Source organism: Equus caballus, chromosome 7 (genome assembly GCF_041296265.1).
Source record: "Equus caballus isolate H_3958 breed thoroughbred chromosome 7, TB-T2T, whole genome shotgun sequence".
NCBI lineage: Eukaryota > Metazoa > Chordata > Mammalia > Perissodactyla > Equidae > Equus > Equus caballus.
Window position 1 is genome coordinate 40063302 of NC_091690.1, and position 144179 is coordinate 40207480.

Consider the following 144179-nt stretch of genomic DNA (forward strand, 5'->3'; position numbering starts at 1 on the left):
CCTGTTGAACTGTATGGAAAGCCTAGCATCGAGCTTTATACTGTGGGCAGTGGGGGTCATTGAAGGCTATTAAGCAGGGCAGTAGATGAGTCTGGAGGCAGAACATCGAGAGTGGGTGACAGAGAAAATAAGTCCTAGGAAACTATGGGCTTGTTATCTGATTTATCTCTCTTGAGTCTGCACCTATTACACATATCCTCCAACAGGAAGTCATCTTTCAGGCAGAGTGGGATGATGATGGAAGGTTTGAGATAGGGAGATCTACTTAGACACCATGGGGTGATGCAGACAAGAGATGATGAAGATCTGAGCTAAGGCCTTGGCCGCGGGCCTGGAGAAGATGAGAATGATTCAAAAATTAGAAAGTACAATTGGTCTGACTTGATGATTTTGTTAGTCAGGGTTCTCCAGAGAAAGAGAACCAATTGAGATATATATATAGAGAGAGAAGATTTATTATCAAAATTGGCTCATGTTATTATGATGGTCGAGAAGTCCCATGATCTGCTCTCTGCAAGCTGGAGAACCAGGAAGGCTAGTGGTATAATTCAGTCAGAGTCTGAAGGTCTAAGAATTTGGGACCAATGGTGTAAGTCCCGGTCAGAGTCTGAAAGCTCAGGAACAAGGAGCACTGACGTCTGATGTCCAAGGGCAGGAAAAGATGGGTGTCTTAGCTGAAGCAAATCAACTCTTTCTCTGCTTATTCTTTTCTATTTGTCCCTCAACGAATTGAGTGATAGCAGACCTCGTTGGTGAGGGTAATCTACTTACTCAGTCTACTGATTTAAACGCTAAGCTTTTCCAGAGAAACCCCGACGTGCACACCCAGAAATAATGTTTACCAGCTATCTGGGCATCCTTTGGCCCAGTCAAGTTGACACATAAAAGTAACCATCACAGCGATGAATTAATATGAAAAGTTAGTTAGAGGGAGGAGACAAGGACGACTGCCACGTTTCTGGCTTGGATGGTGGGCCCATTAAGCAGATGATGGAACAATCAATTATGAGAAGAAAATTAGGCAGAGAAGATAGTTTTGGGGAAAGAGGGTCTCTCATTTTTAGAAATGCTGAGTATGCATTACTGTGAGACGAGCAAGATAGATATCCATCTGAAGCTATAGTAAGAAGTCAAGGCTGGAAATTTGGATTTAGTAAGATGTTAACTTATGGGTGGCAATGAAGATAATGAAAGCGTATGTGTTGGCTTAGGGAGGCCTTAAGCACATATGAGACAGGGGCATATGGTGATAGGGTGTTGTGGGCTTTGGGGATGCATTCCTTCCCTATTTCGACAGTTCAGCAAGATGCCAACCATACAGCAAGATGCCAACTACCCTGAGTTAGTTCAGTGGAAGGGGCTGATATCTGTGGCTGAACTTCAGAGACTTTCCTTCTTTCTAATGATGCTATTTCTTTGAAAAGGAGGTTCCCACTGTTAAACTGTTGACTAAATGTTCCCTGCCCTCTTCTCAACTCTCCTGTAAAGGTGTAGGGTAATACAAAGTTACACGAAATGACGGGGTCTCTTTCTCAGAGGTCTTTCCGCAGTGCATCCAGCCATGTCTAGCCGAAACATAGCCCTTTGTGGGAAAGCAACAAGCTGCATGTGCTCTGCCACTTTCCTCTCGTAGGTTTTCTTCTTAACTCTTTTTAAGATTTTCAATGCATGACACTGGTGGTGGTGGTGGTGTGTGTGCCTGTGCCCCCTTTGAATGGCATCTATCCTTATCTGACTTGGGAGGGTGGACTTAGGTCAATGAAATGACCTGAAAACCAAGGTTCTGGCTAATATACCCAGGGCTGTCACTGGGAATTAGCTAGAAAGATTAGGAGCATGTGATTTATTTCAACCAGATGTCAGTGCAGGATTTTATGCAAGAGAATGACATGGCTTTCAATTTTCTTTTAGAGTATTGGCATGAAATTCCATAAAAAAAATAAAGACCAGACCCTATAAGGCTGACTTTGAAAGGAGAATCTCATGGTGAGGAAGAGCTCCTGGAACTCGGGACACTGATCCTTCCTCTAGAAGCTCCTTTTCCTAAGTTTCTTCCTGACTTCTACTGTCTTGGACAATTTAAGCATGATGGGGACGTTTAAGACCCTTCCCTTTATACTTCTTTGATATGCCCCTGCAGCAAGGCCCAATGTTTTCATTAATTATTTCAAAATTTTATAAATGCTCAGTAACTCAAGTGAGACTTTACGAAAAGAGTTTTTTTAATGACAAATATTCTATAGCAAATAATTATTGAGTGTTTACTCCATGCGGCAATTATCCGGAGTGCGCTACATGCAATAACTTATCGGATCTTCACAGCAACCCCAGGAGCTAAGTCCTGTGATTATTCCCATTTTAAAGATAATGAAGGGAAGCAGAGGGAGAGTAAACACTTTTCCAAGATTGCTCAGCTACTTAGTAGTGGAGTTGGGATATGAATGAGAGCAGTTTGCCTCCAGGGCTCTTGTCCTTAACTCTGAGATAAAGCCTCCTAGCAGTAAACAGAGAATAGCACACAGCCAAGGAATCTTGCAATCTATGGCATGTCCTCCCAGGTTTATAGAGTCCTCTCCATAAATAGTCATGGCATGTGGGGAGTAATTCCTCCCTTTTTGCTCCTAGACTAGTCACTGGTTCTAGACATCAGTTCCACACCCACTGCCCAGGGGTACATACCTTGACCTCTACCACTAGAAGAGGGCTAGGGATTGAAGACCATAGTGACAGTTAAAAGGAGTCCTTTCCTCCCCGAGGCCTGCTTTCTATAGTCTGGAGTTCTGCCTAAGGCATCTGTTCTGTCTGGGAGATTGCCAACAGGAATTATGTCAGTTTTCTGTGTTGACCATACCTCCCCAAGGGAGCAGGTCCCAGCTCTGTATTTCCATCAACAGAGCAAATCCAAAATATACATAGGAATCGCCCACTAGTACCACCATTGGTGAGTTGCTGTGTGAGGTGGTTGGTGATTTCCTGATTCTTCTAGGTAGAACTCACTGCTCTCTCTGTGTCTTTGCGTTGCCATTGTAAACTGTTCCTGATCTAATCGTGGTGCCTGCTCTGCTTTCCTTTGGCTGGTCTGCAGGCCCCTTGAGCACAGTGATTTGCCCTCTGTTTCTGTTCCACCTGACTCCCACTTGCACATGGTGAATTCAGACAAAATTTGTGTGCGATGGACGAGTGAGTGAATGAGTAAACTTAATGTAGTTCCATTCTATTTTTTAGCATCAAGTCTCCTGCCTTCAGGTCCCTCTCTCAAAAGGCCTCCTGAATTTTTAACCTGTCGAATAGGTTTTAAAAACTGATCACAAATTCAGTGGTAACTTAATATATTCCTCCAGAATCTTCTATTAATTAACTTAGTGATTTAGCAACACTGGACTTTCTTGTCATTTTATGGGCTTTGCTAATACTTCATTTTTATTCTCATCTTATTTCCCCATCCCCTAATCTCAAATAATTTTTACCAGCTTCCATGCAGCACTTTTTATCCGTCATAATCAATATTAATTTCATTCTAAGATCGTATTTTGAGATGGAGCTGTTTGCTTGGTTTAAGTTTGGAGATCAAGAGGTAGTTTGTAGAATCTGTGTTTTCAAAGAAAATTTGTTATCAAGATAATTATCTGCCAGGTTTGCTGGATAATTTCAACCCCATTGTTGCAGAACTCACACACTGGTGTATTTCTGCTTCAAGGTGACTGGGTCACTCTTCCAGAGAGGTTGCCACAGCTTGGGAGAAGCGGGCATAGAGGATGGGAGGGGAAGGAGTCCAACAAGCAGGTGGTGCTCGCCCCATCGCCCTGGATTTCTGTACATTTGGCACAGCCGGCTTGGCGTTGGGAGCCTGAAGCACACCTCTCCAAGCTCTCGGAAGCATTTAACACTCGGTACAGAATGAAGGTTCTAGGAACAAAGCCATCAGTGGGAGGGGGCCAACAGGAAAAAAGGAGGGGGAGAACTGGTGAAAGGATATCAAAGGTAACATTTAGGAGAAGTACACTGATCGGAGAACACAGCTTTGGGTATTTGTAGGGAATTTTTGCTCCGCATTCTAAGTACTCTGTTAATTCAAGACACTCCATCTGTCATAAAACTTAAAACGGTTTTGGTAGAATTTTTTTTAATAAGATGAATAATAGGGTTAACTTTTTCATCGTTTAAAAAGCCAAAGAATTGCTATACAACTGCAGAACAGAAGCAAAATAAGAAATCATTTCTGTTCTTTCTGGAATTGGCATTCTGAAAATTCAAAATGAGATTTTCTTTTCTTGGCTTGTTTTTTTGTCAAGAGAATGTTATCAATCGAGTAATTATGCAAAGGTTCACACGGGGGGAAATGCAGAAAATGCAGATAGTTCTCTAAAGAGGTAACGTAAACGGCATCATGGCTTATTCAAAAAGGAGGCTTTCTGATTCATAAATAGATCCATGAGCTGATGGATCCAGAGGCGGAACTGACATCCAGAGGGTGGGCATGGACCCTTCGTCTATTTTCTTCGTATTCACACATTAGTTTTTTTCTTGTTCCCATTGTTCATTTTAAACAGCTGAGGGAAAACTGCCCTGGCACCCTTTCTCCTTCTCCCCCATCCCTCTCCCTGTTTCTCCCCCTCCTTCTCTCCTCTTGTCTTCCTCTGTCTCTCTTTCTTCTCTCTCTTACTCAACATCTGCTCCAAATCTCTCTCTCAGATACCGCCCAGCATAAATGCTAATTTTTAAAATTACATTATTTTCTTCAGGCTTTGTTTCTTTTGGGTGGGGTCACATACTTGAATGCTCATACTTAGAGTAGTGAGTACTCACTAAACATAGTTTAATAGCTTCTTTGTTATAAGATCCTACTATGGTATATTTTGTGTTTTCATTTTCATTATTTAATTTGACCTTCAAAAGCACCCTGGAAGGAGGTAGGAAAGTGTCTTCCCCAGTTTTGTAAGTGGGGGAACCCGAAGACAGCGCCACTGCTCAGGCTGCCTGGACAGGTAAGACACAGACCCCGAACCAGAGCAGTGGTCTCTTATTCCCAGTCTATTGCTCCCTGACCCTTTCTGGCTCCCGTGGATTACTGCGGTAGTCTCCTGACTTGTCTTGCACATTCACTCGTGCCACTCTGCAATTTATTCTCCAAGCAGGAGCTCAAGTGGCCTTTTTAAAATGCAGACCTGATCTTGCGCATCACGGCATAAATGACTTCACTTTGCTCATGGGATAAAGAACGACATACTCCACGCGCCCACAGGCCCTGCAGGCTTTGGCCCGCCTCTCCGCCTCTGCTTGCCTTTGCTTCCCCAGGCACGCTCCCCATTGCAAGCACATCTTTCACCTACTTGTTTTACTCTGCTCCCTCCCACCACAACCTCTTTGTTCCCTCTGCATGGGATGATCTTTATCCTCATTCTCCGCCTTCAGATATTGGCTCAAGTATTGATTCTTTGAGAAATCTTCTCTGCCTACCTCCCCTCCACCCACCCCACGGCAGATCCTTCTCTCTTCTCTTCTCAGGGCACAGCAGAAATTTTACGCTCATGTCCATGAAAAGTTGCATACACTTTACAAATATTTGATTAATATTTGTCTCATCCAATAGACTTTAAGTTCCATGAGGCCAAAGGCTGTCTTTATTTGCTCACGATTATATCTTAATAGATGCTCAGAAAATATTTATTGAACCATGCCTGTGATAATACAATTGAACTGTGTAGAGATCAAGAAAATATGATTTTCCTATGTGACTCATCATGGGAGGGTGTGACTTTGGGGCCTCGCCAGTTTAACAGTATCTTTAGGGGCTGGGTAAAACACAATGGTTAAGTATGAAATTTGAAGACAGTTTAAGATAACCTTGAAAAAGAAGAGACACTATTAAAGAAGGTAGTAGAACATAGCTCTCCAAGAGTAGTTCAGTTGCTATGTCCTAGGTGAGGTCTTTCCTGATCAACTGAGGTCCAATCGGACATTTCCTGCTCTTTTTCCTCTTACCACCGTGTACAGTCCTGACTGTTTAAGTGCCTCTATTTCCAGCTCAACTCCAGCTCCTCCAAAACAAGGATCATGTTGTATTTCTATCTGCCTGTCCACCTCTACACATGATTTCTAACATGGTAGGAATTTAGCTGATATTTGTGGAATGACTGAATGGATTTATTACCGAAAACCAAACCACAGCCACATATAATCAGGAAGAAAGGATTAAGCTAGTGTTATGTAAGGATTGAAAGGGCAATAGTGGATCACAAGCCAACAGGGAGTCATTTGCCCTGTTCTTCAGCTCTCTTTCCCACCCCTATCTCTGTTTCACTGAAGGAGGATGAGAATTGATCATACGAATCTTATTGTTCTTATTGTTATCATCCAGATTCGCTTTCTCTCTTCCATGGAACACTCGTGGCTTGGTGGAAAAATGGTAGGCTTCGTTGTTATACACACCCTGGTTCTAATTTTGTCACTTGTTAGGTCTGTGACCTTAGACAACTCACCAGGGCTTCAGATTTCTCGCCATGGAGTAGAGATAATAATATCTTCTTCTCAAGGTTGTCATGCGGCTTGTGAGACAGGTACAAATTTCATTAGCGTGTGAGCATTCCCAGACTTCCCTTTCCCCCACCCGTCGGCCCCAGCCCACCAAAGAACATTTTGTCTTTGTCGGCAGCCTGCACAGCTTCCCTTCCTCCCTCCTCCTAAGGAGAATTCAGTCCCTGACAGCTAGTTCTGCGGTTTTTGTGATGTAGAATCAAGTGAATGAATAAAGAGAGACTGACTAGAGAGGTGGGAGCTAATAGAGAAAGGAATAGAAGACCGGGGCCTTAAGGCAGGAGCTCTGGGGTGTCTGGGGCAAGTGTGGGGGTGTTTAGAGAGGGCTCCGCCCCCACTGTAGCTGTGGGGCACGAAAGAACTGACGTTCAGAGTCAGGTGTTTTGATCGTTTTTTAGGAAATATTGCTCTATCTTGTGAATTGGATTCTCTTTATGTAGTTCAAGAGAGTTAAAATTATCATGCCTTTAAAACTTATTTATGAGTTTTGGACTGTGATCGTGTCAATGAATCACTACTCAAGACTGGGCCACGTGGTGGCCCAGCTCTTCGTGGGTGTGTATGTAGATGATATAATGTAGGCAAAGCCCCGTGAACACGGCTTAGAGCATAATAAGCACTTAATAAATTATTCCCATTCTCCCCACTCTATGGCCTTACTGACACCATCCTGGGTCAGGTAGATAAAGTGATGAGGCAGAGGAAGGAATTATTGATATAAGTCACCCCAAAGCCCTCTTTGCTTCAATTATTTGAGTATTTCTAGGGGAAATGTGTTTGGGGCTTGAATTATTTAGATAATTGATCCGAGTCTCCACTTTGCTTGCCCTCAAGTCAGAAAGCACTGCAGAGCTTGTTGCAAAGCTGGCTTCTGGGGTTTACTTTTCTTTCCTAGGTTGTTTATTGAACATGGTGAATAAAATCTGATGTTCTAGAGCCAGCTGTCAATCATAAGTGAGATCATCAAGTCCGATTGGCTGGATTTGAATTGACGTGCAGGTCAGCCTCTGGGGCCGAAACTACATGATGATTCCAACTGCCAGAGCCCGGCCGACCTTTCCAATTGACGTTGGCAAGTTCAGGGCTCTACGGAGAGGACAGCAGCTCTGAGTGGCAGTTAAAAAAAAAAGGAAGAAGAAGAAATCAAAAAAACGAATAAATAAAACACAAGTAGACAAAGGAGATTTCAATATCAAAGGAAATAAATGCTATGAAAGATAGGAAGAAGTTTCTGATGATTTAGACCTCGTTGGTGGCTCACCGCCTCTCCCTCTTGACTCTCTTGTCTGTATTCTGGGGAAAACAGAGGGAAACATTCTGATTTTTGTCAAGTGAAAGATGCTTAATATGGTAATCAGCCCCTTCTGATGAGAATGTGTGTGGAAGCGCAGTCCCAGCAGCAATGATTATACAGTCCCTAATTGTCTCTGGTGTCGGCTCAGACCAAATAAGATGAAGGAGAAAGGGGGGAACCACCAAAAGAAGACATTTTAATCATGCACCAAGGGGCATTCTGGACTTCTCAAACCATGGGGAGAAAAGCTGGTGATGGGGGCACTGTACAAGTCTTAGTTTTTTACCTTGATACTTGCTGATACCGACTTTTGATCATTACATTTGTCTTTAATTTCCATAGCTTGAGTCCCCCTGAACGATTTGGGCACTTGCTTAGGAACCTGTGCTGAATCCTAATCTGCTTGTTTCCTCACATGCCCAATGAAGTTGTCGTTAAAAGGTGTGAGCGACAGCCTTTGAACAGGAGTGACTCAGCCCCTTGAGCTTGGCTCAGGTGACCTTGGGACAAGCGCGGCTGCTGCTCTTCCATTCATTACTGGTTTAGGGTTTTCTCTGGGTCGATAAGAGTAAGCCCTTACCCTCAGTGGCATTTTGGGGTGAGTCCCTTTAAAAGCAAACCTTGCTGAGGGGCCCTAACACGGTCTCTTGCCATTCATCCATCATCTGTCCATTAAGCCCTTTACTTGGAGGTGACAGGATCTGGTGAAAATGGTGTGAGCTTTGAGCCAATGACTTGCTCAATTTCATGCTGCTGTATTACCTTGGGAAAGGGTGACAGTTCCTACCTACGCGGTGGCATTGTTATGTGGACAACATACCTGACAGGAGAGGTCAACAGACACGTAGATAGAGAAATGGAAAGAGAAGGAGAATGACAGTGCCCAGATCATGGCCCGGCAGGCAGTAGGCACTCAGTACACGGTAGGAGTACTCGGCCGTCTGAAAACCCTGAGAGCCGACTCTGTGCTAGACACTGAGCTAGGGACTGGAGTCACGGGAGGAAAAGGGTACATCCCATAGGGAATGTTTGGCAACCTAAGATTATTTGTAATCTCTTGCATATAGGAACTACAGACCCCACTGTCAACTTCGGGAAGGTGGCAGCCAGGCCTGGAGATTGCTGTGCAGCACAAGAAGAGGCAGGCGTTTTGACATGTTAATGATATTCTCCTGCCACGAGCTGCTTCAGTGTGCCTCTGGGCTGGTTCACATCACTGGTGATTAAGGAAACAAACACATGGGCTTGTAATAAACAGTGTTTGTGAGTGCTGCCGCCGCAGAGTATTAAAAAAGCCCTGTAGGTGAGAAACAAGGTTTAAGGGAAAATCTAACTTTATCTTTCACTGAAGGTCTACAGAAGAAGTTTGAGGCCTGCAGAAGTGGGACACTATTGTGACAATGACTCTGTATTGCAACCTCCTTCGAAAAAACGTTTCCGGTCTTAACTGAGAAGTGTTAACGTATAAATTGCAAGTATCTCCAACAGAGCTTGATGGAAGGAGATGTTTTGGGGTGGGAAAGAGGATAGGGTCTTTATGTGTGTCCCGTATCAGGGCTTCTGAAACCATGTTCGTGTAGGGATCCCTCAGGAATCTTGTCAAAATGCAGACTCTGATGCAGTTGGTCTGGGATAGGACGTGAGAGACTGCATTTCTAAAGCTTCTGGGTACTGCCGGTCCTCAGACCACACTTGGAGTAACAAGGCACTTAACCATAAACTTTCAGTAGCTATCTCTGCCTCTGATGTTGAGAGAGTATTGCACCTCTGTGAGAGGCAGGAGGGGCCTGAGTCACTAAAATTCCTTCTTGGACCACTTGTTACATCCCACTGGCTCTGCTCCAGCTGGGAATCCCACTTGACCCATCAGGTACCTTCTCCCCAACCTCCTGGAGACACCTCTCCTGGAAAGACAAACAAACAGTGAATCCTTGGTGGCTTCCATGCAGAGCTTGGTGGGTGAGAGACCGCACACTTCCCGGGATCTAGCAGGCAAGAACTCTATCTCCACTGGTTGCTTCTTTTCTCATGTTTGGACAATAATGATTAAAGGCCCACATGTTTCCAGCTAAGTGTTGGTGATTGGCTGGCAGGCTTGAAAACACCAGCTTTTCCAGAGGTCGATAAACATTGGGGAAATATTTTTCATGCTGAGCAGGACTACGCAAATTGCCCAGCATCTGGAACAAATTGCTGTATGGGTACTTGGGCTGCAGAGGAGCAGGCAAGAAAAGGCTGCCATCAGAAAAAGAAACAGAGCTTCCTGACTCCGCTGGCAAGAGGGGGGCACCTGCAGGACCACAGGGATGCTGTGGGGCCTCCATGTTCAGAGGTGGGCACCTGCAGGACCACGGGGATGCTGTGGGGCCTCCGTGTTCAGAGGTGGGCACCTGCAGGACCACGGGGATGCTGTGGGGCCTCCGTGTTCAGAGGTGGGCACCTGCAGGACCACGGGGATGCTGTGGGGCCTCCGTGTTCAGAGGTGGGCACCTGCAGGACCACGGGGATGCTGTGGGGCCTCCGTGTTCAGAGGTGGGCACCTGCAGGACCACGGGGATGCTGGGGGGCCTCCGTGTTCAGAGGTGGGCACCTGCAGGACCACGGGGATGCTGGGGGGCCTCCGTGTTCAGAGGTGGGCACCTGCAGGACCACGGGGATGCTGGGGGGCCTCCGTGTTCAGAGGTGGGCACCTGCAGGACCACGGGGATGCTGGGGGGCCTCCGTGTTCAGAGGTGGGCACCTGCAGGACCACGGGGATGCTGGGGGGCCTCCGTGTTCAGAGGTGGGCACCTGCAGGACCACGGGGATGCTGGGGGGCCTCCGTGTTCAGAGGTGGGCACCTGCAGGACCACGGGGATGCTGTGGGGCCTCCGTGTTCAGAGGTGGGCACCTGCAGGACCACGGGGATGCTGGGGGGCCTCCGTGTTCAGAGGTGGGCACCTGCAGGACCACGGGGATGCTGTGGGGCCTCCGTGTTCAGAGGTGGGCACCTGCAGGACCACGGGGATGCTGGGGGGCCTCCGTGTTCAGAGGTGGGCACCTGCAGGACCACGGGGATGCTGTGGGGCCTCCGTGTTCAGAGGTGGGCACCTGCAGGACCACGGGGATGCTGGGGGGCCTCCGTGTTCAGAGGTGGGCACCTGCAGGACCACGGGGATGCTGTGGGGCCTCCGTGTTCAGAGATGGGCAGCAGCATTCCGCTGGCAGAGCTGAAAGGAGTGGGGGAGCGAGTCCACTCACCAGCAACCTAGAGAATAAGATTTTGCACAAACTGTGGAAAAACGTGGACTCCAGAGTGGGGAGAAGGACTCACTATGGATTAGAGTGTATGGATCACACTGAGGTCCAAGTCCCAGACACAAGTAACATCAAGAGCCTCTGCTTGCCAGGGGCTGTGCTCTGAACCCTCTATGCATTACTCCATGAATTCTCACAACAACCCTTTGAAGTAGGTAGGTTCTTGTTTATTCCCATTCTATTGATGAAAAAATCGAGGCCTAGAAAGGTGAAGTGAGTTGCCCAAGAACACCTCCCTGGGAAGTGGAGTCCATGGGGACTGAGGAAACTCAGCAGCATCCTGCAAATACAGCTGTTTGCAGATGGTGAAGAAACAGGTTGGGGTGGCACCAGTAGTCTCTTCCCTTGCACTGTCCTCCTCTTGGTGATGCCAACCTTCCCTCCCTGTGCACTCTCGTGGGGACTTCTGCTGCCCTGCCTCCGGGCACTTCCCTCCCCTCTCCTGACCTTCTCTCACCCTGCCATCGCAAGTCTGCCAAGGACTCTTGCCTGCTTCTCTCCCCTTGGTAATATCTCTGCCACCCTCCACCCTCTTACCACTGGAAATCTTCTCATCCGACCTTCATTGCCTCTTGTCTGTATCTTCTGAAATAATCAAGATGACAACTAGCAAGGCTGATACAATTGGTACATGCTGGTCTACTGCTGGGAATGGGCTGGCTCAGGCACCCCTGACTGCACCGTCCTCTTCCCCTGCTAAGGGAACTATGATGCAGGCCACACAATAACTGGCAAAGCCTTAGTCCTGAGTTAATGATACATAACTTCTGCTCCCACCCTGGCTCAACACGTGGCTGGAGATGACACATTCAATGCAGCAACAATAAAGATTCCTGCTCTCAGAACTTAGCACCACTCATCAACGTTTTTACTTTCTCTTGGTCAGTTCCTTCTCCTGACACTCCCCAATTCTTTTAGAATTTTTCTCTAATATTTCATCTCTTCCCATTTCTTGCATTATTTCTTTCCTTCGATTTCTTCTCCTCTACTTAGAAGTATACTGTTCCTCCTGTGGTAGGCTGAAAAAATGACATCCTAAAGATATATTCACTTTCTAATCCCTGGAGCCTGTGAATATTACCTTAAATGGCAAAGAGTGACTATCACCTTATATGGCAAAAGATGCAATTAAGTTAAATATTTCGAAAGGAGGAGCTTATCCTGGATTACCAAGGTAGGTTCTAAATCCAATCTTAAGCAACCTCATAAGAAAGACAGGGGAAGTTTTGAGAAAGATGCACAGAAGAGAAGCAAAAACAGAGAGGAACATTTGTTTTAGTCAGAGTTCTCCCAAGAAACGGAACTAATAGGATATATATATATATATATATATCTCCTATACATATAGGAGAGATTCATTATGAGGAATTGGCTCCCATGATTACGGAGGCAGAGAAGTCCCACACAATCTGCTGTGTGCAAACTGGAGACCAGGAAAGCTGGTGGTATAGTTCCAGTCCAAGTCCAAGGCCTGAGGACCAGAAGAGAGGACCGGGTAAGTCTCAGTGTGAGGGCAGAAGAAGACCAGTGTCCTAGCTCAGGTAGTCCGGCAGTGAGAGTCAATTTTCTTTCCCTCTGCCTATTTGTTCTATTCAAGCCCTCACCGGATTGGATGATGCCCACCCACACTGGGGAGGGCAGTCTGTTTTACTCAGTCTTTTGATTCAAATGCTAATCCCACCTGGAAACATCCTTATGGATCCATCCAGAGATAACGCTTAGGCAAATAGCTGGGAACCTGTGAGTCCGTCAAGCTGACACAATACATTAGCCATCACGGCACTGGAATGATGCAGCCTCAAGTCATGGAATGCCAACAGCCCCAGAAACTGAAAGAGGCAAGGAACAGAGCTTTCCTTAGAACCTTTGGAGAGAGTGTGGCTCTGCGGACACACTGCTTTTGGACTTGTGGCCTCCAGACCCGGGAGAGAATAAATTTCTATTGTTTTAAGTTGCTCAATTTGTGGAAACTGGCCGTGCAGCTCTAGAAAACGAATACACCCCACTGCATGAAAGCATCCTCTCTAAATGCTGTCTCTCCTCAGCAGCTGCTGAATTTTTTTCCTGCCCTTATTATCCCAACTTAATAGTCTACAAGCCTTTTCCACCTCCTCACTCTGTATACTGCTCCTCACTGCCCTGCAACCGGGCTCCCCAGCAGGCTCTGATAAGGTCACCAACAACCTGGATTGTCCAGGCCACTGGCCAGGCCTGCTGCGTCCCTGCTTCCTTCCTCTCTGACATCATCACATCTCTTTTTGTCCATCCTTTCCGTGTGGCTGCTCCTTCCTTTTAGGCTTCCTTTCTTCTGCCAATCTTTGAAACACTGGCTGTCACCTGGTTCCCTCCTTGCCCTACCTCTCCTCTCAGTCCGCATGCTCCACTCCCAAGGTTTTAGCTAGAAGTCATTTGGGAGGGTTCTGCTCATCTTATTCCCAACCTCAATTACTGCTCCTCTTCTGCTCCCAAATCGCACAGCCTCAGCTAGCTTTACCTCCTCTGGGTTTGACAGAATCAAAAGTAGCAATCACACACGGCCACTAAGCCAAGAAGTGTACTAAATTTATCAGAAGAGGCCATTGACACAGCAGGATTCATACACACGGACTTTAATCAGAGCCCTTGTTGTCAGCTGTCCTTGCTTCCAAACATTCTTTGTCCTGCACTGTGATGGCACAGCCAGAAGGGGGACCAGAAATAGCTTCTCTGCAGCTGGGGTCATGCAGGCCTCAGCCCTTTCACCAGGTAATTCCATGCGAGTTTTTCTTTTTAAACTCATTCAATAGTTCCTGAAGAAATGGGAGGCTGTCATTCAGCAGGAGCCTGGCCTGTCTGCCGCTGGCTCATCTGACCACGGGGGACGTTCACTCCTCCAGCTGCTATCGAACAAGAAAGAATCAGCAGCAGGACTTTGAGAGGAACAAGGAAGGGGGTCAGCCGCTGGCTAGCGGAGCTGGAGAGGCGGCCCGCGAGCCTGGAAGCACTTATTCACAGCAGGCTAGGCTGGTGCCTTTACGTCTGCAGAGCCACCGTCCATCAACTCCTAAAGCCGGGAGTCAGAGCCCTTACCCTGATCACATTTACTTAGCCAGAAGCATTTTCCCACTTAAACAGGCTCCTTTCACCACGACAAGCTACCAGCTCTGGTCGGATGACCCCTAAGTGGCCACTCTTCTGAGCTCTGTCTTGCTGTCACACACCTGGATATTGTTACTACCTTGGTGTTCCCCACACACCTCAAACTCAGGTTCCAAACTGAATTCATTATCTTTCTCCTCCTATATTTTAATTTTTTTCTAAATTAATTACTTTATCTGTTAGTAACCCCATCCCCTAGTGACCTATGGTGGACACTGGAGAATCACACTTGACGCCTTCCTGCCTTCCCACCGCTTATCCCACCACTCAGCAATTCGTCCCAGTTAGCCTCCTAAATCCTTCCTGCACTTTCCCTCTCCTTCATACAACTCCCTTGAACGAATGGACTTGGACAAGCTCTTGAACTCCTGTACTTCATTTTCTCTTCTGCAAAATAGAAGTTTTAACAGTGCCTTCCTAATAGAGTTACTGTGAAAATCACATATGTAATATTTTGAACTTGAGTGGTATCTGGCACATAACAAGCCCTCGATAAATACTGGCTATATTATTATTAGTTAAGTTCTTCATCATCTTCCCTATGTGAGGCCTCTGTGTTAGTGACTATTGGGCTTTCTGCCTTATTTTGTCCTGCTCAAAACTATTCTTTCCAGAGCTACCAGGGTGACTGATGACCTAACGCACAAATCTAAGCACATTATTCCTCTTTTAAAGTCTTCAGTGGTTATCCATTACCTGCAGGATAAGACAAGAGTTTCTCAAGAAGGCAAACGAGCTCCTCTGTAATACGGCTACCATCTAACTCTCTAGCCTTGCCCCTGGCATTTTCTGACTCATACTTTATTTTCTGTCCCTGCTGAACTCTGTGTATAATCACTTCATCCCTGGAGATGGAGGAGGAGGCTCCCTGTGCTCATAGGATTCCTTTTCTCTGAAGCGCCCCGCCCTCATCTTTACCCACACCTTTCTTCCCATGGCTATCCCTGGTGAACTTAAGACTTAGTTCACGGGTGGCCCCTGGATGCCCCCACCTTTGTAGACTTTGTAGACCCATGGGCTCCGTACGTACCTAGATCATAGAACTCAACCAACTCCGTATGTAACTGTGTGTTCTCTGTCTCCTCAGCATGTGGCACAGCACACAGCAAGCGTTCGAGAAGGCCTGCTGAGCTTCACTGTTTTTTCTGTCGTCTAGAGTTTAGGTCCTCTAAATGGGTCCAAGGAAACCACTGCTTTGCAACTTTGGTGAACTGCGGAAGCAGAAGAGCAGGCCTGCACATTTGAGGGTTTCCCTGCTGGCAGAACACAGCGTGGACAGTGGCTCTGGAGCCCTGCAGCCCAGCAGCCCTCGGGGAGAGGCCATGGCCGTGTGAACGTAATGATCAGGAAGCAACTGCTCTGAACACGATCGACACGTAATGTCCGAGATCAGTGAAGGCAACAGGGCCAGGTGGTGCAGCGCAGAAGAGGCCTGTGGGGCCAGTCTTCCGGTCCCAGAAGGCGTGAACTTGAGCAAAGCAGGCAGCAATGCCTCTCCGTTGCTAGGTGGGGTGTGGGGGACTGTGCTCAACTCCTGCCGGGAAGGATAATCAGCCAGAACCAAGGGGAAGGGACTCAGGCAGGATCTCAGTCATCTGAACACGGCACAGCAGGAGTGTGGTCAGGGTAGACTTTAACAGTGGTGATGAGGATTCCCAGGGCCACTGGGCACTGTTTCCCAGGAGGGAGTGGCAGCCGGAAGCCACCTGCGGAGTAGGGTCATCAGGCAGCTGGCCTGGGCATCGGGGTCCTGGTTTGGGGAAGGTAGCTAATTCCAACTGCACTGGATGCTGCTGGCTCTGCTGATGTGCCTTGGTTTCTCATTCTTTGATGCAGCATCATCTCGGTGATAGGACGCAGCGTCGTTTTAAAAGTCGCTTTCAGGGAAAACGAGATACACTCCCACATGGAGTGAGCACACGGGAATGTGAAAGGTGCCCTGATTTCAGAAATATTCAAATGGAGAAGGACGGATTCGTCTTCCACCAAGAGGAATACAGTTGTTATTAGCTCTGTGAGGAGCGGCTCAGGAAGTGGGGCAGGACGAGTCCCACAGGTGGGCATCCCGGCAGATGAAGCAGAGGCAGGCAGCCCCCAGAAAACTGTGAGCCTGTGACTCAGCGGGTCTTACCTAAGTGGGGGCGAGTGGAGGAAGGCAAAGGAGCCACTCCTGCCTCCTGGATGCTCCTCTATTCCTGCTCTGCTCCATTCTGAAGAATTTCTCGTCAGGCTGCCAGGTCCCAGAGGGCTTCTGCTCTCCCCCCTCCTCCTCCCTCCGCAGCGCTGGGCTGCAATGCTCCGTGGCTTTGATGGTTTCCAGGATTTCCTAAGGAGATCCCATTCTTCTCAGGAGCCTGTCCAAGGGCTTCTTCGTGCCCTTCTCTGTCAGGGAAACGCATCCCTGTATCCCTTGGACGGGGTGTAAATTTGGTTCTCTCCTCTGAGGAGTGGCAGAGCAGCTGTCTGTCCCTGTTTGGGGGTGTTTTTATGCTGCTGCTTCGTCTTTTCCTGGGTTTGCTGCCCCACATGACAGGTATTCTATGAAAGCCCTCTTCACCCCTGTACACTGGCAGGGAAGCAATTTATCAGTGCATTTTTTAAAAATCCTCATTAAGGCAAATTAAGGCAGGAAGGCTGGCAACAGAAGGTTTTTGAAAAAAACAGTGTTCATGAAATATTTATTAAAACAGCCATTGTAATAAATATTTGAAAACCAGTTATTACGGTTAAATCATATCAGTGTCAAGCATACGTTATACACCGTCTGTTCTGCTAATTGAGTGTCGGGGTCGGACGCTCCGTCTCCCGGCAGGTCAGCCGGCGCGGCGTGTCCCTGCGCTCTGCCGGCTTCCTGGAGGTCTCCATCAAAGACGGTCCAGAATCGAGATCCTCCCGAGACCGAGGAGCTCCAGGGACGCGCGGGCCTCCAGCGGCTTCTTGTCCAGCTGTGCAGAGAGATGGGCGATTGGAGCAGCAGGGAACGTGGCAAAATCAGCATCAGGAGGGAATCACGGGATCCCTGAGACAGAGAACTGGATCTGCCAGCATTTAAGATTTCTTTGGAGAGGAGATTAGTGAACTCAGAATTATTGAATTCTAAGAAATAGCAGAGATCACATGGCGTAAACCCTGAGCTTAGCCCAGCGTGATCTTCACTGCACCACACCTATTGTTTCTATTTGCTTTCCCTTCCTGGTGAACGTAATACGTCCATGTGCAACCGCAGCCCGTCACAGCGCCTGTAAATCCTGCGTCTGCCCCACGACACGCACCGGATGTAGGGCCCAGCAGGCGCCCGCCTACACAGCCGCGATGCCCGCTCCTCCGCTCAGCCCGTCCGCTGTCTGTCTGCCCGTACCTTCGCCCGCCGCTGTCCTTGCACGTGTTCTCTCATTTCCATCTTAGCTCTTCGTTACCTGTTTATTAGTCTTTTTCTTTAATGCAAAGAAACTGTGAAGAAGAAAATATGAACAATCCATAAAGTCATCACCCAGAACAAATGTTGCCATTTGACCCTGCTCTTTGGGTTTTATTGGTGTCGCCGGCGGCTTCCTGTGTTCTGACCCCTGTCCCATGTGCTCTCCTCTCTGCAGGCACGTTGATCCTCTATAGTTCTTTGTCCTCTCTGAGCTCCTTCTGGCGATGAGGCTGTTGTATATGCTGTTCCCTTGACTTGGAATGCTTTTCCCTCCATCTTCACAATCAGCTTCTTTCTCCTCCTTCTGTCCTCTACTCTGGTGCCACTCCTAGGGTTGTATACCTATGATGGGCTTCCATGGCTCCTCCTACCTGTTTTCATAGACCCTCACAGCTGTCATTTTACATTTGTTTGTGGGACCATTAGATCAATGTCTGGTTTCCAACTTACAGTAAGATCCGTGAACAGAAGGATCCTGTTTTACCCCCTCTTGGAACTGTCGCACCCAGCACAGAGCCTGACACATAGCAGGTGCTGAATAAATATTTGTTGAACAAGTCAATTAAGGAGAGAATGAACAGCTGGATCGCCCCATAACTATGTTCCCTCTAGACATTTAGCATAAACTCATACATTCTGATATTGTATAAACACATTTATATATAAGCACATTTATGAACCTCTATACAGGATGCTATTTGTTTAATACACAAAAGCAAACAATAGGCATGTTCCTGTATTATCATTCTTATTAAGACAGGACTCAGAGGCTGAGAGAGGTAGGTAATTTGTTTAGGGCCACGTAGCCAGTGAAGGGTGGGTTCCAGGCTTGTTGACTTCTGATTTCATGCTCTCTCCGCTATATCTTGCAGCTTCCTCTAAAGTTTAACTTCTTTGTGATGTGTTCCAGTGCGTAAGCCGTAATGACTGTATGAACACAGAGACGAGTTTTGTTGGTGCTCTCACTTCCTCCCATCACCCCTCGCTCACTTCTTATGACCACCACCCAAGATGCCTTACCTCTGGGTCTAAGGTGGGTTCCTTGCATCAGTAAGAACACAAGCAAAAGGTAATGGTGGAAATTGGACCTGGGAAGTGGAGCACTGAGGTGCTTTGTCCTGTTGAAAGCAAACAGGGTTCCAAGAAAGCTGGGAAGCAGGGCCTTCACTTAAACGAATTCGGGTTTCTGAGACCCTAACAGTTCCGCCGCCTGCAAAGAAGCTATCGTAATGTACCAGCGAATGTAATAATAATAAAGCTGTTCAACCCCGATGAGGGGGCAAAGCCAATTATTATTTTTCAATACAATATAAACTGAATGATTTGCCAATGGGGTAAGATAATTATCCCATGAGCTTTCCTGAAAGAATAGAATAAATGTTCATTCTATAAACTACACTCTCATGCAAAGAAAAGCAAGAAAATAAATCTTAATGTCAGGATAATAACAGATACAGTAAAATCGATATTGATTATTTGGAGAAAAAGACAGTAAAAATGTTAAGTTCTACGGCTAAAATTACACTAAAAAGCTGGAGTTTAAACACAGAGTATGGCTCAGGAATGCATATAAAGCATTTTCTGAGCACTGGTACAGATATTTTATCTCTAGTGTCATCACGCTCTGCTTTATGGGAGGACGAGTCTGTGTGTCTAGGGTCCTCAGGAGTGGAAGGCGGGAGATAGTCCTCGTGTTTTCTATTAATTGGGACTTTGCAGGGTCCATAAATCTGTTACCTTTGTTTTGGGCCCTGTCATATTTCTCCATGGCTGTGGGAGAACAATGGAGATATATGTGTCCTTCCACATTGATATAAGTGAAAAGAAGAAACAAAGAGCGGAACCAGCCAGGAAAAAGAGTAAACTCAGCTACTCCGTAGTCTGACGTATAGTATCGGGAGAGGCACTCCATCAGCTGCTGCTTCTCTGGAGTGGCGGTCTGTCTGCAGCTCACATGGGGACCATTTCGCCATGGAAGCTCGCCGGTCTACAGAGAAAGGAAACTGAAGACCAAGCAGAGGTAAAATGCAAGATAATTTAGTTTGTTTTGAAAGAGAAAGTGGCCTCAAGTAGATTAAGCATATCCATCTGGACAGGAGAAAACGCGCTCCAGGTCAGTAGGAGGGAACCGTGTTTCCTAAGACGTGCATTCTAGTCTGTGTTTTCTTTATGGTGCAGTTGAGGGAAGGGGATCAGGAGGAGGGAGAGGAAGGAGAAAGGGTACAAACAGCACACCTGCAGGGGAGGACAGAAGGAACTAGAAGAAGGAAAAGGGAGGGGAGAGGCCTCAATAGTGGGAGAGACGAGTCCTGCCCCTCTTCTAACTGGCTTTGTAACCCGAGGCAGCCTATCACACTGGCTCTCTGGCCCCAGCATCCTCTTCTCCAAAGTAAGGAGAGAGCGATGACGAGATGACAGCTGAGGACTCCTCCACCACAAGGCCCTGGAGGCTGCCACACCCTGACCCACGGCCTGTTCTCCCCCGGCCTCTGGACCTCAGTGATGCTCTCCGTCATCAAACCCATTTTTACAGTTGTAAATTCAGTTTCTATCGCAATATTATATGCATATGGTGATAAACCAAAGTACAGAGTGGCTGATGATACAAGTAAACCGTCCCTGGCCCTACTCCCATCACCCCCTATTCCCAGTCCTGTGTTAGCCCTTTCTGGGCTGTGACTCTGAGCCTTGACTGCACATTCCAATCACCTGGGGACTTATGAAGATTTCAGAGCTCCAGCTCACCCCACAGGAACAATGGCAGAATCTCTGGGCTGGGACCCAGACTGCAGGATTCTTAAAGGTCCCCAGGGGATTGTGACGTGGAGCCAAGGTTGAGACCCTCTTCTAATCTAGGGCCTCATAGTGACCTAGGAAGTAAGTTTAAAACTCGACTTCTTGATTTATCAATTTTAGTCAATATTAATTTACTATTAATTCAATATTATGAATGGTGAGGATTTAGTTTATCAATGCTTCCTTCTCACATACACACATTTCCTCTCCATATTTGAAATTTTTACTCTTGTTTTTAAAATTATCCTGTTTGGTTACATTTAACATATATATACTTAAATACACTTAACTCCTTATTTTCGCAGCCTCAACTTTCAACAGTATCTGTGGGATGCTCCCTGGTTGAGATGAAGATATTAACGCCTTAAATCTTTAGCCTTCCTTTTCTTCCTCGTCTATGTCATGTTCCTTTTCTCTCACACTGATTGACAAAGCTGATAAATCACTTCATTTCTGGTCTGCAACACAAACAAGGCTTCTGTTTTTTGTCCACGGGTTTTCTTTAAAAGTTGAAAACTAATAAATGGCATTTACGTTATTGTGACCATGAAAAGTATTATTCAGTCTCTGGCGAAGGAGCGGCCTGGGATTACACTTCCTTCTCTATGGGAGTCCCCTCCAGGAGACGGCTTCTAGATTCAAAGTCAAGTAGATTCTTTTTTCTCACACCCTGTCATTTGCTTAAAAATCGTGCCTCAGTTTTTACATTGCTTCTCATACAGTATTTTTTCATGAGGAATTAATTGCCTTTCTCTTATCCCATTGCCTTTGTTGTGCCTTCAGTTATTTTTCGAGCTCTCACTCACACCACCCATCCTCCTAAGTGCCCATTTTCCGCTGCTCGCTTCCATTCTGGAGCTCCATCCTCCTCCTGCCGGCTCTGTGGGTGACTGTTTAGGCTTCGCACACAGCAGCTGTCGTGTAACGTCCTCTGTTGCTCTCTCAGATGAAGTCCTCTGTTGCTTGGATCACACATTTTCCTTTTCTGGGGTTACGGAGTACATTCTAAAGCAATTTCTCATCAAAGGTGGTTCAGAAGTAAAGTTTTTAAGCCCTTACATTTAAAAAGTGACTTTATTTTACCCTTACAATTGATGAATCTTCTCTTTATCAATGATGATACGTCTTGATGTAGGTCTTTTTCTTTTAATCTAAGAACTCAAGTCCTTCGGCTCTGAAAATTCTCATCTATTGTTTCATTGATAATTTTTTCCTTCCATTTTCTCTTCCTACGGCTCACAATAGTTGGATGTTAGCTCTTTTGAATTATTCCTCTTTAGCTGTTAGTTTTCCCTCATAATTTCTTTGTCCTTGACTTTTTGCTTTATATTTGAGAGATTTTCTTAATTTTGTTTTCTAGTTATAGCACTTAAAATGTGTCAGTTGTATTTTTAATATTTACAAGTTCATTCTTATGCTACAATTATTCTTTTTTGTCATATTGGAGAAAGTATCTTCTTTTGGTATTTTTTTATGCTTTTTGGTGAGGAAGATTGGCCCTGAGCTAACATCTGTTGCCAATCTTCCTCTTTTTGTTTTTCTTCCCAAAGCCCCAGTGCACAGCTGTTTATCCTGGTTGTAGGTCAATCTAGTTCTTCTATGTGGCATGCCATCAGAGCATGGCTTGATGAGCGGTACTGGGTCTGTGCCCAGGATCCAAACCAGTGAACCCCGGGCCGCCGGAGCAGAGCGCTCAAACCTAACCATTCGGCCACAGGGCTGGCCCCAAAAGTAACTTCTTGAATCTCCCTGAAATGATGATGATGATGGTGATGAAAGTTCTTTTCTGTTTTCAAAATCATATCTTTTTCTTCCAAGGTCCTTTTTTCAGTTTGTTTATCTAAGCCTGTCTCTTTCCTGCTTCTGGTTCTCGTATTCCAAGCAATCCTTGTTTACAGATGAGTACTTAAGAAAGAATAATTTGGAATTCTGACCTTGGGCTCTGGGCAGAACCGTAACAGAGTACCAACGTGCTCAGCTGAAAGCCTTAACTCTCCACGACGGCTCAGCTTCTTTAGTGAACACTTTTTCTCCTTTGTTTTCAGTTTCACTTTTCTTCCCCTCCCTCCCTAGGTCTGCTCATGGCCTGCCCAGAACCTTCTAGGGCTCCATGGGGCAGGCGGATGCTCCTTCTTCTGTCTGCCCCTTGGGGGTGATGGCTTTTTGTACTTGCTTCATTACTCAGTCCTACTTTCTGTCTCCAAGAAATGCATTAGAATGTCTGTTTGTTAGCGACACCCCGAGATCCAAGCTCCTCTTCTCGTAGCTATTACCTATTATTTTATTCCTTTTTACATTTCTCTACCTATGTTTCAGTTGTTTCTTAGAAGGAACCAGGGGCACATGGGTGTGCACTTAGTCCACCCTTCTAACCCTAGAAGAGGACTTTAAGATGTCAAGTTATTGCTAGATGAAAGGTCCTGAGCTCCAGCTTATCCTTGAGTTTTCTGGATTTCTGTTCTGGATAGGACAGCTATCTGAGAAAGAAGACATTTTCTGGACTCAATTGTCAGAGATCCCAAAGCAAGAGGAAACCCAGTCAAGGACTAGCTGTTCCTCTCCTCTGTAACGGGTCCCCACTGGTCATGACACCACAGTCCCAGAGAACCGATGGAATCAGACGGAATATCTCAGATTATCTGGTAATAGCTTCTCATTTTAGGAATGAGGAAGTGGCAGCTCAGAGAAACTACCTGACCTCCCCAAATCACCCAGCCCGTGAACCTAAATCGCCTCACTCTTATTCCGTTGTTCTGTCCACTACGCTACTCTTAATTCTGATTAAATTGGTGTTGACTAAAATATAATTCAAATCTTTTAACTGGTGGTTAGAAGGCCGTATCTGAGTAGGAACAGCTCAAGAAACACAAATGTGATTATATCAGAGAACCACAGTTCCTAATGACAACTTTAAAATAAAACTCAAACCAGGGCCGGCCCAGTGGAGTAGTGGTTAAGTTTGTACTCTCTGCTTTGGCAGCCCGGGGTTCACGGGTTCAGATCCCGGGCACAGACCTACATACCGCCCATCAAGGCGTGCTGCAGTGGCATCCCACATATAAAATAGAGGACGATTGGCACAGATGTTAGCTGAGGACCGATCTTCCTCATCAAAAAAAGATAAAATAAGAAATAAAACTCAAACTTTTTTGGTATGTTTCTGTGGGGACCACATGGTGGACTGAAGATGTCAGTGTGAAGGATTTCTCCTGGTTTTACCATGGCAGTTTTGGGCCCTGCCCCTGCAGAGTCAAGGTCAGCAGTGGCCTCACCAGAGCAAAGCAGTGTGGTCCAGAGATCCAGGCTGTGACCAGAGGGGCACAGTGCCCAGAAGATAGCCAAAGGAGGCACCTCCGAGGCTGGTGGCTCATACCATCATACCAGAGCAGAGACCACGGGTCCCAGGTCTCCCAAGAGGTTTTCTCTAAAGGAAAGTGAATTCATTGTATTTACAAAGCAAAACATCTGAGTCGGCTGGAGACTACATTTTTTTAAGTTAAAAAAAAAAAAAAAAAAAAGAAGAAGAAGATAATGAAGCCCAGCCCAGGCCCAGCTCACATAAAAGCTGATGTAAAACAGATTTACAGCAGCACACTGCCGTGCTTTTATGTGAGGCTGAGCTTCAGAGGGGCACATCCATCTCCGAAGAAGCCAAAGTGAGTGAGATTTAAAAGGCAGCCTTTCTTTGTTCCATAATAGGTTGGACACTTCAGAGTAAAAAGAATCAAAAGGTGTTAAGCATGATATTTATAACGGCAACATTGCACACCTATTTTGGTAATAGGCTTTAAGTACTTAAGACACAGAATCATCTTATATTTCATGTGCTAGGCTGTGTCTCTCCTTTGTAAATTTGTCACATAGGAGTGATGTCAACACAGACTGAAAATAAATGGTTGTTAAACCGGTGAGCTGATGTCCAGGGCCTTAGTTAGCTGCGTGTTCTAAAGGTCTTAAATTCCAGGGCTGATTCAGAAAGCGTGTAAATGGACCGTTTCACAGGAGAGAGGAGCTTATCTACATAATGTGAAAAGCTGGGGTAATAATTGCAAAGTTTATTTAGCCTTCCAGAAGTTTAGTCTATATATCACGAAATATTCAGAAACTGGATACATCTAAAGAGTTTCCCCCTCTCTATTTTTAGTTAATCATGTCAACAGAGTTCGAAACACCTGTGATGGTTTTTGCAGGGAGGTCATTGCGTTATAAGTGGCAAAGGTGTCCAACACCTTTGGACACTTCAGTTTTCTTCTAGGTGACTGGGAGAGGAGAGGAGAGGCTGTTGGGTGCAGCAAGGGACCCGAGAAGTTTTTCCTAGCACGATGAAACAAGAGGAGAGGCTCCAGCGCTGCACCAATGTCGCGAAAGAAGCCAAGGAACATCCCCATCCCTGTCTCCCTGAGGAACTGTTGCAGAAACGAAAGGTGTGCTGTGCTGGAGGAGGTGAGAACGTGTTTCAGAGTCAGATAAGGGCGCCTGAGCTTTGTAGAGAAAGTTGAAATGAGAACAATGTCTTTGTCCATATTAAGTGCAAAACAATTAGGTGAGACAGCAGAGAAGATAGAAGAAGACATACAGGGAGGAAAAGTTGATTAATTTCCCCCATCTGGTGTGAAAAGTTCAGAACTGAAAAGCCAAGAGTGCATGAATAACTAGGTAATAATGCATTTCACTGTCATGATGGCTCCCGTAATTCATTCCTCCCCCACCTACCCCTTGCTCCTGTCTTAGGTTTATAATATTAATGTACATTTTTTTGGTATCTCTTTGGATCCCAAAGTTTTTTTTATGAACTCCCTGCAAGGGTCAGTGGCAAGTTCCCACTGTTAGAAAGAGAATAAGAACCTAACACAGATTATAGAACCAGGCTTTCCTGGGCCTATGCTGTCTCACTGACCCCGCAGATCAACCTAAGAGAACCAAGGTAATCTTGAGGGCCTTCGTGGTCTCTTCACACCCAAGAGGGAAATGGAGCTAATATTTTCTTCCTGTTTCTGTGAGAATCTTCAGTGCACCAAGCATTGTGTTTTCAACCAGAAACTACAAACATATGTTAATAAATATATGTATACTTAAAGTTTTTGCATAAGTTTCATGCTTTCTTCCTTCCTTGTGAGCTCTTGGATCCGATAACAGCAGCAGTGAGTGAAAGAACAATGTATGCATCTAGATACAGTCACATCCTCTTTTTCTGGAAGATTTCTGAGTAGACAAGAGAGCTGTTAGCCTACCAATTTACGTGCATTTCTCTCCAGGGTGAACTAAGACCAGATGTTCATAACACCAAACTAAGTAGCATTGAGAATTATCTGGATATTGTTTAGTGGGGACAGCCCTGGACCTGAATTTCTCACCCGAGTCCCCCTAAGGGCTCACCTGCATCAGTTAGTGACTCATCTGTCTTTTGCTCTGGGCTGCATAGATGACCTCCTGCTTAGGTCATCCTCCCCCAGTCTCCTGAAGGCTCCATGTACACTCTCTGCAGTGTAAACGACAGGGGGAATTTCATTAGAGTGAGAGAATTTAATTATCCAGTTTTAGAATTGAGCAAGGATGCAAGGCTAACAGCTCAGCACTCGCCAGAAGCCCCCAGGGACCATCTTCTCTGAAGATGAGCGTGTGCGGTGTGTTCAGAGCCTGGATTTTCAGGCTGCTTCTACAGACCTACAGAGACTCGGCCCCATTCCCCACTGCCAAGCTCACTTCAAACCCTGCTGGGTACTGAGCCCAGATCCTAGGCAGAGAATCCCAATCATTAGAACTCACCAAAGTTTTGTTTTGATCATGTTTCCATTTATCTTGTTTTTGTCACTTACTCTTTTATTTCCAGTTCTATATATGACCAGGTCATATATTGCCTTCTTCAATCACTGAGTTCTATTTCTCTTTGAGTTATTTTTACAGTAGGATTAGCTACTTTGAGGGGGGAATAGAATCGTTTCTGTTCTGCCCCTATTTGAACTTACTTTTCGCCTCCACACCTCCCACTGAAGCAGTGGGGTGATGCGTGGCATTTGACACTCAGGAACCCACCTCAGTCCTTCAGTCGGAGGGGAGCTGCTATTGGCCCAGCCATGGTGCCACCTTGGAAAGCCTCTCCTGCCAACTTCCTCGATGACGTTTTCGGGCTTGTGCAGATGGAATAATACATGATATGTAGGCGCAAGGCATGTAAATGCGAGCACGCTTGTTCAGAGCTTCTCGTTTTACTCACTTCTCCCTGACATTCACTTTGGTTCACCTTAGTGCAACCTCTGGGTCTTTCCAGGACAAAGGGGAAAGAAAGAGCCTTGAAGTTTGCCAGAGTCCCTTTTGAAAATATCTTCTTCCCCCTTCTGACAGTTGAAATAACTCTTAACTTTATAGCTCAAAGCCCTCAACTCTCTCCTGAGCTCCAGATTGGTCTAAGTTCCTAATTGACATATCCACTTAGGGGTCTACAGGCAAACGTACACATTGAATGTATCCCAGCATCTTTCTTTTCCTCACCAACCTACTCCTTCCCCAGTCTTTATCTTATTAGATAGCACCACCATTGATTTAGTTGCTCCAGCAACTACTTTTAATGACTTCAGTGAGGATGTCTCCTTGCTGCCTCTCTTTTCTTAATTGCATCACCCCAAACATGAACTCTAACAGCAAGTCCTATCAACTGCTTCTCAAAAATATATCCCAAATCTGTCTTCTCTTCATCTCTACTTCTCCCACTCTAGTCTCAGCTACCATAAACTTTCATTGGACTTCTGCAGGAGCCGCTCATCTTTCTCTTGCTCTCTCATCTATCTATCAATCGTTTATCCTTATTTAAAATAAGGAATAAAAGAACATTCTCTCATGGTTTAGTAAAGCATAAAAGTACATACAGTAAAAAGTGCACCTCACAATACTGTACCACATCTATTCTCTCTTCTATAACAAATATTAAAAAAAAAACACAAAAAATTATAACTTTTAGGCCAAATCATATGCATTTGCAAGTTTTTGATAATTTTTTACTTCCAAAAATGACAATTGAATATGCTTTGATCTATTAGTTTCTCGTAATCCTTTTTAGATATTTTGCAGTGTATATACATGCAAATAAAACCAAGTATAATTTGTGCCCCCTCCCCCATTTTACGCAATAAGGGGCATCCTTTACAGTCTGGTTTGTACCAACTTCTTTTTCATTTGATAACATATCTTGGACATACTTGGTTAACATTAAGTAAAGAGTGTCTTTATTTTTTTAAAAAAACAACTGTTGAGCAGTCGCGTTATATGGATAGACTGTTATCAATTTCCTTTCTCTGCTATTGATGGAAATTCAGGCTGTTTCCAATATTTTGTCATTACACATGCTGCAACAAATGACCTGGTCCACACATTGCTTCATAAGCACTAAACTCTTAGCTGAGCTCGTTTCTGTCACTCTGCCCTCCCTCTAATCCATTCTCTAGCAACCAAGGTGATCTTTTTAAAACGAAATTCAAACTATGCTATCCTATGCTTAAGATCCTCCAATAACTTACCATCACATTCAAAATAAAAACCCCAGTGTCTTGGCAGGCCTACATGGCCCCTCGTCATTCAGCTTCTGCCCATCTCTGTCCTCATCCTGTGCCCCTCTCCCCCATCTCACCGAATTCCAGCTTCTTTGTGTTCCCCAAACATGCCAAGGTGATTCTACATGGTGGGGGCCTTTGCACTAATTGCCTAGAATATTCTCTCCTGGATCTTCATATTGCTGGCTCCTTGCCATTCAGGTTTTAGTTTAAATGCAGTGGCGTGATGGTAAATGTTTAACAGCCAGCTCTCTGGAGAAAAGAAGACATGATTTGTAGTATTTGCCAATTTGTATAAATATTCTTCCATGACCTACTTAAAGCTACCAATGTAATGTCAAACAGCTTGCAGAATTTGGGAAATCTTAGCAATCTGTTCTTCTGAATGGTAGCTGGCTCCAGCATAACAGTGCTTTAAATATTGCTTTTCCTGAACACTTAATTTAAAGTAGGCCCCAATCACTACTAAATCTATTTCTTTTATTTTTCACATTAACCATATCACTATCAACCTAATCTTTTCTTGTTCATTTGCTTATTTGACTATTCCTGCCTCTCCTCCCATCACACACACACACACCCCCACACCCACACACACACACACACACATACACACATGAAGCTAAGCTCTAGGAAAGCAGAGACGTTGTCTGTCTTTCTCAAGGCTTCTATTTCCTGTGCTTAGATTGGTACATAGAAAATAACATGTACTCAGAAAATGTTTGTAGAACGAACATGTGAATGAATGGATTTCAATCACTCATTAATTCCCTAGCCTAGTTTTGACTCTAAACATTTAAACATTGTTCTTTCTAGTTTCTGCCTGAATGTGTTCTAAGAATTTGATGTGACTCTCATAAGACCAGTCACACTTAAATTTTCTTAGGATGTGGTTACTGTTTCTTTGATTGCTTAGATTGCAAACCTCTTTGTACTCTGACTCCCGGTGACCTGTCCAGCCTCACTCTCTGCTGTGCTCCACGATGCCCTCTGCTCGGTTTGCCACCTTGACTCAGTTACCACCTCCCACTAAGAGCCATATTGGCTCCCATTTCTGTGCCTTTGCGTATAATATTCACCTTCTATTTGAACATTTCCTCTTTCTCCTCTTTTCTAATATCAATTCTTTATGGTCTAATTCAAATCCTATTTCCTTCTTGAAGACTTCTCCTTGCTCTTCAACCATGCAGATATTTCCCTTTCTGAACTTTTATTGTATCTACAGTCAAGAAAATCTCAACTCCGGACCTAAAAACAGAAGGTTCATCATAAATATGGACTGTATACTCTGGCGATATTAATTAATTAATGAATTTTCTTAGGGGTTACAGAGAATGTCTTTATTTTTGGGCGATACGTGTGTGACGTGTTTAAGAATTGTTGTAAATAATTGCAAATTATATTTGATATGGGGGAAAGGAAGAGAAAGAGAGACAATGGGGGAAAATGTTAGTAATTGGTGTATCTAGTTGAGGAATATGTAGGTATTCATTATTAAATTATTCTTTCATTATGTCTGTAGGTTTGAGATTTTCAAAATAAAAAGTTGAGAGATAAATGATGCATGAGAAATACCTATTAGGCTTAAAATATACAGTTTTCTTGACCCTCCCATGAGGATCTATTGATTCTGATCCAACAGGTCTAGGTGTTTAGGTCCAGGTCCAGGTATTTTTACAAAATTCCACACATGATTCCGATGTGCAATGTCTGGTTGAGCTTCCTAGAAGCTGGTGTGAGACCACGTGCTTCCTTGGGGAACAGCTCTCAGGAGAAGAGGAGTCAGGGAAGCAGGATAGGGCAATGGAAGAGAGCTAAGCAAGGATTTGGTCTCAGCTGGGGACTGACTTCAGGTTGATCCCATGGGAAAGCTCTGGAGCACAAGTCACACTGCAACTCATTTCATTTTGAGGCAAGGGGCTGGCCTTTTGTATCCCCAGGCCACTCAGTCGCTGCTGAGCTCTGGTCTAGAGGAGGGGCTGGTGGAGTTGGGAGGTAGTGCCCAGATGAAGGTTTGGCCAAGCGCATTGCTTTGTAGGAGACAGCTACGAGTTATCCTCCAGCACTTTGGGCACAGGAGAACCGTCCAGTGAAGGGGACTTGGGCAGGACACCAGCAGGCTTCGTTGCCTGTGCCCTGAGTGTTAAAAACACAGCTCTGTCGAAGTGGCTTGAATGAGAAATCATTGCTCCTTATTTTGTGTGTCCTATCTCCCCAGTCTGAGGACAGCAACCATGTCTTCAGTTATTAATGTCTTCTACAGAGGTTAGCACAGTGTTGGGCATGTTATAAACAACCAATAAATTCTTGCTGGCTAATTGACTTGGCCCAGCTCCATACTCTTATAACAGCACCTCCCCAGGCCATAGAAGAAGTTCCCTTGGGGGAGAGGATTCATTGACGCTGCCATGGTGAGGAGGGTGTAAGGTGAATTGAGTAGAGGGTTAGGCAGTATGGTCTATCACTTGTGCAAGAATTCCGTGGTACAGCTGCCAGCTCCTTCTCATTATCTGCTCTGTATCAAACACCGTATTTAGAGCAGTATATACCATCTTAGATGTGGTCTCCTCAGAAGCAAACTCTGAGAAAAGTATTCAATCACAAGTAGTTTATTTGGGAGGTGACTCCAGGATACGCCCGCAGGAGAATGGGGACTGAGAAGAGAAGGGGAAGGCAGCCAATACGTGCATACATGGTGCATCATCAAGCAGGTGACCACTGGGGTGCCTGGAGCTGAGCCCCCTGGGAAATGCTGGACCAGGTATGGAACACACACTGCTGCATTTTCAAACCCAAAGGCTAGGGAGCTAAGATACTTACATGCCAATCGCATCAATCATTGCTTGAGGGCTCCTCGTGTGGGACTGGGAGACCTTGATTCGGGAGCTCCTCTTGCCAGCACTTGGTGGGGGCAGAGTAGTCTCTGGCTACAAAAGAAGGCCCTCTGCCAAAGCAATGCCAAAATGCGACACTGGTAAGGGGCAGCCCCTGCAGCACCCACCCCATCTCATTTTATCCACACAGCACCCCTTCAAGGGGGCAATAATATCCTTTTTGTAGACTAGGAAAGGGAGATGGGAAAGGTTCAGCAGTTTCCAGATGTTGCCTATTTCATAGTTGGCAAAGCAGGATCTGAACTCTGATGCCCTATCCCAGCAGCCCGTGCTCTTACTTCTGCCTGAAATGGCTCCTTGACATACAGCAGCAACATGGGTGCCAAGAGAGACTTGTGGATGGCGATCACAGCCTTCACTGCTGCCAAACGAATGGGTGGTCCGGGACGCTTGGCAGCTCTCTTCAGGCCAGAGCTCAATGGGGAATAAAAATCCATCAGGTGTCAGTAATTTGGAAATGAGCTTAGAGGCAGCACACACCCTACTAAGTGGCAAAGATCAGCTGTCTAGGAAACCATTCATGCAGGAGCCAGCTGACACTGAGTGATTTCTCTGGAATCATCTAAGCCCCTAGGAACAACTGTCGTTTCTCTGTCAGTCACAGCTCCAGCCTGCGTGGGGGTCCAGTGGCTGCCTCTCCAACCTTCACGTCAGGGCAAACTCCCTCACTTGCGTCCTTCTGCATCTTCAGCAGCTCTCCATCAGTGCCTCGACAGTTCTCTTCTGGAGGGGCAGCTCCCTGTGCTGACTGAAGACTTTCGCAGTTCATAAGCACAAGAAAGAAAACTAACGTGGAGGGGCTGCGGGCTGAAGGGAAGAGCAGGCTCCTGGTGGATTCACAGGCTGGCAGGCTCAGGACAGGCGAGAGCTGTCCCCGGCATGGGGATTTCTGTGTTGAGGGTGCTCACGAATCTCTGATGTCTCCCGATTATTTTTTGCTGGCTTCCCCAAGTGTGCATGCCCTGCTGCCGTATTGACCAGTCCTGGGCACCATTCACAGGAAGGTTTGTGTTCCACACCTGAGCTCCATTCTGTGTTTGCTGAGTCAGCCGGGGGCACAGCACTTCACTGGGCTCAGAGCTGGGATCTGTAGATCCGAGACGTAGAAAAGAAGTGCTTAATGTCTCCGTTGCCATGAAATATTGGCAAAGAAAACCACCTGGAGAGTTGCACACTCAGAGTGCTTAAGAGAAGGCTAGAGGTCAGTCCCGGAAATCCCAGCCAGGGCGGGCCGAAGAGAAAGTGGGATCATAGGTTCTCTACATTTCCCTCCCAATTCTAAGCTCCTACGATTCTATATCTCAAGGCAAAGAAGATTTTGATCCCTGCCTGCAAAATAAATTTGAGAAAGACCCTTTATTTATTTATTTATTTATGAATTATACATGTATTATTATACTAACGTGTTGTTTACATTATACAACTCATATATACATTTTTTCAAAGAGAGACATTAAATTACAAATAGACAAGCTAACATTTTCTTCTAGGTCCCTGTTGGCTAGATTTACAGCTCCCTTGAGGTGTGAGCCTTCTAGTTCGGCTGTCACTGCTATAGACACAGTGCTGCCTTTCCCTGTTTTACCTAATACACCTTTGTAGGACCCAAGAGATTTAGACAAAGCAGAACTTCCAGGCGGGCAGTTTGCAGGGCGTTCAGAGCACGGGAACTCTGGAGTCAGAGACACCCAGGTTTAAATCCTGGCCCCACTAATTTCCAGCCACATGACCTCATGTTGGCCACTTAACTTCCTGAGCCTCAGCTGTCTCACTCATAAAATAGACCTAATTATAGTAATAATACCCACCGACAAGGTTGTTGGGACAAATGGAGATAAAGCATGTAAAATGCTTAGAATCATGCTTAGTACATAATAAGGATACAATCAATGGCAACTGCCACTGAGATTTTAACTTAGTATGAGCCTCCCCATGTCAACCATCTCTTTCGCCAGCACACAGTCACTTGTCACTCTGGCTGGAAGGTCCCAGCGCCTCAGTGAACACTAACGCTCGGAGCTGCGAAGCCGACTGTGCCTGGGCTCAGGCGCCTGCTGCTTCTTCCTGAAGGCATCAGACCCCTGGAAAGTGCCTCTAGGACCAGTTCCCATGAAGATGCCATCAGCTGTGGCCTCATCCTGCCCCTAGCCATCATCCTGGAATTCAGTTATGGAGAAGAGAGAAGAAAGCTTCCCAGTGTAAGTAATGGGCCCAGAGACACAGTGGAGGGAGAGAGAGTGGCCCTGACTCTGGGGCCCCCTGACAGTGTCCGCACTGCCTCCACTGCTCCCACTCTGATGCCTTTCTTCCCAGGGAGGGAAGTTGCCTCCTTTCCCTATCTTTTTTTTTTTGGAGTATACATATTACAATTTTTCCTGGCCAAGATTAAAAATTAAGATGTAGAACCAGAATTTGCCACTTATTAGCTGTGTGACATTGGGGAAATTATCCATCTGAGTATCAATTTATTTATCCATAAACTGGGGATATAAATTGGGATAAACATGGGTGTGATGTGAAGAAAAGTGCTTTGTATATATTTCCATACATATGCAAGGGGTTATTTTTGGTTCTTCCTCTGAGGAGAAATGGCATGATAAAATTGTGAACAACAAAACAGAAACTCTATTTTGATGCTCCGTGCCTCCATGGATCCTACCACCATAGAGAGAGAAAGAACACATGAGAGAGCTACAGCAAGAGAGGGAGAAAAGGAGAGAGGGAGGGAGGGAGGGGGTCCTCAGTACATTGTGAGTAAGCGGCCTTTAGAATGAGAGGGAGCAAAATGAAGGCTGAGGAATTTAACTATTATAATTCTGATCTATTGCACCATCTAAAAAAGACATCTATTTGAACTCCTGTACAAGCAGCAATTACCTGGAAAATAAATGTAATAAGAATCTCCTCAGTTGGCAGTAAAATCAGCATCACTGAATTTTAATTAATAGTCCAGCTTGGAAGGAATATACTTCTCCTTCGATGAGAAGAATGGCCTTAAGCGTGGAGCAAGCTCACCCAAATCAGTGCTTTCAGCGTGTATTTTTTTCTCTCAGCTTCCTGGAGACTTTTTACACCCCCAATATCACTGGGAGAACCATGAATGTAAGAATATTATAGCAGCTCACCCTAAAGAATGATGGTGATCCTTAGCCTCCCCTGTGGGCCTCAGTTTCCTCATTTGTAAAATGGTGGAAACATGTGGGTGGGGAAGACTTGGGCCCATGACCTCTTGGGATCCTTTTAGTTTTAATGCTCTTTGTATTTTGATCCAGACACACGTTTCCAGGTTTCTCTGTTTTCTGTTTTAAACATTGCTGTAGTAGCAATGATGACGATGGTCATGAGGGGTGGCGGGGACTTATTGAAAATCCAGGATGTGCTGGGCACTGGGTGAGGAGCTTACAAATGTTATTAATTGTGGTCTTCATAGCATCCCTTTGAGACAGCTAATATTTGTATGCCCATTTATAGATGAGGAGACAGATGCCCAGCAAAACTTGCCCAAGGCCATCCAGCTGAGCACCAAATGGCCATGGGTGGTAACAGGGATGATAAAAATTAAGCGAAGTTTTCTTACTGCAGCTGTTAGGAATCCCAGTGTTGCTTTTGAGAGTCAGAGATGTGTCCTGCTTCTGGAACTCTTAGATTTAGCAGGGCCAAGCCTCTCCTAAGACTCACGAACCCCTAACACAACACATCCTCCTCCAGATTCCCTGCTCCTCCCATTTCCATCAAATGCAGTGCAACTATTTCTTATGCTGGTACCTGGGACATTCTGAGATCACCTTTGGTCATTTCTTCTACTTCTTTCTTTATATCCAAATATTCATCAAATTCCATTCTTTCATTACTTAATTAATTCAGTGACAACGTATCAGATTCTGCATGAGAAACTTAATCATAATAGCTCCTTAATTTATATAGTGCTTTAGAGTTTTCAAAGGGCATCCACGTACATTGTCTTATTTAATCCTTGCAATGGCCCCTGAAATAGATGATCTGTATTTTACAGATGAAGAGATGGAAGGTCAGAGAGGACCCAAATCAGAGGGAGCACTGTAATGGAGCCCAGGTCCTCCCCCCAGTTTAAGCCCAGGGCTCCTGAAACATGGTCTGCCTCAGTATCTCCTATATTCCTTTCATTTTGTGCTCCCACAGTTTCTCCCGCAGTCTAAGTCCACATCGGCTCACCTCTGCTTTCTGTAGCAGACTCGGGGCTGTTGTCCTTGATTTCTGTCTCTCTACTTCAGTTCAGATTTAAACTCTAAGTCTTTGTTTTTAAATCTACAGCAGATCCCTGTTGACTTGGATCTAAGTTACACTCCCCTATAAATCTTTCAGGGTTCTCCATCATCTGTCCTTGTTCTACATTTGCAAGCACGTTCCACTTCCTCTCCTATTATGCGGATCTCCCTGTTGCCCTGCAAATATATTAGGCCCATTTGCTGTAGGTTTTTTTTACACCTGTACTCACAGCATAGCTGGCTCATCTTTGTGTCCCCAGCACCTGGCACCATGCCGTGCACATGGCAAGCACTCAGCACCTTGAAAGAATGGTCATGACCTTTTGCATTCTATTCTCATCACTAAGAGTCTCAATTCTTAAAGGCCCAACTGCAGCACATTGGGATAATCCTAAATCTAGTTAATACTTATAGTTTGTATCTTTGCTATTCAAAGTATGGACTAGCAGGGTAAGCATCTCCTGGGAGCTTGTAAGAAATTCAGAGTCTCAGGGAAACTCAGACTTAATCAAGATCTACATTTTAACAAGGTGATGGGTTTGCACATTAGATTCCCAGAAGCATTGGACTAAAGGCTCTAGACAGGATGTAAGGGACCAAGCAGAGGCTGTAATTCATGAATCCCTGGGTTTGAATCCCAGCTCTGTCGCTTACTAGTTTTCTGACCTTGAATAAACTTGTAAAATTCTTTGAGCCTCTGTTTCCTTATACATAAATGAGCATAATAATGACTTACCAACTGTGAGTGAGTTATTCCGTATGCATTATTACTAATTGTCACAAACACTTACATCGTGGATGTTCTTAGCCCATTTTAGAGCTAAGAAAACCGAGGCTGCATGGTACTGGCCAAGTGACACAAGGTGTTAGCTGGCAGAGTTGCAATTCAAGCCTGATCTATTTGATGATAAATGCTGCTTTCACTCCACTCCACCATTCCATATTCTCTATTGTCAGGTTGGATCTCAGATTATGGCGAAGATCAAACAGGGTACACATGTGATGTACTTTGTGCCATGTAAAGCTGTACATAAACGTTATTAGTCATCAGTTGTGTTACTGGTCAGATTGGCTTTTTTTTTGCTTTGTTTCCTTGCAGTTAATAATGTTCTTCCTTAGTGCCTGAATATTTGATGTATTTGAGGTACCGCTTCTTGCTGCAAACAAGAAATATAAAATATTCTCTGAATGCACACGTGGATGTTTGCACAAGCTGGTTAGTGATGAGCCAGAGATGAAATGAATGGAGGCAGAAAATAGGGGAAAAGAAGATAAATTGGCATTTGATTTATCTGAGAAACAAGAAAATGTGAAAGAAAATTGATTAGAGGTTGGGCTGGTAAAGTAAAAAAGATGAACCTAGAGTGTTTTGGATTATTCAGAGATGAAGTTAGAATTCTTGAGAATGTCATAGCTTGCAAAAGCCTGGGAAGGAACTGGTCCTGGGCTTCAGACATGGATCTCTATAAGCTGTGGAATGAGTGTAGCATTTTTTTCAGGAAGCTGGGCTTTCTCATGCCATGCTATTTGTCCTTTTTTTATATTAATGTATTATTCACCCATCGCTGCTGCTGTGGGAGTTTTAAAATGTGAAGAATAATAGAGTGATCAAAGTAAGACTTTAGCAACATCTAGGAACTGGAGAGAGTAGGTGTTGCTCCTAGAAGTACTAGCACAATTTATAATATCACCAAACGCATGTACCATCCCCTCTGGGCCACCCTCCTGCCCTGGTGAGTGCAGTGGTCACCACTGTGTCAGGAGTATAGCCCTCAGAAGGGGCCTACCTTGTGCATTCTTCCATGGGCCCCTTTCTGGGAGACCCTCAGTCATAGGAGAGAAGCTGAAGTAGCATATTCAATTTCCAATAGTGCAGAGAGATCTAGAACCTAGGAAGAGAAAAGATATCAACCAGTTTGGAATGCCTGGAACTGCTTTTGATTTTAATCTAAACCCAAGGATTGTATATAGAAAACTATGTACGAAGCATGAATTTCTCAAGGAATGGAACAGAGAGAGAATTCTAGCTAGTCTAGACAGCTGAAGTCCTATGGAACTAGGGGAACATCCAGACTCTCTTCCTAAGCTGGTCAAGCTGGGCTAGACACCCACATTGTGTTCCTATAATTTGTAGATTTGCATGTAGTCAGGATTCTTAGGCACCTATCTGTGTCCAGCCAGTGGAAGAATGGCCCTCTCCTAAGGGCTGACTTCCAGAGCCCAGGTTAAGGAGCACACAAAGAGTGCTAGGCACTTGAGTTTGGGGAGGAACTTTGTATTTCATTTCACCTCTCAGTAAACTAATCATCTACTGGAGCGCAGGGTTCAGGACAACCAAAATACTATCGGAAAAATACTGCACTGAGAGTCAAAATACTTTAGTTCGAACTTTCAATGTTTTCATTTAATTGCAGTAGGCTCTGTAAATTCATTTAACCTTTATCCATAAAATGGAATAACGATACATCTCACAGTGATTAAAGTTATATATAATGATGTTTGAGAACATTTTTGTAACAGCTGTTTTATCTGTTTTCATGTTTCTATACTGTTTGAAACTCAATTTTATATATAGAAACTTTGAAAATTAGTGATAGTAACTTACTGAGTGCTGTGTGCAGAGGACTACACTGAAGACATCATATACATATTGTCTAATCCTTGGAATATCTTTTCGAAGTAGATACTATTTATCATCCACATTTTACGGATGAGTAAATTAAAGCTTAAAGAAATTAACTAACTGGCCCAAGGTAACACAGTTGCTGGATGGCAGAGCCAGGATGGAAGTCCCATCCGTTTCTGAAGCCTGGAGCACCTGGGCCTTTCGACTTCAGCGTGATGAGGCACAACCAGTTGGCATTCTTAAAAACCTGTGGATTTGGTATCTGATAATGTGAGAGGAGGAGCAGAACGTTGGAGGAGCTGACCCTTATTTGTCCGAAAGTCACAGGCCAGCCTCTTTGGAGGCAAAGGCTCTTTCATAGAGGGGCTCAGCTAAATTTGAATTTAAGACGAACAGTGAGTAATTTTTTAGGATAAGTTTATCCCATACAAAATGTGGAACATACTTATACAAAAAATTATTCATTATGTTTTTATTTGCTAAATCTAGCAACTCTATTATAAGAAAGCAATGGTCCCAGAATTGTTTAGAATCTACCAGAACCTAAACCTATGATTTGGTCTCTGGGCTTGGCTGGGATCTGAGAGTGTTTCTGGAAGTGGGAGAGATGAAGGTCAATGTGGTGCAGAGGGACAAGCCTGATTTGGGCCTCAGGACATCTGGATTCTAGTCCTAGCTCCACCCTGCTTGGACAGGCTGCCACCTCCCCTTGCCTGCTCTGTGGTACCTGCAGGCCTTGCCACAGTTCCTGGCAGCAATATACCTTTTGACTGGACTTTGGGGCAGAAGGCATTGGAGTCATTGCAGCGTAAACAGGTGTCCCTTCCAGAAACCAAATGTTTGGGCAGAGAAGTGGCCATGAAGCAGGGGGATGTCCCAGGACCGTCTGTAGGAGTGAGGGGTGTGGTGAGAATTTACATGTAAGAACTGAAAACCAGTTCCTCTAGAGCCAATTTCAGCTCAGACCAGGGGAAAATTGCTGTTCAAATTGGCATTTCCATTGCTGGGTTTATTGACAAAATGAAATGAAAAGAGCCTCTTTGTTTTATGAATTTGTTGTGGATTACAAAAAAGGGGGCGGGGGGATTTATACTCCCCAATTGATGGCATACTCGATTTTGACAGGGCTTTTCTTTTATCGGTGTAAAAATGCTTATGGATGAGCCCGAATACACCCCCGTTCCACAAAGAGCAGGATGACGGGGTCTTTGGATAAAATCTTTCATCTGTGCATGCATCAGTGAATTCTTCCCTCCCCCATGGAGCCTGGAAGCTGCTTGTGCTCATTTCAAAACAGAAGAAAGCAGGAGCTGGGTAAGGGAAGTGACTTTTCCAAGGTCACATGTGGACAAAGGGGTGAGTAGTTGCTGGCAGAGCAGAAGCAATCCTCTGCAGCTGGGCCAGGCCCTCATCCCCCCCCTACCAGCCCCCAAACCTCCTGCTGGGCTGATGAAGAAGCCCAGGTGACCTAACACCCCTGGAAACCTTTGGCACTTCCCGGCCCATCCTCACAAGTTGACAACCACCTTGAGGCCTGGAAGCCTGCTCCTCTTCTCTGTTGCTCTGTCCTCTCCAGCCCTCTCTCACCTGTGTTTGCAATCCTTCTCAGCTTCACTTAGTCTGAAATGTGAAGGGATCATAACTTGTGGGGTCGTACAAGAAGCCAACAGCCCTGCCATAATTGCCACTGACGTGGAAATACAGGAGCAAATGAGTAGCAATTCATATGTCGCTGCATGACAGAACAAAAACCTCTACTGAGGAATTAAAGCCATAAATATCCTACAGGGCTGCTACCTGTGAGCATGCTCCTGACATCTGGAATGGCAGCTCGTCCGAGCCACTCTGCTGTCAGCATGCTGCTGCAATGCTGCTACAATTAAGCTGTGAGAGCAGAAGGCACAGGAAGGGGAGTGTGGTGGGGGAAGGGCAGAGGGGGTCACCACTGGGAACCTGGTGACAAGAAGGCCCCTTTCCCCTATGGTGACCGTAGTGACTAAGAGGCCTCCGCCCCCTGTACCGAGGCCCCCTGGAAGCCTGCCTGTGACAAAAGCCCCTGTCCTTGTGAGAGGCATTGGCAGCTTTGTGGCTGGTTTCCCGTCTGGTTGACAGGGATGTGACAGCTCCAAGTTTGTGCTCCTGGAGGGGAAAGTACTGTGGGCCTGAAAAGGAGAGAAGCCGCGGCTTGGGGCTGCCCGCACGGCTGTGTCTGGGCTCGCTCCAGCGGGCTGAGAGCAGCAGCACATCCCTGCCAGGGACCAGTGAAACGTGCAGCAAGCTCAGAAGAATCCAGTCAGTGATCCTTACAAGTGGAGAGTTTTGCTAATGGGGCTCTCTTTTGGCAGATGTTTGCTATTTCTGGAGGTGGGAGGGATGTTGGCGGCAGGGGATTGCATCCTGTGCTAGAAGCAGCTGGTGAGATGTGATTCTCCTGCTGTGGCGGGAATTCGCGGGCCTGGTGCTTTGCCGGGACCAACAGTGTTTGCTGAATGAAGTGGGTCCTTAGCTACTCACGGCAATTTGCAGTGTTTTCAGACCTGGAGCTGAGCGTTGATTGGAGACCCCTCGCCTTTCCTCGCCTTTCCTGCCTCTGCCCAGCACTCAGCCTGTGGCCCTGCAGGGAACTCCTGCACACGGGCCCGTTCGAGGGAGCCACTCTTCAGAAGGAGGGCCTTGGTGGTCCTTGGGAACTCTCTCTTGCGCCCTTTGTGCCTTAGTTTTCCTATTTGCGAAGTGGGAGGAAAACTCTCTTCCGTATACCATCCTTAGTTACCAAAGGGGATGACTCAGGGTCTGAGATTTGAGATCTAAAGATCTGTCTTCATCCTCTAATTTCCCCAGATGGAGACTGCCACAGTTGAAATCCTCCTGTTTCTAGGGAAATTGAGAAGGGTGCAAATGGGGAAAACAGAAAGGAGTCGCTCCCTACAATAATTTAGGAATATAATTGAAAATACAGTACCATCTTTGTCTGTATAAACCCATTTTGAGATTTTACAAAATGGAGATAAAAGCCAAGGGCAGGAGTCAAGACATAGGTTATCCGTTTTACATCCAGGCAAAAGCAGGTAAGTATTAGTTCCTGAGGTTCTCCCTCCTGTAGGTGTCAGGGAGCTCCCACTTTTCAGTCCCCAGGAGGACCCCTAAAGGGAGCGCGGTGCTGACCAAGGGTGGGGAACACAGGGCTCCCCACTGACTTGTCTACAGGGCAGTCTATGCCACAGTTACCAGACCCAGGTGACGTGCTGCCCGCTGGCTCATTGGCGGTAGTTAATACCCGGAGAAAATCACCTTCATTTGTACCTGTTCCTGTCTCACCAAGGATGGACTCCCAGAGGTAGTAGGATTACCAGCGTTAACTGGGTGTGTGTCTGTGGACGGTGAGCTCACCTGGTTAGGGCTCAGCCCCAGTGGAGCTGAGGTCTTGAGTTTGAACCACAGATGGCCACTCTGTTCTGGGGGCACAGGTTGTGCCTCTCGCCCTGATTAGCTGACTGTGAATGTGGCCAGCAGCCTTGTAGTTACAACCCTGGGTGAAAGTCTGATGAGAGCAGCGTGAGTTCATCGCTGATTGGAAAGACAATTGGGGGTGGGGGAGGCAGAGGTGTCCCTATGTAAGAATGGAGGTAAATGGAGGCGGCAGCAGTATTGAAGATGAGAAAAGCTTGGGAAATACAATGGGACACTTGCATACAATGTTTCCCTATGGCAGGAATGGGTTAGCTAGAGGTTTCATCAGCAATCAGTCATGCTGTCCTTCCATTTTCTGCACATGGCCCTCTTTTGTTCACATCCTTGATGCTTAGACTTTATGGCCAGGACTGGTGCAAGTACAACAGTGTGCTGGGGTGGGGATAGAGGTGTGGCTAAAACACCCCTAGAAAGCTTTATTGGGCGTTCAAACTAAATACCTGCACAGCTGTGGGGAGTCTTCAGACCTGGCATTCATTCCTCCTGCTTTCTGCCCAAGATCAGCACTCAGGATGATTTTATGCACCAGGAAATTTTGTGAGGGTGACATGCAGGGGTGTGTGTGTGTGTGTGTGGTGTGCATGTGTGTGTTTGGGGGGAGAGGCAGGATGAAAGAGCTTTACTTTTCTTCTTAGTACTAAAGGTTTTCTAGGTACCACCAAGGGTGGGAGCAGGTTGGGAGGAGGTTTCTGGTCCCTGTCTAACCATATCTGTGTCTCAGACGATTTCCCATAGAAGATTCGCAGGCCCCCATAGTGTCAGCCAGTTTGGAATAATAGTTTTAATAACACACACTTGTGAAACTTTTTATATTTCTAACCCTTCTCCCATGTTAATTGTTTTGTTCACTAGATAGAACAAGCCCATTAAATAGGCTCATCTCCATTTTACGGATGGAGAAACTGGAGCTAGCCTCAAGTGCTTTGCTCAACGTCAGGTGTGGAGACTCATCTAGAGCTCTCTTGATCCTAAACACGGCTACTTCTCAAATAAGAATAAGATGTATTAGGATGTTTGGTATTTATGCTGCTTGGTCCCGTTAAAAAGCCATGAGGGCATGCTGTTGGTAGGAAGCTTGCTCAAAAATTAAATTATATTCCTTGAAGTAAGTTTTCATTAGAGCTTAGATGTAAACCGAAGTCCAGGCTAGTTCTCATTTCACCTAAACTTAGTCCTAATAGCCACCTGTTGGTGTTCATTGGTGCTTACCTAGCAGGAAGTTATTGGTAAATATCATGTGTTTACCCAGTAATCATACACCCATGCAGATTACTCACTAATTACGCTCAGCAGGTGCAAAAGTCATTAACACGACACATCACTGGCACTGGGGGTAGAGAAGACACACTGTTCTGTATTAATTTGATAATTGCATACTATTTACCATATCTAGGGTTATTGCACCACAGAAGATAACAAAGACCTGCATGGTTCACCTGCTAAAGCCATTTGCCAGTGCACGTCAAGGGCAGTGTGACTGCTCCGTCCCATCCTCCTTGTGCGAACTCCAGGGACAGCCAGACTGGGAGGGACACTTGGAGGTCTCCGGCCAGCCCCAGTGGCAGAAGAGCTGGGCTTTAACATCTGAGTTGCCATTACCCATGTGTGTCTATCCTAAGTAAATTTAAAATCCTCGGCCAGCCTCCCCAGTGCCCAGCATGTTCCTGAGCTGCTGTGTGCTCAGGGAATTAAAACTAATTTTGATATTAGCCCTAAGCAAAGCATAATTAGAAAGACAAATCTTTAGCAGCTCTCTCCTACCCGGACCTTTCTACCGCCACCCCCTACCCTCGTCCCCCCTCCCTGCCATAATGCACTATGAAGCCGAATGTAAACGGCTTGGAGATTATCTGTAACAACACTAAACACATTTGTTCAGCTAATTGAAACTGGTTCCAATGTCAGGCAGACACCAGCGGTGTGACACCTGTGAGGGTGGGACGGCCCTGCCTCCAGACACTAAGAGGAGGGAAGAGCTGGGTGTGGCCTCTCCTTGCTCATTCCTTCCGCTCCAATAACCAATGCGTTATTTGTTCCTGGAGCAGCTGCTTGCTTATTTGGCCACGAGAACCTGTAAAGCCAATGGTGACCTATTTCCTGCACTGAATGATGCTGCCCATCTTCATCTCCAGAAATAGCTGTTCATCTTTCATAGCTTTTTATTGACACGGAAAACTCTCCTTGTTCCTCTCCGAGGGGCACAGGCAGGTAAGCAGGTAAGTGTCTGATGACTAAGGAAGGAGGGCCTATGATGGCGATAGGTTGGCTCTCCCCAAAGGCAGGAAGTGTGTCTGGAGTGGTGGGCAGGTGGGGAAGGGGCTGATGTCTACCCCCACAGGTCAGAGCTGAGCCCCAGGTAGACGTGAAGATGGCTGGATTCTCCATTATTGAGACAAAAGAGGGTTCAGGATTTAGGGAGAACTTGGCATGTGAACTGGATACCTTAGAACGTTCTGCTTCACTCTGTTGAAAATGGGCTTAGCTAGTGAAAACAGGCCATCTTGGTTCAGGAGATAAAACTCTATTTCTCTTCTTGTTTATCTTTCTTCAAGGAATCGCTAAACAACCAGCGTGATTTGCCTTCTAATTCACATGTCTCACTGACTTCACTGAAGGCTTATGGAAGGCTTCCTCCTTTTAAAAGTGCTAAGTGCTTTGCTGACAGCATCACCATCACAGCCTGCAAAGTCAATACTAGAGAGATGTGAAGAAGGTGAGGCAGGAACAAAAGCCAGGCAGGCCCCGCCCCAGAGGCATCATGACAACTGGGCTCAGCCTCTTCCTCCCTGGGGCAGGGCATCGAAGGAGCATGTCAACAGTCATCGGAGGCTCTGTCCCCCACCCTGTGCCTCTGTCCCCTCCAGCCCCACACCCAGCTATTGTGGTTTTTCCCGTGGACCCCTCACGAGTTACTAACAGCAGAGCAGAATTCTGAGCCTTCTGTTCCTTGCATATTTCCCACACCTTTTTTACCCTACAACTGTCATCTTTGGCTTTCTTTTTAAATTTCTGCTCTTTCTATTACAAGGTGTCAAAAACGGGTGGGGAGGACGGTGGATCACAGCTCAGCTAGAGAACTATGGAGTCAGCTTGTTACCTTCAGCCAAGAGCCACCATTTCTAACTCTGCTCCAAGTTCAAGTTCTAAACATGGAGGGTTCCACCAACCCACTTACTAGCATCCTCTGTGGTGCTTACCCCCAAACCTTTTCTCATGGATCACCCCATTATCCCCAGTTTCACAATCTGGGGTTCATGCTGTGAAGAAATGCGATGCTTGTTGCCTCTGAGAAAGGCAGGCCTGTGAAGACGTGGAGGCAGAAGCAGGGACACACATCCACAGCTTCACTGCTGCTCCCTGAGCTCTAGGTGCTCCCAAGGGATTTGCAAATAGACCACATACATGTATTCCTCCCTGCCTTTTCTCATGTTCTTTCCTCCTTTGGAATTTCTTTCTTTCTTTTTGTGGGGACTCATTCATGGATTGGCTCAGTGGTAGCCCCTTTTTGGCTACTTTCCCCGATGCCCTGCAGGCTGACTCAATCCTTCTCTCCTCTGAGTCCCTGCTGCCCGCGGGCACAGCCAGAGCCATCAGGGGGACAATTCTTCCCTTAGGTAGCAGGCTGCTTTTTGACATCTGGACTCTAGCTCATTCATCTTAACATTCTTGGTGCCAAGGAGGATACCTAGGCACAAAGCAGGCCCCACGGAGGCCAGAGCAGCCTAACTTCCAAGATAAGCCAGACTTTCTAGCCAGCGAGGGTCACCTTGACCTTTCTAAATACTTCTTCCCGTTCTGCTGGAAGGGGACTGACACATCTTAGTACCTACTGGTGCCAATGGCTGTGATAAGTCCCTTACATCTGTGACTTCATTTAGTTCTCGGAATAAATGAAGCATGTATTTCCATCCCCTTTAACAGATGAAGAAAGCCTTAGGGCAGTCAAGATATCTAAGCTAAGAAACGGCAGGTTCCTCTGCAAACATGCGTTTCTCTGGCATGTGTATTTCCCGCCCCGTGCCGCCTCCTCAGGGAGCTGAGCTGGGAGAGGCACTCTCTCCTCTTTACCAGGAGCACCCTCTTCTGAGACCTCTGCCTCCTTTCCAGCCTCCTGGGGATCTGTCCCTCTCCTTTTGCAGAGGCTGTCTGATCTTGCGTGAGAGAGATCAAGTAACATTCACCTTCTTTGTGTGTTATGCCTTCTGATTAAGCGTCTGACTTAACCAAACAATTTTTGACCAAGTTTCAGGGTCTCCCTTATGCATGGTTTTCCATTTTCCCACAGCCTCTGCCATTAGTTGCCTGGAGAAAGTCAGTGTGGCTCTGGAGCTGTGAAACCAGGAATTCACTTTGAATGTGGGGAATTCTCAAGTGCTGCTTGAAAATAGTTTAGTTTCCCCAACACACTCCCTCTGAGCTGCCCTCCTTCTTCTTGTTAAAATGCCACTTCGTGGGCTTTTCAGCCATGAGCTATTTTATATAATCTATTATATGCTGCTTTAATTGCTGTTGTTTATTTATTATGATTGTATTTATATTGCCATGGAGAGCCAATAGTGACTTGGTAAAGGGCATCCAAAGACGATGTTACCGTATTGTTTTCAGGTAGGCAGCAGGCCTGGCTTACAAAGTAGAGAGCAAGAAGGCAAGGGGTGGCCTTGCCGACTAGTGTGGATTGCGCGTCTGCACTGAGTTGCTCAGTGCTCCTAGAATCAAGCAGCTGAGAATCTTCCTGAGTGTTGGATAGCATTTGTAGGATTGACTTAAGTAAAAGATACTGTACTTCCTATACCGAAACAATACTCCCAGCCCACTCTCAGTGTTTTTTCCACTTTGCCTTGCTGGGATCCAGCTACATACCCTCTCACTCAATCCACAGTGTGATTAGTGGCCAAGGACTGAGTGAAATAAAAATGTCCTATGTGGGCATCATTGATCTCTACTGGTCAGCCTCATGTCCTAAGTGGCCATCGACATGCAGGGTTCACCTACACTGAAACTCGATGCTCTGTGAAAGGGCTTTGCTAAGAGCATAGAAGCTGAGCCATCATAGTTCATTCATTCACAAATGATTTATTGAGCTTTTAATATATGCCAGTCCTGTGCTAGGTACTCCCTCCCCAGCCCCATCCTTGAGGATTAGGGGTAAGGAGTGGCTGGTAGTAGCTGCAAAGCCTTCTAAGATCTAGTTCCTATCTTCATGGAGCTCAGTGTGGTGGAGCAGGTGAGGGAAGGTAGATACACAAAATAACCAACAGTCACGTCACGGGGTGAGTGAGCAGTGTTGACTGCTCCCTCCCCTGTGCTCTAGCACTGCTTCACTACCTATGGTCTACACTGCTGTTCTCAGGTATAGAACGAAAATGTGGACACGTTCCCTGTCCTCAGAGACCTGAGCTTGTTAGGAGGAAAGATGAACGACAGTCAGCTCTTTGAGGAAGCCGTCACTCCGTTTGTTCATTGTTTCAGTGGTGGCTAGGATCTTTTTGCAGTCACAGGAGACATCCCAGTTCTTCCCTCAGTAACTTGGGCTTTTTGGAGGAAAAAATACTATAGGAAAACAGCCTTTCTGCCTCAATGGGATGTAAGCATCCACAGAGGCCAGGGAGGAGGGAGTAGAGCAGTGGCAGCCTTCAGGAGGCGATGGGCATGGGGGAGAGCCAGGGCGTGATCTGCTCTGTGGAGAAATGCAGGAAGCGGGCCGTCTGTGTGCAGAGAGGCTGGGAGCCAGGCAGGCACGGGGAATCTTCAAGGGGATAAATACTAAGAGATTTCCATCCCTTTTGGGATGAGTGCCAGGGAAAGAGGCCAAGATTCCAGGGAACACAGCCAGGACAGGGTTATTATAATCCCTAGGAGGATTCATTTGCCAGCTACTGAAGCAAAAGCAAGCAGCACCCTGAAATGGAGACTAGCTATTTTGGAGCAATTAGCCATTGGTGCCTGCTGCTGCCTTTGGAGAGACTCCAGAAGCCAGCGGGGTAAGGAAGAGGGCAGGAAGTGTGGTCTGCTGAGGGGAGATGACTCCATCCTTGGTACCTCTTCCCACCTGACAGCTCACTGCGAACACAACACTAAACCTGAAGATTCTAGGGGCTCCTGCTCCCATGGGGTCCACACCTTGCTCCCAGGATGATTCTGTGCCATCACAGTCTCAGAACACAGGACATTCCACAGGACATTCCAGCTGCCCAAGACCAAGACCGATTCTCTGCTCACATCAGGGGCTCCCAGCCTGGGACCCAGGGACAGTTTAGGGAATTTGCTTGTGGGGAACAGTGTATCACCAGAAATTATTTATAAAAACAGAAAAAGGCTAAAGAGGTCCTTACTCCTCCCATACTGTCATTAACATGCTGTAAAAATGCATCTCGCCATCATCTTCTTTAAGAAGAATCAACAATCACACAACTCAATAGCAAAAAAACAAATGTTCCAATTAAAAAATGGGCAAAGGACCTGGACAGACATTTTCCAAAGAAGATATACAAATGGCCAACAGGTACTTTGGCCTGTTGGCCAAAAGGTGCTCAACATCACTAACCATTAGAGAAATGCAAATTAAAACCACAATGAGACATCACCTGATGCCTGTTAGAATGGCTGTATTCAAAAAGACAAGAGAGAAGTGCTGGCGAGGATATGGAGAAAAGGGAACCCTGGTGCACTGTTGGAGGGATCGTAAATTGTGCAGCCACTATGGAAAGCATATGAAGGATCCTCAAAAAATTAAAAATAGAACTACCATATGGTCCAGCAATTCCACCACCGGGTATATATTTGAAGGAAATGAAATCACTGTATCGAAGAGGTTATCTGCACTTCCATGTTCACTGCAGCATTATTCACAATAGCCAAGACATGGAAACAGCCCAAGTACCCATCAGTGGATGAGTGGATAAAGAAAATATTATATATATATATATATATATATATATATATGTACACATATACACCACAGAATATCATTCAGCCATAAAAAAGAAGGAAATCCTGCCATTTGCAACAACATGGATGGACCTTGAGGGCATTCTGCTAAGTGAAATAAGTCAGACAGAGAAAGACAAATAGTGTATGATCTTATACGTGGAATCTAAAACAAACCAAATCATACAAAAAGAAATCAGATTGTGGTTGGCAGAAGTGGGGTGTGGGGGTTGGGGGAACTGGAAGAAGGTGGCCACAAGGTACAAGCTTCCAGTTACAAGACAAGTAACTACTAGGGACCTAATGTACAACATGATGACTATAGTTGGCACTCCTGTCTGATATATTTGAAAGTTGTTAAGAGAGTAGATCCTAAAAGTTCTCATCATAGGAAAAGAACTCTTTTTGTAGGAGATAGACAGTAACTAAACTTTCTGTGGTAAGCATTTCACAATATGTATAAGTCAAGTCATCATGCTGAACGTCTTAAACTTGCACAGTGCTGCATGTCAATTATAACTCAAGAAAACTGAAAGAAAGAAAAAGAGAAGAAAACAACCTGCAATATTTGGATATACTGGGGGTGAAGGCACGACGTGGGTATAATCTGCACTTAAAATAAGTAGATAACTGCTTAATAAAGGAGCAGTCACTGTGTTTTTCTCTCTACACTGTCTGTTCTGAAAGTCTTCCTGACTTCTACGTCTTGGAGTTTCTTTCCGGCATCCTGGGGGCTTAGAGCTCCTCGTAACAGCGTTAGCCCATTTGCCTAAGTCAGGGATCCTGCATAATCCTGGGGCACACCTTGTGTCCCCTTCCCTGCCTGTCCCCCAGGCCTTCCTATGTGCTGTGGTCACTCCTTGGAAATAAATCAACTGGAGTAGAAAGAGATTAGATGCCATTATAGTTGAATAAAACAGCAACTAACTTCCAACTTTATGAAGCAAGAGAGGTGGTGTGGGCTTTCTCCAGCGTGCAGCCCTGCACTGAACCCAGCAAGAGCTGACCAGGAGGGAGCTGCTCCACCTGCCTAGATAGATGGACGCTGGGGAGGGAGAGGAGAGAGCATGCGGCGTGGAGATGGGATACTGTAGCAACGCTGAGGAGAAATGCAGGCATCCCCAGCAACTCTTTAAGGAAGCATCTCTTTTGTGCTTTGAAAAGTAACTGTCCAGCTCTTTCCCTTTTACACTGACCATTTTAGGTCCTGGTTCTTTTCCCACACCACCTCAATGCCAGCCATCTCCCTGAAACAGAGGTACTGCTCCAGCACTGCCAGTAGTGAGGGCTGGCATCTTGAGGCCCTTGCTCTGAGCTAAGAAGAGATGTATTTCACACTGTCCTTTTCCAGGTATTTTGTGATAGGATCATTAAGGTGGGTTAGCATTTAGCATTTGTTAGCCTGAAGTTGAAGTTGAATTGCCTTTTGAGGAATCACATCTCTGTGAATGTCTGCTGGGACTATAAGGAGGTAACAGAGAAGAAAGACCACGGTCCTAGCAATGTTCTTCAGGGAGCAGTCCCAGCAAGCGCTGTGCTGGGTGCTTACGTGGATAAGAGAGAACAGATAGCAGAATATCATAGGGGAGTTTGGATGGCTCATCGCAAAGGCAGCCCCCCTCCAACCGCTAAAGAAACAAAGTTTCCTGCGAGGGAAACAGAGTTCTCTTCACTGAGAGGACAGGTTGGGAGCCAACAGTGTCTGGCAGAGGGAACCTTCCGGCTCCCAGTGCACAGCTCAGTGTGGATGCTGGGTGTTTCTGTGTGCTGTCCAGGCTCTCAGAGATTGGATGAGGAGAGAGAAGTGGGCAAAGGGAGAGGAACGACTTTGCTTCAAGTCACTGTGACCTCTCCACTGGAAGCAGTAACCGACCATCATATTTCTGACCTTCACAGGAAGCAGTAACCGACCATTGTATTTCTGACCTCCATAGGAAGCGCTAACCGTGTAGGGGACCCCATCTCCCGGTCATGGGTGGCTGTGTGTTTCTTTACTTTCCCAATCATGTTTTCCAAGGACTCACATTGAATAAGGTGGTATTTCCAGAGCACCCACCTTTTAGAAGGGGACCTCAGGAAGAGGCAGTTTGGGATTAGAGTTTTTCTTTCAAAGCCTAATAGAAGCAAGGCCTCTGCCTGAGATGCTGGCCCTTCTCTGAAACCCCTTTGCCTCAGGACCAGGTCATTCCCCCATTGCACCTGACACGCCCTACCTGCACCACTTCTCTTTCTTGTGCATGAGCCTTGCCACCCCTGCTGGACCCCAGCCTCCTGGGTCCAGAGGCCTTGCCACACTCTGTGTCCCCATATGGCCTAGTGCAGAGCCCTGAGGGGGCCAATAGGCTCAGTAGCACAGGCACAGGGGTAAGTAATTCCTGGCCCAGCTCTCCTCCCCACGTGCTCCCTTCCCCCACAGCCCCTAGCATTCATATATAGGTCAAAAGATGATAAAGGGATACCCGTAGGATGTGTAGAAAGGAAGGAGAGCAATCCTATTCCTTTGCTTTAAAGATGGAAGAGCTTCTTGTATATACATGGTCATCCAGTGCCCCTGTGTCTATGGTAGTCTCAGCTGGTCAGCTGGAGCAGTGCTCCTCTCCTCCCTGGCTTATTGCCGATTCACCTGTGGTACATCTTCTGCCAGAGTCATAATCAGAAGACGACTCTGGCTCAGGTCATGCCTAAGACAGTCCATGACCTCCGCATGCTAGCCAGGGGGAAGTGTAGCTGCCAAAGCTCCCTGTATGGCACGGCCGTAGGCCAGAGAGGCGTCAGGCTGGGGACTCTGGGGTTGGGACTTGGAGCTCAGGTACACCTGCATCCACCTGTGCTCCCGCCTGCTCTGCAGCCACCCGCCAGCAGGGGGCCTCTGCTAATGAGAGGGAAGCTATAGGCAGGCGCAGCTGAGCCCAGCTCTGGCGGACAGGCACCGACAGACAGCCCACGGGACAGGAGCCAGAGGGTAAAAAGGACTGAGGATTCAGAGAGGAGACTGGCGTGCAACAAAGAGGTCTGCGAGGCTGACAGGAAGTTGGGAGCCAACACAGGCGCAATCTGCCGGCCTCTGCGGGCAGGTGGGGGGTCTGGCTTCCCAGTGTGTGGCTGCATCATCTGAACATCTTGATTTGCTGTTAATTGAGCAGCCTGACACAAGCAAAACCACGTGACCCACGTGCAGCTGAGACCAGGGACTCTAGTTCCTGTGGCTCACTGGGGAGCAGGGAGAACCAACTGCCTTGGGCTGCTGAGAAAGCTGACAGTGCCAGGGAGACGGGCTGGGCAGAGCCCCCGTGCCAGCCGGGATCCAGCAGCTTGGCGGCCATCCCGAGCAGGGTCTGGCTCTGAGGCTCCACTCTGCCACACAAGGCCTCCAGCTGGCAGGATGGGGAGCTTGAGGCAGGAGAGTGATAGCCGGACCAGCCGCGTGGTAGCTCAGTATGTGCAGCGTCATGCGCCATCTTGCTAGTCCCTTCCACAACTCCACGGGGTGCATGTGTTATATCCTGTCTTAGGGCTGGTGAGACCAGGGCTCAGCAAGTCCAGGGAACCAGGTGACAGCTCACAGCAGTAAGTCTAGGATGTGACCTCAGTGGTACCTGGCTCCAGAGTTTAAGAATATAATCTTAAAAAAAAAAAAAAAGGATTTTTCCTTCTGTGATTGGCTTATTTCACTTAGCATAAGGTCATCCAGGTTCATCCATGCTGTCGCATATGGCAGGATTTTCTTCTTTTTTTAAGGCTGAACAATATTCTGTTATATACATATATATAACCTTTTCTTTATCCATTCACCAGTCAATGGACATTTAGCTTGTTTCCACACCCTGGCTGTTGTGAATAAGGCTGCAGTGAACATGGGAGCGCAGATGTCTCTTGGAGATTCTGATTTCAGTTGTTTTGGATATACACCGAGAGGGGAGATTGTTGGGTCATACGGTAGTTCTACGATTCCACTTATGTGAGGTATCTAAAATAGTCAAACTCATAGAAGCACAGAATAGAATGGTGGTTGCCAGGGGCTGGGGGAAGGGAAAAGGGGAATTTGCTAGTCGATGGGTATAGGATTTCACTTATGCAAGATGAATAAGTTCCAGAGATCTGCTGTGCAACATTGTGCCTGGAGATAGCAATACTGTACTGTGCACTTAAAAATCTGTGCAGAGTGAACATCTCATGCCCAGTGTTCTTACTCTAATAAAGAAGGAAGATTTGGGGCACTGGAGAAATAGTTATCTTGTACTGAGCTCATGGTTTACAGCTAAACAGTGCTTTCACATCTGTCCTCGTATTTTGTCTTCATAACCACCCCACGAGGCAGATGTTTTCTCCTGTGGGTAAAGCAAGGTCCAGGTGATGAGGAGGCTCCCCCGGTAATGTAGCGGATGCCACCTCGGACGCTATCTCAAGTTCTGTCCCACTCACCCCTGGTGTCATCGGCAGAATCAACGTGGGTATGGAGCACTGCTCTGATCCGTGCCTGAGCCCTGAAATCAGGCCCCTTGCTGCCAGCTTTGATTTGACAGATGCCAATGAGTCTTTTCTGACCACTGTGCTCACTTTTGTGGTGTCATGCTTCAAATCCACCTGCTCCATTATTGGATTAATCCAGGGGAGGAGGCCAGTGCAAGGAGGCTTTGACGTAGCGGAGGAGCATTTAAGTATCCCTCTCGCTTTGTATCTAAGTGCTTCTCCCTCCTGGTGGTACCGAGGGAGCGAGGGGAGGGCACACACAGGCGAGGGAGAGCATGTGTGCAAGAGTGTGTGTCCCTGCAGATGAGAAAGGCAGAAGAAATGAAGGCAAAGGTCTGGAGTCTCACATTTTTTTTACCAAAAGTAAAAAATCAATCCATGACCTTAAAGAAGTTTATGAATTCCTAGCTTAGGAATCAATGCACATTGATTTCTGTGCCTCTGCACGAGCTCTACACGAACACCATCAAATGATGAAAGCTGTATTTTGTTTGACTTGGACTGGGGATAAGCAGGTGCCATTTCTGCCAGATTGCCAAGAGTAAAAGACAAAAAAAAGTTCATTCTGTGGCAGTCTCTGTCCAGAGCCTGGGCCTCTGGCTGTGACTTCTGCGTCCTGACACTGACTCTGATCGGGGAGTCAACATCACAGATTCCTGAGCGTGTCACCCCGTCCTTTTCTTCACACCCCCTTCCTCTGCAGCCCCAAGCCTTTGCCACACACAACCTCCCTTTCCAGAGATGCTGTTCTAAGCTTAGATTTACAGGGTGAGGGATCACTAAGTAAAAGGAAGATGGGGAGCAGGACAGAGATAAGCACGGAAGGTGTAATGTACGGGCGGCTTAATAATTTACATTTGAACAGCGTATTCCATTTAAAAAATGCTTTTCCAGGGTCCAGCCCAGGGGCGCAGTGGTTAAGTTCTCACACTCCTCTTCAGTTGCCCAGGATTCCTCAGTTCAAATCCTGGGCGCAGACCTAGGTACTGCTTATCAAGCCATGCTGTGACAGTGTCCCACATATAAAATAGAGGAAGATGGGCATAGATGTTAGCTCAGGACTATCTTCCTCAGCAAAAAGAGGAGGATTGGCAGTGGATGTTAGCTCAGGGCTAATCTTCCTCAAAAAAATAAATAAATAAAATAAAGAATGCTTTTCCATACTTTATGTCATTTGGTCACCCTATACCCCAGGAGTTGGTCAGAGTATGTGTCATTGTCCTCATTTTACAGATACGAGAGCTGATCCCGTGAAAACTGGTGACTTGCTTAAGATCATCTAGCTGGTGTCTAACACAGCCAATGCTTACAGCTTGGTCTCCTGCCCCCCGTCTCCTACATGGGACAGCTCCTCCACTGTCCAGAGGACAGAGCTGTGTCACAATGGAACCCATAGGCAACAGGAGAACAATAATCTGTATGTATAGAAAAGGTATAGACATGTGCACAAAACATTTCAAGAAGGTAACGCAACTGAGTTAGAGTAGAAGAAACACAAGTGTTTGGGTGACGCTGATGTGGAAGAATCTGGGCAAGAGAAAGAGATGAACTGAAGGTGGGGCTTGCGGTCCTGCTGCGCCCAGGAGGCGGAGCCCCCGGTGGGATACCAGCTTCAGGACTGCCAGCACGGAGCAGGCAGCTCAGCTGCTGGGATGGCTGCCCGTGTGCATGACCCCTGGGCCCCTTGAACTCAACTCTCCCCAGGTGATCTCTCCCCCTACCATCCTCCATATTCCTGCTCCTGCAGTAATTTCTAGCTCAGTTGGTGTCATTGCCATTTGCCTGGTCCAGGAGCCCGCACCCTCCACCACTCATCAGTCACCAGCTCTTATTTATTTTATTTCTTACATTTTTGTTGAATCCCCTTCTTTTATTCCTCCTATCTCTCTCCTAGTGCAGGTTCTCATAATTTTTTACATCAAGTATTGGTGTCCCCTCCTCAGGTATATATATTTATTTGATTTTTAAAAACCCCGTTGTGGTGGAGTAAGCCACTTTCATGTTAGCTGTGGTTTCTCTCCACCTCTCCACTTCCTTTTCCTCCTAAACAGATAGGTGACAAGCAGTGGCCAGGACCATGGGTATATGGAAGTAATGGGTATGGAGAAATGTCTGCCCACTTACCTGGACTTGCTAAAGCCCGCCTCAAACCTTGGCACAATCTGTGGGAGGGAGTCACCTCAAAAAGACTGCAGTTAAAGTTTTCTAGCAATCTGCTCACATAGGGAACTTTAAAGAGAAATTAAGGTGAGTTATAAAAAGATGTATTTTTTACACACTTAAATTTGTGGACTGTGATGCACAGACACTAGCCCCGTGGATTGCCGATAAATCTCAGAGACTTTCAAATTTCACATTAAAACAAAGCAATGCTTCATGTCTCTCCCTACAACTCTCCCCCCACCCCCAACACACACACACATGCACACAGCCGCCAGAGTGATCCGGCTGAACTGTGCATCTGAGCATTTCATTCCTGAATTTCAACCCCTCAGTGCTTTTGCACGCCTGCAGGATCAAGTCTAAACATCTTAGTAAGATTCTTTGTGATCTCTGCCCCCTCCCCCCAGCTCTCCAGGATACTTCCTCACTACCACCTGCCTCTTATGTTCTATTCGGGTCACGCTAAGTGTTTATAAATCGCAGCACCTCCATGATGTTTCATGCCCTATCAGCTTTCCTCATGCTGTCCCCTCAGGCAGCATTTCCTCTCCTCTGCTTACCTGTCACCTGGATAATTGCCACTCAACCCTAAAACTCTTCTCCTCAGACATCACTTCTTGCAGAAAGCCTTTCCTGGCTCCCGAGGCTGGCTCCCACAGCACTTTCTCAGAGCACCCTTCTCACACCATGGCAGCCATCTTCAAATCCCCAGCTCCCTTGGGGGGCTTGGCATACAGAAGGCAAGGTGAAGGTCAAGGTCACTGGAGTGGAGAGGCAGCAGCAAGTGGTAGGAGAAGCCTTCCTTCTCCCATTACTTCCTGTCTCAAGGAGGACACGGGGGTGGAGCTGAATTTGAGGCTGCTTATGAGTTGGCTTCCACAAGGCTTTCAGCACTGAAAAATACAGACTGGTAGCTCAAAATATTACGTGAAATGAAAGATCAAGATCAAAGTGACTTCTAGCACAAAAGGCCAATACTTCAGGAATAAAATTTTCTCTATTTCTTTGGGCCTTCTAGGTCCTTCTTTTTACTGAAACCTAATTAGGCTAGACTCCTAAAACCTATGGGAGAGACAGAGAAACAAGTCTCCCCCCCTCCACCTCTGTGCCCCCAAGGGGGAAACAAGCTCCAGACAAAGGAGAGGAAGGAGCCCCAGACTTCTGTGATTGTAATTGTCCTGCTGCATCACTCTTGTCCCTTATTCCCTCCCTTAAACTTTTCTGTATTGTCACCAGTTGATTGAGCCAGCACTTGGACACGGGAGTGGGAGGTCTTAAACTGGAAAATCTTGATCTGATCATAATTAGGGACCTGATCAGTGTCCATCACTACATTTGCTTGATTTTGCAGGGTAGATTATGAATGGTTGGAAATAGAGGCTGCGCAGCAAACAGCACAGAGGAGAGCTGGAATGGGGCGTCAGCTGGTGCCAATGCCCTGGAGGGAAGTGAAATCAGCTCTTTGAGCTCCCATTCACAAGTCCTGCAGGCAGAACCAGCAAATAATCAGCCCTTGGGGGTCCCCGAAGCCAGAAGCCAGGCTTGCTTTGACACTGGCATTGTTTCTGAGCATCCTGCTCAGAATACCTTTCTTTTTCCTTTCGTATGTGCATGGATTTCTGTGTCTGTGGAAAGTGTGTGCTGTGTTCATACGCATACACACACATGCAAACATATGTATGGGTGGCAAATCATGAAAAGAGGAGATAGTTGTCTCCTTTATTCTCTCTCACAGGTTTGCATCAGTTGGAGGATGCCTGCTCAGAACAGTGCAGCGCTTTCTGGTCCAACTGTGTATACAGAGAGGGATAAGGAACAGGGAGGGGCTCAAACCCAATCTGCAAAGCTGACTCTCAATCAGAGAGCCCATTAGACAAGATGGTTTATACACGTGAAAAGATAAAAATCCCTTAAGGTCCCTGGGACTGCTTGCTGAGAACGCGCACCTGCTCTGCAGTCAGTAAACAGGCAGCTTTGGGCTTGAGTGGGGAGGCGGTGAAGGAATCGAGGAAGGAAATGACAGGGATGGTGCCTGGTCAGGACAAAAAGGCACAGAGGAGAAAGGGCGAGCCCAGCAAGATGTCAGGACTTCTTGCTTAATTTTGTGGAAAATAAAATTCACTCAAAAATATCGTAAAGAGGAAACATAAACAGCCGGGAGGCTAAATGAGACAACTCCTCACAAACCGGTCATTCTAATCATGGAGGGGAGGGAGTGAGAACTATTGGGGTTAATCTCTCCAGTCAGCAGTCAGAGGCTGTCCTTTGGGGTGGCTGTCTCTAGGGGTATTCCTTTTAATCTGAATTCTGAGCGGGTCATAAGATAGGATAGGAGCTAAAAGGAGCATTTATTGAGCTAAAAAAGAGTTTTTCAACCTCAGCATCATTGACATTTTGGGCTGATACTTCTTTGTTGTGGGGGCTTTTCTGTGCATTTTAGGATATTTAGCACATCCCTCATCTCTACTCACTAGACGCCAGTAGCACCTCCCCCCGACCCCACGAGTTGTGATAACCAAAATTGTCTCCAAACATTGCCAAATGTCCTGTGGGGGACTATAGTGCCCCTGTTGAGAAAGTCTCTGTGCTGGGCGCTTCACAAATGTTCTCTTGCATAATTCTCACCACAGACGGGCCTTTCTCCCTTCATTTGACAGACAAGATCCCAGATCTACCTGGGTCCAAGACTGGGTCTTCTTGTTACACCACACTTCCACTGGAATGGAGTCTATTCCACGTTCGTTGACTGAGGGACAGTTGCTGCGCATGGCAAAGCTGTGGAGAGCCCTGATAGTAATGCCCTCCTGTGGTCTAGGTGACCTCAGGGGTGACTTTGCTAGCATTTGGAGGACCTCCTTTCCCTCTCAGCTCTTAACTTCAGCCACACCAGAGATTCCATGAGTAGAGCCTATCCTTTAGCTTAAGTTAAATCTTGGTCTGCTGGTGGGAGGGTAAGGAGTGGAAGAGGAAGAACATAGAAGGAATAATATGTTAAGCCAATTCATATCTCAGTGTAACCAATTCAGCAGACACAAATTTACTAGAAAGGAAATACCTTTCTCTGCTAGCTCCTATTTCAACTGGAATAGGACTGAAGTGGGAGACTGTAGGCAAAAACAGAGGACTATCTCTTCCTCCTGATGTTAAAAATATTATTAAAAAATACTGTGTGCTTTGGTTAGCTTTCCCAGCGAGTTCACTGCTTTAATGCCTGTAGTAATACTGTCATTATGGTAAAATTAGCACCACCATTGATGTTCTTTGTGGTTCATTTTCAACAGAGAAAATACTCACAAGGATCGAATCAAAATACTTTTAAATGTTCGTTGTTGATATTTATTTTTATTCTTCAATTTAAGACCTCATCTATTCTTACCTGAAATTTTCTAATGGTCCCTGAACAGATCTCTCTGTCTCCAGCCTCCATCCTACCCATCTTTCCAGTCTCTATGCTCTATATTTATGAGACTGATATTGCCAATTATAAATCTGTCCATTCCTCTCCCCTTTCAATGCTCCAAAGTTTCCCTCTCAAACCTCAGGATAAAATTTAAATTCCTTGGCGTGACTCAGAAGCCTTTTATTAAAATGAGTCAGTGCTATCCTTTGCCCCTCCGACACTGAGCTTACATTTCAATCACGCAGAATTAGTGGGAATTCTCCAAATGCTCTCGCTTTCCTGGTTCCTCTATATACCTTTGCACCTGCTGTACGCTTAGCCTGGAATATCCTTTTCAGTTTTCTCCAGCTGGCTAACTTCTTCTTGTCCTTGAAGACTTCTCCCAAGGATCTCTTCTTTCTAGAAAGCTTCCTTGACTCCTGCTTCCATTGTCCACTCTGTTTGCCTTCCACAGTACCCCACACAGGCCACGATGATGTTCTATGTCATACTATATGAAAGTTACTTGCTTATTTCTCTGTCTCCTTCACTAATTCATGAGTGTCTGAAGGGCAGGGAATATATCTTAGTCATCATTTTATCCTCAGTGCCTAGCACAATACCTGATATAGAAGATATGGAAGAAATACTCAATAAAAATTTGTAAGATGGCTGGCTGGCTGTATTCATTAATCATTGGTGGTTCAGCCCAATCATTTATCTTCTCCTTTTGACACTCTAACTCAGATAATATTCAACCTTAAAATCTATCAGAAACCCTCTCAACCAGATCTTCAGAAACTAGTAAACCATTTTTGGGGAGATCAGTTACTTTTTACTATTCCTCTGTGGAGTATTGAGTGATTGAGCCCTCAATGTTCACTCTCTTCCACCACTGAAATGCTCAAAAGCGAGGCCAGCCCAGTGGCGCAGCGGTTGGGTGGGCACGTTCCGCTTCAGCAGCCCGGGGTTCGCCAGTTCAGATCCTGGATGCAGACATGGCACTGCTTGGCAAGCCTTGCTGTGGTAGGCATTCCGCATGCAGAGTAGAGGAAGATGGGCACGGATGTTGGCTCAGGGCCAGCCTTCCTTGGCAAAAGGAAGAGGATTGTCAGCAGTTAGCTCAGGGCTAATCTTCCTCAAAAAAAGAAAAGAAATGCTCAAAAGCCAGAGGGAGTGAAGTTGGAAAATATAGTAGATGTCAGGATTAAAGCAAAGGGAATTTCTTCTGCCTTTGCTGGATTTGAAATTTTCCTCTGATACATGCTCATTGTTCATTATTCATAGCGCACTTTACATGTTCAGGATGTTTAAGAATTCTTGTTATTGGATCTGGGCCATCTCAAGTGGTCTTTCTTCCTGATTAGCTACTTGTCTCTTCACCAACACCAAGACGGTTCTTTGCTTGCAGTAGGTGCTGGATCTACTACATGACCGACATTAGCAATGTGTTGTCTTGCATGAGGTCAGGAAGAAATCTCCTTAAGTTGCCTTATTCTGAGATGGGTCACGATAAGATTTCATGCTGTGCTGAACTGAGCATTCTACATGGAAACTATTTATTTATTTATTTAGCCTACCCACTCACCTTTCTTCACAGCTGCACATGCCTTTTGGTAACAACTGTGGATTATGAAAGGTGTTAGAAATGTGTTTGGAACAGAAGGTCTGGAGTTCTGTCCAGATGTTAATAACTTGTGATTAGTGTCAGCGATGCACTGGCAATAGCTAGTGTGGAGCTCGAGAAGCAGCAAAGAAGCCCTGACCCTGGACCCTTACCCCTTTGGGCTCTGCTTTCACTGAGGGTTATCAGGGGTGCTGTCAGCCACCAAGGGGAAGCAGCCTGTGTGATAGGCTCCCAGGAGAAATCAAGAGCCTAATGTTATCTGAAGAAGGAAAGAAGTTTTCTTCTTTCTTGGCTACAGCAGATTTATTTGTCAGCCAAATGTAGTACCAACTTGGCAGTCCAAATGGTCCAGATGTGAAGGGAATTAATGAAAATGTTGTAATAGCATATTAATCTAATACACAAACTATTGGTAAATGGTTGAGTTAATTAACATAAAAGTAACTGGATTTAATATCTTCTTTCCCACCTAACCCCAGGAAACGAAGGGCAGAATCATGTTTGTAAAGTTTTATTGAGGAAGATGGTGTGGAATTGTCCCTGAGTAGAAGGGCATGGACAGTGTGTTTGCATTGCAGAAGTAGAGACGGAGACGGAGGTGGAGCTTTCTCAGAGACAGGTAAGGGGAGAGACTAGCTCTTCAGCATGCCCTGGTGTGAGGCCTGAATTCTACAGGCAGATTGCAGCAAAGAACATAGTCAAGCCTGCCTGAAGCAGAATGCCCAAGAGGTGGATGGAAGTTGACAAGAACAAGGGCCACTGCTGAGCAGCAGTGTCCACAGATGGCTGTAGCAATGGGAAAAATAAAGATTGGGACCATCGTATGATTTCATAGAGGGAAAAGGGGAGAAGGCCACAAATTACTGAGATTGGGGGCTGGGATTTTACAGCAGATTAAGTCTGATTTTGAGAAGTAAAGTAAAGCGACCCTTACTGGACTCTGGTAGCATACCAGCTACTATTCTTGGAAAGGCTAGGAGCCTCATAGAAACATGGGAATAAAAATAAACAGATTGTTGATTAAGCTCCATGCTATACCAGCCACTGTCCGTGGTGCTGCCTGTTCTGGCTGCCTAAATTGTGCTAACACAATTTCTGCCCTTGAAGAACTTGCATTCTGAGAAATTCTGATCGTTCGTGTTTTTGTAGGAGTTTAGAATTAGTTGCTACCCTTTAGCACTTCTCGCTAGGAAAGAAGAGAGTGGGGAAGGTAAGTTGGAAATGAGTAGATTTCCAGGCCATTTTGGTTTGTACACTGAACCCACGTTCAAGCCTGACTCCCATTGGATGTAAACATATAATCTTAGAATCCATACCCCACTGCCATGAGGAAGGTAGGGGGCTATTATTGAGAGTGCTGGCTCTGGAGTAAAAGGCAGAACTGGGTTTCAGCCTCTGCTCTGTAACTGGAAGTTGCAATACCTTGGTGAAGTCCCTTAGCTCCACAATCTTACGGTGTCTCCATGTGCAAAATGCAATTCTTAATGGTACCTAACTCATGGGGCTGTTGAGGATTAAAAAGGTGATGGACCGTGCATCTAAACAGAGGAGATAGGCTATCTACAAAGAAATAAATATTATTCTGGTGTCAAGTAATGAAAATTGCCTTGAAACAGAAGCAGAGTGAGAGGATAGATGGTTGTGCAGAGGTCAGTGGTTCTTTTAGGTGGGAGGCCAGGAAAGCCCCACTCCCAGGAAAGGGCATCTGAACAGAGACTGGGTGGGGGCAAGCTGAGCATGGGAGCTGATATGCATAAAGCATGTGCTATCTCTCAGACCCCAAACTAAATGTCCATAACTGCTTGTTACTCTCTTATTCAGATAGACAGAAGCCTATTCAGACAAAGTCTACTCATGAGCAAAGAGGTTGGTAGGAGAGACTTTACCTTTCTTTCTTGTATCTGAGTCTCTGAGTCTGCAAAGCTCTGGCAGTGACAAAAGGTATATAATTTTCTACCTTGGAAGATGTGTTAAGTATCAAGACACTACCCTTGAAAGATTAGTCAAGCAGATGTAAAGAATGAGATGTAAAAGAAACAAGGGGATACACACAGGGCAGATGAAAAGAAAGCATTCAGGTGTATGTGTGTGAGAGAGAGAGAGAACGAAAGGGAAGCTAACAGAAATGAGAACAGGTGTAGAAATGAAGAGATGCTTTTAAAAATTTTTTTAATAAAAGCTATACTTTGAGTTAATGGGTTTCAGTGGATTCTCAGGGGGTTTCTGAGCCCCAAGTTTCTTGCAGTGCATTAGCCAGACTGTATAAGGAATTGGCTCCCAGAAAAGCATGGCCATTTGTTCTCAGTTCCATGTGCTCCCCACTCTCCCACTGCTCTGATGTCAACTTTTGACATTTTCCATCAGGCAATTTATACACTCTCACCTGCCAGCCTTCCCATAGTACTCGTGTTTGTTTGATCTCATACAAACTCCCGTCTCCAATCTGTTGATGAAATAATAAATCTGGGGACCTTTGAAGATAGTGCCCTGTAGGAGAGCACAAATGAAAATCTTTTCCTGATACTTAAGCATTCTGGATGCTGAGTCCTCAGTGCTGATGGGGTCTACATTGTGCTTCCTTTTAGACACATTTAGACAAATCCATCAAGCAGGAGTCCCTAAAAGCCTGTCATTTTCCAGGCAATATGGGACACACCACATTGGTAATGGAAGATTCTTGTAAAGCAGCGTGATCCTGAGCTAAGCTATCTATGTATGTGATTTAAATTGTTTTAAGCACTTCTGAGTTCCTGATGTGATAGCAGGAACCTCACATGATTTAACTTAAAGACATAGACCAACCCCCCCAAAACTTAAAGTCCCAATAGCATGCTTATTTAGGATATTAATATTTCTAAAACACTTTTTGAATATCTCATAGCCCTGTATGAACACCTTTAGGGACTCAATTGGTTGCTGAATACATTTTTGGCTCTTTAACCTGGAATTCAAAGTCTTTCTCAGATACTTTGCAGACTGTCTCCCACTTGTCTCCCACTTTTCTCCCATAAAAACGGTCTGTTCTGACCCACGGCCTGACTCACAGCCCCTGAACCCTGCTGGGCATTGTAAATACAACTGCTATTCATACCCTACCCATTCTTAAGAACTTACTTGAAATCCCTCTTTTCCATTTCCTCATCAATCTTTTTTTTAATTGACTTTATTTTTTTAGAGCAGTTTTAGGTTCACAGAAAAATTGAGGAGAAAGTGCAGAGAATTCCCATATGTCCCCTTGCCCCCACGGACCCACAGCCTCCCCTACTGTCAACATCCTCCACCAGAGTGGTACATTTGTTGCAGTTGATGGACCTACATGGACACGTCATTAGCACCCAGAGTCCATAGTGTACACACTAGGGTTCACTCTCGGTGTGGTTCATTCTGGGGGTTTTGACAAATGCATAATGACAAGGATCCATCATTATAGTGTCATGCAAGGTAGTTTCACTGCCCTAAAAATTCTCTGTGCTCCACCTATTTGTTCTTCCCTCCTCCTTAATCCCTTGAAACCAGTGATCTTTTACTATCTCTGTAGTTTTGCCTTTTCCAGAATGTCATATAATTGGAATCCTATAGTATGTAGCCTTTTCAGATTGGCTTCTTTCACTTAGTAATATGCATTTAAGCTTCCTCCATGTCTTTTCATGGCTTGATGGGTCATTTCTTTTTAGTGCTGAATAACATTCCACTGTCTGGGTGTACCATACCTTAGTGCTCTTGTCAAAATTCTGGTAGTTCTTAATGTCTAGACTTACTCTGTCTGATGCATGAGCCACTAGCAATATAAAATTTAAATAGTATGGCTATTTAAACTTAATTAAAATTCAGCAAAGTTAAAAATTCAGTTCTTCAGTCACATTAGCCACATGTGGCTGGTGCTTACGTGTCAGACAGCCCAGAGAGGAAACATTTCCGGTCATCCCAAAAGTTCTATTGGATTGTGTTGCTCTAGACTCTTGGTTGAGTCATTAAGTGTGCTAATTTACTGAGGCTCTACTATAGTTAGATACCCTCCATATTAATATACATTAGCTAACTTGATCCTATTCCCGACCCTGTGAGGGTGGTGCTCTTACTATTCCCATTTTACACAGGAAAAATCTGAAGATCAGAAAGCTTAAGTGATACGTCGAAAGTCACACACTTAGTGGGGGGAGGGCAGAGCTGGAGCCAAGTGTTCTCGACTCCAGGACTCTGCTCTTACACAACCCACCATCCTACCTCTCGTTTGCTCTGTGACATCGCCGTGTAGTTGCCTTAGGTTTTACTTCACTTCCAATCATAAAATGCCTCCATTGAAAAGAGCCTGCAGGTCATTCATCCCATATCTCCCATTTTACAGATGAGAAAACTGAGATTTCAAAATGTGAGTAACTTGTCCGTTTTTGGCAGAGCCGAGACCAGAAGTTCAAGCCCCCTCACGGCAAGTCAGGTGAACCTTTGTCCAGCTCTGTTTTCTAGAACGCAGGGGCTGCACACTTTTGTAGCCCCACAGCAGTCAGCACAAAGCCTTTGAAGCAGAAAGTGCTTTATTTGTATGTTTTCATTTGATGGGAGACAAAGGTGAGCATCTGCTCTTGCCGAGGGATGTAGCGAGCAGAGGCCACGGTCTGCTTTCCCAGAGAGCGGGGAGAGGATTGTAAGAATGCCTTTCACATGCCTTCTTGGACTATGATTTGGCTTCTTCTGAAAAGGACAAGGACCAGATATGAGGTTATGATAAAGAACAAGGTTGTTGGCAGTCAGGAGCAATAACTCATTCATTAACAACATTCCACAGGTATTTATGGAGCACCCATTGTATGCCAAACACAGAGACAAGACTAGGGGTCCAGATGTGAGTAAGAAAGCCTGGAATAAGATGGGATAAGATGTGCAGGTTCAAAGCTAGAGCCAGGAGACAGAGGACCCAAACAGTCGTGGGATGGGAGGGAGGGGGCAGAGCGAGATGTTGCCTTTGCAAAGACAAACTCTGCAGCTGATGCAGTGGCCTCTTCAGAGAATGCCTGGTAAATGCTAACAGCAAGTTCAATTCCTGACTTTTTCTCTGTGTAGGAGAAGTCTCCTGACCTTAGTGGAGGTGCCCCTAGCTGTAGAATCAACTGCGACTTCATATTTCCAGCTGGAATTTCCATGCAGTTCTGCCCTCCCAACCCTCTCAGAAGGCCAAGGTCCCCTTCAAACAGTCTTTGGAGCTCAGCCTCATCTTTTATATTCCTTGGGGAAAAGAAATAAAAGGGTTGGAAGGATGATGGCGGATGGAGGACGTGGCTGGCTTCATGTTGTAGAAGAGAGAATCGCAGGATTGTGACTATTCAGGGGTCCTGGACCACTCCCCCTACCGCCTGTGGACAGGTCCAAGACAAGATGGGAGGACAGCAGTTGTCTAGAAGTCTTTTACAAGCTCTGTATGGACTTCTGCCCCTGCCCCAGGAGCCTCCCACTAACAGCTTAGGAGCAGCCTGCTGGACAAGGCCACGCAGTCCTTGGCTGAGTGCCGGGCCAGATGGGTGGTCCCGCCTGGGTCAGTCTCAGCTCCACCAGGCGCCCACTGCTGCAGTTTCTGTGCAGATGGGGGAGCCCCAGTGCCCTTCCTGCACCTGGAAATGTGACAGCTGCTGGCTCCTTATGCTCCCCTCCTGCTGGGGCCCAGCCCTGAGCTCAGTCACCCTTTTGCCTGCCTTCTTTTTCTGTTCACCTGCTCCTTTGTGATTGCTCCTGCCAAGCATCCCTTCCCTCCCTTTTCCTAGGCAGCATCCCATTCCAGGCCCTTGTTTCTAACTACCTGGTGCCTCCTCTAGAGATAGAATCTCAAATAATACCGGCTGAAGCAAAAGTGTGTGTGGGGGTGTTCATTGCCTCCTATCTTGTCTCCTTACTTTCTACCCTTGTCCTGCTTCTGTCTATTCTCAGATGCAGGGTGACCAGAGCGACCCTTTTAAACATCAGTTGTGTCATGTCATTCTTTAACTCAAAGCTCTCTAATGGCTGCCATTCATTCTGAGAGTAGAGGCCAAGCTCCCTTCAAGGGACAACAAAGCTTTCCATCACCTGACCCCCTGGCCTATTACTCTCCCTCTCACTCACTTGGCTCTGGCCACACTGGCCTTCTCGCTGCTCCTTGAACGTGCCAGCACCCTCCGGCCAAGGGCTTTGCTCTCACTCTTCCCTCTCTCTGGAGGGCTTTTCCCCTGGACACCCATGTTGTTCACTCCTCTGCTTCCTGTAGTGTAGACCAGCTATACTAGGTGGAGGACGTGCAAGGAAATAAGATGAGAAAGACATCCAATGTCACCTTATCAGAGAGGACATCCCTGACCACCACTCCTCCTCCCTGCTGGCAGCCTCTAGCCTCTTTATTTTGTTTTTCTCTAGTGCACATATCAAATATGGCTGAATCCAGGGGTTCAGTCACTTCAGAAAACTTTCTCCCCATCTCTCGACTCTTCTTTCTTCTGTTTCAGTTTCATTCCCCTCCCAATAGTGTTGGAAAAATAGCTACTAGCCCCTCAGGGTTTTAGCCTCCAACTGGCAAACCCAATGCAACGAACGTGCTTCATTGCCAATGATTATGAGAGAAAATGCAAGGGCTGATTCTCACTGGAGGAACTTGAGACCTAGTTTATTTTTTAACTACTCTGTGTGGCCAGGGGAAAGGACCCTTCTGCCTGGCTAGGCCTGGGTCACACATCTGTCTTTGGAAAGGGAGTGTGGGTGGAACCAGCCCCACTCAAAGCGCAGAGCTTGAGACCAATGAGAAATGGTTCCCAAAGGGAAATTCAGGCACAGTTCTAGGAGATGCAGAGACGGGTACCAAGGAGGCGAGAGGAGCCCGTATGCTCTGGATCCCTGCACACACTTCCCCATTGGCTTCCCAGCCTCTTCCCCCTGGGGCCATCCTGCCTGCATCCTGCAATTGTCTTGAGCTCATAAAATATACCCCCTGATCTGTTACTCTCCTGTTTGTAAGTCTTTGGTGCCTAGAGATTAAAGTCTAAACTTCTTAGACTAGCATTAAAAGCCACCACAGACTGGCCTCTCTTTATCTTTCCCACCTTGTCTCCTTGCAAGCTCTCTGCCTAGTCCAGTGGGTCTCCTCACTGCCAAATCCTGCCTCCACACTTTTCTGTGTGTGTTGCTCTCATCTTCCAAAGTATAGTTGGTATTACCTCCTATTTGACAACTTCCTTCAATTCCTGGACACATTTTACTGAAACCCTATAGTATTTCTCATTTCCAGCATTTCCTATATATTATCTTCGCATTATTGGGTATTCGGGCGAGAGTTCTCCCTCCATTCCTCCCACTGTTTTGTAGGTCACTTGAGGGTAGGGACCATTTTCCATCTTCCTTGGCATCTGAATCAAGGCCTTAGCATATTGTGAGAACCCAATAAATTATGATTGCTTGTTTAAATGCCACTCTTCCCAAATTTCAGCCTTATTTTAAAGAGCTTGCTTTTTCCTCACCAAGTCTACCAGATGGATGTTGAGGCTGTGGGTTGTGTTTGACACTAAAGAGGAGTCAATAGGTCGCCTGAAGGAGTTGGAAATTTAAAGACTCTTCACATTCTTTATCCCCACTTCTCTCTCTCCTGGTCTTCTTCCTCAAAGTTAGAATTTCCTCACCAGGGATTGATATAGTCCCTCAAATCATTCCTAGTTGCCTTTTGTCTTCTGGAGACAGTTTCCATGTTCTCATTGAACCTCAAGAGGTCTGTGGCTGAATAACCACTTCTGTCTGTGTTCTCACCCTCCTGCACTCCTTGCCCACCCTGTGTCTCCAGAGCTTTGCTCTTCTGTTCTCACACTCTCTCTCAGATACTACTGTGGTTAGTGAGCATTGCCTTAGAGCCAGGGGAGCTAGCTGTATGACCTTGGGCAAATTATTTCACCTGTCTGAGTCTCAGTTTTCAAATTTTTAAAAATAGGGATATAATATGCATTTCGTGGTTATTATGTAGACCAAATGAATTAGGTATGAAAATGCTTCTAATTGTGCTAGATGTATAGTAAGCACTCAGTAAATGTTAATTGATCGCAATCTCTCTGTCTGTCTCCGACACTGCTTCTCTTCCGTGACAGCTGACATGAGGTTGCCATCTAGTGGGCTCGCACCCACTAGCTGTGAGGAGCTAAGCAGGTGCGGGTGCGCAGGCCAAGGCCCAGTTAGTGCCGAGACCCCCGTAGTAGTGCTGAGACGGGGAACTGGGATGTCTGCTCCGGCTCTGAAGTGTGAGCATTTGGCTGTGCCATAGCTCAGTCCCCAGACATGGGTGTCTCTTGTACCTCCAATGGCTTCCCTTACTGGCAGAGCAGAAATCCTAATCCGACCCCTACTTGGCTCCTGGCCACTCTTCCTACTAAGTCCTGCTTCGTGCCGTAGGTGGCAGGCAGTTTAGGGGCTAGGTTTGGCTTAGAGGTTTTTAGTTTTCCTAAACTCAGGCCAATGCCCCCGTCCATTTTTCAGCAATTTTCCAGATGGCCACATAGAATGGGTGTGTTGATGGGGACATAAGGAGTGCACTTATGGAGCCAAGCACCTTTGACTGAATGGGAATAAAACAAAACCAAGAGTAGCTCTTTGGGACTGAAATTCTATGTCAAAGCAAGCCTTAGATCAGTTCAGGACCCTGTTCTGAACCACAAAGAAATCGAGTACTGGAGGCCACAGAAAAGGAAGCAATTCACCAATAGGCAGAACTCACTAACACAGCACAGCATTTCCAGTGTGCGTGCAAATGCCCCTCCAACGCTGACTTGGCGTGAGCTGCTGGGAGAGTGCTGCCCACGGGTCCCTTCACTCAAGCGCTGTGATGTGTGTCAGTACAGCAAAGTACGGAAGGATCGCCGAAGTCCTGAAGAAAAAAATGTGTCTGACTTAGCTGAGTGTTTATCAAATTAGATTGGTAGAACAATGCTTTTTTCTGCATAACAACTATTAAAACTCCGCACAGCTATCGTTTCTCAGAACATATCGTAATCAATACAAAGCTACGTACAGCTACGTGCTGGATTCTGTGTAAAACGTAGGAGTTCATTCATTCATTTAAAAATATTTTTGAGCACCTACTGTGCACCAGGCCCTTATGCAGCAGTGAACACAAAGAGGAAAATCCTTGTCCTCACGGAGCTGCCTTCTCGTGGTAGAGACAGGCAGTAAGTAAATATGGAGAACGTTCAGTGCTTCGGATTGTGATAAGTGTAGTGAACAATAATCCCTGTCGGCAGAGAAGCAGACAGGGATCCCAAGGGTGAGAGTGATGGACTGATATTTTAAGTAGAGTGGCCAGGGAAGTGTTGGAAGGAGATAAGCCAATGGCCATCATCTCAGGCAGAGGAAACATGGAAGGCCTGGCCCCAGAGGTCAGACGTGCCTGCTGGGTTTGAAGAACTACAGGAGAGCCAAAGAGCTTGTCGAGGGGTGGGCCGTGGTGGGGGCGAGTCAAGGGATAGAAGGAAGGAATGGCCAGAGTGGAGTGTTGAAATGATATGGCAGAGAGGTTCGGAGAAGGGGTAGGCCAGGAGTTCAGGAGTGGAGGAAGGATTTGAATCAGGTCTGGAGAATGGAGAGAATGTGGGTACTCAGAAGAAAGAAACCAGGGTAGTTCTACACATGGGAAACAGTCATGAGGGAAGGTGGAAGTTTGAGAGCACAGCATGTGCCCTGGACTTGAAGTCATAGGATGTGGATTCGAGTCCCATGCCTAGAGCTCGGGTTCCACAATTACAGGGCAAGAGAGCGGCACAGCCCTCCCCGTGATGTTGTGTGGTTTTATATCCACACCAATAGAGCAAGTGCTAAAGAAAGGTACAACTCCCACAGCAACAGATGCTCAGGGACCTTGCAGCTTCCGCTTTGCCAGAGGTGAGTGTGTGAACTGCTACTTCCCATCGCGGTTCCAGTAGAGGCGGAAGGCTGGTCTCTATGACATATGGCACACCTTTTTTGCTCTGAACACCTTCTCCCAATCCCCACCCTTCGATGAGATAAGAATTAGATACTATTGGCCATCACGTTTTGGAAATGAGGAACTGGGAGAGCAGTGGGTGTTTTGTCTGAGGTCTTCCAGTGAGTCAGTCAACGCCTGGAAGAGGAGCCAGGACAGGGCTCCACGGTTCTGTCTATTCTTCTGCTCAATGTGATTCCCTTCCAAAAGCTGGCCACACAGTCTATAAAAATTCTTAATTGGGGTAAAATACACATAACATAAACTAACATCTAAACTCTTTTACGTGTACAGTTCAGTAGTGTTAAGCACATTCACACTGTTGTGCAACCAGTCTCTGGAAGTCTTTTCGTCTTACAGACTGGAACTCTCCACCCATGAGACAGCTCCCCCTTTGAGCCTCTCCCCAGCCCCTGGCAACCACCGTTCCACTTTCTGTCTCTGTGAATCTGATCTAGGGACCTCAGAGAAGTTGAATCATACAGTATTTTTCTTTCTGTGACAGGCTTGCTTCACATGACATAATGTCCTCAAGGTTCACCCGTGTTATAATACGTCCCAGAATTTCATTCCTTTTTAAGGCTTGATAGTGTTCCATTACATATATATTTATTTTTTATATATATTTGTAATCCATTCATCCATCAATGGACACCCAGGTTGCTTCCACCTTTTAGCTATCATGAAGAATGCTGCTTTGAAAATGAGTGAACAAATATCTCTTTGAGACTCGTTTTCAATTCTTTTCCAGAAGTGAAAGTGCTAGGTGATAATACAGTAATTCTATTTTTAATTTGTTGAGGAAGCAGCATACCGTTTTCCACAGCAGCTGTACCATTTTGCATTCCTACCAGTAGTGCACAAGGGTTCCAATTTCTTCACATCCTTGCCAACACTTGCTATCTTCTGGGGTTTTTTTGTTTTTTGTTGGTTTGGTTTGGGTTTTTTATTGATAGTAGCCATTCTAATGAATGTGAGGTGTGTCTTATTGTGGTTTCGATTTGCATGTCCCTAATGATCAGCGATGCTGAGTATCTTTCCATGTGATTATCGGCCATTTGTATATCTTCTTTGTAGAAATATCTATTCAAGTCCTTTGCCTATTTTTTAATAGGGTTGTTTGTTTGCTAGCCAAGCATTTTTAATAATCACTGAGATAAGGCGATAAACATAAAGGAATAGCTCAAGCTGGGCTAAGAGTCTATCAGCTCTGACTCCACAATGCCAGCTGGCTGTCCTCCTCACCCACCCCACACGTGATCAAGCTTTCTGCTCAGAGTGGCTGCTGACACTAGTGATGAGAAAGTCCCAACTCCAAAGAAATGACTGGTGAGAACTAGAGCTGGCTTTAGGGCCCTACCTTTCGTCCAAACAGATTCAAGAAGACATTGTGTGCTAAAAAAACCCGTCATTTTTTCCCTTTTCCCTTTTCCAGCCCAGTCCGAAGTTTTCCTACCACCAGAACCACCGCACCTAGTACCACCTCCCCCAGCCACCACCACTGCTACTACCACCAGCAGCTAACACACATCAGGCGCCAGCTGCATACAACTGGCGCCCCCATGGCTAGAATCCATCAGTATTCAAAGCCCATAGGTGAGAAATAGCCAGCCATTCAAGTCATCTAATTGGCTACACATCCTAAGTGTCTGAAAACGAGAAGAAAATGTAGGTATTTCTTTCTTTCTTTCTTTCTTTCCTTCTTTGTTTTTCATCCACACCAGAGAATAATGAAGCTTGTGGTCAGGAATTTTAAGCAGCAGCTTCAGTCCGGCTGGGTGGTTTATAGAGATTAACTTACCCCCTTGGAGTGTTCAGCAACCAACCAGAAGGATCTCCCAAGCCAAGCAATTTTATAATTAAGTGATAATTGTTTTCTGGAGGTTTTTTTTTTCCTGGGTAGCCTAGAGAAAGATAAACAGCTGCAGGAATCAATAAGCATCAAGGTCATAGGCTGAATTATTTACCGATTCTCTGCTATTTATCTCAAACTTTCCTCTGTACAAGGAAAAATTGTGTCTCCTTCACAGAAGATTTGGAAGGCACCTGGTTTAGTTGCATGGTTGTTATCACAGTCTTTAGGTCTTTAGGACAGCACCAGATTGTTGCCTCAGTAACAGAGTCTAGAGAATGGGAGCATGGAACGGTCTGATGACAAGGCTCATTCACTGAGCTGGGTCAAGGTGGGTGAAGCCGGCTAGGGCACCAACCTGTAGGAGGTACTGGGATTGGGAGGTGGGCAACAAAACATGCAGGCTGCGTGTACCTAGTCCCATAACTGTTCATTTCCATGATGACTACAGTATCTGACCTTGTGCTTTGTCGTCCCCACCAGCTATGGATTCTGCAATCTGCAGCCAAAGTCACCTTTCCTAAACCCAGATCTGTCAGTTCTCTGTGAAGGAAGTCTTCAGGGGCATCCTTGCTCCCTAAGGATCATCTAAATCCCTGTACCTTCCTCATGAATTATGAGCAAGTTTTCCCTCTGCGCACACTTGGCCTCATGTCCTGTTGCTCTCTGCCTTCTTCTCTAAACTCCTGCCAGATTTCTCCGAGTTTCTCAAACATACCATGCTCTTTCCCCTCAGGTTCATTTCAGCTGTTGGTCCTGCTGGAATGCTCTCCCTCCGTTTCCCAGGGCCAGCCCTACTCATCTCGGTTCTATCAGCCCACACCTTTTAAGTCTAAGTGGTTGCCACGTCCTGGGTCCCCCAGAACACTCTTCCCAACCACCAGGAGAAGTCTTGAGTCATTTAAGATGAAGGACCATGCTTATATGAGCATGTATTATGTCACTAATAATAATTCAATGCCTAGCCTGTAACAGATAGTCAATAAATATTTGTGCACTTATTGAAGGAATCGCATCAGTTACGTTGGCCGCTGAGAAGGAAAGAGGGCTCAGGGAAAACATCGCCTGGTAGAATGTTGCTGTGAAAATCTGAGACGCTCTGAAAAGCAACTTGCTTGCCTTCAACCGAAACTCACAGAGACAGGAAATAATTGTAATGTTTTAAAGAAAGCATAATATATAAAAATTAATATTAAAAACATGATTATTGCGAGTTGGTTATCTGTTTAGAAGATGGTTGTTCCTCTAAGTAAACCTGCCCATTTCCATGTATTTTACTATTGAAGCAATTTGTATCTAACCTTCAAAGAAGATACCCGTTCTATAAAGCAAAAACACATCTGTATGAAAAAGATACACACTTGGTGAGCCACTAGCTCTTTCAGACCATTGGCGGACTGGTTAACAGGTAAGGAAATGGAAGGAGCTTAAGGGGATAGTCTGGTTAGATCTGCCTGACCTCCACCAGCTCTGAATTGAGTTAGAAGCAGCTATACCACAAATTAAATTAACATTGTTATCTAATGTCCTTTACAGGAACTTTTCCAGTTTTTCTTCTTTGGCAGATAAGGCTGATAGATAGCTTTGCGTTTTCTAAAACACCTCTCTAAGTCTGTATGGTGCCAAATATTTGGATGCAAAGCTATTTGATATGATGTGAACAAAATATCTGGATAAATAATTCAGATTTTCCTTTTTCTGTGGAGTTTTGAGTGCTTTGTAGACAAATCTAAAAGCACATGGTTTCCTATTTGGAGGTCCTTTGTCTTCTTCCAAGGCCTTGGATGTGGGTCCTGGCTCTAGGCCAGAGACCAGACTTTCGGCCCGTGCTCTCGCAGGGCCAGGAGCAGCTTTGAAAGAGCTCCTTGATCTCTACTAAAGGTGTAGATACCAAGGATGCATTCATTTTTCCCTCTCCCTTTCTCTCTCCTCCACCCCCAGCAACTATTAATGATCTCAAAATCAATCTGTCCAGTTGCTGGGTGAGATTAGAGGAGCTTCGCTAGTCTTGCCCCTGCTCCCAGGAAATTGGATGCGGCAAGTAGTTTACTGTGAACTTCTCTTACTGTGAACTTCTCTCTCTGCAATTCTGCCCCGGGGCTTGTTTCTGACAAAGCAGCTTCCTAGAAAGCAAGGTGACGGGTCTCCACACAATCCTGGCTATTATTCTTCTTCATCCGGGCACCAGAGCAGGGCTGGCTTAACTCAAGTAAGGCAACGTGGTGGTGCTAAGCAGCCCCTCCGGAGACCTTGATTTTAATCTGAGATAGCGTTTATCTTGAGAAGAGATTTTCCAGGAGTTAGGTGGGCCCTGACCTACATAGGGCTGGGCCGCTCTGGCTGTTTGGATACACTACTGGCTGTGAAAGGATTCAAATGACTCGATAGCAAGAACTCAAACTAGCTTTGCTCAATGTCCCAAAATCCAGTTCTTCACATTATCCTAATTATTCTAGCCTTCACATACAGAGACTGGAGCGTAACAGTGTCTCCATAATGACCACTGAAGGGAAAAAGCCTGAGAGCAAAAGGAAAGTGCTGGAATTAGGAGCAGCTGAAACTGCAGAAAGCCTGCAGCCCAGAAACAGCTGGGTTTGGGACCAGGCAAATGATTAGGTGATTAGGAAATCTCATGCATATGAGAGCAAGCAGGCTCATTCTCCTTTCGTGGACTAGACAACAGCAGAGGTGTAGAAGGGCGAGGGGCTCGTCCTGTGCCACACAAATTGACACTGGAATCTGTATATGTATACTGTTTTCTTTTACTGCAAAACTACATTTAATAACTATCTCTAGAAGGTTTCTACTTTCTTAAAGACTATCAATAAACTGCCACGTTTTAAGTCACTCGATTCTATAATGGATAAAGCTAGCAAGCAGTAAAGCAGGCAAGCAGGAGTTGGATTCTCTTTTCAGAGTCCTTGTCCTCAGTTAAAAAGTGATAGCAATTTTCTGATTGTTTTCTTCAAATAGGGGAAACACAGGGATTGTATAAGAAATTTGAGTTACTATGCAAAGTTACCAGTTCTCTTGGGCAAAGAAAATTAAAGAGGTATCATATTAGTTAGAATTTATTCTAAGCTCTATTACAGAGATTCAGTCTATGCGGTACTTAAACAAGAATAAGAATCTCAGATCCTTTGTCAAAAGTGCTTCTCAGCAGTAGAAAGGTGGACAGAAGCATGGGGCACACACACCATCCCTTTAAGACACAACCCAGAGATAGCAGGCCTTCGTCATGTGGCCACACAGCCAAGCGAGGCTGAGAAACCAGCCTTCCGCTGAGTCCCAGCGTTCCCAGGTAAGAGACAGGAGTTCTGTTATTAAAGGAAGAAGGATCAAATGATACAGGCAGACAATGCGCAGGCTCTTCCACAGCTGCATACACAGAAGGAACGAAGACCATATGGAGCTCTAATTAAGAAACTAGTCTACTACTTGCACTGAGACAGCAATTGAAATAAGAAAGAGAAAGAGGAACTTGAGGTAGGTAAAAGGGGAGTCAGCCCAGATTTGGATAAAGAGGATCAAACATAGCTGTATATATTGGAAGGTGGAATTGGAACAGAAAAGGAGTGTGCAGTCTATTTTCTAGTTCTTTAAACTTAAGTGCAAAACTGCTTAAATGGGGCTTAACTCTAACCAGTTGGGGTGCTTGATAGTGGCAATCCCATAAGGCAGTTCACTTTAATTGGGCTGGATCTGCAAATTTGTAATTCCTCAGCTCTTTATTTTGAAATGCCCCTCTTTATTCCTGTTGATATCATTTGTTCTGAAGTCTGTGTTGTCTAATATTAATATAGCCTCTCCAGCTTTCTTATTGTTAATGTTTGCTTAACATATATATGTCTTTAGACATGCCTGTGTCTTTATATTTAAATAAGATTTCTTGTGGACAACACATAGTTGAGACTTGCTTATGGATTCAGTCTAACAATTTCTGCCTTCTATTTGATGCATTTAGACCATTTACATTTAATGTGATTATTGATATGGCTGGATTCAAGTCTACATCTTGCTACTTGTTTTCTATTTGTCTCGTGTGCTTTTTGTTCTTATTCATCATTTTCTGCTGCCTTTTGGATTACCTAAGAATTTTTTATTATTCCATTTTTTATCCATTATTGGCTTATTAGTTATCTCTTATTTTATTTTTAGCAGTTGTTCTAGGGTTTATAATATGCACTTAACTTATCAAAGACTGCATTGAAATAATATTATATCACTTCTTGTATGTATAAGATCCTTACAACAGAATAGTTACTTTCTCCTGCCCATCCTTTGTCCAATTGTAACCACACATTTTTCTTCTACTTATATTATAAAATTCCACAATACATTGATTATTTTGCTTTAAATATTCGTTTATCTTCTAAAAAATTAAAAGATGAGGAAAAAAGGAAATACTGACATTTTAAAGCACTCTTTATTTCTTTGTGTAGATCCACGTTTCCATCTTTTGTCATTTTCCTTCTGCTCAAATAACTTCTTTCAATTTTTCTTGTAGGACTGATTTACTGGTAATAAATTTTTTCAGTTTTTGTTTATCTGAAAAAGGTTTTATTTTGTCTTCATTTTTTAAAGGTTATTTTTACTGAATACAGAATACTAAATTGACAGGGTTTTTTTCATTTCTTTAAAGATGTTGTTCTATTTTTTTTTTTTTAAAGATTTTATTTTTTTTTCCTTTTTCTCCCCAAAGACCCCCGGTACATAGTTGTATATTCTTCGTTGTGGATTCTTCTAGTTGCGGTATGTGGGACGCTGCCTCAGCGTGGTTTGATGAGCAGTGCCATGTCCGCACCCAGGATTCGAACCAACGAAACACTGGGCCGCCCGCAGCGGAGCGCACGAACTTAACCACTCGGCCACGGGGCCAGCCCCTAAAGATGTTGTTCTATTGATTGAGGTTTGCATAGTTTTCTTCTCTCATTCTTCTCTTTATCTGTACATAATATGACTTTTTTTTTTTCCTAAAGATTGGCACCTGAGCTAATATCTGTTGCCAATCTTCTGTTTTTTTTCCTTCTCCTACCCAAAGCCTCCCAGTACATAGTTGTATATTCTAGTTGTGAGTGCCACTGGTTGTGCTGTGTGGGATGCTGCCTCAGCATAGGCTGATGAGCAGCACCATGTCCATGCCTGGGATCCGAACTGGCAAAACTCCAGGATGCTGAAGCAGAGCACACAAACTTAACCACTAGGCCATGGGGCCAGCCCCCAGCAGTTTTTAATATTTTGTGTTTATCACTGGTTTTAAGCAATTTGATTACAATGTACCCTAGTGGGATTTTCCTTATGTTTAGCCTATGTGGAATTCATTGACTTTATTTCATTTGGTTTATAGTTTTCATCAAATTTGAAAAACTTAAGCGATTATATTTTTCAAGTATTGTTATTCCTCATTCTCTTTTCCCTCTCTTTCTGCTACTTCTATCACATGTATGTTTGACTATTTGGTATTATCCCTTAGTCACTGAGGCTGTCTTCATTTTATTTTCAGTATTTTTCTCTGCTGAATTAATTTTGGATAGGTTCTATTACTATGTTTTCATGTTTACTGATCTTTTCTTCTGCAGTGTCTAATATGCTGTTAATTTCATCCAGTGAAAATTCACTTTAGATGTTGTATTTTTCATTTCTAGGACAAGGATTGGCAAACTTTTTCCGTAAATGGCTGGATAATAAATATTTCAGGCTTTTCAGGCCATGCAGTCTCTTTTTCATATCCTTGTATTCAATAAAGATTCAAGGAGATTCATATGCAGATTTCTAAAGCTCCTCTTCTATATAGCCCCCTCCTGTTTGGACCACTTTCCTACAACTTCCAGCTGCCACAGGCTCCTTGAACTCTATTCTTCCTCTCCATAATTCATCAAGACCACTGCAGTCTGTTAGGGTTCCCCTTCCTGAACACATAGTTCAGAAATTGCCTCCAGAAAGAAATCTGGTCAATCATTGAGTTCACCTCAATGTTGTTTCTCTTTTTTCAGGAATCAAGATTTTCTCCTATCTATTGTACAATGTCTAAAAATGGTTGATTCATACATTTTGTTGAGTTTCCTAGTTGCTTATTGTGGTTACAGAAGCCCAATCATTGTTATCTCATCACCACTAGAAGCAGCAGTCTTTTCAAGCCCTTCAAAGAGGAGCTGTCACAATGGGATCTTTGTCATATATTTACGTGTAGCTTCTTAACTATATTAACATGTCCTTCTGTGACAAAATATCTAAGTGTTTAGCTTCTAGCCAATAAATGAAAGAATGTTGGTAGGTTCAGTAAACTCTAACCTGTTTCATGGAGTGACATTACTCTGATTTCAATGATGTTTGACGTTATGAGATTGCACAGAAATAGCAGTTATATTATGAGGGGTTTTTTAAATTATAAATTGTTAATATTCACTAAAATGGGTTGGCTAAAATATCCTGCTGCACACCCCTGGCCAATTGTTTCATTACATGGCAGAAATATTGTTGAACAGAATAATTTTTACTAAAACCTCAAAAGGACTGTAGTAGATACTAATTGAACATATACTCATTCTTTTCACATTCACACCAGTTTGAATACAGTTATGGTCTACATCCTGGAGGCCCTGCAGCTACAATGGACAAAGGAGGCATGCTCCTGGGTGAGAGTGTAGTGTGAGGATGCAGGGGTTCTAATTGAAGCCGCAGTTGAGGCTGGAAGCATGACTGTAGGGATTCTCCCATTGATAAAGATGTTGAAGAACCACTCAAGTTGTAGATGGAAGAATAAATATCTGTTTTACTTTGCCTTTTATTTCCTCAAGGTTGGAAAGCAGATAGGATTGAAAATTGTCCGGATGTGAAGTTAATACTCATGGGCTTGATGGTAAAGGAACAGACAGAGCATTAGAGACATTTTAGAAGGTCTCATTTTGGACAAACAATCAGGATACTTTGTTGGTCTCTCTCTAAGAGGAGTCACACCGTGGATAAACACTCACATTAGGGCTTCCGTAATAGGGCATATTTCAGAAGTTTTACAGATGGGCATTGTGTTGACAAATAGTGCATCAACAGATTAATTAAAAAGTCAAGGCCTTGGGGCTGGCCCCGTGGCCGAGTGGTTAAGCTCGCGCGCTCCGCTGCAGGCGGCCCAGTGTTTCGTTGGTTCGAATCCTGGGCGCGGACATGGCATTGCTCATCAAACCACGCTGAGGCAGCGTCCCACATGCCACAACTAGAAGGACCCACAACGAAGAACATACAACTATGTACTGGGGGGCTTTGGGAGAAAAAGGAAAAAAATAAAATCTTAAAAAAAAACAACAAAAAAAGTCAAGGCCAGAGTTGTCAAGCAGAGAAGCCAAAATAACATTAAGGTGCACAACCCAGAGACATGGTTTCCCAGTTGTTGTTGAGAGTTATGAGGGACCTCTGTAATTAGTAGCTAATCTTACACAGATTAGAATGAAAAAGACGATTATTATTCTTTATGGGAATATCTTGGACTGCCTAGAAATTGGGTAACCCTTGGTATTGTAGTCAGAAATAGTTGAGAGTTGAATAAGGCTTTATTTATCCTAAAGGGATAAGCTGACCTGGCACATATTTACTCCTACGCTTTCCCGCTCAACCAGAGTAGGAGGCTGTCTGTATCTCAAAAGCTGCTGCTATTGGAGATCACATTGGCAACCATTTGCTGAGGCCAGAGGAAAATCATCTTAATTAGTTTAGGTAAAGATACAACCATAGAAAGACAGCCCTGATTCAGCACAGGCATTGGAGGAATCCCACCATGATGGATTGTCATCGCCATTCCTAGCACATAGGCGTCTACAAGAATCTGTAGAGTTCAAGATTATCTGTTCAACTTTAAAGAGTACCTTTATCTACTTGTGCTTCCCAACAAAGCTTGTTTTTTATTTATAATTTTTTTCTTATCCTGGAAAAAATATGTGCTCCTGTTTTGAGTTCATCTGAGTTCAAATTACCGAGGGAAATAGTCTTGTGCTGCTGCTTCTTTGTCATTAGCACACAGAATTTGACAGTGTGTAGACTGTGGGCTTTCAGTCCTGGTAGCAGAATTGGCACTGAAATGGCTTTGCATTCATCCCGGAAATATATTGAATGAACTAGTGACACTGCTAGATGATGAAGACACAGAGAAGATCGGGATGTCCATGATCCCTGCCTTCATGGAGCTCACAATCTAGTGATAGAGAAGATATAAGGAGGAATCACACACATGTGAGTACAGTTGTGACAGTGCCTGTGGGGAAAACAAGCCTAAGGTGCTCACAACTAACGTTAGGGATTTAATTCAGTCAGAGAGGCTGAGAAATGAAAGATGAGAAATTAGAAGAAAAGGGACAAGGGTGGGAGTGGATGTGGGGGTCTAGAAGTGGGAAGGAGCTTGGTTACGTTTGAGGAAAGAGTAAAGGGCGAAGTGGAGGGGCCAGAGAGGGAGGGAGATTGTATGGCGGTGAGGCGCTGATCAGGGCTCAGGCCTGCTGGACCAGAGAAACTATTCTAAGGACTTTGAACTGTATTCTAAGATCAATGGGAAGCCTCTGAATCCTTTTAAAATATGATCGCGACACGATCAGATTTGCCTTTTCGAAGGAGAATGGACTGGAAAGAGGTAGGGATGGATGCAAAGAGAGGTTGCAGAAGGGTGAGAGTGAGCTAAGATTTCAACAATGTGCAGATGGTCCCTGCCATTCTCTAGTCCTTTTGAAGGCTCCAAACAAATTAAACACCCTTTTGTAACACTTAGGGAACAGAAGTCCATTTATTAGGTAAATAGACAAAGAAGAAAAGAGCGTATGGCACAAATGACCTGCTGCCCCACAGTCATTATGCTAGATCTCTGGCAGACTCTCCCTCACGGGGGACATGACTGATGGTGCTCAGGGCCATGATTCCTCTGCAGCATGGCCCCACGTTTCTCATCCTGGAGAGAGCCAGGGGCGTAGGTGTGGAGATCCAGGTATCATCTTAACGAATTTGGATATTATACCAACTTCAGCAGCCCTGGTCTGTGGCCGGATCTTTTATAGTTCCTCTCCCACGTCTGCCTTTTTGAACAAAACTAGCTTTTCATTGGATCTCCATCCCAAGTTATCTCAAAAACAGGGGACTTGTCTCTCAGGACTTATCACGTCCCCAAGATCCAGGAGAGAGGAATGGGGGACACCACAGTAAATTAAAAAAAAAAAAAGCACATCAAACAAACAAACAAAAAACAGTCTTCTGTCAAGGGCGTATTAGTTAGTAAATTGTTTTGATTCACATTGTTTAGAAGCAAGCTTAGTGAATATCTGCGCTTCAATATGATAGGGCCTGTGTATTTGTTTGTGTGTGTTTTTTGCTTGTTTCCTCTCACTTGTTTGTTTCAGTGGCAGAGATTAAGAAGAAAACCAATAGAGGAAAATTCCTGTCGAGAGGCTGAAGCACGCTTCATGATTTTCTTCCCATCATCCAGGGTTAGGTAACCACAAAAACGCTCTTTTATAGCACTTAGGGTAAAAGATATTTTAAAAATATCCTCTACAGGAGACCTTCTCTGTGATAGGATCATTGGAGACCAAAATTACCCCTGCCATACTCAAGTTTAGTTTCCGCTTCTCGTCACAGGAGATTTCCAGAAGAGTGTAGAGTAACGCTGCTTGGGTGTGGACTGTGGCTCGGTGCCAGGCCCTGAAATGCTTGTCACTGGTCTGCAATGAGATATATCTGCAAACTGAAAATAAGCACTTAGGAATTTTCATAACATTTCTCTGATTTTCTGTCTGCTCTGTTGAATCTAATAAAAACTATGGGCTAGTAATTTATATGTTGACAAATTTTTTTCAGTTTCCTAGTAATTCATTTCTGCTGTATTTTATAAAAGCATTTAATCCACAACAGATTGGAAAAAACTCAAAAACCTGGTCCTCCCTATACTATACTATTTTTTGCAACTTCTTATGAATCTGTAAGTATTTCAAATAAAAAGTGAAAAAAATGCAAAGGAGCACGTTAAAAAAAATAGCTAGTCCTTCGGCACAGTTAGAGAAGCACTTGTCTAAAGCACTAGCCTTGGACTGAATATGCTAGACATGGAAAGGGTAACTTGAAAATAATGGTAAGTTCATGGTCAGTAGTTATGGCTTGACTCGTCAGGATGTAATCTACTGCTACCTTCCTATCCATATCTCCTACTATAATAACGCTGTGTAAGAAAACCAAACACACACAATGCCCAGTGGCATCAAGCAATGGATATCCATGTAGCTCACTGGCAGCTCCTCTGGGCTGGACTCACCCATGTGTCTGCAGTCAGCTGGGAGCTCAGCTGGCGATTGGCTGGTCTGGGATGGCCTCGGTGGGATGGCCTTTGGTCCATGTAGTGTCTCAGTCTCCAGGAGACTAGCTTAGGCTTATTCTCATGACAAACACAGGGTTCCAGGAGAGCACATAGAAGGCTACAAGGGCTGTCCGGGCCCAGGTTCAGAACTCACACACTCATCTTCGCCACATTATATGCGCAAGTCACAAGGCCAGAACAGATTCCAGGGCTGGAGAAATAGATTCCATTTGATCAGACATTGGATAAAGAAAGGGAAAGAACTAGGCCTTTTTACAATCAACTTGCCAGGTCCTGGCTAACTGTATGAGCTTCCCCATTTTCCAGGATATCAGGGTGATCTCAGACTTTGGATGCTAGTACCGGACTTCCCGGTGCTAACGGCTGTTGATGAAATACTGCCCTTCTCCCTCAAGTGACCAAAATAGACACCATTAATTGATTACTGCACTCTGCTGATGAACTTGGGAGTGACTTTAGAATCTTTCGGAATTGGATTTACGAGTTGAAGCCTATCATTCAACACTGCAATTACGGACAGTGGGGAGCAGCTCAGGAGCCATGGCCCCTCAGAGGGCAGTGCGTGTGCACCACACGGTTAGGAACAGGTGACTCGACCCCTCAGGTATTAATCTTAACTCCTCATGAGTCAGTGTGGCACCGTTGTGAGGCCCATGGATATCTATCTACCAACGGAAAAGCGGAAGAACAGCCAGGCCTTTGCCAAGGACTGTCTATGTTCTCCCACACAGGGCAGGCAGCATTGGGCTGCATGCGGGGTCCTCAAAGCTTCTCTGGCTTAAGATACAGTGTGGTCTGGGGATTATCAAGGATAATAGATGTGGTTGTCATACTAGAAATTCTCAGGAATGGCACAAACAAAACCTGAACACATTAAGTAGCATACTGGGTCTGAATTCAGGGCATGGAAAAAAACATATTTTGGATGCTCCCCTTTGGTCCTCAAAGATAGAAGGAGAAGGCGGAGGGAACTGGGAGCTGCAAGGGAGAGTGAGGATTCCTTGCTGCAGGAAGGCTGTCCTGACCTCGCGGGTCAAAGGCCATGGCTGACCCAGCATGTTGAGACCCTGAGATTGGCTGGAAGCGCAGGCAGAATTCTTGACAAAGTAACAGGTCTCCTGAGCGTGGCATTAGCTGAAGCCTGTCTCTATAACAATGATAAAGCTTCCAAAGAACAATTATGGAGCCCTGAGGACTTAAAAGAGGCAGAAACTATTCATCAGCTTTTCTTCAGCAGCATCTCTGTGCTGGATACTGTGATAAAAATGCCACATAAGGAGCCGGCCCCATGGCTCAGTGGTTAAGTTCACGCACTCTGCTTCAGCGGCTCAGGGTTTCCTCAGTTCAGATCCCGGGCACGGGCATGGCACCGCTCATCAGGCCACGTTGAGGCGGCATCCCACAGGCCACAACTAGAAGAACCCACAACTAAATTATGCAACTAGGTACTGGGAGGATTGGGGGAGAAAAAGCAGAAAAAGAAAAAAAAAAGATTGGCAACAGTTGTTAGCTCAGGTGCCAATCTTTAAAAAAAAAAAAAGCCACATAATCATATTGAACCTTTATGTCAATCCTGAAAGATTGTAGCCTCTTTTTACAGGGAGCAGAGAATGGTAGAGTAATTTGCCCCGGGTTCTGTGGGGAATCAGTTATAGCATCAAGATTCAACTCAGGTACGTGACATTGAAACCTATATCCTTGACCACTATGCTCTCTGACCTCTCAGGGGTTTGAGAGCTTTGAAAAAGGTGTGGGATGGCCTGGTTTGTTCCAGGGATAAGGATGAGCTTCAGTGGTGGAGAAGCAGCACAGACTTTGGATAGCAGGCAAGACTGAAGCAGCCATAGCTAGATGTTGGGCACAGCGTGGATCTGAACCGCTTTCCTGTGGAGTCCCTCAAAAACACGATAGATCCCCAGTGACAGTCCCACGTGCTTCGGTCGGCCAAGTAGGCCTCAGCCCACCGAAAGGCAGGCCCCAAGAGCAGCAGACTGGGAAGGGTGCTGTATCAAGCTTTGGGCTCAGACCCATAATGAACCTTCAGGAGCGGGATTTGGTCACATACAGGTGATGAGCTGCCCATCACACAGGTCCAGTAAGAGGGAGCTGGCGTGCACCAGAGCAGGAAGGGGAGGGGAAAAACTCCTGGGGAGAAGTAAGCAGGTCCTAAAAGTCTACTTGGGCAGTCAGTCTGGAGTGCTCTGACAGGCCTGAGCAGGCCCCGCCATGGAGCAGGGACACGTGGCAGGGCTGGGTTTTCAGGGAGGGGCAAGTCCAGCAATAAGGCAGAAAACGATCAGCACGAGGGGGGCCTTTGCAAGATGCCGCCCGCCTCGGTCCATCTTCCTCAGTTCCCAGACCAGAGACAGACAATCAGAGGGGACAGCTGGAGAAGAAGTCAGTGTGAGGAGGCCACCCGAGGACTCTTCATTGCCCTCAAGGGAGGACTGATGGGTCCCACCCCCTGCACAGGCCTCAGAGTGATAAAATGTCACCTGCAGCAGAAGTCTTGGAGCAGGGAGCTGGGAAACCCCGAGGGTTTTCACAGTTGGCCCTGGGGAGAGACTTTATCAGTCTCCAGAGCCTTTGCGCCTCTGCCCGCGGTGGCAGGCCCTGCTTTCACACAGATCCAGGGTTTCAGGAACAGAGCCTGGGGCACTCAGCTGAAGCTTCTTCTCTGATATTTTAGCATCTTGAATCGTACATTGTCACAGTCGCTTACTGGGCTGGTCCAGAAGAACACGAAATTGGCTGGAATTACAGGAGAGATTTGAGTTAGACACATCAGAGAACTTCCTGGCCTGAAGGGCACTGACGGGAGAGATGTGAAATTATTTCTGTCTCTGTCATTCTTGCTCTCTTCCTCTGCCCTTTTCCCTCTCTCTTTGGAGCATTTTTTTCCTCTTTCCTTCTGCATTTCGCTCGTTGATTTTAGCCAGAGCTAGAGGAGAGCTTCATTACTGTGATCTTGTTCATGACTGGGAGGAAGTGAAATGGAGACGCTGCGATCCTGTGTCCTGGGAGAGGCCGGATGACAACCTTATGTTAAATTTATGTGTTCTCATTTTTGTTGAGTATGACTATATTTCTGTACATTTTATTTCACCTTTTAAACATTTATGTTCCTGTGTTATGATTAATTAAGTGCAGTAAAATGAAGTGTTTGCAAAGTTAAAAAACCCTCACTTCTCTGGAGTCTTTGTACTTCACATTTTTTTACTCTTGCCAGCCCTCATTTCTCTATGCTCTTTTCTTCTGTTTGTCACCTTTCTTTATTTCTCCTTTCTTCCTCTGGGCCAGTCCTTCAATCTCCACTCCATTAAAGGATTTGTTGAGGCAGAAGACTTTCAAGACAACAGAGGTGTATTCTAACTAGAGACTCAGCTCTCTTCCCTTCCCCCTCCTTCCCCGCCTTCCCTTCTCTTCTCTTTTTCTCATCCATTTCATCTCCTCCCATTTCCCCATCTCATCTGATCCCTCCCATAATAACAGTTTTGTCAAGAAAATAGCAGTGACCGGTGGAGTCAGTCTGTAATGTCACAAGCTGAGAGAAATTCAACATCAATGGTCAATGGATATCTCTCCAGCCTACACACCCAAGTCAGATAGGAAGATGAGTTATGGAGAGAAGAAGAACGTTCTGGGATCGTCATCTCTAACCTGCAGGCAGATAGTCTTAATGAAGTAACTAGACATACAAGTAAAACCCACAAAGTAATTTGTCTAAAACTTTCGATACTCAAGTCTACGTCAGTCAGAAGAAAGGCTTTGCAGAGCGCTATTTTCGGGATGCCTCAATACATGGTTTAATCGATTTACTTCTGCCTTCTGAGAGGACTTGAAGGTTCTACTGGACAAATAATCATTTGTCTAAGTTAGTGGTTATCAAACTTCAAAGAACCCAGGCTCATTTGGTGGGCTCATGAAAATGCAGCTTCTTGGACCTCCTCTTTCGGAGCCTGGTTTGGTGTGTCTGGGAAGGGGCCCAAGAAACTGCATTTTAAACAAGGTCCTCAGCTGATTCTAAAGTAGGTCATACATGGACTACAGTCTGAGAAATACTTAGAAACACTTAAATGAGCGAAAGCTGGCATTGTTCTTGAGATGAGCGTGAGGAAAAAATTGTAAGCGGTCCTTGATATTACACAAGTATTTGAGTACTTGCTGTATGTACAGTTGTGCACTGGGCACTGAATGGGAGGCAAGGAGAGAGCAGCCAGACCCAGGGCAGCAGTGCCTCACCTGTCTTTGATTGCTCTTCCAAGTTTTGAACCTGGGGTAATTTATCCATGTCACCATATGCTGGGGTACCCACTTCTGCATTCACTTTTCTCACTCTTCTCTACTGGGTGTTTGACTATTATATAAATACACAAACAAGTCATGAAAATAAGATAGCAAATATATTAATATCAGTCATAGTAATAGCTGAATGAAATTCTAGGGCTATAGCAAATCGGGGATGTCCTCCAGTCTATATGGAAATTATCCTGAGCACATTTCAGAGCATGGCCTTCTTCTAAAGTTCTTTGAAAGTGGGAAAGACATCACGCCTCACTCTTGCCTTTGATCAGAACGGTGTTTGTACACCTGCCATACTCCTTCCGATCATCCAGGATCCCAGGGCTGCACCCCCGAGGGTTGGGTGAAACCCCAATGCCCCAGCAAAGCTCCCAGTGGGAGAGTTGCCTTCCTAGGCCTTACAACTCCTCAGCAGTCATTCTGATTGCATAAGCTCTGCTTCTTTCCTTCCTCTCTTAATTACAGCCTAGAAGCCAGAATCAGCCTGGTCGTGTATCTCAGGGCAAGATACTTTCCTCCCCTTTGCCTCACCTGTAAACTGTGAGCAACCAGCCTAGAGCAATGCCAAGGCCGGTGAGAGGCTTTGAAAGACTCACACGTTCCTGAGAGGCAGGAGGCTGCAGAAACACACACTCTTCAGTGCTCTGGTTCTCTGTAGTGTGTAGCTGCCATGGGGAACGTTAAGACTGGGGCCATGAGAGTGTGTGTGTGTGAGTGTGCACGTGTGTGTGTGTGAAATCTGAGTGTAGGTGTGTGGAGTAGACCTCCACTTTAAGAAGACTGATTTCTGAAGGGCTTTCTTCAAATCAGCTTTTTAAAATTATAAAGACTATTGAAAAATTCTTTATGTAATAATCAACTTTGGAATTTTGTATATTTCAAATTGGTTTACCATCAGTATTCTATTTGCTATAAGCCAACTTGTCTTAATTTTGTTGTGGAGGATCACAAATCACCCCCTCTCCTGCCCCAATGAAAGCTATGAATGTCATCCCCAAGAATATGTGCATGAACTTAACTCAATATTTTAAGGTAAATTTCAAAGGATTACGGACGCTGAAGAGTGATCTATGCACTCTGGGTTAAGAACCGCTGGTTGGGGTGGATAAGAAACGGCTTCATATTTCTGGAGTATAAGCTTGGGGCAAGACCCAGAAAAGGCAGCTATCTGAAAGGCGGGTAGCCAGTGTGGGTTACGGAGCTGATCTGGAGCGCCACAAACTGAACGTGGTGCAGAGGCTGGGAGCAGTTTCACTCGCTATTTTAATGCTTTCATTCTGGTCTGCCTGGAATCACAGTGTGCGTGAGAAAAAAGAGGAACAATTATTAAGAATAAATACATGGATGATATTTAATTTTTTGTATATATTCAAATAGATATTACATGCTTACATTTTTAAAATGCTTACAGTTGTATTTTTTGTCACAGCAATGCTTTGATGTGTTTCTCCTTTTCTCCTTTTTGCAGTGAGGAAACAAAGCCTCAGGGAGGTGAATTACGGACCCCAGTCCGCACAGCTAGTGAGGAAGCGCCGGCCTTGATTTCAGATATTCCTGACAGCAGAGCCTGTGTTCTCCGCTCTCTGGCCTCGGCCCTGCTTCCTGAACCAACTTCTGCTTGGTGCCGCACGGAATCACAGAGCTGAACGGAATGCAGCCGCAGAGAGGGCCCGCCGGATCCTCAGGACAGCCAGCCGGACTGGCAGGAGCAGTCTCAGTCATTACTCCCTGATGGAAATAGGAAGGACTGCTTGTAGAAACGAAGAGAAGCTGTCCAGCCAGCGTCAGACAGCGCCAGCATCTGGGCCGTCGCTGGTCGCTGGCCTATGCTGTGCACGGTCCACCACCACGCTGCTTCCACGTCCCAGCGTGGACTTTTCTTCACCAACGCCCACTTCGGCCTTCACACCTGTCCCGAGCGCCCCTGTGAGCAGGCTTCTCCCACGGAATACTGAGCAGCGCCTCCTGTGCCGGCTGCGAAGCTTCCAGCTGCAGGCCTCCCTGGGGCCTCCTGGGGCTGGCCCCGCTTGGCAAGGCCTCCCTGAGTTGAGAGATGCCCAAGGAGGTAACACTGTCTTCACCATTTATCGCACAACAAAAAACTCTTTGGGAAAAAATAAATTAAATCCAGTCCACAAAAAAGCAACCCTTTCCTCCAAGTTAATTAATTTGAGCACTATTTTCAGGAAAAGCGTTTTTTAAATCCCTATCGCTGGAGGCAATTTTCTTGCCACAATCACTCAGCGTTCCTGACAGAAAGGAGCATAATCACTCCTTGACAGAAGGTGACTGGCAGAAAGAAGGCTGGGAGGAAAGTAGATTTCTACAGCGACTGAAGGGGCTGCACACACCTCAGCGGACCCCAACCATGCGGCCCCAGTGCGTGATGAACACGGCTCTCTCTGCAGTGAGTGGTGACTGCCGTGGGTGCGTGCGTGGGGCTGTGCGTATACACAGGTGTGTCTGCATGTGCATATAAGTGCACATGTGGCATGTGTGCTCATAGCACATGTGTGCAAGCACACGCGTGCATATGTGTGTGTGGTATGTGAACGTGTCTGCGTGTGGTGTGCACATATGTGTGTGCACACATCTTCCTGTGTGTATGCTGGTGGATGGAGGGAGTAGCAGGATCTTTGCATCCACTGGGACCCTGGGCACATGGTCACTGACCTCCTACAGGCCGGTCCGCCTGACCCATGTCTAGGCCTGTGCAGCGAGGCACTCCACAAGCACTGGATGGCTGCTTGTCTTAGGTTATCTCCAGACCTGCTTCTGTGCCTCAGCATCCTTCAAGGCCAGGTGCACTTGGGCTCTCTCTAGTGGACAGAGTTGACCATTAACAATGAGAAAACTGTGGTGGAGCTTTTTCCACTCCTGGAAATAGGGGTGAAACTTGGGGTCAGTGCCCCAGTTTCCTTAAGCCATTAAGAATAATAAAAGCTTCCATTAATCAAGCACTCAGGCACCAGGCTAAGCACTTTGTGTGCTTGCATACACCATCTTACAATCCTTCCAACCCCGCTGAGAAGTGGTCTTTGAATTGCTGGTTTACAGAGGAGGAAACTGAGGCTCAGAGGCATGTGGCTCACTCAGTTCACACAGCACAGCCGGGATTTGAGCCCCAGCCCGCTTGACTGTCCAAGACCGGCTCTGAGCCACCACTGTCAGGAAGCCTGTTATATGGGTCCTGGGACACTCAAGCCAGTGTCTGGTGCCGAAAGAACCGTGGTCCTGACAACCTTGACTGGGATGGTGTCGGCACGAGGGGCTTCTTCCATCTCCAGAACCTGAGGCTGCTTTGTGGACTCCCCAGCCGGAGGGCGAATCCACTCCCTCTCTGATGAGAGAAGGTGATGCTGAGGACGGATAGTCTTAAAAGCGGCGAAGAGGCGGTGCCTGAACTTGCCTGTGCATGCCAGGGCACAGGGTCACGAGCACAGGCTTCGGAGCCGGGAGGCCAGCGAGGGTGCCCCTGGGGCGTTTGCTCCTTACCAGCTGTGCCCTCGCCTCCAGCATCTGTGAGCCTGTAATGATTCATGAGTAAATGGAGGATAAAATATTTGCCTCGAAGGGTTTTGTGAGCGTTAAATGAGATAACATATTTAGGTGGCTAACATGGTGCCAGGCTTAAAGAAGTGCTCAGGACACAGTAACTGTTATTACCAGTGATTTCCTCCCCGCGCAGCAGGGAGCAAACCTGCAATTCACGCTGCACATCTGCACCCAAGAAGCACCAGGGCTTTGAGCCCGGCCTGGATCTCATCTGGGTCTGATGCTGCTCAGTCTGAGGACGCCAGGCTTGATGCTTGTCCTCTCTGAGACTCATGGTCCTCATTTACAAAACAGGGAAGCTCATAGTAGCTGCCCCATGAGGGAGTGCACAAGACAAGGGGAGCAGGGGAGGGCCCGTCTGAAGCACAGAGGAGGTGCTCCACGAATGGTGGATGCTGTGGTTCACAGTATTGTTATTGTTGTTGTTGTTTTGCTAATCTATCAAATCCTGTGGGTATTCTCCCAAGCTCCTGTGGAAACTCAGGCTGCACAGAGTATTTCCTGGCCTGGAGATGAGTGCATCAGTACAATTCACAGCTCATTAGAGCGGGTATGAGCTGCTAACTGAGTCCCCTCAGAGCTGAGGGCACTTCTGAAATTGTTTTAGGTAAATCTGTGGAATCTAAAGCAATGACAGACAGAGCACGATCTTGTCCTCAGGCCTTGGTTTGTGCTCACGGTGGGTCAAGTGCCCCCTGCTTCTGAGAGGACGTCTCTCTTCTTTCTTTGCTGAACCCGGTGCACTGGAGCACGCCTCTGGGGGCCGCGTGAGCTGCGAAAGCACCCCGCTAATGGGGGGGCTCTCCTTGTCCTGCGCGTCAGGGCTTCCTCTATGTCCCTCAGCCTGTGTCCGGCAGACTGGACCAGGTCAAGGGTCCTCATGTGTTTAGTCTTTCCTCTCCTAAGTTTAGTTATTTGAATTTTATGTCCCTCTCCAGTTCTAACACACTTCTATTCAATCTACTCATCCACGATGTTTGTCTAACTTGGTGGCTCTCAACCTGGTTATAGCTTAGAATCATTTGGGGGAAGTTTTAAAAACTCCTGGCGTCTAAAGGCTGAGGGGTCGGGGAAGAGAGCCATTGATCAGAGGGTGCAAACTTTCAGTTACAAGATGAGTAAGTTCTGGAGACCTAATGTGCAGCGTGATGACTACAGTTAATAATAACGTACCATATACTTGACATTTGCTAAGAGATTAGATCCTGTGTTCTCACCACACAAAAAATGTAACAATGTGAGGTGATGAATATGTTAATTAGTTTGACTGTGGGAATCATTTCACAGTGTGTACATATGTAACAGCATCACATTGTATATCTTAAATATATACAATTTTTATTTGTTAAAAAAAAAGGTAGCTAAAAATCTCTACCTAGGAAATGGGAAGGGAAGGAAGGCAAGGTTTGCAACCTCCGAGTGTGGGATGCCCTGGGAGGGTGAGCCTGCAGGCAAGGCTGTGAAGTGGGGGCAGGGCAAGCAAAGGAGATGGAATGGGGGACAAAGAGATTTCAGAAGATTGGAGTTAAACATGGGTTGTTTTAAAGCAAAGGTCAGCCAACTATGGACTGCCGGCCAAATCCAGCCTTCTGTCTGTTTCTGTACAGCACAGCTAAAAATGTTTCTATGTTTTTAAATGGTCGGAAAAAAATCAAAAGAATAAAAATGCTTGTGACACAAGAAAATTATATAAAATTTAAACTTCAGTATCAATTAATGAAGTTTTAGTGTAACACACATATATATAAAAAAAATACCAGCACCTGAGTCCCATCTCAGATCGACTAAAAAGGCATCTGGGTTGGGGGTGGGGGGGTGGGGTCTCAGGTATTGGTTGTTCTTTAAAAGCTTCTCAGAAACTATGTAACCCAAGTTGAGAATTGGTAATCTAGTTCTTGCTACATGCTGGTAAGAATCTCAACTTTGCAAGGTTGATGGGAAAATTCAAAACGCGATCAAGCCTGTGGAAATTCTTTGTGAACCAGATGGCAACATGTGTACATGTTTCTTGCTCCCTTTGGCTCTTGGACAAAGGTCTCGGAGCTGGCTTCCAGAGGCGGGTACCGTGGTGAGCAGTGAACACAGCTCCTGCCACGCGGTCCTGCCCTGCCCACCTGCGTGCCTTTCTGCTCTTCCGTCCTACCCCGCTCTCCCAGGCCACCCGTGCTGACCGGCCCCTGCCTCCAGGCTTCTCCTGAGCCTCGCTGCCTTCAGAGGTGGCTTCATGCCACAGATCTATGCGGCAGGACGGAGCCCTCAAATTCATGTCACTTGTAAACCAATAGGACTTGCCATTGGGTAGGAAGTGAAATGGTCCCTGATAGGGACTAAGGTGACCCTTTGAGCCCTAGCTCGTCCTCCTCGGGCACTGTCCCATGGAAGCAGGCCCTCGGCCAGGTCTCCTGGGCACTTGGCACTTGTACAGAGAACCAGCGCTCAGCAGCTGTGCTCATCAAGTCAGACAGCACCGGTGGCAAATCCATTGTCGCACAGTGTTACCCTGTCCCTGATTCCATCTGTGAAATCAATTACCACACGTTAGGGCACGTTTAACACTTTAATGGGGCATTTTCCTGTACCATTGTTTGCATAGAGGGGGCAGGAAGAATCATTATCAAGTGACTGGAAATGGATTTTATATCGGCACTAAGGGAGGGGAGGCTGGAGCGGAGTTAAGTGAATTCAGCGTGTCCAAGGAGATTCCGTGGAGTCCCCGTGCTGAGCTCCCAGTGATTAGAGGGTTCAGATAGGAGCTCAGAGTGTCCAAGGAGATTCCGTGGAGTCCCCGTGCTGGGCTCCCAGTGACTAGAGGGTTCAGATAGGAGCACCGGCTGAGGATCCACCAGACAATTAGGAAAATGTGTGTTCAAACCTGGAGGATGAGCATAATTTCCTCTGAATCTTTTAGATGAGGACCTTGACTCTGGAGTCCCGGCTGTTGTCTATGGTAACCACCCCTCAGCATACTGCCCACCTAAGGAGGTATAGAAGCATTCTGGAAAGACTGGGCCTGAAATCAGACCACCTTATATGAATCCCAGTCCAGCCACTTCATTGCTGTGGGGCTTTGGACAAGGCACCCAACCTCTCTGAGCCTCAATTTTCTTATCTGTGAAATGGGGTAATAACAGTACCTACTCAATAGACTGCTGGGAGAATTAGAACAGGCAAGTTGAGTCCTGTTGCTGGAACTATTTCGTAGGCCTCAACATCTTAGTCTGTTCAGGCTGCTATAACAAAATACCATGCACTGGGTGGCTTATAAACAATAGAAATTATTTCTCACAGTTCTAGAGGCCAGGAAGTCCAAGAGTAAGGTGCTGGCAGATTCTGGATCTGGCGAGGGCCCGCTTCCTGGTTTACAGCACTGTGTCCTCACGTGGTGGAGGCGTCGAGGGAGCTCTCTGGGTCTCTTCTACAAGGGCACTGATCTCATTTGCAGAGGCTCTGCCCTCATGCCCTCATCACCCCCCAAAGGCCCCATCTCCTAATGCCATTACGTTAGGGATTAGGTTTCAACATATTGGGATGGCACATTCAGTCTGTAGCAACAAATCAGTGTTGCAATAGAAAAGTTTTCTTCTCCCTCCTCCTATAATCACAGAGCCCCTTGTCCTTCAATCATGCTAACGCCTCAGCAACGTCATCTTCTGAAGCTGACTTTTCCTCTGTCTCCCCATCCTGTACGCATCAATGAAGGGGCTGGCCTTGCTTGTCTCTGAAACCCTTCCTACCTCAAAGTCCTAAGTGTGGCTGGTGAATTCACATGAACACGTACACATTCACACATGCACAAAGACAAAGGAAACGGATAGAGGTTAATTTTTTTGGCCCCTTCTCATAATGACTCATCCATAACGATTTCCACTGGTTGTATTTTCTTCTGTGACAGAAACAATTTACTGCATTCCTGCAAAGCCCATTTTCTCAGCATGATCTAGTTGTGTGGTGGTTTGGGAAGTAATTTACCGATATTTTGCTGCAAAATAGCTTACAAAGACAAAGGGGTTCTGTTGACACCAAGGTGCACTCCTTATGGGCTGGAAAAGTAGGATAAAACAATTTAAAAAGTAAAAACATGGTATTATCATCTCTTTGAACTTCGGCTGTAAATCACACACCCCTAGTTGAGACTGGCTTCTCCTCCCCTTCATTTCTGTGTCTTGCTCTGAGTGCTGGCCGTGGACTGTGTGTTTGCATGGGCAAATTCCTGTTAGATCTTGTTGGAAGCGAGTTTTTCTGTTTCAGCATGAGCCCCATCCTCAGCATGCCAATGTGTGCTTTTCTTCTATGTCTTGTCTTTCACACCTATGGAAGGCAGGCAGCCGTTACCAGACCCACACCTGAGGAGTATTGCCCTCGATCCCCTGGATGCTGTCCTTGGTCCCAGCTCTTTCTCCCCCTGGAACTTGCTGAGCCTGGGAGTGCCCATTCTAGTCCCTGATCCTTCTCTGTTCAAACTGCAGCCTAGAGCACTCTGAGGCTGGGCCTCGCCAGCCCCGACTTTGGGCAGAAGCGCTGAGCCTGTCCTCATCGCTGAGCTCTCCAGGGAGGGAGAATCCTCAGCCTCGCTCCATAATCCGCTCCAGCCCGAGCTCTCCAAATTAGACAGGATTTAGGCTTCATCTTGGTCTTAGAGTTGGCACACATTTGTTATTAGTTTTGCCCAAGGTTTTACACTCCTTTTAAAATTAATAATGATTTTAGGATTTTATAATGGGTGAGGTTTATGATCGTCAGTCTAATCCTATAAGCCTAAATCCTAAACCAACATGAATTATGCTCAGAACAGCCTAAGCAGCTGCACAGATCTTTGATTTCCTGAGCAGTTGACATGAATGTGGAGAGAGAGGGCCAGCCATTGTTAGTGCCACATTGTGTTCTCATCAACCAAAGGAGACTGTGGAAATTTATTTCTAATGAAGACGGCTTCAAGGACCTAACGTAGATTACATTTTGTTAAAAATACATTTCACTTGTTTAACTTGCATTTATAAAATTAGAATGTGATCCTCATTATTTTTTTAAAGGAAATGTTAGGTTACTGTATTACCTTTCTGGGCATTTTATAATTTACTCTTTAATCATTTGCTCATTCACAAACATGGACTGAAGACCTACTATGTGCTTGGCATTATGCTAGGGGCTTCCAAAAAGATTTTACAAGTGGTCTTTGTTTTGGAGGAGCTCCCAGTGTAGTGGGGGATGTCATCCTTCTCAAAACTTTTAGTAGCAAGATACTTTTCTGTCTCTATTGCTATTTTTTGCTCCTTTAGCTGGCTAGCTGGAGCTGAAAAGTGACGGGGCTTCCCAAGTGCTGCTGATTTAATGTGAATAATGTTCCCATCCACATTCATTTCTGCCTCCCGACATCCTGACTGTTCTCTTCTTCTGTTCCTGCCAATGTGAGAAGAAATACATTTATTTCTAAACAAAAATAGACCCATGAAACTATCCTAGAAAAGGTCAAGTTTTACAAAAGTAGTCTAGAATCCTACCTGTCTCATTTTGTCTGTCCTGATCTCTGTTGAGTCCTAGGCATGTGCTAATTTGCAATGTATCATCACAGCGACAATTGAGCTCCAAGGACAGAAAGTTAATTCTCTGCTTCTTGTCTCTGGAGCTATGCAATCAGGTAAAAAGTCCAGTGGGTCTTCAGATAGGATATTTAAGGTCCAAACTGTGGCATCTCTACTCCATATTCATGGTCAGCACCAATGCCCTTGAGTGGCCTTGGGGGGGCAGTGCCAAGAAGACTCCAACTGTGATCACACAGTTATCATTGGGCCTCTCCCAGGCCACTTGGACAAATTAAGGGCATCATCTTCCTCATCCTTCCCAACTAAGTGGCCCTGGGACCCTGTGGAGGAGGCTGACAGTCCTCTTGATCCGCCAGAAGCCCATGAGAGACACAGGTCTGGTTAATAATAGAATCAGCTACTTGACAAGGTTCTTTTAATTTATTAGAGGGATACTTCAAGTGGCAGGTGTTTGGAACCAGAAAGGAAAAAAAGTGGGAAAATAGTGTTTCCTTTTGCTGTGGCACCGGCTTCTGAAATAACTCCCACCCCCAATCTCGTTGACGTTTCGGGGCTTGGCTGATCACTACCAACAGGGGAAGACTGAGTCAGAGCGCCCGTCGCCGCCTCTAGTGGAGAGCAATGCACTTTATCTAACTGACATCACCCCATGGTCTTAGGACTTCTAAAATTGGTCTTTATGGCCTTCCTTATACCCCAGGAAGGATTCTTGAGGCCAACCCAAAAGGGCAGCTTTGGCTGTTGAACAGGCAGCTCCATTAATTTGGGATGAACTGAGTGTCAGCAAATTGAGTTTCAAGGGCAGCCTAGGCCACTCGTCAGTGTGAAGGAGCCTGCCGTGTGCCCAAGAATCCTTCGTAGCAGGATTGGGAGGCTTGTTTACGTTGGTTTATGTAATAGCTACAATCCCCCAGGTAGATTAAGTAATTTCTTCATTTAGAACATCCACAACTGTATGACAGTTGAGAGATTTCCTCAACCTTGTCAAGGGCAAACGCTCACTTTATTGCTTTCCTGATTCTTCGCTTAAAGACAACAGACTGCTCTCTCCCTCCCGGCAAGTGGAGGAGCAGAGGTGAGTGGAAATTACCACAGATGTTTGATGATGCTCAAGCCCTTGCAATTGCACTCCCCAAACTGGCTAATGGCTTCTCTCCTGTGTTTTCTCATTCTGTTTCTTGTAATTTTTCCTCCCATTTTCTTTCCAAGTCAAGATCTTTGCCCTTTACGTGAAGCATAATAATACTTAGCATTTATGCAACACTTTGCATTTTTAAGACCCTAAATGATCATTAATTAGTTAATCGACACAAGATAATGCTTATACGGCAGGCCAGCTGTTACCCCATTGCACAGATGGGCAAACTGAGGTCCCAGTGGACCAACTCATGACCCAAAGCCAGGTAATCCTTCTCCCATATCACGGCCTCTGGCTTCCAATAAAGGCTTCCTCCACACGTGGTTCCCAGGAGGAAAGTCAACAGAGAAAGATCAGAAGCTGTTTTCCCTACATGCTTTCTCTATTAAAATCCAACCTCTTCCCATTTTCAGCTATTTCCTCAGCAATCTGTCTGAGCTAAAGAGAACCCCAGGCCTGTCCCACACAGTGCCTGCACTGCACATTGGGGGCTGCCTGTGACTTAATAAGCCCGTCCTTGCTCTTATCAGCACATCAACAATGGAAACTGGAAATACTTCAAGACTCAAGACCAATTCCTATCCAATATCGCTTTTGTGGCTTCCTCGGAGTGCACCCACCTTCTAGCACAGTCACGGAGGCTGTATTTTATTAGCTTATTCATGAACATGTTGCATGGGGCAGAATCAACAGGCTTGCTCTAGTCAAACTATAACACATCTATTGCTTCACTGTTTCTACATGGTTTATCTTCCTCTTTGGGATAGAAGTAATTTGGATTGATCAGACATGATACGTCCTTTTAAAGTCACATTGGTTATTACCCAACACCCACTGATCTTTATCCCAATTGTTTCTCTCTTGATTTATCTTGAGAGTCTTTCTCATGGGCAAATTAGGGGTTGTCATTGATCTTTAACTTTCCAAGTCCTGACCTTTCCGTCTTTTTAAAAGCATGCATTGTTTGGTCTGTTTCTAGTCTTCGGAAACCTTATTCAATCCTTCACGAGATCTCAAAAATGGGAGTTTTTGAAACCAAAATTCCATCAGTCAATTTTTAATGATGATGTCCACTAAGTCATAAGACTCTAGATGGCAGGGGCAATATTTTATTCATTTTTTTTAATTCCCCATAGTGCTGAGCACTGTGCTCTGGCAGATTAACAGGTGCTTAAAACCTGTGTGAAATGCACCTAAACCCTTGGGAAAGCCTACAGAATATATTATCTTGCCCAACTATCTAGGAATTTCAATTTAGGTGGGCAAACAAGTCTTACATCCATGAAACTTGTAGAAAATAGTAAATGACAATATGATCAAGGGTCAGAACAGACCATAAAGACCATACGTTTAATGCTTCAGCAAGTAAGATAATTAAGAATGGGATCTTACAGCCGACATGCCTGACAGTGTGCTCTGAGTACAGCTGGAGGCATTGGAGGCTGGGGCCCCCTTTAGGCTTTGGAGTCAGACAGGCATGGATTCAAACCTGAGCCTTCTGCCATTGAGTAGCTGTGTGATTTGGATGAGTTACTTTACCCTGAAGCCTTGTTTTACTCATCTGTAATACAGCAATATTAATTTTTCCAAGAATGCAGAGGAAAGAGAGTTTTGTCCATTTTCTTCACTACTGTACCCTCGTTGGCTAGAAAAGGATCTAGCACATAGTAAAAGACCAATAAACATTTGCTGAAACAATCAACCTCAACAGGTTTGCATTAGTTTAGGTGAGACATATATGTTAAAAATTTGACACAGAATTAGGCATAAGTGCTCAGTAAAGTTTTTTTAATCATTATTATTACACCTGGGCTTAGGAGTGCAGAGTCTTCTGACCATGTAGTCCTCGAGTTCTATTTTTCCCGTAGCAATGAGGTGGCAGCCTTTCTGAAAGAATACCCAGTCTGTAGAAACTGTACACACATTCCAAGTTGTTCCGTGTGTTTCCTCGCTGACTTCACCTTGCTACACTACCGTTTGCTGACTGCAATCTTTCTGGATCTTGGATTTCTTTGCTATTTTCCTCAGATTGTATGACTCACTTGCTGCATCTCTTTTTCTGCAGCCTCCATCTCATCTGGATGGTTGCAGGTAATTTTCTTATAAATGACCAATGCCCAGCATGAGTCCATGAGGCATAGTCTAAAGTCCTACTAACTCCTGGATAACTAACTGATAGTCCCTGGGGAGGAAAGTCCTCAGGCCTTTTGGGGAATTGGAATGACTCCTTGGCAGAGGTGAAGCACTTTCCCATCTACCTGAATTATTTGAAATTCAGAACAGGTCTAATCTACATTAGAGACACTATTTTTGTAAAGAGAGTACAGACTTGGGTTCCAGGCTCTGCCATTTGCTAGCTGTGCAATTTAGGAGAAATTCACCTCTTTGATTTTCCATTTCTTTTTCAATAAATTATGGTTAAAAATACCTACCAAATAAGATTGTGGCCAGTGTTAAGAAAAATGATCTGTGTAAAGCAATTTGTATTCTGCCTGGCATATAAGTTGCTTTTATTTTCCTGTTTCTTGTCTCCAGAAACGATGTCCAAGCTTTAATAAGTTCTCCAAGAAGGATCTATTGATCCAGAAGTCACTTTTCACACATAAAGAGAATGATGCTCAAAGAACTGACTTCTTGCAACTAACTCTGAATGTGGCCTGTACTTTCAGACCCTGCTGGGTGCTAGATGCTGCAAAGGCTCCAACGGCTGAGGGGGCACAGTCTCACCGAGAGTCTGGCCTAGCACAGCGCACAGGACTGCAGTGAGCAGCGCAAGACAGTGGTTAACCAGAGTTTAATTAGGTGGTGCAAAATCTCAGTGCCGGGGTAATTCAGAGGACAGGAAGGCCAATGAGAGCCGAGTGAGCTTTATTGAAGATGCTCTGGAAACTTCACTGGCCCTTGAAGAATGAAGTTGAGACAGGGAGATAGGGTGAGGCTTTTGTTGTCAGCATATTTAGAAAGAAGGAGATTTTCCTGAACTAGACCAGTCTTAGGGGTAGTGTAAATATGAGGTCATATACACTACCTGGCAGTCAGGAGGGCCCATGGGCCCAGGAGAAGGTCAGGGTGAGAGCAAATGAAGACTGAGCAGTGACCCCTGTAGTAGACAAGACCCAAGGGAGATCCAGGACTCAGTGCCCCTCCTTCTAGTACACAGGGCAGGGCTATAGATAGCTCTGCAGATGGGGTCCTGGCCAGCAGGGGCCATTATAGCAGGTGGCTGAGGAGTGCATAGTCAGAACCACTGCATTTCACAACTCCAGGGGGCACCATTCACGTAGAATACACTGGGAAAGGTGCCAACTAAAGTCAACACAAAGTGGCAGCCCCCAGTGTAGTCTATCCTATATGATGTGTCTTATGTACACATCAACGTACACCCTGGGAAGAAGCTATCTGTAGTGAAATAGTCCCACATACTCCACTTGATCAGCACAAGATGGGTGTTCAAAAAATAAGTTTATAAGCTTAATTATCAGGGCATTATATGCAGTACAGTAATTTTGTGACTATCACAACCTTTCACACGTCACATGTGACAACTGCAAACTGCAACTGCAAACTGCATTGTACGTTGATCATAACTTGGAATTCCCTTCATTTCAAACTGGGCTTTAGAGGCACACGTCCCCCAGAGGCTGAAGAAGTTGAGATTGTTTTAAAAGAAGGGGCAGGGGTGAAGTTTCCCTAATTGTCTTTGCTAACTTGATCACTTTTTAGTTTATTCCTTCTCTTTCTTTCTTTTTTTTCCTTCTCCTTCCTCTTTTTCCTTCTCCTCCTTCTTTCTCCTTTCTTTTTTTCTTCTGTTGACAAAGACAAAAGGTATAAGACCCCTTTAAGGAGCTGTGGGTATGAGCACTAACTTCCACCCTAGAAAAAAAATTTAGAAGGGCGCAGCTGAAGACACATCTGGAAATTGTCTGATCCTTCTGTCACACTCTTCTCTTCCCGCTTCCCGTGTTTTACATCTGAGGCTGCCTTTAAATCCTGATGTAGGATTCTCCATGGATTCTGTATACGCTGTTTTCTGCAGTCTCTCAAACTTTTTTGACTGTGAGACATAGTAAGAAATAGGCTTTATATCCTTGACCCAGCACACATGGATAAACACCCATACATACACATAAAACAAACAAAATCATTGTTACACAATATTTCACCTTGCTATGGGTGATGTACCGTGACATTTTATATTATATTCTGCTCTCTTCTATTTCATCCCATCCATCCAATTGCATTTAAAAATAATTCACTGGGTCATAACCCACTAGATTCATTTCATAACTAATTAATGGATCATAATTGGTAGTTTGAAAAACTATTTTAAATGATCGCTGACTTCTGAATTAGTCCCATCTCTGAGCGGTCTTTTGTTCCTACCTGATTCAAGGATTGGATCATTTCCTTGAAATCTCAGCCAAAAATGATGAGACCAACAACATGTATTAAACAGTATGTAAACAACTTTGAAATGATTTTGTGGAAGCAACCACATGAAATTAGTTTAAAATCAAGATATCACATTTTATTCAATGTTTAAAATTTTTTATATTTTATTATAATCTCTACCTGCATTTGGATGAAAATCCTGGTAGGCCCACGACATTTTGCTCCCTATTAAATAGGTGTGCATACTGGCCAATCAGAATGGACACTGGCAGTAAGTGATCCATATGAATGTAATGAGGCTGGCTGGTTCAACATCAGATTGGTTCTCAAATAGCCAATCATCTATTTAAGTCACAAATGTAGTCTGAGTTAGGAAATGCAAATACGCAGTCTAAGGGTTTCATCACAGTTCTGAACTTGATTTAACATCATATCAATCTTCTGCTAGCATGACAGTAGCCTTCTCTCTCCACCTCCAGCTGGCAGACAGCCTCAGAGGGGGACAGGCATTGGTACTGGAGAGGGAGGAGTGGTCACAGGAACTGGGTCATGCTCCCTTTGGGGGCACTGGGACATGCTGGCTGAGGAAAAGGTGCATGTCCATATCCAGAGAATGACAGGAGAGGCCCAAGTGGTGGGAATTGTCATGGAGCCTTGCCGTTGGGTTCCCTTCACCCTCTGGCAGGAGTCCTCTTGTGCAGGATTCAAACTGGCTCTGGACCACCTCTCTTTCTCTGGCATGGCCCACGTCTGGCCACAGGAAGCTGTGAATGCAGGCTGATCCGGGGGTGGCCACCATCTGATTTATCCTTTTCCTGTGAGACAGGTGCAGGTCACTGTCTCTCACACCGACGGCCAGAAACCTAGCCAGCAGCCTTGGGAAAAGAAGGAAGCATACTCCTTCCCCCCAGGGCTTAAATCTGGAAGCATGGTGAAAAATTCATCAAATCCTCCCTTGACCCTTTTATGTCTTGAAAGCAGGTGAAGTGCTCAGAGCTGTGCAATGAGTTTTCATTAATTTTCTTTGGTAATCTACATTGCTGTGACCACTCTCCTTGAAATTTCCTACTACTGCATCTTGGCATTGTGGGGGACTGGAATTGGTAAGCCCAAGATATGTCTCTGGCATGAGCATTATTTTGGGCTGGTTACTTTTAAAAATTGCAGACAGGAAAGAAACTCTGAAAAGTAGAATTTACTTACCCTTTGTTAAGAGACATTTACATTGTAAAGGAAATCTCCATCTGCAAAGGTGTCTCCCTCTCTGTACAGGAAGAAGGGGGATGACTTTATCTCTAGAAACTCTCACCAATGCAGAAGGCAAGGACTTAAATCTGCATAATAACCTGACCCTTGTTTACTGTACTTGTCTGGTAACCTCCTGTAGCTGACTCCCCCTACGCCCAACATCTTCTGCCTTTAGATGAAGGTGATATTTAAGGTGGAGGATTCAGCCATTTTGGCGAGTTGCTCAGCTTGCCTGAGCCTCTCCCATGCATACATGTTATAAAGCTTTGTTTAACTTTCTCCTCTTATTCTGTCTCATGTGAGTTTAATTCGTTCTCTGGCCAGAAGAACCCAGAGCCAGTAGAGGAAATGTCTTCCTCCCCTACAGCATCTCTGCTAAAATCTGTCATTTTATGAAAAATATTTAAAATGACATGAGATTATAAAGAAAAGGTAACAATTTTTTTGTACTGTAATTCTGTATTACTGTAACCCAGGTTGAATCAATCAATTTCAAAATAATCAGTTGCATTACTTAATTATGTCTTGCTTTACAACAGGTGTTTTTTCCAAAATTTATATAAACTCACTTTCTGAATAATCCTTTTATATTTAGAATTCATTACTAAAATAACAGCAAAAAAAAATCTTTAACTTTTTCTGTCTTCGCAAATGGAATCTTAAAGCAGGTATTCCTAGGAAGAGAACATGGTATCCTTCTGCTCAGTTACCACAACACGACTTGGAAGGCCAAAGAAGGTCAAGGTAAAACTCCCCGTCCCCAAGTCATCCTCCACACCCCTCCTCACCATACGAAACTACTACGAAGCAAGGGAAGAGGGAAGACAGCCAAGTTAAGCCACGAATGCAGGGAATTGAGTCAGGAAACTGAGGGACACACCATGGTTCAGGGGCTCAGGCTGCAGAGAAGAGGGCTGGGAGGGGTGTCCCTAGAGATGCAAAGAGAACCCTAGCCCTTCTGTGTTCCGGGCTACTGCGGGGGCAGTCGGTCTCAGGGTCCACTGCAGCTCGGCTTCTGCCAGCTCTATGTATCTAGGTCTCTCTGTTTCCTGCTTGCTCCTTCCCTCCTCAGGGTCTTACTGCCAGTAATGGGAAGATAATTGGCATTTGGCTTTGATCCAGCCTTCCAGGCAGCAATATTTTCCTGTTTTTACTTCTTTTGGTGGTGATTAGAATATTTTTACTATTGAGCAGCTATTACCTGAATAATGAGAGTTTCTGTCGGTGGATGGGGTTTGCCAGGTGGGGATTATGTGGAAACTCTTCGTGGATTGTAAAGGACACATATAATAAGACTAACCTGAGGGGAGAAGATTGCTGTTTAAAAAAAATAAATGACTTCATCCACTGCTGCATTGTAAGGGAGGGCAGGTTTTATCTCAGGGAAGATGGTTCTTCTGTTTAGGAAAGCCAGTTAATAGGCCTTTGGGTTAGGTCCCAAGCCTAGTCGGCAGTGGAGGATTGAGACAAAAGAGAATTAAATCTCGCTGCACAACATAGCAGAAGCCTTGACCCATGTGATCCAGTCCAAGAGCTGTGTCACATTGAAAGCAGCACAGTCCACACCGGAGCTCCAGGATGGCGTCTCCTGAGCCTTTCTTTGCCAGAGTCTAAGAACAGAGTCCGTGCTTCTTGATCACTCAGGGACTTTTGGGAGCCTCTAGATTCCCTTCTTCCAAAAGCTCTTTCTTTCAGCCAAACCATCCCATCTTCTCCATCTTGCAACCCGCTTTACCACTTTCCTCCTGTCCTCTCTCCTGCAGGATTTACTGCTAATGGACCAGGCCCATGGAGCAGCAGCTGGGGGGTACCATCTGTACCCCCCAAGTCCGGTACAGCAGTTAGGGGGTACAGTTTGTTCTCATCATGACAGTGGTTCTGAGTGATGAAGATTTTAGGCTGGTTAATTTTAAAACTGCAGATGAGAAGCAGGCTCCGAGGACTGGAGTTTGATTGCCCTTTGCTGAGAAACCTTTACATTTGTAAGGGAAACCTCCATCTGTAAGGATGCCTCCCTCTCTGTGCCAGGAAGAAGAGGGATGGCCTTATCTCTGGAAACTCTTAATGGGGAAGGCAAGAATTTAAGTTGGTTACTGTCTGGCAACCTCATGTAACTGATTTAGGGTTTTGGCTTCTGGCCTTTACTTAATCCGATTTGATTCTTATCTAAAAGTTGTGGGACCACCCAATGGCCAGACCCCACCTGCACTGATACCATTTTAACTTTTTTACGTGTTCTTTCCTTTGTCTTGTAAAGAGATGGCTCACATACCTACGCCTTAAATTTAGCCTTACTCTCCACCCATGTTTGCAGCAGAAACGGCGGCAGCAGCAGCAACATGCCGGCAGCAGCTCTGCCTGCCCATGGGTCCTGTCCCCATGCCAGCGGCAGCAGCAGCAGCTTCCCATGCCAGCAGCATCTCTGACTGCCCGTGGGTCCTGTCCCCACCCAGCAGCTCTGACTGCCCATGGGTCCTGTCCCCATAGCAGCAGCAGAAGCTCTGACTGCCCATGCATCCTGTACCCATGCTATTCCATACTATTCTCTAAATTAAGAGCACTACTGCCAGATTTTAAGAGTCCAAGAAACCTTTCTTTCGACTCCTCGGCTCACCGACCCCGCATCATGAGGACTCTCTCATATGGCTCTTGTCTTTTCTCACCCAGTGAGTAGAGGAAGGAGAAGCAGCTTGGGGAAAGAGCTGCCTAAGACAGCATCTCTTTACCATGGGAGTGGACACATCCTGTCCTCTCTCCCCTTCTCTTGATGGATTCATTTGACACCCCCAAGGCAAGCTTTCACTCACAGGTTTTTCTTAAACTCCCAATTTACTGTCTTCATTTTTAACTCTTGCTTAGTTCCTTCAAGAAAATTACTTTCCCTTTTTCTCCCTCCAGTCTCTCTCCTTCCTTTTTCTTCCCTGCCCCTCCCTGTTTCTCTTGCTCTCTTCTTTCAACTGGTGAGGGAAAAATAAAAACTGACTGTAATTATGGAGGATAAGTCTAAGTAGTGCTAGCTATTTACCTGTATCAAGCAAAAGGCAAGTCATAAGTTTTGAAGTGAAATGAGACATATTAAAGAGCCTGTGCCATCAGCCTCAACAGCCCTTGAGGCAACCTGAAGGCCGCCTTCAAGAGCATCACACAGTCTCCGTTTACCTCCTCACCTTCCTCCAATTAATCTTACCTTCTTCGAGAATGAACTTTGATGTAAAAAAAGGAGATTTCATTTTATTGTTCTACTGTTCAGCTTAATTACTGGAATTGCACAGTTGCGGTTTTCTACAAAGTTTTCGTGCAACTCCATAATACTGGAACCACATTACGCGTTAGATTAGCATCCGTGGGCTGGGCTGGATCACTATTTATAACATCGTTTCTATGGGAAAGTTTATTTCAGGTCCGAAGCAACTAACTTAAAGATGAACTTTTTGATTGTAACTTGGAACAAAGCTTATGCACTGGAAATCGCTTGCTCGTAAACGTGTTAGATAGGTTTGTGATGGCTACATTAGTGCACGGTTCAGTTAGCACCCACGGTTCTCTTAAGCTTCTCTTACCTGTTCTGTGCAAACACATGGCTGTTGGCCATGCTTGGAGCGACTTACTGGCTAAAATGCAGAATCTCTTGTGAGAAGGCAGGTGGATCCCTACCTTACATAGGGGCTCCCATTCATGTATAGAGCCCTAGGACTCTGTTTCTGCATGTGAAAGGTGAGTTCCATGGACACGTTGTTTCTTCAAATGGCCCATATTCCGTGTGGGGGCTGGGAAGTCGATTCTTTTTCTGGTGGACCTTGGGAGCAGTGTTTTATGATTGGAAACACACAGATACTCTTTTGATGGCTTCTGTGGGTCACCTTGAGAGAGTCAACCAGCTTTTCAGATCCCTTTGCAACAGCTATTTTGCAGAAAAAAATGTAATAATCGTGATACTCACACACAGCCCCTTTCATTTTCTAATGCCTTGTGATGTGTTGGTTGTCCCAGGGATGGCCGATGGAGGGTGTTTTCTGAGCCTAACAGGAGTTTGCCTCATGGATTGGGGGTTTTAATCTCCTAAGCATTTACCTCCAGTGATGACCATCTGGGGAAAAAGAAGTTGCCAGAGCAATGCTGACCCAGCCCCCACCTCCCAGAATGAGTCCCCTGTGGAGAGCCATTTACACTTAGGAAGAAATGTGATCACCTCACCGTACTGAGGTGTTGGGTGATTTGAATTGCAATGTGGTGTATCCAATCCACAGAGTAAAGAAATGGAACCGGTATCCTTAAAGCTCGAAGCTTGAAATAAGTGACCTGGGGCTGGCTGGCTTCCGCGGGGATGAAAGACTCATCTGGCAGCACCGGAATAAAAGAAGCCCTGCTGAAAATGGGCAGGCAGCGCTCTTCTCTGTGTGGGCATTCGTGTGTGTGTGTGTGTGTGTGTGTGTTTGTACATATTTGTGTGTGTGAGACATATATTTTTATATATTTATTATTTTTATATTATATATTTATATAATATATTATTAATTTATATTATTAATTATTATAATAATTAATAATATATTTTATATTATATATTTGTGTATTTTTTTCTTCTGGTCCCTGCTTTTTCTCTTTTAGATACACGATTTACTGGAAGCCAATTTTCCGTTAGGAGAAGAACCAATTTGGTTCCTCTCAGGGCAGGAATATTTGCAAATTCCTCTAAATTCTTTCCCAACTCCCCCTAAAAGGCAAGGAGCTGGTTTGCCTGGGGCTATTGCAAGAGGGTTGTGTCCACACAGAGTTAGTGGCTCCTGATATATGGGCACCTTTGAAGCTGCTGGCAGCACCGCCCTTAATAACACTCTTCTTTACAAAGTGCTTGTTAAATATTCATGAGGCCTTGCCGGATGGGCCCCTCTCACTGCCCGGGAATACAGAAGCGCTGTGCTCTGGGGCAGCGCAGAGGCCCGCTCTGCAGAAGCGGGTGCAGAGGCTTCCACCACCTCCTCTGAATCACCATCTTGGTGCGGGGATGCTGCAGAGGTGTTGGCTACAGAGTCAAAGCGGGACAGGGCGGAGGAGGGGGTGGGGCAGATGGATATGACTGTTCCCAACAAGAGCCAAGGGAGGCCTCCACCATCACAATCTTTGAAATATTAATAGGATCCAAAAATATGTTCATAAAAAAATGAACAAAACTGAAATAAAATGGAAAAGCAATAGATTGGGGGAAATGCTTGCAGGAGAGATGACAAATTAAGAGCTAGTGTCTCTTTTCTTAGCCCCACTCATCTCAGGTGGCACGGGTGTTCAGCAGGCAGAGCACAGCCACTGATGCCCTGAACCTGTCCAGACAGGGGCTGCTGAACTTGAATGTGTTTGCGCATCGCCCGTAGGTTTTGTAGTCTGAAGCTCCCCGTGCAGTAGCGCCAGGCTGGGGCCTGAGACTCTGCATTTCTCACAAGCCCCCAGGCCAAGCTGCTGCTGCTACTGCTGGTCCACCTTGAGAAGCGATGGTCTAGCTGTGCTCTCCAACAGAACTTCCTGTGATGACCGACATGTTCCATAGCTGTGATGTCCAACACAGTAGCCACTAGCCACATGTGGCCACTGAGCCCTTGAAATGTAGCTAGTACTGGCAAACCGAAGTTTTAATTTTACTCCATTTTAATAAATTTAAATGTACACAGTCATATGTGACTAAAGGCTGCCTGTTAGAGAACTAAGGAAGAGGCTTTTGTCATTTGGCTTCATAGCCAGTTTGTATCAGTGAAAGATGCCCTCTGGAACTTGTTGGCCTCCTAAGTCGAAGAGGCACTGTGAGCCCAGAGTGCCGCCAAGCTGAGCCGTCCTCCTGGGCTACTGCCTTGCTTCCTGGTTTGTCCTCCTGTACTCCCATTGACCAGTGCCAGCTTCGTGGTGTCGCCTTCCTGATGGCTCTGACAATTTACCTCTCTCTTGCGCACGCACACCCTTGAGGATGAGACCCTGTGCTGTGGAACCGCAGGTGCTGCCGGGGTCCTGCCTCAGGGCACACGTCCTTGTTGGTATCGCAGCAGCATCCCCACAGAGCTGATGTGTCCCGTCAGCCCCCACAGCCCACGTGCACTCTTTCTCCCTAGACCCCACCTTGGGCCATTGACGAGGCCCTCGAGAGAACGGTGTCAAGGCAATGGGAGCAGAGAGGAAGCTCAGGCCCTGACTTCAGACAAACAGAGAGCAAAACCTGAGTTTCTTCTTCCTACCTGTGCGGCCTTGGGCAACTGCAACTTTTCTGAGCCTCAATTTCCTGACCTAAAAAATGGAGCTCAAATAGTACCCACCTTTCAATACTGGTGGGAGGACTAGAGATAATATTTACAATATATGTTTAATGAATGGTATCTGGGGCTGCTAATAATAATAATAATAATAAATTATATCCTTTATTGCCTCCGCTGGGCCCACCGGCTTCACCTCACTTATTCCTAGTTTATTCTCTTCTTTCAACAAGCCCACAATAGATGCCCCCAAAATATAGGAGGACGGTATATAAATTGCTAAGAGGAATTGCCAGATTTACTTTACTAAGTGGAGCACGCACGAGCAAAAGTACAAATGGTAAAAGTAAAACCTGGGAATTCTTTTTAGCAATGCTAGTCATTAAATAAATGAAAAGAAAACCACTGCTCAAACTAGTAAAAACTCCGTCAGAGCGATATGATCCTGTCCTGGTGGCACTGTAAATTGGTGTCGTAATTCTGGAAAGCAATCTGGCAAAAGTCATTGATTCGGTGGACACGTATTGAGTGCTTACCAAATTCCAGGTGTTTCATTAGGCTCTGGGGATACAGAAATGAGCAGAGCCAGAGCCTTGTCCACGAAAGTTTACAAAATGGTGGGTGTTGTGCAACGTGTCCTCACAGAAATTCATCCTACTTCTTGACTCCATAACCCCAAAGAAATCACTTTTTTTTTTTGAGGAAGACTGGCCCTGAACTAACATCCGTGCCCATCTTCCTCTACTTTATATGTGGGGTGCCTGCCACAGCATGGCTTGCCAAGGGGTGCTTTAGGTCTGCACCCGGGATCCAAACCGGTGAACCCCAGGCTGACAAAGCAGAGTATGCGAACTTAACCACTGTACCACCGGGCTGGCCCCCCAAAAGAAATAATTTTTTAACATATTTTCTTATAATGATGTGCTTTGCTATGCCATCTATAATAGTGGAAAGCTAGCTACGCTCAAATAACCAATAATTAAGAAATGTTTAAAATTATAATAATTTATCAATAGAGTAAAATTTGACATTGAAATTACAAATATGAGAACTAGGGACACATTTAAAATAGTGTCAAATGAAAAGAACACAAAATAATTTAACTATGAAAAATTATTCATGAACAAATTAAGAATCAGAAACCAGCAGATTTTATAAATGAGTTCATGTTTTGAACGGAGCATTACATTGTGATAGTCATCAGAGCTGCTGATGCCTCCTGCCTCCATGAATCCTGCAGCCCACCCTTCCTACTTCCTGAACCATGGTTTCACGGTAGGATGGCAGGTCCCTGGTACCTTTGAAGTCAGGCAGGGCCATGGACTTGCTTTGGCCAGTGAACTGTGAGTGGGAGTGCCACACAGCACCTCTGGGTGAGGGGTTAAGAGCCAGTTCTCCTGAGACGGATGACTCACCACATTTCTTTCCTCTGCCGCGGCAACCAGCAACACTTCCCAGGCTAGATGCTGCATCAGCGTCTGTCCTGGAGTGAAGAGAGACGCAGCAGAGCCCCAGACGACCTGAAATGTATATTTAGCATGAGTGAAAAATAAATCTTTGTTGTTTTTAACCCTGAAGATTTTTTTTTACCAATATCCTGATCAATACAGATATGTGTATTGTTTACCAATTTTTAAATTTTATGGATCATTTATTAATTCTAAAGTGATAATACTATGTCCTTGCAGAGCTGTATCACAGATCACAGATGTCATGAACTTTACGCCCTTGGGACTCACCATCTAGGAGAGCTCCTTAGACTTTCATAAGCACTTATGGGGTTGAACACCAACTGGTAAGTTCTAATTCAGCAGTTCTAAAACTTTTTGGTTTCAGGATCCCTTTATGCATTTCAAAATAATTGAGAGCCTCAAAGAATTATGATTATGTGTAGATTATCACTATCAATATTTAGCATATGAGGAAAAAAACAAAAAATATTAACTAATTAAATAATTAATGTCGATTAATGTAAAATAGTAATAATAAACCCTTTGTAAAATGTATTCATGAAAAATAACCATAATTACCTAAATAAAAAAATTAGTAAGAAAAACGTCATTATTTCACATTTTGCACATTTCTTTTCTGTTGGACTTTATAGAGTTCAGCTGGATTCTCATATCTGGTTTTGCATTCAATCTGTTGGAATAGGTTGTTTTGGTTGAAGTATATGAAGAAAATCTGGCCTCACACAGATATGTAGTAGGAAAAAGGAGAAGTATTATAACAGGCTTTTCAAGTTGCTATGGATGGTCTTCTTTGTTACTACACCAAAACTTGACAGGTGGCAGCCGTTTTTTAAAGTTTAATTGCAATATGGAATCTGAAACCATATCGGTGACCTTCTCATAGTCTGTTATATAAAAATTCATTGGTTTATCTTGCACTCCGAATTGAGCTTTTACCTGTGTGTGATTTCGTAACATCAGGCAGTAGCCATGTGGAAAATACTGGTTGGTTAACTTATTCAGATCATCCAGAAGTTGACACATTTCATAATATGATATCAAAAAGTGACATCTATTAATACAACTACTGATCATATCAGAACAGTCTTTGAGTATTGGGAAGCTGTCAAGCTCACAGTGGCAGATATACATTTTTTTAAATTCTGATTTTTGCTCAAAAGCTCACATTTTATCACTGGCAACAAATACTCTCAGTTGTTTTCCTTTAAGTGACAGGCTCACTTTGCTCATTTTTGAGAAAATGTCTGCCAAATGCCCAAGTCTGAATAACCACGGTTTGTCTGGAATTTGTTCTTTCAAGCAAAAATTGTGTTCCAGGAAAAAAAGTGGCTAGTTGAGCTCACAACGTAACTGCACACAAGCTTTTCCTTGACATAACCGTCATCCCTGGTTTTGCAGCAACCGCGCTTTATGTGCACATCGGCCTGTCACGTGGAATATTCAAAGGGTCTGTATTTAAGGGTTGGTATTTAATAAAATTAAGCATTTTCACTGTTTAAGGGCATTCTTTTTTTTTTTAAAGGTTGGCACCTGAGCTAACATCTGTTGCCAATCTTCTTCTTTTTTACCTTCTTCTTCTTCTTCTCCCCCACAAAGCCTCCCAGTACATAGTTACATGTTCTGGCTGTGCTATGTAGGACGCCGCCTCAGCACGGCCTGACGAGCGGTGCCATGTCCGCGCCCAGGATCCGAACTGGCAAAACCCTGGGCCGCTAAAGGCAAGCGTGTGAACTTAACCACTCGGCCACTGGGCCAGTCCCCTAAGGCAGTCTTTTTTATTTTCCTTACTGTGAGCCTGTGGGGGTAAAGAACAATACAACGGCTACTAGACAGTTTGGTGCCTCTGCCTTGATTCCCGTGCTTTTACCCACCGTTGTGTGTTGTACCAGGGCAACATCGACAGAGTGAAAAAGCCAAATAGCATTCTTAGTATAAGTATGAAAATAATATTCGCCCCCACAGCCTCCCAAAAAGGAGTGGAGGACTCCCAGGGGTCCACGACCACAGTCTATCGCAGACGTGGCGGGCTGCAAGAGAACTCGTGTTAGTCTTCCTCCCCGTTGCTCCTGAGTATGTATGTGACCTTGGGGAAGGTGATTTGTCTATTGGGCTTTAGTTTCCTTGTCTGCAAAGTAATAGCATTCATTCATTCAACAGGTATTTAACTATTATATGCACTGGGGTACAGCCATGAAAAGGCAGACAAAGTCTCTGAACTCATTTTATAGTATAGAGGGGACCAAAACAGTATATATGCAGGTGTGTATGTGTATTTATTTAAATAAAAACAATGTATAAATGTTTAACAAATAAATGAATGAGTGAAACCAGCACAGACAGTTGTGTGTCATAGAAATGAAATTAAGCATAGTGCTCTGATGAGAGTGGGGGTGGCAGGGGGACCCAGAAGGTCAGGAAGCCTCTGTTCTGAGAAAGTGACATTCGAGCCAAGATCTAAAGGTCAGAAGGTGCCAGGCAGATACCTTTCCAGCTATCATTTTTCATGATCTTGACAGTGCCCAGTGGGGCACCTCAGCAACATCTTTGGGTTGGAAAAGGTATGGTGAAAGAGGAGCTGGGAAGGGATAAATAACACTGACATTAGTCAACAATTCTTAAGCACCCATCACCTGGGCAGCGTTTTAAGGCCTTTACTTGTATTAACCCATTTAATCTACTTTGTGGAAGATAAAATTGAGGTCCAGAGGTCACACAGGTAAGATGTAATAGAAGCAGCATTCAAACCCAGGTAGTCTGATTCAGGAGGTATAAGCCACTGCCCGAAGTACTCAGGAAATATTTTACCATTTCATAAAACACACAGAAATCCCTTTAGATAGGGGTATCTATTATCACTATTATTGATATACATATATTTTTAAAATACATGTATCTAAATAATACAAATTGAGTTGATTTTTTTAAACATCTCACAAATTATGGAGACGTTATCTGTAGATTTCACTAAAACTGGAAGGGGGATGAGAGGAATAAAGTCTGGGCTCCATAGAAGGGAAAAGGCACAGAGGAATCTAGGGGAGAAACCGTCTGCTTTGGCCTGTTGTGGACCTGGAAGGGCAGGTTAAATGTCTGCGCCTGTGCAAGTGGGCCGTCTGCGGCTGCTCATGCTTGAGGCTGCCCTAAGAACAAAGCACGGAGAAGTCTTCAAATGCTGCACACCTAGGGGCCAAACCGCAGGACCGCTCCTTTCCTTTCCTGCTCCTTGAAAGAGCCTTCCCTGAGCACTCGTGCGCACACTAACCTTGGCCTAAGGAGAGTTGTGTGCCAGGTCGGGCTGTCTTTCCTGTGACAGGCAACACTGTCAGGAGCTGATGTGGAAACACTGAGTGACGTCTTCTGACTGAGCCCAGCACCCCTGTGAAGACCGAGCTTTCATTAGTGGGGGCTTCTCCTCTTGCCGGTACAGTAAGGAGATCAGGAGACACAGGTATGCTTGGTCTTAAATTCCCATTCAAGAAACCTCTTTTTCTTGGGCAGTGTGCTTTAAGTTTCTTCCATTTTTCCAGAATGGATTTATAGATTCCGAGTTCTGTTTGCTTATTTTTTTAACCATCAGACAAGGTTCTGGATTAACCAAAGTAGGAGACAATCTGAACAAGATGGCTGAGGAAATAAATAATTTTCATAATGTCAGAGGTGATAGATGATGACGTGGACACATAGTCGGAAAAAGCAGGTGAAATTAGACTCAGCACGGTGGGGGCTTTTCAGCCGTGGTCCTGGCTCATTTTGACAAGCCACCTTATGTTTCCTGTGAGCAGAGCCAATAGGATTCCAAAATTCTGATTTGTCAGAGATTCCTGTCTCCTTTTCGGAGAGATCACTGGGCAGACAAAACCTGAATTCGGATATTTCAATCCTGTTCTGCTTGGAGCTCCATCTCAGCCGCCATGAAGCGGATGGGAGTCAGTCATTCAATCAACCAACATTCACAGAGCAGCTAGGATACGCAGGCCTCATGCTGGGCACTGGACATACACAGTGAACAAGATAGATGCTGTTCCTCTCCAAGGAGTGGGCCACCAAACTGCCACTGTGACATGTGTACAGACTTTAGTCCTGCTGACAAATATAGTGGAGCCTGTGCTATTAAAATAGATAAGAAAATTCTCTATGATAAAAGAGTTAAACACATGTCATTTTATTTTTATTATCATTATAGCTGATAGTGGGTAATGGTGGTAATAATTAAGCACCCCTATGTATATCAAAGGTTTTTTTGTGCCGAAAGAAAATGAGTACGGGTTTCTCATAAGAAGATAGCAGATAAAATTGTTAGATATAAACTCCTTCCTCTTCCCCCTACCCAGGAACAGCCAGTTTTCATGTACCTATGACCTTTCAGCCGAGATTTAGGCAGCCGTTTCCTACAAGCACTGTCTTGGGGGAGGGTGGACAAATACTAAAACAAAGAAGTCCATTGTGTCCTGAAATTTATAATTTAAGGAACAGCAGAAACAACAGTCATTGAAAATGAACTCTTTTGATGTGCAAGTACTGGGCTTTTTAAGAGAAGGGAAGTTGACAGGGCATAAAATGTATTCCATTGCAACAGTTGAATAGAAAATACACAATGGTGTAAAAGGTAGATTCCACACACCCAGAAGAGGTGATCAAAACACTTTCTGGTTGCAGTGGTTTCCAGAGAGACGTGGAAATGGTTATCAAGACAACATCAAAGTTATGGAGCCCTCTACAGAGGAGTCCCACCTGCGCACCACCACAGAGCTAATGGTGGGCGTGGGGGATAGGGGATGAATCATCCATATAAGTTTAGTACGAGCGGAACGAAGGAGACTTATACACTCCGCCCTGGGTGTAGACTCACTGTGTGCAGGAGGGTGCCTCAGCTGTGGAGTAGCCAAGGTGAATGAGGTGCCTGAATAAAGAGGCCTAGGTGCAGCTTTACAGAATCCTGGCACCCCAGTGTGGTCACAGAAGAGCAGCTGGGGGGTCCTGAGCCCCAGGGAGGCACTGAAGGATGAGAGAGAGCAGACAGAATTGAAGTGGCCTGTGCTTGGGACAAAGACTATGCAGGGTGTTTGCTCTCGGCTATCACGGAAGACACCTGGGGAGAATGGCAAAGACTACAAGAGGCGGGTGCACGTCCAAGGTAACTCACAAAGGCGCAGAATGGGAATGGACCAGGTAACAACTCCCCAAGCAGTCCTGGAGGACACGGAGCCTGCCAGGTCCCTCCTCTCCTCATTCTGGTCAGGGTCAGGGAGGGGGGACATGGAATGTGAGTATTTAGCAAAAAGACGTTGAGTTTTAAACTAAAACAAACAGACCAGCTTGAATGGTCCAGGTTGGGTTTTCCACAACAGAGTAGAAATGGGGGCTAAGGAAAGTTCAGTAATGGAGAAATAGTGACATTCCATCTTGGCACACGCAAATTTGTGACAGGACATGCTTGCGACAGTCAACATAAGGCTGCTTTCCCCATGGTTGGCATTGCATTAGAGTTGCATCTGAGGATAGTGTTAGATGAGGGCCCTAAGGTAACATGTTAACAGTAGGAGCTATAATCACTTAGTTTATAGGGGAGCTGCAGTAGGAAATCGACAAACAGACTGAATAATGGGCAGGATTTCTAAATAGTTAACATAGAAAAGAGATCATATATATAACATATATATTATATATATCACACACATCACATATATCAATCACTGATGTGATTTCTGTTTATAGTGGGGGAAAAAGTCACATCAGTTACCAGGCTAAATATATGCATTTTGTGGGTGAGTTGAAATTTTAAGCGAGTGCCAAGTTGCTTTGGATTATCTCTGCCAAGCTGATGCCTAGCATGAGGATGCCGTTCATGAGCCCAGATCTATATAAATATGGATACCCCTGCATGAATTAGGCAGGAAAAGTGGGGCAATTTGACAGCCCCTTGCTGAGACACAGCAGCTCCCATCCTTGGAAGGGGCTGAACAGCCGAGTGCAGCCCTGATGGACCACAAGGAGGAAAACAGCAGCCCGGCAAACGCAGATGCTTTGGAGATGTTCGCTTGACAGAGTGAAGCCTGTTTGTCATACGGGCTGTCACCTATCAGTTTTAAATAGGCGGCTTCTATGGGATGTTACATAACCTGCTGGCTCACAACGGCCCCAGTGAATGGAACGGGGGGCGGCACAGAGGAGATGCGGGCTGTGAGATGGAGGACAAGGCCCTGCTATTCTTCCACATAATGGATTCCATGCCTCCTGCATTGCCATGCTTGAACACACAACAAGGGAATGGAGACACTGCTCTTATTTAAGGGCTGTGTCAATCAAGAGAAGGAAATTAATCATGGCAAAGCTGGGAGCAGAGCTGGGAGAATGAAGCAGGTTGTCTGTGGGGGCAGATACTGAGATGGTGCCTTGGGAAATTTAGGGAGTTCCTCTTTGATTCTGTCCCCGATCTACCCGATTGACATTGTCCCTCCACACACCACTTGCCAACTGAAGTCTAATAGTTGAACTCAATTCTCCCCTTTTGGGAGAGGATGTAGGTTCAGTTCCACAAGTCTACAACATGAGACAAAATGTTCACATGTTTGGGATCATGTAATGGTGTGAGCTTTATAGATGTCCCCTGGGCACAGTGTTGCTGGTTTGATTCATACACTCTTCTAAGAAGGACAGTATCCTTTACTTATCCTTCTAGCAGGCAGAGGTTAAGTCAAGCAGAAGCAGTCAGAGAAGAATCAATGCAGGAGTACCTTACTGTATGCAGTGGGCATAGTCCCAAGAATTTACGTGTAAAGTCTGGCGATGAGTTTTAGTCTAGAGGTCTTAGTGGAGCTGGCTATTTTAAAGAATCCCGCTGTAAGAACAAAGATTTCTATTGTGAGGGGGTGGGTCACTCCATGCTCCCTAATTGGTCTGTTCTGTAAGTTTGGAATTTTGCATATTGTTTTTCTTGCATTACGTACATTTCTCATGTACTGCTGAGTCATCAAAGGGCATGAAACACAAAGTGAGACTTTGAACATAAGTTTCACATAATCGTTGTTACCTAACTAAAAAGAAGAGCCTTGTTACTAGGTTAAGGGGCTGTACTAAAATGTGTAGAGTTTTTATACATCTGAGGTGGTCACCGTTGAGTTGTAGAGGGGTGACAACATTGTCAGACGTAACAGGTTATATATGGTGCACATAATCTATAGCTGTAAATTTATATGAATTGATTGTTGAGACTGCCATAATTGACTGGCAATGTGGTGACAGCTATGCCAATAGAAAAGCAGGTATGGCTGACCACACCCAGTTGTAGTATACTATGTACAAAATGGTAGCAACAATTTCTCTTGGTTAATCCCTTCCCACACTGTCTCTGGGTTTGCCCGTGCAACTTATTATGGTAAATGAGACAACAGCAAGTGTAACAGAAGCAAAGGCTTGAAAATTGCTTGTGTTTTATGGCTTACCCTCTTTTGCTGTTCTGGTGAATCCTGAGACCACACCATGAGAAGGAGTCCAGGCTGGATTGACGGATAACAAGAAATGTGTGAACAAGGCATATTTAGTGCTCCCGCAGACATCATTAATTAGCAAGTAAGGAAAGCCATCCTAGAGCTGAGCCCCTAGCTGATCACAATGATCAACCAAGCCATCCAGACAAGAACTACCTAGGCAACCCACCAGAACTCATGAAAAATAAAAATGTTTGTTGTTTAAAGCCACAGTTTTGGGGTGATTTGTTATGCAGCAAAAACTAACTGATATACAAGTTAAGAAGAGTAAGCTACAAGTGTGTTTGTATGTGCGGGTGACTTAGACACCAACAGCATGTAAGCCATCAATAAATTGATTATATAATGGAAGATTTGGAAACTAAAGAATAAGTTAAGAAAACTCATTCAGGATGATGTCTGAATTATGCAGAGGTTTATTAAATAGTTAACCTAGCTACATATATCAATAATCAAAGTATTTCTAACACAGGTGTGATGCTGTGTCACAAAGGGATTAGCACATTCTTGTAGCTGTGGATAGCTACCAGCTAAGTCTTCACAGGCTTCCCCTCGGACTCCACATTGGTCCCTGCAGGCTGGGCCTCCTTTTATGTGATAACAACGTCTCTAGAGCGTGCTGGCTCACCAGTGCACCGCAATACTGCTCTGTCCTTATTTAGGTCCAATTTATATTGTTTCAAGCATTTTCCTTTAAAAGTTGCTCCTGCTACTGTTATGCATGGTTGGTCATCTTTGTCCGTCAGCTCTTCTAGGCTTTCGCGTGTGCACATCTGCCCCTGGCGTGGGGCTGTGGGTGGGACACGTTCGCTGCAGTCTCCTTAGGAAAGTACCCCTACTTCCATCCGCTGCCCCTCATGTCTGAGGGAGAGCGTGGAGCTGAGCTGGTTTCGGCTTCCCTGAGCTCCAACAACAACTGAGCTACACTCACCTGTGTGGCTTTTTTTGGGCTCTTTGCACCCACTTCTCCATGCTGCAATCTCCCTTTCTTAGCTCAGGCTGCTGTAACAAAATCCCATAGACTGGGGCAGCTTAAACGACATGTATTTCTCACAGTCCTGGAGGCTGGGAAGCCCAAGATCAAGGCGTCAGCAAGACTGCAGTCTGGCGAGGGCTCTTCCTGGTTTGCAGAGGATCATCTTGTATCCACACATGGCAGAGAGAGCAAGTTCCAGTCTTTCTCTTCTGATAAGGGCACTAATTCCCTCAGGGGGGCTTCACCCTCATGACCTCATCTAAACCTCATTACTACCCAAAGACCCCACCTCCTAACGCCATCCTATTGGGGATTAGAGTTTCAACACATGAATTTTGGGGTACATAAATATGTAGTCCACAATGCTCTCTTTAGTCATGTGCCTCCTAAACCTAGGTTTGGGACTTCCTTAGGTTAGGGACTCTGCTCTGCCTGCATGGCTGTGTGGCCATCCACCCCCCGGCCATGTGTTGTTCTGCTTGTGCTGGCCAGTTTAGCCACAATGACAATACTGACTACTGGCCAACTTGAGCCCTTCAGGAACAGCATTAGCTATACAATGAAGGCTACCACCTCTGGCTTCTTTTCTCTGTCAGATTCAGTTAATTTCTCCCATTGCTGACCCTCTGCTCAAGTAATTTTGCATTCTCCTCTTAGCCCACTGGGCTGACTGTGTTTCCTGTCCTCTTTGATTTGAATGTGAAGGCCAATGATGATCCTAATAACCCTTTTGTGATGGTTAATTTTATGTGTCAACTTGACTAGGCCACGAGGTGCCCAGACATTTGGTCAAACAGCCTGCCTGTGTCTGTGAGGGTATTTTGGGATGAGATTAACATTAGAATCAGTAGACCCAGTAAAGAAGACTGCCCTCCTTGATGTGGGTGGGCCTCATCCAATCACGTGTTGCCTGAATAGAACAGAAAGTCTGACCCTCCCAGGAGCAGGTGGGAACTCCGCCTGCAGGACCGTGAGCTGAGACGTCGTTTCTCCTGCCTTCAACCTGGAATGTGCTCCCTCTCTCTCCTGGGACTCCAGCTTGCCCACTGCACATCTCGGCCTCCACAATCACATGAGCCAATTCCTTATAATAAATCTCTCTGTGTGTGCGTGTGTGCACGTACACACACTCACACACACACACACACACACGCTTCCTATTGGCTCTGTTTCTCTGGAAAGCCCTGACTAATACACCCACCTTTGGAAGCTGTTCGTCTCAGGAGAAAACAACAGACCCTTTTCTCCTTGTTTTTAAATGCTCCCCTTCTCTTATAGAATAAAGCATGCACACTCATGCTTAACATGCATGATCTGAGTCACACATTCACAGCATTACTGCTCTGGAAGAAACTGTCAACTAACATTTTAAAATTCTTTAACCTTTTTCTGACCTAAGATAAGTGAATTTTACTGAAATTTGACTTGAGAAGACACTAACCTGGCAATGGGTACTCCTCTCATGAGCTAACGATGGATTTTGGGGGGAAAAAACCCACACGACTGCCGTGAGACAAAGAGCGGGAGGTGGGTAAAGTAGGGAGCTGCACAGAGCACGAACACTGGGACAGGGCACTGCTGAGGGGACGCCTAACCTGACCCCCTATTCTGGGTCTCCACAGGGAAATAAATTTGATTCAGGGCAATCTGCAGTGAAAACTTGGTGATGCCACTGAGTGGGGCCTTGAGTGATTTAAAAACAGGAAAACAATCTAACCTGACATTAGGGGTGGTCCTGTGCCGTAGACAGGATGAGCTGTACTTCTCAGGTGCTGAGGGAGCGAAGGAACCAGCTGCAGGCTCTCTGGGGCACAGATGAGAGAGCCGTGGGAGGGAGGCTCCCAGCCGCCGGCCAAGTGGAAACTGAAGGGAAGCCACACCAAACCGCCCGGGCAAACCTGCGTCCGGGCCCCTGCGGTTCCCCCATGTGCACGCAGTTCGGCTCCAAGAGTCCCTGCACTCTGCTGCAGCGGTCTGTGTCTCGTGTACTGACTCTGTCGTGCCTGAAAGGACGGAGTCGGGAGTCGCACCCCACCGGCAGCACGGAAAAGCCACGCCCAGAGCGTGGGAGAGGAACACCGACCTGGAGGAAAGGCTGGCTCCGCGGCCTCGCGAACACATTTCAAGAGCCCTGCCCTAGTTGCCGCCGAGGAGCTCTCCACATCAGGTGGGCACCGCTTCAGGGGCTGCAGAGAGAAGGGCCTTAAGGGGAAGAGGCGTGCTCCTCTGGACGCTGGGGGTTTCCCGGCCCCGGGGGTAGAGTGAGGGAAGCAAAGCTTTCTTAAAAACTGGACTCCCTGTGCTCGACTTTTCTTTTTATTTTTCCATTCACATCTACCAGTCTCTCAAGTGTATTGTGTTTGGGTTCAATATGGAAATACTGGCAAACCTCACTCCTAGTGGATGCCAGACGGGGAGCTATCTGCAGCCAGGAGCTTTGTTTCAAGTGCTCTCGTGGTTTCGTCTCCAGCAGCATCTCCGTGTGGCTGAGAAAGCACTTTGGGTCTGTGCTGTGTAATAGGAAGGGGAAACCGTGTGGGAAGCCAAGAGCTTTGCTGCAGTGCCTCCTGGGAGAGCTTGGGGAACCACGGGCTGAGGGAGCGTCCGAGCCAGGAGGCAGCGGTGACCCAGGGCCGGCGATCCGGGACAGCCACTGCTCCCTGGGGCTCCGCCTCCCGGCTGGCATGCCCATCCTACATCCTACGCCTGCACTCGCAGAGGGGCTTGCCTGGCCCCGGTCAGGCAGTCCGCTGAGGAGGTTTCTCTTTCTGCAGTCTGATGTGCGATGTATAACAAGGAAACATTCTGAAAGAGATGGAGAAAGGAAACAATCCAGGCCTCCCAGGGGCTGCGGTAAGCAGGGAGCACCTCGGCCGCTTGTGTGACTCTTCCAGCACGTTCCAGCAGCAACATCCTGTTACGCCGGGCTAGTCTGTCCCCAGACTCACGGAACCACAGTGTGTTTGGGGATAAAGGAGCTTGTGAGATCATGCAAACCAACGTTTGTTTTCTGATTTGAGTTTCTTGGAACAATCATGTTTTGCAATATGTCAATAAATGTTACGTCAAGAAAAAAAATGAGTGTGTGTGTGTGGTGTGGGTAATGTCTAAAATTTGAAAAGTTTGGGCTAAAAGAGTTAAATAGGTGGTTTACTGCAGGATAATTTAGAGCTTTAACATGCCAGTGCACAGTGCAGTGTTCCTGAGACAGGTTTGGCCAAAACCTGCAATAAAAAAGACACACACACGTACAAACACACATACATACACAAACACTCACAGACAACTTAAACAAGAATTTCATAAAATGATATTTACCCTTTCTATACATAATGGTCTCTGGTATCTTTTATTCTAATTTATTTTTTAAAAGATTCATTATAACCCACTTCATTTCATGGCCTATTTATTAATTGTTCATGGCCGACAATTTGAAAAACCAGTATAGTATACAAATCTGTGTGAAGGTGACATATTATTTTCCATTTCCCCAATTTATTTGACTGTGCAATCCTTCTGGTGGAGAGAGTACCTACAGGACTGGTGTTCCATGGAACGTGCTTTTGGAAATGCTTAGCTAATTCAAGCTCTTCTTCTTCTTCTTTTTTTGGTGAGGAAGATTGTTCCTGAGCTAACATCCATGCCACTCTTCCTCTGTTTTGCATGGGGGACACCACCACAGCATGGCTGGATGAGCAGTGTGTAGGTCCACGCCTGGGGTCCGAACCCACGAACCCTGGGCTGCCGATGCAGACCACGGGAACTTAACACTAGGCCACCAGAACAGCCAATCCCTTCTTTTCATAGCTCAGGGCATGAGGACTAAAAACAGTGCGTGACTTGCCCACAGTCACACAACAGATTAGTTAGTTAGTGGCAGAGCTGGAGCTTAAACTCCAGGTGACCTGACTCTTAGATTGGTTTCCTTTTTCTACATCATAATGTACATACAACAACTTAGTGTCATTTTGAAAATGAAATGTGTAACCCCAGTAAAACCCATACCCCAGGGAAGATGATGATTATAACAATTGCCATAAGAGATAAGCAATTAACAATCAATTGATACCTGTCAGATAGAGGGTAATGGAGAAAGAAGCACAAAGGTGATTAAGACGCCGTTTCTTCACTTTAGAGGTGTACTTCCTAGAGTGAGAGAGACACATATAAGTACCTGAGATATAAGCCAGTCCATGATAGATGCTTAAATAAAGCCATGAGCAGAGGACGTGGGAAAATGGGAGGAAAAGTGTCAAATGAACATGGACTGGAGATCTGAGAAGACTTTTGGAGAGTAGAATTTTAAGCCATGAGAGTTGGCCCGGACTTTCATGGACATAAAAGCGAATGAATAAGTGTAGAGGTAATTGATGACACTTCAAGGGAAAAGAAAACATGAGCAAAGTGAGGGAGGTGCTCAAATGGGGGGCATTGGGGTAGAGAAAATGCCATGGTGGGAAGTAGCGCTAGAAAGGTGGACTGGCATTGTTTATGTAGGACCCGGGTTGCCAGGCTGTATCATTGGTATTATTTTGTAGTCCATATGGGACCAATGGGATTTTTTTGAGCACTGTTTCCAGTAATATTTTTCTGATATTCTAGAAGCTGGAATGCAGATGAAGATACAGAAGAGGGAGGATTAAGTAACGAAGTTGCTGCAATAGTTTAAGCAAGAGGTGATAAGGACCTAAACTTCCCCAGAGACAGCAGGGTTGAAAAGGAGGAAGTTTGGCAAAGAAATATATTTAAGTTAGAATCATGGGGATTTGACAAGTAATGAGGTGAAGAAGAAGAAAAGAAGAGTGAGTTGAAGAGGTCTCGGCACTGGGGTGAGTAGGAGAAGAATGATGATGTCAACTGTTGTATAGAACCTTGGAAATGAGATTTTGAGGGGAAGATGGTCATATCCTTGGAGGAGATAGGATTGATGAATTTCAACCCAAGAGATACTCTGAACAACTTAAAAAAAATTGAAAAGCCAGTACCACAAGGATCCTTTCTGGCTTGAAGATTGCCCCAAGATAACTCTGACATACCATGGGTTCAGAGGTAGTGAGTAATCAATTCTTTCTGACTAGATTTAATTAGTTACCAGAGAAGAGTTTTCTAACTTCTTTCTCATGAAGGCTTTTGCTCTGAGGTGTTTGTGCAATAGAGTTCTTTTCTCTGGTAGTCACAGACATGAGAGCCTTCATCCAGGAATGGAAGGCATTTTGGTATTCCTGCGGTATTTTACCTTAGCAGAAGAGATCTTTCATGTTGGGCATAAATGGGCAAATAGCAATAACGTCATGATGAAATGTCAATGACAATGAACATGAAACATACGGAATTTGGTAAACAAATCAGCCAGACTAAGGTGGAAAACTCATGATCGGTAGTCAAGAGCAAGTTTTCAAGATAGAGGGAGGTGAGATGATGGAGGAATCTTAATGTTGAGAAGAAAAAAGTGGATGTGGTAAGGTTGAAAGCAGAAAATCATTACCTTCTTGGGGAAATTATATGATGCGAAGAAGTCTTTAAAAAGGGCTGTCTAACAAAAATTCTTGGTGAATTAAAATTAAGGAAATATTCAAGTCAGGGAGATCTCTAAGGTTACTGCAATAAATTAAAGGATTTGAAGAGTGTTGTAGCTAGTATGAGGAAGCTGAATTGTTCTTGTCGAGTTATCAATAACCTCCACTAAAAAACATGATGTTCGTTTACTGTCTTCAGTTTATTTAATCCTTTAACATTTTAGACACTGCCAATCACTTTCTTCTTTCTGACACATCTTTCAAGAAATTTCCTAATTTAAGTATGATATATATGAAGAAAAGTGCCCATATAAAAAGTGTATACATAAATTAGTTTTCATAACGTCAAAACTCCCATGAAACCACCCTCCAGAGAAAGAAATAGGATGTTACCAACCCTACAGGCCTCCGCTCCTGTCCTCTCCTCTCTACCTCCCTGATCTCCTGACTTCCACCACCATCCGTCTGTTTTCCCCTTTGGGTACTCAGCGTAAATGTCATTACATATTGTATTCTTTGTATCTGCCTTCTAGTGCTCATTAGCATATCTGTAGGATTCATCTATGTTTGCAAGTAGCAGTGGTTTCTTTATTCTCATTGCTGGGTAGTATTCCATTCCACAGATGTTATCATAATTTAAACATTGTAGTGTTAATAGATATTTGAGTTCTTTCCAGTTTGTGTCTACTATGAATAATGCTGCTATGAAAATTATCATACACGTCTTTTGGTGCATGTGTGGACACATTTTTATTGGGCATTTACCTAGGAGTGGAATTTTTGAGTCATATATTTTCCTCCAGGAAATACTGCAAAACAGTTTTCCAAAGTGATTATACCAATTTACATGCCCACAAGTAGCGCATGTCAGTTTCAGTTGCTCTCTCTCTTCATCGACACTTGATATTATTTTGTGAAATGTCTATTCAAATCTTTTGCTTATGTTTTAATTGCTTATTTTTTTACTTATTGATTTAAAAGTATTTATATATTCTGTATATCAGTCTAGTCCTTTATCAATTACATGTATTGCAAATATCTCCTTCCACTCTATGGCTTGAGTTTTACTTTCTCAGGTTTGAAGACAGAAATTCTTTATTTTAGCAAAGTCCATTTTATCAATCTTTTTCTCTTGGTTGGTATGGTTTATATCCTTTCAAGAAATCTGCCTAAATCCAGGTAATGTAGATAGTGTTCTTTTTATCTTCTAGAAGCTTTGTTTTTCTTTTATATTGGGAACTAAAATCCATCTGAATTTGCTTTTGTATGTGGTGTGAGGTTTTCCAACATTGATATTAAATGTATTCAATATCATTTATTGAAAAAATTATCCTTTTTTCACACCACCACAGTATTGCCTTTGTCATAAACCAAATGACTGTATGCAGATTTCTTTCTGGATTTTCTATCCATTATCTGCATAAGACTAAACTTTCTTATTGACGTAGTTTTATAGCTTTTTAATCATTCATAGTATCTAGCAATTCAATCCCCCAACTTTCTTCTTATTCTTCCAGATAGCCTTGGTTAGTTTTAGTCCTTTGTATTTTGATAATCTTAGTATCAACTGGTCAATTTCCACCTGAAAGGGCTTTTGAGATATTGATTCAGATTGCCTGGAATTGGTGCATGAATTAGAGAAGAATTAGCATTTTCACAATATTGAATCATTGTATAACCAGTCTATGAACAGGGCATCTTTCTCCATTTACGTAGGATTTCTTTCATTTCTCTTAGTAATTATTTGTGGTTTTCTATGTAAAAGGTTGTACTTTTTTCGTTAAATTTATTTCTCAGAGTTTAATGTTATACAAAGCTGCAAATGATATAGGTTTTGTAATTTTCATCTCATTGTTTGTTGGTAGTAAGTAGAAATATAATTGATTTTTAGATAATTAACTTTATGTCCAGTGACCTTGCTAAATGTACTTATTAATTCTAATAGCTATTTTCCATAGATTATTTAAAATTTTCTAGGCTCACCATCATGCCATCTGTGAACAGTGATGGTTTTATTTCTTTCTTTTCAATCATGATACCCCTGTTTTTCTTGCCTTATTTCACCTCCACTATAATGTTGAATAAAGATGGTGATAGTGGTCTTGTTCTTGATCTCAAAGGAAGTCTTCAAAATCCCATTAAATGTTATTGCTGTAGTTCTTTTTGTTGTTGATAATTGGTATCAAATCAAGGAATCTCCCTTTTATTTTTATTTTGATAAGAATTAAAAAAATTGTAGCATAAATGATTGTTGAATGTCATCAAATCTTCTGTATCTAATGAGATAAATTTTTTTCATTTAGTCTACATACATGATAAGTTATATTGCTTATTTTGTTTGGAATTTTTGAAACTGATTTTGAGAATGATGGCTTGCACTTTTTGTGTGTGCGTGTAATGTTTTTGTCACATTTTGGTAGAAAGTTACATTGGTCTCATAAAGCTAGTTAGATCAAATCTGCTGTGAAATCCATCTATTGGATTTATAGTTTCAGGGCTTTTTTCCCAGTTGAAGAATTTCTGTTTGATTTGTTTCTATACCTTGCATTCTCTGGTGAAATTCTCCATCCTGTCATCCATTTTCTAGAATATATTAATTACAGCTATTTAAAGTCCATTTCTGTAAACCCAAGTCTCCATCATCTGTGACTGTTTTCTACTCTCTCTTTTCCTTTTGGTTTTGTCTTTTAGTATGTCTGATATACATATTTTTAATTCTAGACATTGAGTATAAAGAATTATACTGGAGGATGTTATCTTTCTTCAGAGTAGTTCACCTTACTCTCTGGCAGCCAACTAGCATAGAAACAGATCACATCGGTCCAGTCAGAGAGTGAGCTAACGAAAGGGGGATTGCAAAGCTACTTTCTGGGTACACCTCCTAGGGTCAGCCCTTCAAAGGTGCTGACCGAGACCTGGAACATAACAGATGTCTCCAAAATATGTATTGAATGAGTAAGTGGATGAATGTTGGGAATAGAGGGGAAGAGTAACCGTGATAGACAATTCAAAAAAAGAAATATTTCCAAGTAATAAGTTAGATTCCAGGAAAAAGGAGAAAGAGGAATCATAAATGGTAAAAAGTTTCTAGACTGTGTATGGCTTTACTGATGGAGCCAGTCATTAGGAGCAGGCGTAAGGGATTTGAAATGGAGACGCGCAGAGGGAGGAGGTAGGACAGCTTATGAGTTCGGTTTTAAGTTAGATAACATTGTATGCTGGAGGACAATCCAAGTGCGGACTTATGATAGACAGTTAAAAATATGGGGTATGAGCTGAGAGGTCTGGGCTGGAGGAGAGAATGACATCAAAGCTACCTTCCAGCCCACAGGTTACAGAATGTAGAAATTTCATAAGATTATATAGATTTCACAGCTATTTAGAGTGGCATTTATGGATATAGCAAGAGACATTTGGACCAAATGAGAACTAGAATGCAAAAGTTCTGCCTTCTGAAAAGTCCAGACATGATTTAAGTTCTCTCCTAAGTTCAGAGAGATTTTGAATGAACAAGCAGAAGACATTTGTTCATTTTTCTGGGGGGAAACTCTCAAGGGGATATCTTTTTCTTCATCTTCCTGGACCTCTCATAATCTCAGGACCACCAAGCACAGTAATAGGGAGCACATTCCTTTATAAAAGAAAAAATCTCCGTTTGTTCTTTAATATTCCCTGTATAGGCTCCTGGCTATTTTTAAGGTCTTCCATTGTTTAATCCACCTTCCTGATCAGTTAAATTGTTGTTGGATTTGTCCTTCTGCATATCTACATAGTGATAAGATACTGCATTCAGTACCAGAGTAGACAGTTTGGTTGCATAATTCACCTACATAGCCTAGTGGCCATTCTGTTTAGAAAGTGACTGAACCACACAAACCTATTAAGAAATCCATGATTTCCTATTGTGGGTCTGTATATATTCCTTGGGAGAAATATTCTAGACAGTCTCGGTGATAGCTCAGAACTGCATTTCTCTCCTTCTGGGCAGTGATAGAGCAGAGCTTCAAGTATTTGTGGTTTCGGCTGAGCCTCCAGCATGAATTATAGCACTGTGTTCCAGGACCCCTTTCGTATCCTATAGTCTGTAATAGATGTTTCTAGTTCTCATGAAAATATTGAACAAACATCAAGGAAAGATGTTTTACAACCTGAAGCTAATGCAGACGGTCATTAACATTGTTATTAGAGACAATCCAGATGATTTAGCCAAGACCTTTGACAAGGGTATACACCTGTCCATGAATAACAGGTGGCTGTTTATTACCCATGCTATTAATTAGACAGAGGGTAAGGATGGAGGGAGGGTCTACTCCAGAGCGTGTTAAATGGTGAGAGCGTGAGCTAAGGCATGGTGATAGGACACAGAGCTGCCAGGACAGGCTGTGGGCACAGGGACAACAAGACACTGGCCTCAGGTCACCTCATAGCTCTAACTCAAACTCAAACGGCATCTTCCTCCAGAATTCTACGGAATGTGAACTCTAGGAGCAGCTTATTTCATTTCTACTATTGTGACGCATCCTTACCACTATCTTGGGTGTTTGAGGAAGACAAAAATCTATGCTTTCCTCTATTTTCCTATCACCATTATGACATTTCTTCTTGATAATATTGGGACTGTGTAACCATTACAGGAAGAACGTTAGTCTCAGGTTGAATCTTGCTTTAGTAAACAGAATGAGAAATTCTGAGTGATTAGCATGAAGCAATTTTTTTATTAAAAAGTAAAATAATACGTTTTCTTCCAACGGACGCCCCCAGAGGATCCACACACATCTAGGGCAGGAGCGAGAACACAACAGAGGAGCGACGGTGGAAACAGGTGACCAGAACCCTACTTAAACCCCCCGCAATTACTCCTAAACGCAGAGGGAAACTTTGGAGTTGCACACCTGAGCCCGCGGGGAGAGTCTCTCCCCGCCATTGGCGGGGAGACCCGGCCTGGTGCTCGGGGCGCCCGGAGGGTCCCAGAGAGACGCCCGCCCCGGGGGACTAGGGATTGCCGGAGATCTCGGAGAGGACCGGGGCGGGGGAACTTTCAAAGGCGGGTCTGGCGACCCGGAGGGGAAGCGCCGGAGCTCCGCCAGGCAGCAGACAAAACTCTCTGTCTGCCGGTAGCAGAGGGGCCACGCTGAGCACTCAGGGCTCCCGGCAGAGGCCGGGAGAGAAGCCCAGAGGGCGGGGCGACCCCCAGCTGCCGTTGCCCGCCCCGGGGGACTAGGGATTGCCGGAGATCTCGGAGAGGACCGGGGCGGGGGAACTTTCAAAGGCCGGATCGGCGACCCGGAGGGGAAGTGCCGGAGCTCCCCCAGGCAGCAGACAAAACTCTCTGTCTCCCGGTAGCAGAGGGGCCACGCTGAGCACTCAGGGCTCCCGGCAGAGGCCCGGACAGAAGCCCAGAGGGCGGGGCGACCCCCAGCTGCCGTTGCCCGCCCCGTGGGACTAGGGATTGCCGGAGATCTCGGAGAGGACCGGGGCGGGGGAACTTTCAAAGGCCGGATCGGTGACCCGGAGGGGAAGTGCCGGAGCTCCCCCAGGCAGCAGACAAAACTCTCTGTCTCCCGGTAGCAGAGGGGCCACGCTGAGCACTCAGGGCTCCCGGCAGAGGCCCGGACAGAAGCCCAGAGGGCGGGGCGTCCCCCAGCTGCCGTTGCCCGCCCCGTGGGACTAGGGATTGCCGGAGATCTCGGAGAGGACCGGGGCGGGGGAACTTCCAAAGGCGGGTCCGGCGACCCGGAGGGGAAGCGCCGGAGCTCCGCCAGGCAGCAGACAAAACTCTCTGTCTGCCGGTAGCAGAGGGGCCACGCTGAGCATTCAGAGCTCCCGGCAGAGGCCCGGAGAGAAGCCCAGAGGGCGGGGCGACCCCCAGCTGCCGTTGCCCACCCGGTGAGGCTAGGGATTGCCGGAGATCTCGGAGAGGACTGGGGCTGGAGAGAGTTCCAGAGACCCAGCTTAGTAGCCTAGGGGGAAACCCTACAGGCTCACAGAAGCCTTAGGGAAAGCCTCTGCACAGCATCAGTAGAAGGCACCCAGCCGCCAGCCACAAGGCTGGAAGACCCCAGGGCAAAAGCAGCATAGCTAGGTGTACTAACCACAGACTGTAGAAGATGCCAATAGCTCTCCTGCGACCCATAGAGGACAAGTGAGATTTGGTGGGTGCCGACAGCAACCGAGCGACAAATAAAAGTGATCCCACCCCTGGCCACTGGAAAAGCCCATAACACCGTTGCAGACCCCAAGGAGAGAGCGCATCTAGGTGGGCAACAACAGTAGGCACCTGCAGCCTGAAGCCCCCCGTGACGGCCCCCACGGCAGAGGAGGGAATCCAAAGGGCCACTGTGGCTACGAAGAGGGGCCCAGGCCCAGTTAGCAACTACGGACAGGGTTCCTGGTTGGTGAAGTATAAACAGCTGCTCCCCCCACCGCAGCAGCTGAAACAAGTGAAAGGAGCAACTAAACTCTATCTCCATGCGGAGGCACAAATCAACATCATCAAGCAATATGAAAAAAATACATTAAATCTCCAGAACAGAAAGAAAGTAACAAATACACAGAAATCAATCCCAAAGAAAATGAGATATATAACCTAAATGATGATGACTTCAAAACAGCCATCATTAAAATACTCACTGAGTTAAGAGAGAATTCTGACCGACAACTCAACGAGTTCAGGAGCTATGTCACAAAAGAGTTTGATACGATAAAGAAGAACCAAACAGAAATACTGGAAATGAAGAACACAATAGAGGAGATTAAGAAAAATCTAGATGCTCTGAACAGTAGGGCCGATAATATGGAGGAAAGAATTAGCAATTTGGAAGATGGCAATATAGAATTGTTGCAGGCAGAGGAGGAGAGAGAAGCAAGACTTAAAAGAAATGAAGAAACTCTCCGAGAATTATCAGACACAATTAGGAGATGCAACGTAAGGATTATAGGTATACCAGAGGGAGAAGAGAAGGAGAAAGGGGCAGAAAACCTATTCAAAGAAATAATGGCTGAGAACTTCCCAAATCTGGTGAGGGAGATGGATCTTCAGGTGACAGAAGCCAATAGATCTCCAAACTTTATCAATGCAAGAAGACCAACTCCACGGCATATAGTAGTGAAGCTAGCAAAAGTCAACGACAAGGAGAAAATATTAAGGACAGCCAGGCAAAAGAAACTAACCTATAAAGGAACCCCCATCAGGCTATCAGCAGATTTCTCAGCAGAAACTTTACAGGCTAGAAGAGAGTGGAATGATATATTCAAAAATCTGAAGGACAAAAACCTACAGCCGAGAATTCTCTACCCAGCGAAAATATCCTTCAAATACGATGGAGAAATAAAAACTTTCCCAGATAAACAAAAATTAAGGGAGTTCATTGCCACAAAACCTCCTCTTCAGGAAATCCTCAGGAAAACCCTCATTCCTGAAAAATCCAAAAAAGGAAAGGGGCTACAAAACCAAGAGCAGAGGAGATAAGTAGAAGGACAACAACAGAGAGTAGCAGCTCTACATCAGAACAGATTAAACCATGGGACGAGAAACAAAGGAAACTGAAGAAAACCGGAAAACAAGACACAAAATGGTAGTGGTAGGCCCCCACGTCTCAATAATCACTCTAAATGTAAACGGATTGAACTCCCCAATCAAAAGACACAGAGTGGCAGGATGGATCAAAGAACAAGATCCAACAATATGCTGCCTCCAGGAAACACACCTCAGCCCCAAAGACAAACACAGACTCAGAGTGAAGGGATGGAGAACAATACTCCAAGCTAATAATGAACAAAAGAAAGCAGGTGTCGCTATACTAATATCAGACAAGGTAGATTTCAAAGCAAAACAGATAAAGAAAGACAAAGAGGGACAGTATATAATGATAAAAGGGACTCTCCACCAAGAAGACATAACACTTATAAATATATACGCACCCAACACAGGAGCACCAAAATTTGTAAAGCAACTCTTAATAGAACTAAAAGAAGACATCAACAACAATACAATAATAGTAGGGGACCTCAACACACCATTAACACCAATGGACAGAACATCCAGACAGAAAATCAACAAGGAAATAATAGAATTAAATGAAAAATTAGACCAGATGGACTTAATAGATATATATAGAACACTTCATCCAAAAACAGCAGGTTACACATTCTTCTCAAGTGCACATGGAACATTCTCAAGGATTGACCATATTTTGGGAACCAAAGCAAACATCAATAAATACAAGAGAGTTGAAATAATATCAAGCATCTTTTCTGATCATAACGCTATTAAACTAGAAATCAACTACAAGAAAAAAGCAGAGAAAGGTGCAAAAATGTGGAGACTAAACAACACGCTTCTCAACAAACAATGGATCATTGAAGAAATTAAAGAAGAAATCAAATATTATCTGGAGACAAATGAAAATGAGAACACGACATACCAAATCATTTGGGATGCAGCAAAAGCAGTCCTAAGAGGGAAATTCATCGCAATACAGGCTCACCTCACTAAACAAGAAAAAGCTCACGTAAGCAACCTCAAACGACACCTAACAGAACTAGAAAAAGAAGAACAAACAAGGCCCAGAGTCAGTAGAAGGAGGGAAATAATAAAAATAAGAGCAGAAATAAACGATATTGAAACAAAAAAGACAATAGAAAGGATCAATGAAACAAAGAGTTGGTTCTTCGAAAGAATTAACAAAATTGACAAACCCCTAGCCAGACTCACCAAGAAAAGAAGAGAGAAATCGCAAATTAATAAAATCAGGAATGACAGAGGAGAAATCACAACAGATACCAATGAAATACAAGAGATCATAAGAGAATACTATGAAAAACTATATGCCAACAAATTGAACAACCTGGAAGAAATGGACAAATTCCTAGACTCCTACAATCTCCCCAAACTGAATCAGGAAGAAATGGAGAATCTGAATAGACCAATCACAAGTAAGGAAATAGAAACGGTAATCAAAAACCTCCCCAAAAACAAGAGTCCAGGACCAGACGGCTTCTCTGGAGAATTCTACCAAACATTCAAAGAAGACTTAATACCTATTCTCCTCAAACTGTTCCAGAAAATTGAGAAAGATGGAGAACTCCCTAACACATTCTATGAAGCCAACATCACTCTGATCCCCAAACCTGACAAGGACAACACAAAGAAGGAGAACTACAGGCCGATATCACTGATGAACATAGATGCAAAAATCCTCAACAAAATTTTGGCAAACCGATTACAGCAATACATCAAAAAGATTATACACCATGATCAAGTGGGATTTATACCAGGGACACAGGGATGGTTCAACATCCGCAAGTCAATCAACGTGATACACTACATCAACAAAATGAAAACCAAAAACCACATGATCATCTCAATAGATGCAGAGAAAGCATTCGACAAGATCCAACACCCATTTATGATAAAAACCCTCAGTAAAATGGGTATAGAAGGAAAGTACCTCAACATAATAAAGGCCATATATGATAGACCCACAGCCAACATCATACTCAATGGACAAAAGCTGAAAGCCATCCCTCTGAGGACAGGAACAAGACAAGGGTGCCCACTTTCACCACTCCTATTCAACATAGTTCTGGAGGTGCTGGCCAGAGCAATTCGGCAGGAAAAAGAAATAAAAGGAATCCAAATAGGTAACGAAGAAGTAAAACTCTCGTTGTTTGCAGACGACATGATCTTATACATAGAAAACCCCAAAGAATCCACAGAAAAACTATTAGAAATAATCAACAACTACAGCAAAGTAGCAGGGTATAAAATTAACGTGCATAAATCAGTAGCATTTCTATACACTAACAATAAACTAACAGAAAAAGAACTCAAGAACTCTATCCCATTCACAATCGCAACGAAAAGAATAAAATACCTTGGGATAAACTTAACCAAGGAAGTGAAGGATCTATACAATGAAAACTACAAGACTTTCTTGAAAGAAATAGGCGATGACATAAAGAGATGGAAAGACATCCCTTGCACATGGATTGGAAGAATAAACATAGTTAAAATGTCCATACTACCTAAAGCAATATACAGATTCAATGCTATCCCAATCAGAATCCCAAGAACATTTTTCACAGAAATTGAACAAACAATCCTAAAATTCATATGGGGCAACAAAAGACCGCGAATTGCTAAAGCAATCCTGAGCAAGAAAAACAAAGCCGGCGGAATCACAATCCCCGATTTCAAAGCATACTACAAAGCTACAGTGATCAAAACAGCATGGTACTGGTACAAAAACAGGTCCACAGATCAATGGAACAGAATTGAAAGCCCAGAGATAAAACCACACATCTATGGACAGCTAATCTTCAACAAAGGAGCAGAGGGCCTACAATGGAGAAAAGAAAGTCTCTTCAACAAATGGTGCTGGGAAAACTGGACAGCCACATGCAAAAGATTGAAAATTGACCATTCTTTTTCACCACACACCAAAATAAACTCAAAATGGATCAAAGACCTAAAGATTAGGCCTGAGACAATAAGTCTTTTGGAAGAGAATATAGGCAGTACACTCTTTGACATCAGTTTCAAAAGAATCTTTTCGGACGCTGCAACTCCTCAGTTGAGGGAAACAATAGAAAGAATAAACAAATGGGACTTCATCAGACTAAAGAGCTTCTTCAAGGCAAGGGAAAACAGGATTGAAACAAAAAAACAGCTCACTAATTGGGAAAAAATATTTACAAGCCACTTATCCGACAAAGGGTTAATCTCCATAATATACAAAGAACTCACACTGCTTAACAACAAAAAAACAAACAACCCGATCAAAAAATGGGCAGAGGACATGAACAGACATTTCTCAAAAGAAGATATGAATATGGCCAATAGACACATGAAAAGATGTTCATCATCGCTAATCATCAGGGAAATGCAAATCAAAACTACACTAAGATATCACCTTACCCCCGTTAGATTGGCAAAAACATCCAAAACCAAGAACGACAAATGTTGGAGAGGTTGTGGAGAAAGAGGAACCCTCATACACTGTTGGTGGGAATGCAAACTGGTACAGCCACTATGGAAAACAGTATGGAGATTTCTCAAAAAGTTAAAAATAGAAATACCCTATGACCCAGCCATCCCATTACTGGGTATCTATCCTAAGAACCTGATATCAGATATCTCAAGAGTCCGTTGCACCCCTATGTTCATTGCAGCATTATTTACAATAGCCAAGACGTGGAACCAGCCTACATGCCCAGAAACTAATGATTGGATAAAGAAGATGTGGTATATATACACAATGGAATACTACTCAGCCATAAAAAAAGACGAAATTGGCCCATTCACAACAATGTGGATGGACCTCGAGGGTATTATGTTAAGCGAAATAAGTCAGTCAGAGAAAGACGAACTCTACATGACTCCACTCATAGGTGGAAATTAGTATATTGAGAAGGAGATCTGATTGGTGGTTACCAGGGAAAAGGGGGGGTGGGGGGAGGGTACGGAGGGGGAAGTGGTGTACCCACAACATGACTAACAAAAATGTACAACTGAAATCTCACAAGGTTGTAATCTATCATAACATTAATAAAAAAAAAAAAAAAAAAAAAAAAAAAAAGTAAAATAATACTTAGTTAGAAGATAATAAAGTAACTAATTTACCTTAATTAACAACTTCAGGAGCAAATCAAACAATATCAAAATGTTTCATAAATGACCAAGAAGGAAACATACACGTAGACTACACAAGAGCCACATATGGTCTATCGCAGTGAACTTGTAACCCATTTACCTGTCTCTACCTGTTTAGCCTGTTCACAGGAAGGTTTGCTATAAGGCCACTTACATACTCTGGAACAGTGCAGCAAGTGTTCACTGTCCCCTGTGCCACCTCTTACACGTCTCACTCGTAACTGGAATGCTGAGTCAATGTCCTGTCTCTTTTTCTTACTATACAATTTCTCCATTCTTGTAACACTATAGCTCATTCTTGAACCTGTCTTCCCATTTCTTGGTGGTGGGATGATTATAAATATCAATAATAACTTACATGCTCACTAATCCTTTTTGAATTCTTCTTCTTATATGTTAGATCCATTTCCTAATGCTTTAAATGCATTATCTGGTTTAATACTCACAGCAGTTCAGTTCCTAGCTTTTGTATGAAGACACTGAGGCTTGTGGACGTAAGATAACTGGCCGCTCCCAAAGTGAGTGAATGGCACAGCTGGGGTTGAGGCACACCTAATCTTTTCTCTGAATTTCCTGAGATTCTAGCAAACCCTCAGACTTTGATGTGCCTGCAAATCACTAGCGAGTTTTGTTACAGTGCAGATTCTGATTCCCGGGTCTGGGATGGGGCTAGGACCCTGCATTTTTAACAAGCTCCCTTGGGGAGCTGATATAGCTGGTCCTGGGTCAACTTTCAGTGGCTAAGGCCAAGATTGAATTCTTTCTTCCTTGAGGAAGGGGAGCGGGGGACATAAAGAGTAGAAAAATTTCCTTACATCATCTAAAATCTGACAGTGTCTCCTCAACCTTATCTCATGGCATTTTCTGAGTCCCAAAGGGGAAATAAATTCAGTCTTTTTTTCCCTCTGCCTCCATTTCAATGGACAGCCACAGGGAAGGCTTTCTCTATTGCAGAGGGCCCAGGGCAGGCCATCGCCCCTCTGTTTTTCTGCAAACATCCCGGGATGGTGAGTTGCTATTGGGCAAGAGCAGAACTTTTGATCTTCTTAGAAAGTCACTCTATTGTTTGCTTCAAAAATGCCCCGAGGCTGCCAGTTCCCCCAGTTGAGGCTTTAAACATACGATGGCCATTTATCTATTTTCAGTCCTTTCAAATTCCTTCTCATTCTTGTGATTTGGGACAGGGGAGAGGGCAGCACCTGAATGGCCACCACTCACCATTCATTATCCATTAGATCTCTATTAAGCCAAAGAATTTTTTTCCAATTGTTTCTTTCCTTCTCGGGATAAAGACCTTTTTTCACGCATTAAGCCTCTGATCATTTTGCTGCCCTTTTCTGGAACTTCACTTTGTTGGCTGTGCTTTCTTTGAGGCAAAGATGATCAAAGCAGCTCTAAGCATGCCAGCAATTTTTACAATAAATAGCATTTTCTGGGTTATTTTTCATTCCTATTTTAATGCAGCTCACTCACCTTGCTTGCTCTTTAAACTGTCCCTGTGCATTTTCTATGGCTTTATATCAAACAGAAAAGTCACTTCAGATTACATCAGAGTACTTGCCCCTATCCCAGATTCGCCTCAACTTAATATTGAGGTTGGAGAGAGTCAGAAAATTGTATTCTCCACAATGGTTTTCTTTTTCTTTTCCATTTTTTTTTCCTTTTTCTTTTGGAGTTTATAGGGAGCACAGAGATCTGCCCTGGCCAGAAGTAAATCTGCAAAGATTTGAGAACTTAAGAGTTTTTCAAGCCTTTATCAAATCCTCGACATTCCCATTCTCAACGTGGTGCTCCCACAGCCTGTGTTCTCACTTTCCGAGTCTTCCTCACGGATAGTCAATCACCTACCTGTTGCATCTGTTTCTGCTTTTCTGACTCCAACTTACTCTTGTTACTACTATGAGGACTACTTGCCGTGTACAGAGCAATTCCTCTTCACGGCTAAAATTTACTGAGCACTTACCGTGTGCCAGGCACATTTTAAGAATATCACGTGTTTACTCATTTGGTGCTCTGTGCAACTCAGGAAGCAAGTTCAGTTATTATTCCATTTGACAGGTGAGGAAATCAAGGCACAGAGAGGGCCAGTGACTTGACTACAGTCACACAGCTATTTGGTGGAGGAGGCAAGACTGGACTCAGGCACTCTGGCTCTGGCACCTGGACTTTTTCACGCCATTCTCCTTCTTACTGTGTAAGAGGCAATGCATTAAGTGTTTTATATACATTATCTAAATTTCAGTAATAGTATGCCTCATTTGAAGAACTCCACGTTTCTAATACTCATTCAAAACAAACTATATCTCAGTCTTTTAGGAAGACTTTATTAACTAAAATAAAGGAGTAAGCAAAGCTCAGCAATTCCAGCTACAAATCGTAAGGTCAGTGCCATGCTGGTCACACTGGGCATTTATGGGTTTACATCTTCAAGCTTCCATATAGACACTGAGCACCTAGGGGGCGGGGGAAGAGTTTTATTCACCTGAGAATCAGATCTGTAATGGTCCCTGAGGAAGGGTTAAGCACTCTTCTCTCAATTGTTCGGGAACTGATTCAAAGCTGCATAGGCCCTGAGAGGTGGGTGAGTATGGGAGACGGGGTGCGGGAACCCTGATCGAGCCCCATCCCTCACTGCCAGCCCTCTGGAAGGTTGCTCCACACTGACACTGTTTTCTCTGAATTCTTTCTCTTCTCTCTGCACTTTGAGCACTCTTCCCCCTGCTTGTGCCTGGCCAATTTTGCAGCTTCTTCTGGCCAAACATTGTTGTCCTTATAGGGCAGAGAGCTGAATTCTGGTTTCTACGTGGCTGTTGACTGTGCAGGGCTGGGGGTGGAGCTCATTTTTCCTCAAAATTCTTTTCCTGCTATAATTCAACACACTGTCACCATAAGGATTAAAAGACTCCCATTTGGTCCATCCACAAAATCAATTCTATTGACTTCATTGCTCGTGACCTAGTACCCTGGCTGAAGAGAGGCCCTCCCAGACTGCTTTATATTCCGAAGCTCTCGCAGGAGGCAAGGAAGGGTGCCAGAACCACATAACCCACCTCAAGTCCCTGGTGGGCATGGGATTAGTGGGGACATCTCAGTTTACCCTGTCACCCCCAGCATGTCAGTCAGTACTCAGAGAGGATAATATTTACCTCATAGGGTCATCAGTTAAGGAGACTTCACGGGTAAGATGCCGAGCATAATGAAGAACATAATAATCATTTCATGAGTGTTGAGCGCCTCCCCCGACTGCCACCCCTCCCTGGCTCCTTTAATTTCCTCTCCTACCTCTATTTCATTGTCACACAAAACTCTGAGCCGAGAGAGTGGACGTTATTATGTTAGAGTACAGGAAGCAAACTGAGGCGGAGAAAGATTTGCCTACGGTAACAGTTCTAACCACAGGCCCAGGACCTGGCTCAGTAACAACTGATCAGAGCAGGCTTTGTTCTCAGTAAAGCATATTCACTCACTATTGTGGGACTTGGGTTCCAGGAATCCAAATATAAATGCAAAATCATATCAGTAAGTGTTTAGAATAAAATAGTAACCATAATGATGATATTTGCATTCGTGTAGTGAATTTGTTTACTGGCAATTCTATAGAAAGTGTGTTTATACATCATCTTCTTCCAAACATACATCAGCTGAGTGCCATTTCACTGGTGCAGTAGAAAGTGAAATCAGTAGGAACTCTTTCAGTTACAAGTAATAGAGATTTATTTTATGTTTTACTATAGCAAAGATGTAGTGGTAGGCAGTGGCTCGTGTTGGTTCAATGATGTTAGGGCTCAAGTAAGCATATCTGTAGTTCTATTTACGTCCTCACGATCATAAGATGGCTGCAGCAGTGCCAAGAATCAGGTCCTGCATTCCAGTTAGGAAACAAAGAGCAGCACAGAGTATTTCTCTTATCTGGGAGAAAAACTCTCCTTGTTTACCTCTCACTGACTAAAATGAGATTAATGCCCACCCCTGGATTAGGGGCTGAGTTCCTGTTTCCTAAAATCCAAGGATTCTCTCTGATTTCTAAACAAATGTGGAGTAAGATTTTGCCTGTTAGCAAGAGAACTGGCTTTAAGCAAGGCAGTTAACAGTGCCTGACATAAACGGACAGTGGACTAGAAGTAAAATGAACAAGAAAGTCAGTGTTTTTCTTCCATTTGCTAACTGAAGCACACTGTAAAAATCCTTACGCCTCTGCTTTCTTACCTGTAAATTGGAGATAATAGTAGCCTATTCATCTCATAGGGATGGGGTGAGGGAATAGGCGTATACAGAAATGCTTTGAAGATTATAAAGCACCGTGAAAAAGCAAATGATTATATTTAGGGCACTTTTTCATTTGGGGGGATAGTGCAAAAGCGTAAAACTGTCTCTTCCTAATGGAACTCATAACCAGGTGGAAACCCCAGCTGTTCACATATGAAATTTGCAATAATCTAAAGTTTATCAACTCAAGACAAAAATAGCAAAGTTATTACAAATAGCGTAAAGAGACAATAAAATGTAGTGGTTACGACTAAAGGATTTCTAGTTCCGCATACGTAGTTCCACACTGAGACTTCAAAGTCCCAGTGCCAGCACATCTTAGTCCTGTGATCTTGGGCAACTCAGTTATCTTTTGTCTCACTTTCCTCATCTATAAAACAGAAGAAAATCCTCACAATGCTTTTGAGAAGTTAACACAAGAAATATACACAAAATACTTCGCATAGTGTCTGGCTTAGGAGACGAACTCAATAATGTTAAATAACAAATAGTTATTATGCGATTGACTAGAAATTTCTCTTCCCTCCAAGCCTCCTGCATCCCTCTGGAACCATGTGCCCCATGTCCTTGGGAAATGACTGCCTTTTAACACGTTGAACAGGTCCTGAACGATCTCAGCCCTCACACAAGTTCCCTGAAGCTCCAGATTAACCTTTTCCGAGAGGGTTATTGACAATTTACCCTTAGAATTTGCTTCCTGTCTCTTAACTGGCTTTGGATTTGCAATGAGACTGTGCCTCAGCCCTGAGGTTGCAAATGAACTCATTCCTCTCTTTGCCTGAATCTTGGCCTTTTGTTACATTGAGTGAAAATGACCCAAACTGGATTTTCCCCAGGCTGGAATGAGAGATGTCGAAATGTCAAGAGATATCAGAAAAAGGGAGGCCCCTCAAATACGGTCCCCCCCCCCCATCTTGTATCGGGCTCCTATTTATCCCCATGAATATAGTTCAGAACTTTGGGAGAAAAGGATGAAGGTGGCCAAACTGCCTTGTGGGATTTGGGCGGGATTCTTTCTGTCTTAAATTTTAGAAGTATTTAATATGTGAAGACTGTTATTTGGAGACTAGTCTGGGACTGTTTTGCTTTGTCAGAAGTGTAAACAGGAATTAAAGTGCTGGGTAGCAAATTGTGATTTAAATTAGAATTGCAAGAGGGCTGGACCACAGGGAAGGGGATTTTAACTTGACGGCTTAAAGGAAAGGCTGTGTAGACCCCTTCACTGCTACAAAACAGGAGAGGATTTTTAGGTCATGTCAGTTGCTGTCCTTCTCAGCATCTCGCCACCACATTTCGGAACCTTAGTGCGATTCCTCCCCGCCTCCTAAGCTGAACCTGGCCGGAGAAGGCAGCAGAACAGCAAGCTCAGACTGGCTGCTAGTGGGGTCTGCAGAAACTTTGCAGCGATGGACTTGACATGGGCCAGCAGCCCACCAGGTGCAGCCTCCTCGCTCTCATCCCAACGACTCTCATGTGTGGTTCAATCCGGAGGGCTGGGTTTACTGCTTTTCCTCTTGGAGCTAGTGTGCTCTTCTGAATCATGATCTGTTTAACTAGGCTCTGTACTTGCCCTTTCTTACCCACTCACTCCAGCGAAGGCTGAAAACGGAGCTCCGTTCTCCAGCACCAAGTTGGGCCCTACTGCAAGTGGATGGTTACTCCTGCCCAGAAAGCCCAGAGCCTGTGGCCATCCACTGCCCGTGCACCAACCTGGACTTTAAGGAGACCCTTGGACAGAACTGCGGGCCTGTTGGTTACCATTTTCCAGGGGTCAGTCCCAGAATCACATTATCCTCTTGCTCTCAGGCTCCCTTCTGTCATCCTCCTCCCTAAGACCCCCAAACTGAAGATTGAGTGTGCTTTGTGGTCAATCCACCTGAAGAATGAACAGTGATATTTTTGTACATGAACTTTCAGACACCATCTAGATCTGCTTTCCAAGCTGGGCTACCAGCCGCCTGGGGGTATGGGGCAGTGGCCTCATGCACAGGTGTTGGAACAGACATGCCCAGGTTCAAAGTGCGACTCTGCCATGTACTAACTATGTGTCCTTGGGTAAGTCACGTCATTCTCTGAGCACTCAGTTCTTCATCTGTAGATTGTAGGTGGAGATAATGAAACCTCACAATGAAGTCATTCTGGGAACACACTCAGAACTGTGCCTGGCACACAGTAAGTGACAATACAAAGTACCTATAATATTATGATTAATAATTCAGGAAGGTAAACGTTTTCTTAAATCTGTGCCTTCAAGTAGTAAACTTAACTTCAATTTAAAACATGCTTTTAAACATTAAAATAAACGTAGACGCATTGTGAAGAGAGTGCAACATTCATATAAACTTTAAAGATAAAACAGGTGACTTCCAACATTTCCGCGCTTGTTGTGTGCTACTTGAGGCTCCCCTCTGACAGCCTGGGGGGAGAAGCTCTTTTCTCTGCTGTTGGAGGTATTTCAAAGACTGGAGTGATAAACAACAAGGCTTAAGTCAGAAAGGAAAGAATACAGGAAATATATTTGTGGGGAGCAGATCAATGTGTTAGCTACAGATAGTTAATAAGGAGATTGAGGTTGTTCCTGGCTCCTTTCACAACAGACGTTTACCCCTAGTTCCTTCATCAGCTCCATCCAACCCTTCCTATCAGACAAATGGCCACAGAGAAAACTTTGCTCAAGTTGTAACCTGGAGGGAAGACCAGTTAGGGATCTTTGTAGCAGGGATAAGTTTCTCAAACTCTTTCCACCTCAGTTTCCTCATCCGGAAAATGGGTTTATAATACTTACCTCGCAGAGTCGTAGTAGAATTAGATACGTGTCTCTAAGCTATCTATCACATTTCCTAGCCCTTCTCGGCATCACTGATCCTACCACCTTGGCCCTGGCCACCTCCACCACTGACCTGGCATACTGTGCTATGCTCTTGGCTTGTGTCCCTGTTTTTATTCTCTCCGTACCCCCTGCTCCTACCTCCTCTAACCACAGAGCACCCAGAATTATCTTTGAAGAACTGAGATCTACCTGGAAGGCTAGGTGGAAGGAACTGAGGAGGCGGGCAAGTCAGTGATATTTGAGCTCCCACCACACTTGACACCATCTTGGTGGACCTCCTTCCTACCTCTGTACAGGCCTGGTCTTGGCAGGGATCCATGGCAGTGATGGACAAACCTCCATTCTGCAGAGAAGCCCAGCCTCGTCCATGCCTTGTTCTTACTGCACATGACTGGGAGAATCACATTAAAGCCAAGAATGAGATTTGCATACAGACATTAGGCAAAGAATCATCTCCCTAAGCAGGAACCACGCAGCCCATAATTGCTGTCGGTATCTAAGGTGTCAGGCCTCTGCTACCCGGTGAGGCTGCAAACCAGCTTTTTCATCATAAAGGAATGAGCTGCCAATGATTTTCATAGCTTGATTAACGCTCTTCAAACCAATCTCCATTGGGTGCAGAAGTGAAGCCCGAGGAAGATGGATGTTTCCTATTACTTGATGTAATGACTGTGAGGCAGGCTAATGAAACCTTTACAGCCCGAGTTTACACGAAAAAAACCAACAAACACAGATCAATACCTGAGTTACAGTTCGAATGCATTGATAAATGGGTGACAGGCTGTGGGCCTGGCTTTGGCACAGGAAAGGAGAGCAGGGAAGAGGGGTTGGGGCGTGTTGAGAGGGAGCTGGAGACAAAAACAAGACGAAGAAGAAAGAGCAAGCCAGAGTTTGGACGGATGGGGCCCAAGGGCACCAAAAAGAGGTTGTGAAATCTGAGCACATGGGTGTCAAAAGAAAGAGAAAGACCAGACACTCTAGGGGTGAGAGTGGAGGGAAGGAGGGAGGCTGCGCCACCAGGCGTCCGCTACTGAAGGAGTCAGGTCCAGAAGGGAAGAGGCGACCGGCTTTGGTAGTTGCCCTCATAATGAAAATGGGCAGCCCCTCTCCGCTCATTCTCCCCTGTGCTAATTAAAACCTCCCCCACTGTTTCCGCTCCGCGTTCTCATTAAGATTTTCTCGCGGCGACGCAGAGTGCTTTTGTTTCCTGCGTCCTACCGTCAGATCCCTGATGAGGAAGGAAAGGCTTGTGCTCAGCTTCGGCCTCTGTTCTTCTACCGTTCAGAAGCAACCCTCGGGCAAGGTGACACCAACTGCTGGCTAGGGCAAAGCCAAGAGAGTCTCAGCTTCTGACAAACGCCCATTCATCTTCTCAGACACTGTTCCTGTGCACCACTTGTGGCTCAGGGTGGGAATGCAAACTGGAAAAATTCATAGCTTTAGCAGGATGCCCCTCACCTCCTGCAAGTCCTTTGACTATGCTGAAGTTCATGGGCTGCAGTGGCCGTCCTCTCCCCACGCCCCTCGCCGACTCCCTCACCTCACAGAACATGTCATTTACTTCTTAATTAGGTTCATTGTCTATCGCGCCCAGCTCTCCTGC